At 47.7% G+C, this 142043-nt stretch overlaps 4 protein-coding genes across 11 annotated transcripts; 1 reads left to right on the top strand and 3 right to left on the bottom strand.

Moving 5' to 3' along the window:
* Positions 1 to 21424: 21424 nt before the first annotated feature.
* On the bottom strand, positions 21425 to 30476 carry CLEC3B (C-type lectin domain family 3 member B). The gene is made up of 3 exons (XM_045530891.1): positions 30213 to 30476; positions 26325 to 26423; positions 21425 to 21916 (listed from the first exon to the last, which is right to left on the bottom strand). The coding sequence occupies exons 1-3, from the start codon at positions 30319 to 30321 to the stop codon at positions 21516 to 21518; spliced, it is 609 nt and encodes a 202-aa protein (XP_045386847.1). The 5' UTR covers positions 30322 to 30476; the 3' UTR covers positions 21425 to 21515.
* A 13255-nt stretch (positions 30477 to 43731) lies between these two features.
* On the bottom strand, positions 43732 to 79410 carry EXOSC7 (exosome component 7). The gene is made up of 8 exons (XM_045530890.1): positions 79312 to 79410; positions 66994 to 67095; positions 66596 to 66690; positions 57925 to 58090; positions 52365 to 52435; positions 47093 to 47216; positions 45892 to 46047; positions 43732 to 43980 (listed from the first exon to the last, which is right to left on the bottom strand). The coding sequence occupies exons 1-8, from the start codon at positions 79366 to 79368 to the stop codon at positions 43876 to 43878; spliced, it is 876 nt and encodes a 291-aa protein (XP_045386846.1). The 5' UTR covers positions 79369 to 79410; the 3' UTR covers positions 43732 to 43875.
* Positions 79411 to 79443: 33 nt separating this feature from the next.
* ZDHHC3 (zinc finger DHHC-type palmitoyltransferase 3) lies at positions 79444 to 130215 on the top strand. 8 transcript variants are annotated; one of them, XM_045530882.1, is made up of 10 exons: positions 79473 to 79691; positions 83514 to 83567; positions 94596 to 94925; positions 108332 to 108456; positions 112641 to 112737; positions 113405 to 113486; positions 113602 to 113697; positions 116892 to 117022; positions 127591 to 127833; positions 128652 to 130215. In XM_045530882.1, exons 3-10 carry the CDS (start codon positions 94620 to 94622, stop codon positions 128694 to 128696), a joined length of 1125 nt encoding a protein of 374 aa, XP_045386838.1. In that variant the 5' UTR covers positions 79473 to 79691; positions 83514 to 83567; positions 94596 to 94619; the 3' UTR covers positions 128697 to 130215. The 8 variants fall into 8 exon arrangements, 7 of the variants coding, with proteins under 7 accessions (XP_045386839.1, XP_045386838.1, XP_045386841.1 ...); XM_045530883.1 differs by lacking the exon at positions 83514 to 83567 and having other exon boundaries at positions 79444 to 79691; XR_006729930.1 differs by lacking the exon at positions 83514 to 83567 and having other exon boundaries at positions 127591 to 128507.
* A 3857-nt stretch (positions 130216 to 134072) lies between these two features.
* On the bottom strand, positions 134073 to 137992 carry TMEM42 (transmembrane protein 42). Its single transcript, XM_045529804.1, has 3 exons — positions 137776 to 137992; positions 135410 to 135556; positions 134073 to 134759 (listed from the first exon to the last, which is right to left on the bottom strand). Exons 1-3 carry the CDS (start codon positions 137965 to 137967, stop codon positions 134619 to 134621), a joined length of 480 nt encoding a protein of 159 aa, XP_045385760.1. The 5' UTR covers positions 137968 to 137992; the 3' UTR covers positions 134073 to 134618.
* Between the last annotated feature and the right edge of the window lie 4051 nt (positions 137993 to 142043).

Here is a 142043-nt window from a genome sequence, read left to right as displayed (position 1 = left end):
TTTATCTATCCAATCCCATCATGGCTGGGAACTCAGTTTTAAGGTGTTTCTGGAGTCCCCAGAGGGGTCCACTGAGTTAGCACAGGGCTTAGGATTTTATTTTTAGTTCACAAGAACATATGTTAAGATGACATCTTTTATTTCCATAGGGAACCAAAACACCTCATGACTGTGGCTCCCTTGGAGGGCCATTGTTGTCATCAGGTTGCCCTGATGTTATACAGTGCACAAGGCTAGCTAGGTGCCTGGAACGTCCCCTGAAGAGGCTCGAGGTTTTCCTTTATTCCCATGCTTGGGAGAGCCAGCAAGCCCCTAAGAGGGGTCCCTGCTCTGTCTCAGTACCTGTCCCTTTAGTCTAAGCAGGTTTGGTTATTATTTTGCAGGAGTATGGTCAATGATGTTAAGAAAAATTATCCAAAACTTGAAATTTGGGCAAAATGATGACCAAATGTCCTCTCAGGGTCTCCCCAAATGCTAACAAGTTCATCTAGGGGCCAATTAACGTCCTAGGAAAATAAAACTTTTGGTTGACTTACTGTTGATTGGGACTTACACTCTAAGAGTACAGGTTTCATTTGCATTCAATCAATAAGTTGCTGTGATGGTTAGTTTTATGTGTTAACTTGGCTGGACCATGGAGTGCCCAGATATTTGATTGAACATTATTTCTGGCTGTGTCTGTGAAGGTGTTTCTGGATGAAATTAATATTTGAATCCACAGACTGAGTAAAGCGGACTGCCCTCCCCAGTGTGAGTGGGCTTCATCCAGTTGTTACCAGCAAGTTATTGTCTTCTGTTCTTATGTTTGGAGATAAAGAATTACAACCAAACACCAAAGCAACAGAGCAAAGTGAAAGAAGTTTATTAAGCAAGTATCCCTCCAGACATGGAGCGGGGGGTGTCAAGAAAGATTAGCAAGCGATAGTACACTTGCTAATAGAACGGGGGCAGGGGCAGGCGCAAGTCCCAGCAGACAGTGGCCCTGGGGTCTCTTCAGGTCCCCCTTTTTCCTTCTTCTGACTTGCTCATTCTTGTGTTGCCATCCCCCTTGCCAATGACAATGTTGTCTCCTCCTACCCGTCAGGCTGGAGAGATATCTACTTTATTTTTTCAGACCCGGATGTGTCATGGCTTCCAAAACCCACTGGCAGGGGGGGAGCTGCAATGCTAATCCATGGGAATGATGGTATAATGAAGTCAGAGTCATTTAAAGAAACTCTTGTCCCTGATCTGCACAGGTACCTCCCGCTGGACTTTCCACCAACCAAGGCAAGCAAGGTGTATCTACAATGGGTACAACTGCAACTCAACCACAGCTTTTGTCTTCCTTGATCCATAACCCTAATTTTGTTTCTGTTACCCACCACCTGAGTTCTTTCCGCACCAGCTGTGCTCCCTGTCCTAATCTCCTGCCTCACAATTTGTTGAAGGCCTGAATAGAATAAAAGGCTGAGTAAGAAAAAAATTCTCTCTCTGCTTGTCTTTGAGCTGGGACACTGATCTTCCTCCTTCAGACTCGGACTCAGATTGGAACCTAAACCATCGGCTTTCCTGGGTCGCAACTTCTCAGCCTTCATAATCATGTGAGCCAATCCCTTATAATAAATCTCTCTCTTTCTTTCTGTGTATGTGTGTGTGTGTGTGTATACATGCATACACAATATATATACACACAAATATACACTGTGTATATAATATATTGTGTGTGTGCATATATATACATTCCGTTCTGTTTCTCTGTACAACTCTGACTAATACAATTACAAATGATTTTTGTCAGAGATGCACAAGAATTCTGACCAATAGAAAAAATAACCTCAAAGATTATGGTTTTATTGCCCTGTAGGACATTAACCTACCGGTTTTGTGTGTAACTTTGTAACCAGCTCTATGAATAAATTTCAATAACTCCTGTATGTTTTTTTTATGATCCTCTCCCTTAACTAACTACTCGACCTCTTGAGTTGTTTCCCAGAAATGGTGGATTCTCTGCAAGACAAAGGAGCTGACATTTTGAAGCCCCTGGGCAGACTTCTTGACAAGATTTACCATCCCCCACAACCTGCCCCCTGCATGAACCCCTTCTTAGTTACCCCACGACCTGCCCCAAGGCACGTGGCTCCTCCTCTAAAAGCCCGTGATCTCTGTCAGGCAGACAGACAGATTTGAGGCAGCTTCCCCTGTTCTCCTGACAAGATGTCTGTCATAAATGCTTTCTTCCTTGGCAATTCTCCTTGTCTCAATAATTGGATCTTTGTGTGACAAGCAACTGGGCCTAGACTGAAACCCCCTTGGGGTTTTGACAACAACTTTGCCATCTCATCGTACTATTATTACCATATGGTGCTATATGTACTACATGGTACCATACAGTACTACAGGTACTATATATTTATTATAGCTCTTCAGAAAAATAAGTAAATGATTCTTGTGTGCTGAGTGTTTTTCTAAAGTAAACTGCTATTGTTTGGAGAAGGAGCACAAAAGGCATCTGCAGCACCCAGAAGTTCTGTCTTCACTGTTGCCCACTCAGAGCCCCAGGGCTGCTCCCTACTGTAGCAGAAAAACCAGAACAGGGAAGACTCCACTGACTGTGCAGCTGCCATGAGGCACAGCAGGAACTTCCTCATCCCCATCCCAGTGGGAGAGTGATCTGGTCCAAGGGAAGGATTAGAGACACGGCCTGTGGAGGACTTAAAGAGAACCACGGGAAGGGATGGGAGAATGGGGAAGTCAGAAGTCCCCATGCAGGACACTCTCCAAAGGTCTAAACAGAGTTTTATCTCCTCCTCTGGTGACAGAGCCCCAGTTAGCTGAGCTGGGGCTTGACCTTGCTAAAGAGTTGCTTACATCCCCAGCACGAGCATGGAAGCCTATGACTGCAGGGATTTTGCTTTGTAACCTTAGGAAAGTCAGCAAATGGGATGCTAAAGGAAGATGTATCTACACTGTAGAGCCAGTCTGATGAGGTCTGACTACAAAAGGACATGAGGGAACTTTCTAGGGGGATGGAAATATTCTGTATCATGATGTGAATAAACATTTGTCAAAACTTATCAACTGTACACTTAAAATGGGTACATTTTATTCTATGTAAATTCTAACTCAATAAAATTTCTTTAAGAAGAAAACAAAACTCATCAGGATTCCCTATATTTTTTAGACGGTCTATGACTCACTCTAAGCAATGCCTAGCTTACAGAGGCCTGACTTTATACTCCATTTTCAGAGTTTCCATTTCAAATGCAAAGACTTGCAAATACTTTGAGAGACCCAGTGGAGGCAGAGCTTTTCCTCACATGAGAGACCAGAATGTGCCACCCCTTTGGCATAAGAATTGTTGAGCCAAAGACAATTAAGATGATGATGCAGGAAAGTTCTTTGCCCTCTCTCTGTTTGCCTAAAAGCAGGACATAAATTTACAAAGACAAAAGGGAGCCCATGTCCACCCTCTTCTACTGAGGAGAATAAAGGTTAACCACTGAGGACAACCTTGGGCTGTCATTGACCTGAAGATGGCACCAGAGAAATCTTTATTAACAGGTTTTACTAATTAGTCTTTATCTCCATTTATTTGACTTCCCACAGTTGCCACCCCTCGAGAATTAAAATTCTTTCCTTTGTCTTGTCATTTCTCTAAAAATGTACTGTTCTTTGTTGAAGATGTTACGTAAGCTGGAATTCAATGTAACGTACTCACCTCTTTGAGGACATTCACTCCCTGGGTGTCCCCGGTGTACGTATGAAAGACACATGTTAATAAACTTCTGTTTATTTTTCTCTTGTTTGTCTTTTGTTACAAGGGTCTTTTCCAACTGAGAATTCATGAAGGTTGAGGAAAAAATTATTTTTCCTCTCCAACACTTACATGATTACCTTTAAGAACAAAAAAAAACTAAGACAGATTCATCATTTGATATTAGCCGACCAATTGCTCTTCATGGTAGAAAGTAAAGAACTTCGCAAAATTAGAATTCAAAGGAATGTTAAAGATTATCTAGTGACCAACTCATTCATTTTACAGATGAAGTAACTGAGGCCCAGTTGAAGAAAGAATAATTAGGAAGCATGTTCTTATCCCCCCCAGAATCAGATCTTTCAGAAGTCTTCCTCAATCTCTTAAAAAGACAACCCAGTGACATTTCTGCAAATAATAGAATAATAGTTTGAGAAACACCTGCAACACAGGTACTTCTAATAATGAAGATAAAAATGCCTTATACTTAAAAAAAAAAAAAAAGAGTCTAGTGTCAAATCACTCCAGTATATCCAGGATGAACTTATATTTTCAATTATGTTTTCCTTAAGCAACACGGATAACAAGGTCCTTTTGAGACAATAAAGCCTTTGTCTTTGGTGTTAAGAAAAAAAAAAGTCAATCTAATTTATTTTCTCCAGGCCAGGGACATCAATTTTTATCAATAAGATGAAAATTTACACTTGCTACTGTAGGTACTGGCATAGACTTTGTGCACAAATATACCAAGATGTTTCTGTTTGCCTTCAAATTCCTGCCCAGGGTTGGGCAATAATTGAACATGGCATCACATCTGCTTTGTTCTGCATGAAGAATTTTAGCACTGGTGGCACTAAACTGCACGGCATTTATTCTGCTGGACATTCAATCCAATTCAGTTATTTAAATTCATTCTTAATATCCACTATTTTCAAGACACTATGCCACATGCTAATGGAGAAGAAGTTGCCATGTGAAGTGCTAAGAGTGAGAGTTCAGACACATGGCGGGCAGGGAGGGAAAGGAGATCACAGACTTTGCAAACCTTAGGGGGTAGCGTTCCCTCATTCATCTAATGAGCATGGCACCAAGCCAGGGCTAGATGTCTCCATTCCATTAGATGCTTTCTTGAGCTGTTGACCCCTGTAAACTAGAAGAGGGACGAATGTGAGGCTGTGGCTGGAGGAGTAGTAATAAAATGTGAAAAAGGTCTTTTGCCAATTTTCATTCCGTTTTCCCAGCTCTAAGCTTTTGTCTCTAGCTCTGCTCCCAAGGCAACAGACCATGTTGCAAGTTACTTACATTAGCAAACGAACCACGTAATCTATAAACTAATGAAAACATACTGCAATGCTTTCCCAGTGATATTCTTTAATAACTTTCATTTTGGAGACTGAAAAATAAAGTCATGCGCTCTGTCATGGCCCTCAGGAGTGCTGAAGGCAGACAAAGTTTACAGATTTTGCATCTGAGGGAGACAGGCTCACCTCGACAGTAACCTTGAGCCCAAACCTCTGCATAGAGAGCTACTGTTCCTGTAGGAGCAGCAGCCTAGTATTTCCTCATCTGAAGGGGAGAGAAGAGTTATCATATATTCAGGCCACTGGAAAATGAAGAGGACCAAACAGGCTCAGTCGGGGAGGCTGGCACTCTCGGGCATTCCTGATCCAACTCATCATAGCCCGGGTTTGGCACCTCTGATGTTTTAGTCCCATCTCAACTATTTGAACTGACATTTTCTAGGTCCCCTTTCCCATGTTCTTTGAGGATCCAAAGAGTCAAGAAGAGGGTACTAAAGATGATGGCTGTGCTAGGTATGAGCTTCTGCAGAGCACACACTGTCCCCGGGCTTGACCCACTCTGGACAGTCTCCTGGGGATGCCGAATGATGGGGAAAGGAAAAAGGAATCAGTCAATGGGCTTTGTCCCCTCCGTCAAATTCCTCCAGCAAATTCCCATGAAATGGCTCTTGCCACGAGAGGACCATTAGATAAAGGACTGTTGGCGCTCAGGGGACGTCACTTCCCAGACATCTCCAAGGGCTACCCTAGAAATCCCCATCCTGGTGGCCTCAGCCCGCCGTCTTTCCCAGCCTGGCGTCTTGGTTACACGGTAAAGCTCTCATCTCGGGGCTGTGAGGTTTGGCCCCCAAGGCCAGGCTCACCTGGGCCCTTCCCGCCACCTGCTCTGCTCGGGGAGAATGAGGCACATCTGGAGGCATATTTTTAACCAACTCTGCCTTCTCTCCACCCTGCCTCCCACTTCCAAGCCATGATTTAAAAATTATGTTTAAAACGGACCAGGGAGAGGACAACCGGGGCGAAAGATGCCCGGGCTAGAGCAGTGCAAAGGGTGAGAAAGGCCCCGGAGAAAGAAGGCCCCCCGGAGCTGGAGGCTGGGGGAGGAGGGGCGGTGCAGGGCACGGAAGGTGGGGGGAGGCAGGGCGGCCGTGCAGGGGCGGTTGAGGGGCGGTTGGTCGGGGTGGCGGGGGCCGGGGGTCGCGCGCAGGGCCCTGAGCTGGACCGTGCGCGGCCAGGGGCCCCCCACAAAGTCCAAGGGCGCGGGAGGCGCTCAGCGGGGGGAACTCGGGGCCCTCATCCGGCCCCAAAGCCCATTAAAACCCGGTTCGAGCCCACCGGGCTGTGAGTGAGGACCTGCTAGGACTCCAACCGAGGCCGGAGGGGAGAGGAGAAGGGGCCCCCTTTACCCGCGAGACCGCGCTAGGGGCTCGCCACGTGAGTTTCACCCATGAAGGCAAAACGGCTTTGCTCGGTCACACCCCGCGTCGTGGTTTCCACCTGCTTTTCCTTTGGGCACCTGCGTTTCCCCCCGGGCCCCCGCAGTCCCGCCCGCGGTTGAAGCCGGTTGAAGCGCACAGCTGGGTGTTAGGGCCCGGGCGGCCCTGAAAGGCTGAGCGCTGCCTCACCCCGCAGGGCAGCCCCTCTGCTGCTCGGGCTGGTGTGGCCCAGAAGTATAGAAAACCTTCCAGGCACTTTTCTCTTTTCTCCTCTGAGTTCACAGTGCTTTTAGGTCTAGTCCCTCCTAGGAGCATTAGTTTTCCTAACTGGTACACTCTATTTCCGCCCACTGGTTACAAATTAGGGCGTTCGTTAACTTTGGTCTTTTAAGTCTCTGGAAGGTGACTCGCACTGTTGTTTTTTCCTCCTGAAAGGCCTGTTCATTTGTGATTTGGTGACTGCTCAGAGGACCCAAGGGGGAGTCTTGGGAAGAGCATCCTAAGGGCCACTGGAAGGCTGAGACAGTGGCTGCTACGGAGTCTTCGCCTTGTTAGCTTCTTTCTGATGCACAAAGGAAGGTAAGGGGAACGCTTGTCCGTCTGTGGCTCCCTGTTGAGCCAATGCTCAGAGGTGGACTCTGGAGCCTATCCCCGGAGATAGACATCCCTCCCTGCCCTCCCTCAACACTTGTCTGTCCCATCTCGATGCCCCCTCAGTCCCTGGGGCCTCCCCAAATCTCTGTTCCCTTGGGGAGGTGGTCGTGCCCTTCAAGGGCAGGGAATTCCCAGTTGCGATGAATGTTGTCTTTCCTTTTCTGTCTCCTAGATTCCTATTTCCAGTTTTCTTTCCCTCTGATGCTCTCAGCTCCTCTCTCTCCCTGAAATGACCGGATTTTCACTCCCTCTCAGGTCAGCTCCTCACTTCCCAGAACCTTCCGTCCTTCCTGCAGCTGCTCCCACCCATGCAGCAAGTGTGTTCTGTGCCCCGGCCACTGTAGGTGGCTTGCACTCAGTCTTGATGGGCTCAGAGCTTATTTACAGGTTAAATATATTTCCACTTTAGAAATGAGGAGGAATTTGTATGACTTGTTCGAGGTCACAGAGCAACTAGAGTTGGAGTTGGAACTCTAGTCAGGAGATGCATCCATACCTCAGCTGTGTGTCCTGAAATCTTTTTCCTCCTCCTTGTCTTGTGGTCTTTAATTTATTTCTTTTTCTTTCATAGGGTGAATCCGGCCCTTTGGAGACTGACTCAGGAGCTGAAGTCATAAAACAGGCTAGGACCTGACTACCTGCTGTCCGTGCCCCGTAGCCAAGGATCGCCAGGAACAAAATTGATTTGTTGATTTGTTGCACTGAGGCAAGGAAGGAAGGAGACTGCATGTGACAGGCATCTCAGTAAAAGGTGTTAGGAGGGATTTATAATCGAAACTGGGCTTGTGTTAAGTGATTTGGGAGAAGTCTCAAGGAAGCAGGGGTTTGGTCTGGATTAGATGCTGTCAGGAAGCAGGATCAATACTATAAGAAGGCATCTTATTTTTACATAGAGGGTGGGACGAGTACAGTGGAGCTAACACTGTGATTGGTTCAAGAAACAGCAAGCAGTCACGCATGTTAGCAGGGTTTGGGGTGTTTGGCAATTCCTGTGGTTTGTACAGTGACCTTATTTTTGTCTATACTCAGACATGATTACAGAATGGCCTTCTTTTTTCATCCCCTGTCTGAAGCTGGTGATGCATGAGATTGGTCTGTTCGACAGGAGAATATCGGAGCCCAGCTGTGAGCACCTGGCCAGAGCGCTCAAGACAGAGCGCAAGCCACCTACGGTGGCCGGGGCACAGAACACACTTGCTGCATGGGTGGGAGCAGCTGGCAGGCTGCAGGAAGGACGGAATGTTCTGAGAAGTGAGGAGCTGAACTGAGAGGGACTACTTTTCTCATTCTCACTGCAAAGGCAAAGCCTTGATCCTTAAGTTCCAGCCTGCTGTATATCCCAGTCTCACATCTTCACGTTGCAACAATGATCATCACATTTCAAGAGGAAGAGGAGGAAAGGACAAGAATAAGAAAGGGGTTGGTTTGGGAGTGGGGGGTGAAATAGCATTTTAGCTTAGAAGATTCAATTCTCTGTCACTGAGTGGGTCCAGGGTTCCATTCCTCTATCTAGATAGAATGGGATTCAAAGCTAGGTTAGGAAAAGAAAAAAAAGAAAAGAATTAAGATAAAACATTCTTGTGCCAGTGTCTTCTACATTATTAGAGGATGTTACAGGTAGTGGGGTGGGGAAGGCAATTATGGGGTGGCTGTTCCTTAGGACAGATAATTCTCACTTAGAAATTCAATCTATTCTTAAGAGGACATGTCTAAGGAAAAAGAGGGTAATCGTACATCCTGAGTTTCTGAACATCCTTGACTTTAAGTAATAGAATTATTCAATTACTTTGTTATAGTTTTACTACCGATTGTGTTGTTTTGTATAATTTTGTTTTAGTGCCGGTATTTCATTCCTGTGTGTCCTCTCAGAAGCAGACGACGAAACGGGGCTGGAAGTATAAGAGCTGTTTTGGGCCAAGCATCTGTGCAGGAGCCGGGGTTTGCAGGAGGCAGGGCAAGCCCTCCACAGTATAGGTCCCACACCTGCTAAAGGGGGGGCAAGGAGGACTGGGGAGAAGAACCTCAGACCACAGCACAGTTCTGAGAAAATCTTGATCGGGTCTCTGGGGAGTCCCCAAGCTAGAAGTCCCCTTGAGAAGAACCACCCATGCTGGGCAGGAAGGGGTCGGCAATAACGCCCTTACTGTGCTCAGTCACTGGCCAGGTGCAGCAAGAGAAAGTCTGGTCTAGTGTCCCTAGGGGTGGCAGCCGAGGCTGTCAGTCAACTCTGCTCCTTGCCGCGGGTTCTGTTAAAGCGATCTGAGGGACGCCCTCCGTGGTGGCCATGTATGTTTTTTTTGGTCACCAGTACCACTCACTTTTTTTTAAAGTCATTGAATCAGTTCAAGTCTTCCTAGAAGCAGAGGCCAAGGTGGGATTAGACATACAAGAGATTTATTAAGGGAAATTCCTTAATAAAGGGGTAGAGAATAGGAAAAAACCCTGTACAAATGTGACTTAAACTGTACACTGCTGGTGAATAAATAAATTCATAGAAGAGTTTATTGTTTTGGTTTTTTTTTTTTAAAAAAGTCTTTGTTGTATATCCTGAATTTTGGTTTGGGAAATATGGTTTCCTTATGTCATGTTAAATGACAGAATTGGAATTTGAAGCATCAAGCAAATAAGATCTGCTTCATCTACTAGATTTTGTATGGCAGCTTTTTCTGAGGGGCTTTGAAGTTACTCTTTACCTCAGGGGTTCTCAAACTGGGAGTGATCGTGCCCCCCAGGGGACGTTTGGCCGTACCTGCAGACACTTTGCTATCACAGCTTAAGTGGGATATTGCTGGCATCTAGTGGGTAGAAATCAGGGATGCTGCAAAACATCCTACCATGCACAGGACAGCCCCCACGGCAAAGCGTTATCCTACCCAAATGTCAATAGTGGAGAGGTTTTGCAACTCCGCCTTGCTGATCCTCTCAGTCCTCTTGCAAGGCAGCCAGCAGCATAGGTGATGTAAATGGGCACCGAGGAATGTTCTAGACAGGTTTAGTGGGGAGACCTCTAGGACTGAGAGCTCCCAGATGGGGAGAGTATCATGGCTGAGCCAGCCCCAGAGCAATAGGGTGTCTCCTAATGGTAGACCATTCACAGAAATCAAGCATTCTGCAGAATAACACCCTCTTTCCTATTTAAATGGCAAGTTTTGGTTTAATGACTGTCCCAAATCCCCGATAGATTTCCAAAGATGTAACTAAAACACACATGCATACACAAAATCCATTATATAAGTTACGGAAACTATCATGTCAGAAAGTAAACGATCCCAAGAGATATGCTTTCTATGCAGTAACATCTGGGAGAGGTGTACCCACTGCCTGCCCTGCCATTGTGTCCACTGTATTTGGAACGTAATTTGAAAAGTTCCCAGCCTATCTTGCTTAAAATATTCTGAGTTTGGGGGACTGCTTTTTTTTAAAAAAAAAAAAAAAAAACAAAAACACTGGATGAGGCTGGGGGCGGTGGCACATGCCTGTAATCCTAGCACTTTGGGAGTCCAAGGCAGGAGGATCACTTGAGGCCAGGAGTCCGAGACCAGCCTGAGGAAGAGCGAGACTCCATCTCTACAAAAAATAGAAAAAATTAGCCAGGCATGGTGGCACACCCGTAGTCCCAGCTACTTGGGAAGCTGAGGAGGATGGCTTGGGCCTAGGAGTTTGAGGTTGCAGTGAGCTATGATGACACCACCGCACTCTAGCCAGGGCAACAGAGAGACACTCTGTCTCAAAAAAAAAAAAAGAGAGAGAAAAAAACACTGGATGAAAAACATTGACAGATACATCAGTATAGGTTTCAGTATTAAAAATCCAGAGGCATTCTACATGGATAATGATAATTGGAGACATTTGAAGCATATGCTTTTACCTTAAAACCCTAAAACACTTTTAGGGGAGTGAAAAAATATTTTCTTGGCTTTTTCCCTCCCCCATTGACTGCTAACTCTTTGTATTTTGTGTCTCAGTCAATGTGATGAGCAGCTCCAGGGGAACTCAGGTGCACAGTGGATGTTAGAAGGAGCCCTACAGCAAGAGGATGGAAGCCTAGATTCCATCTCTGTTCACTTTGTCTTGATAAGTGGTAATCAGAGATGCAGACAATTTTGTCCCCAGCTGTAGGACATGGACATAAGCATGACAGTACAATGTTAAGTATACGTAAGCCCCCAACCAGGTTCCACCCACCTCCACCCTGTTCTGTGCCCGGGGACTCTGATCAGACTGCACTGTCTGGACCTACTGCTGTCTAGGTTCCCCCAAGGAGAAGCAACTGCAAGAGTTGGGAGGTGGACAGAAGCAGGTGTTGGGATGTTTCTTCCCAGTCCCCGCTGTGCTAAGGGCCACATTTCCTGTCTGTGGCTGTGTCCCTCCACACAGAGATCTCTCACTGTGTGACCACCCCATGGCTCCAGCAGCACTGTTTGCTCCCATGGCCTTTCTGCTCTATAGGATGCCTCTTGCTGCGGGTGGCTAGCCTCTGAATGCCCCAATATTCCTTGTTGTTTTGCCTAATAGTGCCCATTTTTCTGTAAATACAGAAAATTCTCACTTTGCCCAGTAATGTGGGACTGTAAAATGCCCATGCAAGCTGAAACCATGCAAAACAATAATCCCTGAGGAAAATTATGATTGTTCTATGACCTTTCAAAATGTTTGTTAAAAAACCTTCTTACTGTCAGTAAGAGATAAAGTAGTAAAAATTGACATTAAATACACTAATTTAAAACATTAGAAACATTGAGAATTAAAGTATTTTCTTTGTAAAAATCTTACCAGGAGTTTGGATGATGCTCACTTCCTCCTTCATGTAAAAAGAAAATAAAAATCTCAGGACCACCCCCCTCAACTCCTCATGCAAAAGAGAAGGTAAAGTCCTCAGCACCTGTGAAGAACTGACCCCACAGACCATTCATTAAGGAAATTCCTTGCTGGCCTCCCATAAGCAAGGACGTGCAAATTATAAGGTTAGGTCTGCAGGCTATGTCTAGATCCTCACACGAATATGAATTAGAAGCTTATCTTTACATGTGCAGAGCAGAGACAAGACAGGATCAGGCGTTCTTCCACCTACCCAGGGACATCTGCCTAATTGATGCTTCTTTCATTCCCTGTTTTCTCCTCTAACATTTACCTTCCCTTATGTAGATTTTCCTGCATCTCACAAGGATGTAACTGTTTTGTCTAATTACCCCGACATGCTTTTTTTCTGTATACTTTTAAATGCTGAAACTTCCAAATCCCCGTAGAAAAACAGCCACAAGTTTGTCTCTGATTTGTGTGTTGTTCGTGGGTGCATCCTCAACTTTGACTTAATAACCCCCCATTGATTGAGATTTTTGCCTCAGTTAGTTATTTGGGGGTCAACATTCCCATCATATATAACTTTCAATACAGAGTGAACCTTTTTTCTATGTCTTGGCAAATTGCCATACTCCTTGAGTATGGCTCAGTTTCCACATTTTATCTCTTTTCCTTACAGTGTCACAAAATATCACCAAGAGTTCCTTTAATGTGGTTTTTTTGATGGTGCCATTTCCTCTAGGACATCTTCATCCTTTTCATCACACCACTTTTCTCATTTATTTAGGTAAGCTCACCCTCACTAAGTCCCCCTGGCTGCATATCCAGAGTCCCAAACAGCAGCACCATCCACACCCCCACAGTCGGCTCTTTCTTCTCCAACTCTACTGATATTCCATATGCATCTCACTTCCAGTGTTATCACTTGTCCTTTATTTGCTGCATTTTCATCTTTATTGATCAGTTCCCTCTTTCAATATCCATTTTTGTAAACTGTCACATGGGTTTATCGCTGGGAGACAAGGAGACAACAGAACTACACACTTTGCTGTCTGTGGATAAACTGAATGACAGGTACACAGTGTGGACGCTGACAGTGTGACACCACAGTGTGGCCAGTGACAGACCTTGAAGGAAGTGATGTGATGGGTCACTGATCACGCCACACACCTCTTAGTGATGTGTGGACCAAAGAGGAAGCAGTGAATTATACTTCAGCAATTGCATAAAGGTGTATAACAATGTAACTGAAATTTGAACTACCTTCTTAAAGGACAGGTGTTATTTAATTAAACTGTGATCATTGAAATTTAAGCACATCAAAACTGTATAAAACAGGACTGCCTGTTGCCCATTCATTACAGTCTTTTGAACTGAGTTGGATTCAGTTTTCTGCTGGGACCATGAGTGATAAAGTGTGCAACTAACTCTCCAAGGGAGTGGGAGAAAAAGCTTCACAGAATTCAGTCAAGGTCTGCCGCAGATATGCTCTATGTCTTTTGACTCAGGTCCAGCAATCAGTGGTTCTACCATCCAGGAATAGGCAGGTAGGAAGGCACCTAGGGTGTAGGACCTTATAGGTCCAGGCTTTTCAAGAGAAGGCTGATCCCAAAGCAAAGGCTGAGACAGCCATTCTTAGGAGCTAGGAGTTTGTGGAAAAGAAACTAGAGTTTGACCCAGCTGCACAATTGAAAACAATCTTTCTCTACTGAAAAACTCAGGGCTGCAAGCTTCTGGAGACCAGACAAATGAGTCATCATTCTTTCTTCAAGATCTTTTAATTCTCCTGCCCCCTAGTTTCCAGTTCCCTCCAACATCCAGGCTTTGGGTCTGCAATGGCTCCATGGCACAAACTTCTAGTTGCCTACCATTTGTCCCTTCCTTAACGAAGTTTAATTTTATTTGGGATGTCAATGTACCTACCTAAAATGTTGCACTTCTCAGCCTTCCTTACAGCTAAGCACTAGAAAAGGTTCTGGTGTATGAGATAGATATACAGAAAAGTCTCCTTAAAGGAAGCTGACTGGATATTTTTTGCCCATTCTCCCTTTCCTCTTATTTGATGAATGAAATGTGGATAATAATGGCTGGATCTCCAGCAGTCGTCATGGACCAGGAGGTGACCTCAAAAATGGAAGCCCCACACTAGGATGGTAGAGTGGGAAAACAGAAGGAACTCGATATCCTCCATGACCATGGAGATGCCACACAAGCACTGGACTACCTGCCTCAAGACATCTGTCTTGTTTAAGACCCTGTTATTTTGCATTTTTCATTATATGCAACCAAATCTAATCCTATCTAATAAGCATGCCTACTTCTTACTGAGATTAGAACTGATTACACCAGGTCCTTAAAGCCCAACCTCTACTTCTTTTCAAAATCAGTATAAAGCAATAAGCAATCTGATTGTCACCAAACCTGCTTAGTGTGCCTGGGACCATTTCTGAATGGTTAGAGTTGTAGGAATTTACTGTGGCAGACCATTGGAGGAGATACACAAGGGCTGAGGGGTCTCTTTGAAAATCCTAACCTAGTAGGCAGCTGGCTTCACCTAGGCCAATGGTTCTCAGCCACTTCTCTCCACATCTTGGAATCATCTGGAGTGCTTTAAACACTACCAGCACCTGATTCTACTCCCCAGACATTCCGATTTAATTCGTCTCGAGTGCAGCCTGGGCATTGAGTTTTTTGAAAAGTCCTTCAGGTGATCCTAATATGTGGCCTGGGCTGAGAACCACTGAACTAACTTTCAATGTGGCCTGATCCATATTATTAATAATTCAGAGCCAACCATATTGCCAGACTATCTACCCAAGAGAATTATCTTCCTTGTATAAAAGAAACTAGGTCACGGCTGGGCTCACTGTATGTTTTTTTCCTACCCAAGTAAAGGTCATGGCTTTTTATTATCATTTATGTAGGGTAGTTTTGCTTCCAAAGCTTTGTTCATACAGTAACGTTGCTTTACCATCTTTATAATTGTGTGTCAAGCAGTGAGACAGAGCCTTTACCTAGGTTTAATCCATGACAGCAGAGGAAGAAGGGCAATAAGCACACTGTACACATGGGAAACAGCCTCAGAGACAGTGATTCCAAGCCTGGGTCCCCATGGTTCCCAGTGGTCCCCATGGTCTGTCCCTCACCTCCCAGTGCACATCTCTCATCACCCCCAGGAAGTTGAACTGGCTTGTGGAAGCAGAGTAGATGGTAGCTTAACACGTGTAGATTCCAGGCCCTTCTCCGCTGCCTTTACTGATGGCCTTGGAGAGAATCATTCAGAGACAGTGGTAACCACAGAGAAGCCAGCCATGGCTGGCTTAAGAAGCTAAGAAATTTGTCTTCAGCTTGCATATCTGTGAGCTTGGCTCTGGTGCTCCATTCTCCCATTTCAAATCATGCAGTTGAAGAAACCACAGTTCAGAGATTCTGAGTCCACCAGGGCCAAAGGACTGGCCCTGTGGCGGAGCTGGAATCCAAGTCCAAGGTTTCTTCCTCAGTGTCACTGCCATTAAGTAACTGCAACCTGGTTTAAGGTTTTCTTGGTTAAGAAAACCCTAGAGGGGCCAGGCGCGGTGGCTCACGCCTGTAATCCTAGCCCTCTGGGAGGCCGAGGAGGTGGATCGCTCGAGGTCAGGAGTTCGAGACCAGCCTGAGCAAGAACGAGACCCCATCTCTATTAAAAATAGAAAGAAATTATCTGCCCAACTAAAAATATACATAGAAAAAATTAGCCGGGCATGGTGGCGCATGCCTGTAGTCCCAGCTACTCGGGAGGCTGAGGCAGGAGGATCTCTTAAGCCCAGGAGTTTGAGGTTGCTGGGAGCTAGGCTGACGCCACGGCACTCACTCTAGCCCAGGCAACAAAGTGAGACTCTGTCTCAAAAAAAAAAAAAAAAAAAGAAAACCCTAGAGGTTGGAGGAAACCCTAGTTTCCCAACTTGCCCTTGACCTAGCTATTCATACTTGGCTTGCCTGTCCTTATCCAAAAAACATTTTCCTACCTATTGCCTAATTCTTTTCTCAGCAGTGCAAAACAGGAGAACTATTCTCAGGGGCAAAACCAGCCCCATCCCTTTTTCTCTGAGCCCCTTAAATTGCCAAGTGTCCCACCAGGCAGAGAACAGCTCAGGCAGGCCCCAGGCAGTGTGCTCAGAGCATGGTAGGCACACAATAGGTAACTAGTTGGCTGTTTGGAGAAATGGTTTGCACACAGCTTTCTTTCTACTAAGAAAGTGAAACTCTTGCGCTCACTCTCTAGCAAGCTGTGTGACTTGGCTGGTCACTGAACCTCCCTGTGCCTTAGTTTCTTCATCTGAAGATTGCACTGATCTTTCGTCGGCTGTGTTCTCACCTTGCATGAAATAATAGTGCATTCTAGTGGAGAAAGGGGTTAGTTGTTTTGTAGGTTGTGCTATGATTTTCAGTTTCAAAGATTCATAAACCATGCTTATAAATGAGTCACCCATGAAAAGCAGGTGAGGTAGAACCTAACATTAGGCCTCAGAAATGGAAAATATGGGTAGAAAATGTGTTTTTACAGGATTCCATGACACTAATCACTAATACACACCAATATACATCACTATCAGCTCTTCTTTACAAATCTTTCACAAGCACATCATGAAAATCTGAAAACTTTCTTCAAGATTCTGGAAAGACTTAATGTATATAGCAGATGGTATGTGGGCTTTGGAACACAACAGACCTGCACTGAAACTCCAGTCCCATCACTGAATGTTCTCAAGAAAAGTTATCTTTATACCTCCTTTTCCTCAATTATGAAATAGGTTTAGTAATACCTCCCTCTTGGGTTTATAACTATTAAATGAGATAATTCCTGGGTTCTTTCCCAGCTCATAGTAAGGGGCTTTGGGTCAGCATAAACACTGCTAGTTTTCTTTGTTTTTAATCTCCTCTTTATCTGTACAAAGCCAAACTCAAAGGAAGAATTATTGCATTATTGCCTGGTGGACTAAGGTATCAGGGACACATCAGTGGAGAAATGTTTTCAGATGAAGCAAAGATGTCTTTGTGCGTGTGTGCATGTGTGTGTGTGTGTGTGCACGCGCATGTGAGGGAAGATCACTTTCCATGGGCCCTCTCCAACCAAACCTTGAACCGGCCTTTCTCTGCCATACAACTAGTGGTTATGCAGTAAAGGCTATGGTTTGGGATGGGTGGGAGAGATGCGAGGGAAGTTGTGGAACCAGGAAGAAAGTTATCTGCAATGGTTCAAGCAAGAAACTTGAGCCCAGTAACAATGCAACTAGATAAGAGGAGACAGATCAGAGAGTTCCCATCCGCACTTTTCACCATTATTTTAAGAATCATTTGATGCATCAGCTGGGAATCAACAATGTTCTCTAGACCAATCTATGTGTAGGCCCAGGTAACTGGATATTTCCAAGAAGTATGTGGCAGAACTTTTGAAATAACCACTATGTTGAGAATTATTTGCCATTTTTATGGCACTTTTCCTCATAACTGTGATAAGGTTGGTCTCTGCATCCTTAAGCCTAAGATAGTTTTCTCAGACAAAACTTTGCTGAGTCCCAGCTAACTTGGTATTTCCAATACTTGGTACTAGAGCCTTTGAAGGAAACCATTCTTTTAAGTATTATTCCACCATCATTTCACCATTATTTTAAGAACCAGAGCACTTTTCACCCATTAGTATAAGAATCCCTCGTTGGAGTGGAGATTTTCGTGTGGGGTGGCAGGTGCAGGTCCTCTGTCAGTCCTGTGTTTGATCTGATTATCGCCAGAGATCAGAAGCGCGCATTTGTGTGAGAAGTGAAAAGTGCGGATCCTGTTTCGGTCTTTAGAAGCAGAATCATAGAGTCCTGGTAAATTTTTGAATGTTAAGTGTCTGTCTCAAGTGTCAAGTGTCTCAGGACAGACACTGAGTCACCTTTGATGCTCAACAGGCTTGGAGCTTGGGTGACTGGATAGGTGAGGACCTTCATGGAGGTGCTGAACTCAGGGAGACGAGCAGATGTGAGTGGGAAGACACTGAGTTGGACTGTTGACTTGGGTGCCTACGGACTTCTAGGTGGGGTCCACCAGGAATCTAAATTTGTACACACTTGGGATTCAAGAGAGACACAGCAATGGCCAATAGTCTCTGCAGATAATGAGATGGCCAGTGCAGGGGATGAGCCTTGCATGGACAGAGGGAACAGCCACCAGATAGCTTTCTGATCTGGCGAGGATTCTACAAAAACATTCCCGAGACGGTGGGTAGAATCCTGGATGCAGGAGTCTGAAGGATCATCTCGTCTACACTGCATATTGCAGATGAAGAGACTGGGGGTTGCGTCCCACAGGCCTTCTCCAGGGTCCCACAGCCAGTGCTGCCGGGCAAGCACCAGGTCTCCCAGGCACCCCTTTCTCCACACTGGGGCTCTCCCTCCCCTTGGCTGGGATGCGCCAGGGTGAGGAAGGCTGGAGGAACAACCAAATGGGAAAGGAGAAACCGGAGCAGAGAGGTGGCAGGGCGAGGAGAGGGAGTAAGGCTCACCCAGGCCCATACGCAGGGCTCCTGCACGCTAGTGAGGAGGAAAGCCGACAGAAAGTTCCTTCACGGAAACCGCCACCTCCTGCTCAGCCACCCTCAGAGAAAGGGGTTAGGCCAGTGCTCCTCAAACTCATTTTTCTAGCACTTGCCCAACACAATTACTGTTAGCACAAAATTGATCAAAACACCAAAGTTATATTGCATATTTTTATAAATGCAAGTAAACACAATTCTTTTAATCAGGTGAATGGGTGTTTTAAAAATTGATTCATGTAGCTTAGAATGAAGCAGGATTTGGCATCAATATTATTCCTATTTTTCATTTTTAGAGTTGAAAATCCGGGTGGGGGGAAAGAAAAAAAAATAGAGTTGAAAATGTTGAGAAACCTTTGTTCAGATAAGTAAGTTGGTAAGACAGTAGGGAGTTTTGTTATAGTGATGTCACTTAATACTTGAACTTCTAAGGTACAGGTTAAAAGTGTTTTTATCATTGGAAATTATTTTGTAGGGTCTATTAACTGACCACTTGATCAGGTTCTCCTCCAAGGTTACTGAAGGCAAAGAATTGGAAACCACTAAATTTGCAAAAGGATTTTTTTACCCGGTTTTTTACTTGCTCAATACCTAGATCAGTATTTCGAATAGTCCTTTTGAGTGGCATTCCCAAGGCTTTTCACACACCAGGGCGACACACCATGTGAAGGTCAGGATGGGTGGAAGAGTCGGGCTTCCTTTTGTAAGGAGGGAAAAGGGTGATTGTGAAAAAGGAGACAGGAAAAGAGGCCTCCACCTAGGCCGGCACCCAGGCAGCTCAATTCTAGCAAAGAGTAACACAGAAGTGGAAGATCTAGAAACTGAGTCCCTTAAAGCTATTGTCATTTGGATAACCCCTGGGAACTTCCCCAAAGTTCATACCTCTGAGGCAGGGCAGGGACTCGTGGTAAGTGAGCTACTCACCTGGAGTAAAAATTTATGGAGATGCCAAAAAAATTCAGTAGCAAGATAAATAATATGTGAGTGCACTATTTTTTAAAAATCAAAATGAATGCCCCCAAAATCCATGATGAAAAAAATGTCAAAATTTAAAAAAAGACAAGATTGGAGGACAGGTGTACCCAGTTTGAAGTGCGCAGGTCTCAGGATCCCAAAATGTAAGAGCGTTTGAGACGCTGAAAGATGGGTATCTATTCTCATGCCCATACTGCCACCTACTGCTGGAAGTGGGCAATGCTGGCTGCCCGCCCAAGGGGCGTCACAACGGCTGTCTCTCCACCAGCACCCACGCTCACATGCCGAGGCATGGGTACACTCTTTTGGGCAGCCACCCACTTCAGGAGCTTTGAGACCCCTGGTCACCTGTGTCCTGGTAGAAAGCTAAGGCGTCGGGGGGGCGGGGGGGGCCTGTAAAAAGAGTCCAGGACTCAGTTACAAGACGTAGATCTGAGTCTTAGCTTTGCCTCTCACGATCTGGACCATCCTGAACATATTGCACCGCCCTTCTGAGTCTCAGTTTCTGCACTTACACCAATGGATCGCATCACCTCCTCCCATAATTGCTGAATTTCACCAGATGCTTTCTGTGACAATGATGAACAGACTGCCTGGCACAAAGTGTGTACACAGTTCACTGCAAACTGTCTCCCCCAGCTCACCCCGTCCCCACTGAACAAACCAAAACTGTCATCAATTTATTACTGAAGGCAAGACACACTAAACGACAGCCAGAGAGAAAAGATGCTGCAGACGTCCAGGCGGCGGAGCAATGGCTGTGGCCGATGGCTAAGGAAGACTTCCCCTAGGCTATGTCACTCGAGCTGGGCTTACCATGGTGGGATGGGCCAGGTCATGCCAGGAGCTGGCCAATAGCCTCCAGGGATCACTAGGCCACATCCTGATGTTTTATTTCAGGAAGGTTCCAGTCACATCAAGCAAGCATTGCAGTCATGGTGGAAAGTGTAAGGCCTTTGGAATCAGCCCTGGGTTAAATCCTGGCTCTGCTACTTACTAGCTTCGAGACCAGTGGAAGTCACTGAACTTTCCTGAGCTTTAACTTTCTTTTCTGTAAAATGGTGACGATGGCACATCTTGTCCCGGGTAGATAAGATTAAATAAGACAACGTAAAGTTCCTGCAATGTGGTGGGCTCACTAGTGGCAGCTGTTACTGCTAACACGCAGTCACGTGGACCCCTGCCTAGCTTTCTGTGAAGGGTGGGAAGGAGGGGGACACACTGGCCAGACAGTGTTGGTGACTGTCAGGTCTGGCTCCTGGACCAGCTCCCAGGATGTGTTGAAGCAGGAGGGCAATGCGAATCTCCCCTGGGGGCAGCCTCTGCTCCCCACTCTCTGCCCAGCCCACAGCAGGGCTCGGCATGTCGGTGCACCCAGCAACAACAGGAGGGGTAAGCAGTTGGGGGCACCCTGCTCTGCCCTGGAATTGGGGGTTTGGGGGGACAAGGCTGGATTCCAACAGGTAGAAGTAGATTCTACAAAAAGAAGCCTGGAAATTTGAATAAGGGCTGTAACTCAGATAACAGTATCATATCAATGTTAATTTCCATTCTTTGATAACTCCCCTGTGGCTGTGCTTATGTAAGAAAATATCCTTATTTCCAGGAAACACACACTGAAGAATTTAGGGGTAAAGTGAGATCATGCCTGCAATTTACTGTCAAAACGTAATAGAAGAAAAGGTTAAAGCAAAAATGGGGAAATGTTAATATTTAGGGAACCAGAAATTCTTGCAACTTTTCTGTAAATCTGAAATTAAGTGAAAATAAAATGTTATAAAAAGAAAAAAGGAGGCAGCAAGCGGGGGTTCTCTCGTCTCCCTGATTCGTCCCCTCCTCCCTCTCCGCAGTCGTCTCTCCTTCTCGTCCCCCCCACCCCCCGTGCAGAACCCACGGGCGGCCTGCAGCGCGCCCACCCCTCTCCTTCCCGCCCCGCGGACCCTGCACGGACCCTGCACGGACTGCGGCCCGAAGCTGCACCAACTTTATTTGCAAAAGGCGGCTCCAAGCGCACGCAGGGGCTCGGGACTGCAAGGTCTCCCCGCTCCCACCCCCGCGGGCTACACGATGGCGAACTGGCAGATGTAGGGCAGCTGGTCGCGGCAGCGCTTGTCGAACCACTTGCCGTTGGCCGCGCCGGACAGGACGGCGCAGTTCTCGTTCTTGCCACCGTCGGGCTGCGCGGTGATCTCCGTCTCCCAGTTCTTGTAGGCGATGCGGCCGCCGGTCATGTCCACCCAGGAGCCCTCCGTCGCCATGTCGTTGAGGCCCAGCCAGATCTCGGCCTCGTTGCCCACGCTCTGGCGCAGGTACTCGTACAGGGCGTCGTTCTCCGAGCCCGTCTGCGGGGTGCCCAAGGTGCCCCCGCGCGAGATGCAGTCCTCGCTCGCGTCGTGGAAAGTCTTCGTCTGGGTGAAGGCCAGAAAGCACTTCATGTGCACCTTGGTGCCCTTCAGGCAGACTGGGAGGGGGGAGAAATGGCTGTCACCGAAGGTCCCCAGGTTCCTTAGCCAAAGAGCCAAGTGCCGGGGGCAGGACCACCGTCCTCTATCCCATCCCGTCCATCCCACTGGGCCTGGACAGCCCCTGGACACAGGCAGGAGGGGTCCTGGCCTTGAGCCCCCTCCTCCCCTTTGAGGGCCCTTCGGTGGTGGACGCTGCCATGCAGGCCCAGGTCCCCACTCGAGTAAGGTTGGCCCCCTCTGCTGCAGAGCGCCTAGCCCAAGGTCACAGCCCTTCCCAGGGCACCCACCTTCAGTGCCCGAGGGATGGGGAGTGTAAAGGCCAGGTCGTCTCTGCGCTTTCAGCTTCGGGGCTCCCGTGGGGTCACAGAAGCTGGCCTTGGCCCTACACTCCCGCTCAGCTCTCCCTCTGCCCAGTTCTGCCTCCTTCCCCACCCTGCACAGGTGTGGACCCAAGGGCTCTCCCTGATAAATTAACTCCATCTCAGAGTCAGCTTCCCAGGTGGCCCAGCCACCTGCTCTGGTCCTCCTTTGGCCACACTGCTCCCTAGATCCAGCCAGGGCACTTGCCTACCTAGAGCCTTGACCACACGCCAGGTGCCCAGGACCTGAAATCCCTGCCCAAGAGGCTAAATGCTTCCCGGGCCTGCAAGGGGTCAGCTCTCCGGAGGGCTGGTGGAGTGGGGCTGGGAGGGTGGAGCTGAGCTGCAGGACCCTCAGACAGAAGAGAAGACGGGAGGCTGGGCACAGGCCGTGGACCAGGGCCGGCTTTCAGGCAGAGAGATCTGATGAGTCCACAAATTCTCAGTTTGAACCTGGCCTCCAAGGTGGTAAGGGAGGTACATATTTGGTCAAATTAGGAGTATAGAATGTGTTTTTGTTTAGCAGTTTGTTTGTTTTTTTTTTTACCTTGAATTCTATGGAAACATAAATATCTAGACAGAGGGGGTGTATGCCTCCATTTGTCATCTTGCAGCTGTCAGTGCTGGCTGGGGGTCTGCACTCCACCCCATCCCGTCCACTCATTCACTCACTCACCCACTCACTCGGTTGCTTCCACTCCACTCAGCAAATACTGATGGAGCAACATCTCCATGGCCCGGTGAGCGTCTGAGAACACTCTAAGCGTGGGCCCCGAAGCGTGGCAGAGGTGTCTACCTGCAGGCTCTGTCCCAAGTCAGCTGCCGTAGCTCACACTATCCTGCAGCCTAGACCAGCCGGCCTTCATTGCCTTTCCTTCCTTCAGGGACACTGTGACCCGCTACCTAGACCCTTTGGGGATGAGGAACTTACTACATTGGGGCCTGGGAGTGCTGCAGGAAGACAGCTCTTAGGTTTTGACCTCCTTTGAGGATTGCAGAAGACAGCCACCTTAAGGCTGTGCCACCTCCCCAGAGCAGCCTGCACCCAGTGACTGACCAATGATCCCTTCGTCCTCAACTCAGGACAGTGCTGAAGGGTCATCCCATCACCAGGGCTCCCTCGGCAGTCAGCCGAGTCCTTCATGGAGTCCTTCTCCCTCTGCCCACCCTGCTTCTTTCTGTCCCTTCCCTACCACGGGTGCTGATAGAGCTAAAGGCCCCCTTGGCATTCCTGCCTGGGAACCCTGCCCACAGCGCTCTCTCCAACAGTCAGTCCTCAGTCAGTGTTGCTTCCATGATGCTGTCATCGCTCCTGGCATTTTGCTGCTCTGGCCTCCTGATCCTGCTGACTCATGCGAGCCGCCTCCACCCCTCTGCTCCTGCCCTGCCCTGTGCTTAGAGTCGGTCCTCATCATCTTCTCTAATTCCTGCACGTCCTTTACAGGCTCCAGCGGCTCCATGAATATGTTGAGGCTCCCTGAGAGTGTGGCCCTGGCTGGGTCACCTCTGCCTCTGCCCGGCAGAGATGTGCCAGGTGGGTGTGCTGACTGGGAAAGCAAAGGGTCGCCTCCCCCAACCCTGATTTCCTCAACTCTTTGGTTAGGTCACCAGGGCTCAGGAATGCTTTGGGTGGGTTTGTTGACAAGGTGACTTGTGGGTTGTGGTACTAAAGAGAGGATGATGGGCAGGAAAAGGTCCCCATGGGATGCCAGGAGGCCCTGAGCTTCCTGGGAATCAGCAGACATGGAGGAGGCTGCTTTGGACCTCTGTATGTCCTGAACTTTGTGCAGGCAGGTCCCCACCACTTTACCTCACCTCAGGGGCCAAGTGGCATCTAGGCTGCATTGACTGCACAGCACATAGTTGGGCCATGAGGGCTTACCCTGCAGATATACCCTGTGCCTGCTTTATAGTTGAAGAAACTGAGGCCCAGAGTGGCATTGTGTGCATTCTTAGCATTCCCTGCTTGGCAGACATGTTGCTTCCCAACTCCTGTCTCTCTTGTCTTCCTCCACCAGAGGCTGGAAAAGCCACATTCTTGCATTCTCAGATGCTCTTGAAGCTACAGGTGGCCATTTGATAGAGTTCTGATCAATAAGATGGAAGTGGCAGGCTCCTACTTCCCTGATAAATGGGGCAGATGTGGCTGGACCACCTTTCCTCCCTATTCTTGCTTTGAATATACTCATGATGCCTGGAGTTGGGGCAGCTATTTTGGGACCATGAGGTGAAGCTTCTGAACAAAACTTATAGCTTCCTACTTGTAGACTCACTTTTTGTTTAAGCCACCATTAGGTTTCCTGATACTTGAAGTCAGAAACCTCTCTGGAGATGCTCCCTTTCTAGAGCCCTGTCCCCTCACCTGCCATGTTAGGGAAGCTGTCCAAAGTCATGTGTGGTCCTTCCTTCAACAAAGATGTACTGAGTATTGTTGAAACGCAGCAGGCACTGTGCTGGGGAGGGTGGTGGGACAGATAGGGGCCATCAAAAGCAAACATGGCCCCTGGGCACTTGGGGCTTGCAGTCTGGTGGGGGAGGCAGACTTAAGTCAACACATGAATATACCATTACAAACTGCAATAGGTGTGCTAAAGGAAAGGACATCATTCTGTGAGAGCTTATAACTGAGGAGCCTGATTGAGATGAGGGATTAGAGACTCCTGAGAAGGTAATTCTTCAGGCATTTATTAGGTGGATCTTGGGAGAGCAATTCAGGCTGCCAGAAAAGCATGTGCAAAGGCCCTGTGGTGGAGGAGCAGAGTGTGGCAGTTTAGGACAAACGGATGAGCAGTGTGAATGCTGAAAGAAAGGATCTAGTGGGAGGGAGTGTGTAAAAACTGCCCAGTGAGAAGGATCTTAGAGGCTTCTGAGCAGGCAGGAGGGGAGGAGAGGCCCTTGCAGATGGGTGGGCCTTGGTCAGAGAAGAGACAGGACTCAGGGAGGTTTGTAGATTTGCTAAGGAGGAGTCAGCGTGATTCTCAGCAGATGACGAGAGGCAGCATAGCAGAGCTAAGTGAGGCTCTGCTCCTTCTGGCTGTCGGCAGGGTCCTCAGTGCTCGGGTGGAAAATGGGAGTGAGGATATTGTAACAGCCCACTGCGTAGGTTTGCTGTGAATGAGCTAACTTGCATCCAGCACTTACACAGTGCCAGGCACGTAGTAAGCCCACGTGTGAATGTTAACTACTATTATTGTGAGTCAATATCCTCCGTGGAAGGGAGGGCAAGCTCACGTAGGGGTGAGTCTGGAGTGTGTCGGAAATGGAGACAATATGACAGGAACGTGAGAGAGAGAAGATACGTTGCCAGTCAGGCTGGCCACACAGTGCGGGGACAGTGGCTGTGACCTTACTGTGCACCCAGGCTCCGTGGCTTTGTGATTTCGTGCACTCCCACTCGGCTGGCTGGTGCAGAGCCAGGAAGACGGAAGCCCAGCTCTCCCGACACCTGGCGCAGCTCGAGGCTGCTTCCACTCAAATCCTGCTTGGCTACTAACCAGCCAGGGGAGCGGGTGCAGCGGGCGCGGGACTCTATGCCTCAGCTGCCGCCTCTTTAAGACGGGGATGATAAATCCTGCTCAGCACAGCCGTGATGATTGGGAGAGACGGGGCAGTGAAGCTGCTGACAACAGGTGAAGTTGCTGGGGGCTGCAGAAGCCAGCTGAGTGGAGGACCCCTGGGGGTTTTGTTAAAAGGATGGGCAGCTACCTCTGCCCCACGGAGTACTCCAGGGGTCACGCTTCTGGTGGGTGGTGACAGATTCTTGTTTAGAGCCTTTTGTCCTCTTGGGACATCCCACTTCCACACCACCAGCTGTGGCCAGGTTTGTCGGTGCACACCTGGGTGGGTTTTGCAGACACAGATCAGCGGATCTCTCGAGAGGAAGCAGTTCAGGGGTGCAGCTCCCTGAACCTGGTGCCCTGGACTGCAGGCCTGGCCTACAGAGCCTGGGCTGTGTGCTGGCTGGCGGGACACGTGCGTTGCTGGCTGCTGGCCTCGGCCCTTCTCTCAGGCGTTCCTGCCCAGAGAGGCCGCTACCTGCACTCACCTGTCTGCAGGGCCTGCTGCTCCTTCAGCAGGGCCACCTCCTGGGCCAGGGTGTCCAGCCGGCTCTTGAGCTCCTCAAACATCTTTGGGTTCACAACATCTGGGATGAGGAGGAGGAAATACGTGAGGAAGGCAGTAGAGTAGGGATTGAGGCAAGACAGGGATGGGCAGGGGCCTCTGTCAGCCACAAAGGACAAGGGGAAACGACTCCTGGGTATCTTGGGATACTTTCTCTCTTTCTCTCCCTGCTGGTGGGGGTCCATTTAATCCTCAAGAGTTTCCTTCTGCGGGGGGCAGCCTTCATTTGCTCCTGCTGGAGTGAGACCTGTAGTGCATTTGTTCAGCCTTGTCGCTGGGGAGCTGCTGGGGCTGGGCTTAGCAGGGGCAGAGCCTTCGGTGCCCCCCAACCTCCCAGCCACCCTCTCAGCTCCAGGGAGAACCGCACAGGAAGCAGGAGCCCTCTCGAGCCTCCAGTTCGCTCCCGGGGCTGCAAGAACATGGCACAGACCAGCAGGGCATCATGCCAGCCTGGGGCAAGTGTGTGCCTGGGCCCGGGGTCCCCAGATGTGGGCGGCCTGGGCGAGCTGCTCCATCTCTCTCAATTCAGTTTCCTCCCGTGTGACATGGAGGCTAATAGCCCCAGCTCAGAGGACTCTGGAGAAGACTGAAAGAAATGAAGCATGGGACAGAGTGTGTGCCCATCACAGATGCCAGTAATGCGAGGGCAGAAGGAACCTAGGGTTTTCACTTTTGTGGAGCAGCCACTGCAGGCGGGGCTCTGGGCGTGACCTTCCCATGAGCCACCTCGTGTGACGCTCCTGATGCACCTACGACTCGGGTAACCCCCCGTGACAGCACACAGAGCCAGAGCCAGTTACGCAGGGGCAGGAGGGGAAACGTATTTCCGTGTGTGTGTAAGTCGAGAGCTCTGGGGGTGGACCCCAGGTTTTCTAAAACCCCAGGGCTTCTGGAAAGGCCCCATTCGGCTTGGGCCAGAGGGTGGGGACACACTTCTGTGTCCCCATGCATGAAGAATGAGATCAGAGCCTTTGTCCACCCACAAGATGCCTTTGCAGAGGAATCACAGGCAAGACACATACTTGTATATACAGAAATTAGTGATGTAACTTATCTAACGTGAGGCAAATAACTCCCAGATGAACGAGGCAAGAAAGGGAGGATTTGGGGCTGGCAAAATGGCCTGGGGTTATGTGTGCACAGGGCCTCTCTCTGCCTCAGTCAGTTCACAGCAGCTGCGTATCCAGTCACATGATGCACCAGCAGAGGGCGCCATGTGAGGTTGTGCAAGTTGGGTACTGCACAATTAGCTGAGGGGACAAGCTCCTAAGGTTCAGCTCCTAAGCCTTGCTCTGGCTAGGCTGGGCCAGAACAGAAAAAGAGGTGCCTTTCCAGAATTTGCCAGTTCAGAGAGAGTCCCTTTTGTACTCTGCACCAAGAAGCCTTTACATGCAAAGGGTCCTGCAGGGACTAGCCAAGGAGTAAGAAGCTAACAGCATTATGCTCACCCTAAGCACGGTGTGGGATTAGGGGATGTCTCCACTGCCCTGTACTAGGAGTCAGGAGGCCCTTGTGCTGCCCCTCAGATTCCTGACGTGTGATATTGGGATGGATGCCCTCCAGGCCTCCCCAGGTCCCTGTCCTAAGGGCCCGTGACCCCTATGAGGCCATCCTGCCCTCCTAAGCTCCTGGGCCAGGTGTGGCCAGGTGGGCCCAGGAGCAGATGAGTTCCCAGAAAGTACCGCGGGGTCCCCCCTTCTCACCCCTTTCTGGAGCCAGGATGGGGGCTTAGCACACGCTGTCCTTCCCTCCCTTTGCCGGTCCCACCAATGTGTTCTCTACCTCTTGGCCTGGGCACCAAGTGGCCCTCTCGGGCATGACTGTCCCTCCTCTGGATGCCCCTCATACTTTTGGGCACCAGTCCTATAGCTACACTCTTCCTGGGCTTCTCAAGCCTGGCTGCTCCTAGGGGTCACCGGAGACTTATCCAAAAGGCAGATGCTGGGACATATCCAGGCCCCTAAACTAGCGTTTCCAGGGGCGGGGCCCAGGCACCTGGATTTTAATGTGTTCCCCAGATGATGCCGATGCCTGAGTGAGAGCCACCATGGCTTGCATCTTAAGAGGAGGGACCGTGTTTCTCTGCTGTTGTCCCCCGCATGTATATGGGTCCCTGCATGGAGAAAGGGCTCCACAGCATTTGTCGTGTAGGTGGGTGGAAGGAGGGAACACCAAGCTGAGTCAGAACACTGACGAGCTTTCAGCCAGAGGCAGGGCCGGGCGGCCGTCCCACTGGTGCCCTGTCGCTGTTCTGCAGGCCTCCAGAGCCCCGGGCCCACAGGGGCCTCCATGGAGACCACCTAGGGCCAGGGCCCGAGTGGGACAGCTGGAGAGGCCGGAGCCTCACGAACTGTGAGCCGCTCCTTTCTTACACGCTTGAATACAGGAGTTACATAATTGAATATATAAATACTAAGTCTTTGTTAAACTTGAGAAATTGGAAACTATTTCCCACTTTTGAAAATTCCATTATCTGTCTTTGGAGCTGCACCCTTTACAAAGAATGTCCCTTGGTGGCAATTCTGACTAATGCTCGCAGATGTAACCACGCATGATATTGTCTCCCCATCTTAAATGAGCATTGTTTAGAAGGTAATATATGCATATAACTTTTAAAAATCCAAACTGAGACTGCCCCCAGTCTCCCAGGTTTTCTTCCCAGAGTTAATGACTGTCACTAACTCTTGTGGATCCTTCCAGAAAAATTTTATACATATACAAAGAAATAGGTATTTTTATATAAATCTCCTTTTCAAAGCAAATGTCAGCATAGTACCCCTTCTGTTTTGAACTTTTCTTTGTTCACTTTGTAAACTGAATCTTAGAGATGATCTTCTACCAGCACCCAGATCTGCCCCTCTTTCGTCCCAGCCTATGGGGGCCCCATGGCCCGAATGTACCTCTATGTACTGCACTAGCTCCTGGGGGGGGAGGGCAACTGTCCATTTATGGAAGAGCCCCAGGGAGCGCCTGAGGGCAGCCCCCACACCCCTTTCTTCCCTTTTCTGTGCTCTTGGTCCGGGCCCTTTCTCTGTCTAAATCCCCACCCTTCTCCTATCCCCTTGAACTCTCTCTCTGCTTGTCTCTGATCCCATGGGGGTGACAGCCCGGTTCATTGCCATGGCATTCCACTGCTGTTGTCTCAACACAGCTTGGCATGGCCTCACTACAGGCGGGGCTGCAAGGGCAGGTCTTGCTACAGCCAAGGCAACCCAAGGACACCCCAAACCCCCGAGGCCACAGAGGAGAGCAAAGCTGCTTCTAGCACACTAGTTTGAGGTTGAACATTTTTATTTCCTCGAGGCTGTGATACACTATGCAATTTAGAATTCATTTGTTCCTTCTCCCCCCCTGTACATCAAGAGTATCACTGGCTTTACGTATTTTGTATCACAAAATCTTCAGGACAAGCCTTTGAGCAAATACTACTGTCCCCATTTTACAGTGGAGAAAACTGAGGTTGGGAGATTACAAAGCACAGCCTGTACAGTGTTCCCTGGTGAGATCGAGCATCTCCACACTGCCAAGACAAAGGCTTGCTTTCTTTAAAATATTTGGAAAGGGTGGGGAGGAGAGCAGAGGTCGATTTAGATGATCTAGAAGTTTCTTTCCAACTCTTAGAGTCAGGGATCCTTGCGGTTCTGACAATCAGCCCTGCTATGAAAGAACCCCCAGGTCCCAGAGGGCACTTCACTGAAGTTCCCCGTCTGACTCATCCAGGAGGAAGATGAAGGGAAGGAGCATGAGGACATGTGAAGGAGAGGGGACCTGCTCCCTGGAAGAGGGGGAGGGGCCCTGTCCCCTTCCTTACCTTTCTTGACATTTGCGGCCTTCTTGACCTTGACGGTTGGCGTCTCGGCAGTGACTTGGGCCAGGAGGGAGAAGAGGCACAGAAGCAGGTAGGCCCCCCAAAGCTCCATGCTGCTGCCTGCAGTGGGTCTGGGTCAGAACACAGTGGCAGCCACGGCCCGGGCTGCACGTCTTAAGGCAGCAGCCCCACGGACCTCTGTCCAGGAAACCCTCCCAGACTTCACTGCAGGCTTGCCAAAAATAAAAAACAAACACAAAAGCCTGCCTGCAAAAGGAAGAAGGCCTGGGAGCCACAGAGCCTTGCTGCCCAGGGAACACCCACCCAGCAGCCTGGCTCAGCCTTCTAAAAAAGAGTATTATTTTCTAGGATTCTGAGAAATACGTGGTAGTTGCCATAGCTCACATCTATTGAGCCGTTACCTTGGGCTATTTATTGCCATTAGCTCACAGAGGTCTCACCCCAACAGTATGAGGGAAGTATTATCATTTCCCCACTTTACAGTTGGGGAAACTGAGGCTCAGTGAGGTTAAGGGACTTCCCCAAGCTGCCCAGCCATTACGGGGCAGTGATCCCCCTTTACAGAGTGATCAGGGACTGGCTGCCTAATTGGAACCTGAATCAGGTTCATTATGATTATTTTGTAGTATTGTCTCTATGTATTTGATGCATTTTTTTTGGTTAAAAAATACAAGGGAATCCATTCCTTCTTTGCCTTCCCTTTCTCAGCAGTCCTGTCCTGAAGCCACAAAGTGGGGCAGAACAAAGGTGGTGACGATGGCCGATGGCCGGGGAGGGAGAAGCTATGGTGCCCCAGAGCAGTGTCAGAGAGGGAGTGGGGAGAATGTCCCCTGGAGGGGTGGACTGGTGTGGGGTGTCAGAGCCCAGCAGGCTGGAGGGAGGCATCCCCTGGGAAAGCCGAGGCCCTGCCTGAAGCATCGGAGTCCAAGCAAGGAGAGCAGGGGGTCCGCATGGGAGGGGTGGGTGGCAGAGCTAGGACACTGGTTCCCTACAGGGACACTGATCAAATAAATAAGTCTACTAAAGACAATGGGAGCCAGGTTTCCCATTGTCAGAGAAGAGAGGTCCATATACAGAGAATGAATCCTATGGTGTAGGATTAAAATTAGAGTGATCAGTGTGCCCTTATGGACTTGAGTATATAAAGGTAAATCCGTAAATATAGATGGAAATGTGCGCGGCTAGGCCCCGCTGTCACCTCCAAAGTCTTGAACGAGGCTCCTAGCACCCAAGTCCTGGCTTCTAAATACAACTTTCCACTAAAGGAACCAGAGCACCTTGGAGAAACGGCTGATTCCAGCACTGGGGCAGAGAAAGCAGAAAATGAGCCCAGAACATGTTTTGCCAGAAAACAAGGAAGTCTTCAAGAATGATGGGAACACGTCAGTAGGACACAGAGCCAGCTTGAACAAGATTCCAGTGGCCAAAATCAGAGACAATGTGAGCACCAGAATAGTAATAGCAACAGAATCAAATAGGAAACCACGAGTGCACACAGATACAGGTAAGCAGGGAAATACACTGAAAGTCTTGTGTTCCTCAGTGGGATGTTTACATAGTCTCAAAGTATCCGCCCACGAAATACTCATTCCAAAGAGAAAAAGAGCAAATTCACAGTGGAGAAACCTGGCAGACATCACCTTCAAGTGACCAAGGTAAACACCATCAACAATGGGACAAATTAAAAGCTTGTAGCACCTGAGAGTCTCTGGTGAGAATGCAGCCTGGCCCCGTGAGCTTCCTGCCAGACAGATGTCAGACAATCCCAATGTGAGGGGCATCCTACAAAATTACTGCCAGTAACTTTTGAACTGTGCAGCTCCTGAATTGAAGACACAGAACAACTAAATGCCCCGAGTGATTCTGGACTTGACCCTCCACTCTCAAGGATGCCAGCGGGACAGTGGGAGAAACGTGGTGGGGTCTGAGGAGCACATGGCAGGATGCATGGTCACACGCTGCATCAGGACATTTCGGTCAATGACAGACCAATGTGCCACTGTGGTCCCGTAAGATCATAACAGAGCTGAAAATATCCTATGGCCTAGCTTAGTCACAGCCATGGAAACACAGTAGCAATGCATTGCTCATGAGTTTGCGGTGATGCTGTGTAAACAAACCCTCTGCTATGTTGCCAGTTGTATAAAAGTACGGCAGTATAATTATATTCAGTGTGTAATACTTAATAAAGATCATAAACCACTATGTTACTGGCCTGTGTGTTTACTATATTTTTTATTGTTATTTTAGAGTGTGCTCCTTCTACTTATAATTTAAAAAAAAGTTAACTGTAAAACAGCCTCAGGCGGGTCCTTCAGGAGATGTTCCAGAAAAGGCATTGTTGTCATAGGAGGTGACAGCTCCATGAACGTCATTGGCCCTAAAGACCCAGTGGGACAAGACGTGGAGGTGAAAGTGATATTGGTGACCCTGACCCTGTGTAGGCCTAGGCTATAATGTGTGTGTTTGTGTCTTAGTTTTTAACCAAAAAATCTTAAAAAGTAAAAAAAATAAAAAATAAATTTTAAAAATAGAAAAAAGCTTATAGAATAAGGATATAAAGAAAGAAGACATTTTTGTACAGCTGTACAATGTGTTTGTGTCCTAAGCTAAGTGTTGTTACAAAAGAGTCAAAAAGTTAAGAACTAAAAAGTTTATAAAGTAAGAAAGTTACAGTCAGCTAAGATTATTTATTATTGAAGAAAGGCAATGTTTTCCTTATAAATTCAGTGTAGCCTACAGTAATCCCCTAGGCCTTCACCTTCACTCAGCGCCCGCTCACTGGCTCACCCAGAGCAACTTCCAGTCCTGCAAGCTCCATGTGTGGTAAGTGCCTGTACAGGAGGCCACTTTTTATCTTTTATACCACATTGTTACCATACCTTTTCTATGCTTAGGTATGTTAGGTACAGAAATACTTACCACTGTGTTACAGTTGCCTGCAGTATTCAGGACAGTAACGTGCTGTGCAGGTGTGTAGCCTAGGAGCAACAGGCCACACCACATAGCCTAGGTGTGTAGTAGGCTGTACCACCCAGGTTTGTATAAGTACGCTCTAGAGTGTTCATGCAATGACAAAATCACCTAAAGATGCATTTCTCAGAACATATCCCCCTTGTTAAGTGACACATGAGTGTATCCCTGTTACTCTCCTCATTTGATGGTGTGCTGTGATTAGGTAGCAGAGTGTCTTTGTAGGAAACACACACTGATGTGGCACCAGGTGGACAACTTACTCAAATAGTTCAGGAGGAAAATGGTTTTTGTACTGTGCTTGCAAATTATTGGAGTTTGAGGTTTTGCAAAAATAAAATACAGCACTGTGTAATTCAGGCTTTCCCTGCCTTGCCCCATCTGACTTAGGGAGGGGTGTGCTCTGCAGGAAACTAGCGTGGCTGGCCCAGTGCACTGTGATCGTGCCAAGGGTGGGAGCCCTGGGCAGGGAGCAGAGAGCTTGCCTGGCCCTATAATGACACTGGGCTCCACCTCTCACATTCTTCAGAGTGGGACAGCGTTTTGTATTTGCAGCTGAGCCCTTGGGGAGACAATCTGGGGCCTGACAATTACGCAACCTAACAAGAGGCCTCGCTTCCTGGAACTCTGGGTGGATGGCAGATGGCAAGAGAAAATTAACATTCTTCTTCTTTTTTGTAAACTCCTTTGCTTTCCTGGTTTTCTTACCTTGGCCCAACTTTATTACGGCCATTCAGTGGTAGGGAAATGGTAGTATGCTTACTAAATGCAAGGCAGCCAGAGGCCCCAAGTTTTCCAGGCTAGGCCTGCTGGTTAAGGCCCTCGGGACTGCGGTAGGGTCTCACCGAGCATCCAATGCAGCCGGGGCAGGGTGGAGAAGGCAGCCCCACACTGAGGAAGGGACAGAGAGGGCTTGGCCAGATGAGAGGGCATTAAATGAATGTGGACAGGGCTCCAGGCAGGGAACATACGAGCAAAGGCTTGGAGTAGACGGGAATGGGGCTGGGAAAAACATAACGCTGGAGATGTAGTTCAAGGGGGTTATCGGGCCACATTAAAAGACTTGGCACCCTAGCCTGGAGGCCGTGGGAGGCCAATGGAGAGCCAGGCTGCGGAGGGCTGGATCAGAGCACACGCAGCGAGCACTCTGGCTGTGGAGTGGGGGGTGCACTGGGTGCCCAGGGAGGTGGCAGAGAGCTAGTTAGCACCTGTCCAACGTTAGCCCCCACACAAGGGGGGACCGCACCTTCACTGGGGGGAGTGTGACTCTTTCCTGCTTAACCTGGCAAGTGAACTCTTCACACTTCAGGAAGGAGGGGGTTCCATTAAGCAGAGAGCAATGTCTTTAGTCTTTTCATCTGCAGTTTTCGAGGCGTGTGTGTACGCGTGTACACGGGCACGTGTGCGTGTGAGTGTGTGTAGGGCTCCCCTGCAAACATCTGGCAGTCCACCTGCACTGTCGCGATGACTTACGTAGGATCAGGGCAGGGGGACGTGTCTCTGGCTTGGAGCCTCTTCAGGTTTAGGCTTGGCTTGTCTCCCGGGAAAGGTCTACACAGTGGGGAGAGAGACCACCAGTTCTGAGAGAAGACAAGTTCGTCTCACAGCTTTAAACTTGTCCCCATCAGCAGCAGCTGTAGCACCCTCAGAATGAAGTTTTAAGAATAAGTCCTGTCATGTGAATAATACATTGCCCTGTGTCATATGTGTGCACTAACAGTGCTATTTCACTAAAAGTAAATATTTAAAATGCATCACTATTTTTGTAACCCTGTTTTGGCATTTTGGCACTTTATAATTGCTGTGGTGGGCCTCAAAAATGCAGGTCTCTCGACCTCTAAGTTAAAAAGCAGGGGGGATGAGGGGATGGGTAAATTCATGCCTAATGGGTACAATACACACTATATGGGTGATGGACACACTTACAACTTTGACTCAAACTGCACAAAAACAATTCATGTAACCAAAGCGTTTGTACCCCCATAAAATTCTTTTTTTCTTTTTTTTCATAATATTCTAAAATTAAAAAAGCCCACAAATATACCACACACACCCCAAAAAAGTTAAAAATCAGTTTGGAAGAGGCTCTTGATGTGGGATGCCCCTTTCCATTGACCCTATCATATGTCTCCATATGTTGCTTAAACCCTTCCAGGGACAGGCAGCTCATCACTTGAAAAGCAACCAGTTCTGTTGTTAGATACTTGGCTTGTCATCAAGCACCCCCTGTGGTGGGGCAAGTCAGTCTCTGGGCCATCACCCAGTGGTCGCTGGTGCTAGCCCCTGGAGCAGTCATGTGAGAGGTCTGCAACTGGCCAGCATGTCCCTCGTTGTCCCTTCTCCACGTTCCTTTCTTCTCCTCCCAACTTTCCTCTACAACATGGTTCCCGGATTTTTATAAGCTTCCAGAAAATCACCTTTGGATAGAATTCTGCCTGTTCCTATCTTTACTGTGGTGCAGATCCCAGAACGTGTTCTCAAGAGGCCTGCCCTGTACCTCCTGTGGCCAGACCAGACCCTCTATTCAGAAGGCCACAGGCTCCTGGGCTGTTTGTAGCAGCCATGCCTCCTTTGCTGCCAATGCTGAGCTTATGGCTAAATATCCAGGTCCCCTTGTCCACCCCCAACTCTCCCTGGCCAGGTGTGGACCACCATTATGGCCAACTGCAATGATTCACCAGTAGCCCCTGTGGAGTCCAATTCATCCTTCATATATGGAGAACGACATCAATTCCACCTTCCTTGCAGTAAAGATCTCCTTCTGCCGGTGCTGTCCATGAGACTTCAGCCAGCCCATGGTGCAGCAAGTAGGGCCCCAGCAGGCACTTTGGCCATCACTCTGGGTCACGCAAGTGACACTGGATTAATGCTCTTGAGTGACCCGCCCTCAAGGAAATATCTGTTCATTAACATACCACCCTCCAGGCCCAGTCTTTTCATACCAACTTCTCTATACAAAGAATGGTCTTGATAATGAAACCCAGAGGCAGAAAAATCAGAAGAAGAGAGCTCTAAAGGCACATTTCAGTTTTCAAGCGGTTTCCCCCCCCCCCCCCAAAGCTGCTGGAAGCCTGAGTTATACAAAACAAGCTCTGGCCACTCCACCCACCATCAGCCCAAACAACATGCAAACTTCTGGCCCAACATGAAGCCATCCCCACCCCTACCGTCACCCTCCACAGATGTTTCCTTTTAGCTGCGTTGGCCCCATGTCAACAGAATATGGCCTGGCCCGCGGAGGCAGAGAACTTCCCACTTCCCCTCAAGGGGAAGAGCATCCACGGTGCAAATCTCTAAGAATATTGCAAGGGCAGTCTCAGCCCTCAGTCAAAACCAAAGACAAATGGCCTGTATGTAACCTTGGCCTCAATGACCCCCACTGGGGAGGTCATCTGTTCCTTTCCAACTTTCTTGGCCTTGCACTGTTGTCATTCATTCAGGTGTTGGTTCTGCCCTGCGTACAAGCCCTGTGTTAGGGAGGCCGCGGGGGACAGCAGTGCACCACTCAGCCGGGTCTTGGCTCTCACGGGCTCACATTCCCTGTGTTACGCTTAAAGCTCGGCAGCCTGGCAGTGGAAAGCGAACTGAGGGTCCTTAGTTCCAAACATGTGAGACACCTGGCACTTGTGTCCTTTCAGGCAAGTTATTCAAGACCAAACTCTTCTTCTGTAAAATGGGGTAACACTCTCTACCCTGCCTACACATGGGATTCTTGCAAGGAGCACACTGCGGTGACATGTGGGGACAGCTGGGCAGCCCGCAAAGCTGTGGGGAGGAGGACTGGTCTGAGCAGCCACGTTACCCGTGTCTCAGGGAGCTTGATGGCCTCTTCCCAGCCCTTTGATTCCTTCCGCTGCAGGGGACAGTAAATCACCTAATTTGAGACTTTGGGAAGAATAAGCTGGGCACGAACTCGCCTGACGCCTTTGGCTAAAACGCTCACACAAGAAGAAACAGAAAGCCTGATTAGGCCTCTGGGATGCTACAGGAGATTTCAATCTATCTTAATTGACATTCCCTGGCCTCCCAACTAGCCTTACACTTTGTCAAATGCAAACCCAGCTATGTGTTTGGAATCCTGAATGATCTAAATGATCACACCAGCCCTGCACAGCCTTGCCAGAAGTTCAGCTGGTTTCTTCCCCCGCCCCATAAAGTCCCTCTGTGGTCACCAAGCCTGATCCTTTTCCCAGGTCCACAATCTGCAAATGCCTCCAGGGAAGGAAAATGCTAGAGACAGACTGCTCCCTGCAGAAAGTCTCTCTCTTCTCTGGAATTTTAGACTATCCAATCCTCTTTGCTTCCAGTGCTCTCCAAAATCTTCAAAGACATGATTCTTGAAACGTATCCAGTTTTTTAGTTGTGGCAGCATGAGTGGTGGCCTGCCACGACCTACCCAGAACTGGAAGTCACAAGCTGTTGTCAAGCACCTCCTCTGGAGGATGTTCTGATGGGTGTTACGATTCCCAGTGACCTGCACGCTCTGGGCCCATTCCCACAGGCCCACGTACACCCCTTCTCTCTCATCATCCCCTCCTACTCCTCTCAGGCCTTTGTCCAACTAGCCAGGCAACTCCAAACTACCCAGGAATTCACATGTATCCTTATTCTTTCATGCAAATTGAACAACCAAATGTACTGCTGCTCTCAGTTCTTGCACGGCTGTCCCGGAGGGTAATTTCTGAGTGGGGCTGTAATGTGTCAGCAGTCTCTTTTTGGCTTGCATCAATATGTAAAAATGATTCATCCCCAAACCAGACCTGGGGTTTTCTTCTCCCAGCAGCTGGATGCAGGAATCCCCTCCTCAGTGAGGCCACAGGTGTGGATGAGAGGCATTGGTGAACGGGGGCAGGTGACAGAGGAATCTGGCCTAGCTGTTACGTTCCTTGCTTGCCCACTGAGCTGCTCAGGCCCAATCCTGAATGTTCACTTCCACCGTGCATGGACTGTCACTGCACTCACCCAGCCACGTGACCTGGGAGGTCTGACCAATTCATGACAGGAAGCTCAGGTCACCGGAGGTCCCAGGGTCAGGTATTCAGTCTCCAGCTGGGCCCATGGCAAGCCAGGGACTGCTTTCCAAACTCACTCACATGGAGGTGAACAATTTCCCACCACGTGGCCTCAGCCCAGGGTCCTAGGGTCTGTGCTGCAACTCTCCTATTGGGCTTGGCAGAAACCACACAGCACCCTTGGCCCTCCCTGATAGCCCTAGCTCTGCGGGAATTTCTGGGTCATATGGAGCAAGAGAGATGCTTTGTAATGCAGTTGGATGGGCTCCTATCATGTTCTGGGCTCCCACTCAACAACTGGTAGTTTTGTGAGTTACTCAATAAATAGGGTGAAGCAATATTTTCCAGTGTAGCATTTTTGCCTCCAAAATCCAGAGGCCCAACAAATACCATACGTCTCTCATACTGGGGGAGGGTGGGGGTGGGGATGGATACAAGGTTCAAAATGTTCTCTACCTTAGAGGGGGTATCTCAGAATGTCCCACACCATTAGACACCTAAAAACATTATCAATGTGGTGGTCTCCTGAATCTTCATGGGGTTTATTTCCCACCCCTTGCACACGTTTTCCTAGGACTTCCAACTACTTGCTACTTCCTACATACCAGATCCAATAAACATGATTTTATCAACATAAATAAATCAGTATGATGGCCCTGCAGACTACACTGTGACATAAAGCCAGTGATTCACATAAACCAATGACAGACATTGAACACATTTTGCAGTCCTGCCCACAGAAAAGCAATCTGCTTTTGATCCTTCTACACAGTGCCAGAGGCTGTGTTGATTTGTCCTAGTCAAGATTCTTCATCCAGCACAGCAGCTGAAACTGGGGCTACCTCCTCTATTCATGGTCATCCTCTGTCATCTACCATGATCCGTCTAGCTTTTACAGAGGCCACACAGATAAATTAAATCAATTAAATCACGATGAAGTGGGGACACCACCCTGCATCCTTTAGGTCTTTGATGTTCGTGCTAATCTCTGCAATTTCTCCCAAAACCCAGCATTGCTTCTGATTTACTCTCTTGACAAGGGGAGGCAGTTTCCAACCTTGACCCTTCTTATTGTGGCTCTTATTCCATCCCATTTATGCCACCCCAGTGATATCATATCCACCTCACCTATGCATCTGGGGACAGAGAAACAATCCCAGGACCCACTGAACCCACTGTGAGCCAGATTTGTGTCGCATCTCCATTTATTATCTGGCCTCCACTCCTATCCCTTTCAACTAGAGAAACTTGGTGGCATTTCAGGCCCCCTGATACAGGCATCAAGTCAGAACCTACATCCAACAATCTTTAAATCACCTTTCCCCAGTGCTCAGTTACTCCAGACTGGGGACATATTCATTGTGGATACTTATGGTAGTATCCCAGGATTCTTATTTAAAAGAGACCAACCTCTCTTTAGTCAATACCCTTTGATCTGTGAACTGGCTTATATTTGGAAACTGGGGGAAGGACTGGAATTTCCCATCATGAGGGCTGACATAAGCCTTTTATGCTCCAACTCTTTTTTTAAAAAAAAAAATTCTAAAAGTTGAATAAAGTCCTGATTGGCTATCTGTCTTACCCCTCAGGACACATAATCTATTAGGTGTCGCCTGACTGCCACCCTGGCCTTGCTGCCCACCACGGAAATTACATTCAGCTTGCCTCTGACAGCTAAGTACTCTGCTCGTCTCAAATCCTGCCAACCTAACACTAGAGATCCCACGTCCACGGCAGCATCTCCTGTGGCCAACCCAACTCTACAGATGACAGGCACTACTGACTTTCTCGAGGAGTCCAAGAGCCCCTGCCTAGTGGCCTCTTTGTGCTTTAGTAAAGACTGCCCTCTGAGTCTCCCAAAGGTTACAGTCAAGTGGCAAGTTCTCCAGGCTCACACGATAAATCCATTCTAACACGCACACTTCTGTAAACCCTCCAACCTTTTCCTCAATACTCTGTCCAAGGCAGTTCTGGTTATCTCCTCCTCATTTATTTCTGGTGATTGCCAGGTCCAAACTACAGAGGGGCTATCGCAGGAGTGAGTCAAGAACAACTTCAGGTCTCCTTGCCAGGATATTAAACCCCGTTTCCAGCCACAGCCCCAGTCCAACACCCTTAAGATCCACTCCCACCTCAATTTCCCTGACATATTCCAAGCTGGGTCTTGTAATTATTTTGATGAGTAATTTATTCCTTTCTATAGCAGGAAGAGTATTTCCCAGCTCAGGCTGAGCTGTCATCTGACCCTAGTCAGATGGTCATTGGTCTGGATAACAATGAAGAGAGGGTGGCAGAGATGACCAGCATCATTTTGTGAGGCATCTGCCTCAGGTATGGTCTTTGCATGGTCTCCCGGAAGGGGACGGCTGCTTTCCTTTAGCTAAGGGATGGGGACTTCTGCCTGCCCTAAGGATTCAGGGGAAGGTGGAGGACCAAGATCTTATTTTTTAACCCAGGTCTGAGTCCCTTCCTTTCCTGTTGTAAGCCTTGACTTTTGCAAAGGTAACCTGCTGAGGATGTACTCTGTCTCCTTTGCAATTCTACTACCCTTGCACAAGCAAATCTTGGGCATGAAATTCAGCATTCTACCCTGCAGTTGCAGACCAGTCTCTTTAAACTGTGCCATGAATGCCTGCTGGTTTTATAGCAGGCCACAGTTGATGGCTGATGAGCCTGCCATTTTTTAAAAGGCTGTCCAGGGCAGTTAATAGAAGTCAGCCCGCTCAACAGTTCTCATTACCACCACTGCCGTGTGGTAGAGCTTTCACATAACCCAACACTTCCTCCCCCTGTACCTCATCTCAACCCACCACAGGTAATGACCGTGCTGTAGGAGGTCCTGGGCTATCACCACTCATCCACAGGCCTTTGCTGCCATCTGCCAATGACAGTTCCTAAATCCCACTGGGAGAGTCTGCTTCCTAAGGTGACTACTGGTACCAACGGCTTAGCTGGGATTCTCCCTAAAAGCAGAGCCTGAGACAAGACTCAGGTTATGGTAGCTTATTTGTGAGGTGATCCCACAGGGTGAAAGAGGGTAGGACTGGGAAGAGGAAAATAGGGAAGGAAGAGTTGATCCAGTCATGAGCACCTGGGGCATGATCCCACCAGCACAGTTTGACAAGTGTATCAAATACCTCTCTCAGAACTCTCCACCCACGGGCTGCACATACTCAGATGCTGAGCGGGCTCCTGCCAGTGTTCCATGACACGGTGTCCGAGGTGCCCAGGAAAGCCACGGTCTGTGGCTAGCACTGGGAGCGAGCCTGCTGACACGCAGAGCGGTGAAGCCTGCAGCTGTGCTTGGCCTGTGGTGGGCGGGGCTGAGGGCGGGAAGCAGCCCACCAGAGGCGTCTAATGACACATAGGATATTACTGAACAGTCCCCCCACTGACTGGCGTTTGCCTTGTGGCCATTATTTGGGATGTATAATTAACACTGGGATGAACTTCTCTGTATTTAATGTTTTCTGTCCCTTTGTGTTTTGAATTATTTACTTTGGTTACATACCCAGAAGTGGATTTATTAGGTCAAAGGGCATGAACATTTTTAAGGCTTTTAATACACACAGCTAGACTGTTTCCAAAAAGTCTGGAGTAGCATAGATTTATAATCTACTGGCAGTTTGTATGTGAGACCACTACCTTTATTGAGCAAACGCAAACAACTATTAATATTCTAAATTCATGTTTTGCAGGCTTGAATTTACTTGATTTGGGAGATCAATGAATCACAGAAACAAACCTACTCGAATATCATATAACATTGCATTTCTTACACACCCGGTCTTACTGTGGCCAACTTCAATGTTCTCCTCCCTGATATGTTTATTTAAAGGCCCCTAAAGACAGCTCTGGCTGTGCTGGATGAAACAGGGCTCTCCAGGACAATATTTTTCCAAGTCTTTGCCAGTCTCTGCTGTCAGTTTTCTCTTCTCTATTCTCTCTGAGAGCTGCAATAATGAGGCCTTTCCAATAAATGCCTCTCAGGGAGAGATCTTGCTCATGTGGTATTTTATTTCATTTGTGACCTACACGCCTTATATGTAGGGGCAGGTTTAAGGAGAGGTGGTTAGAGACAGATGCTAACATCTATTTCTCTCCTTATTCTCACTGCAACCCAGCTGGGCAGCTGTTTGTTACACAACTGGCCTGGCAACACCTCATCTGTCTGTCTGAGGGAGACGAAGCTGAGTTTCACATTTACGACAGTACCCATTCTAATTCATGCACCTCCCAAGGATCCCGTGAAGCTGATTGTCAAACTGAAGTCTTCCAGACTTCATGCAAACTCAGCTGCATCTCTGCACCACCACCGCCGCTGTCTCATGTTACGGGCAGTCAGCTGGGTGCAGGGGAGGAGGAATGAAGTTGGTTTCTGCCTTGTCGGGAGCACTGAGTGTCATGGCATCTGTAGGGTCACTGGAAATCACTGGAAAAACATACAGGAAAAGATGAAAACCCAGACTGTGTTCTCAACAGGGCAGCAGCTTCCACATCCAACCCAAATCCAGGCAGTTGCTTCTCTCCACAGGGACGGACCTGGTTGTACTTGGAGGACGTGTTCACACCAGGGCCTCGGGAAGCAGCCCACAGGGCTTCGGCTCGCATTATGCTCTTTCCATTAGGCGATACATTCCTAACGCCTTACCCCATTTGTCTAACTGAAATGCAGAAAGCAAATGCCACGGCTGAAATACTCTCCTCCATGAATCAGCTCCTTCCCCAGGGGGTGTTTTAAGATTGATTTAGGAGTTTTGGTTCCCCTGGAAAATAACAAAGACTGCTCTACCCACTTACCTCTAACACACTCCACTGTGAAGAGCTTATAGGAAGAGCTTTCTGGGCTATGAGGAATGGCCTCTCCTTCTATCCCCGGAGTACGAAGGCACATGAGTAATCAAATGACAACATCTCTAAAGCAGCCTTCTTAATTCTGATAAAACAATGAAATCTTAGGAAACACCAGGGAGTGGTTATAAAACAGTGCAATTTCAAAACAAGAGTGACAAGAAAGGTTGGCTAAGGGCCAAAGTGGCCACTCAGCCCCTGACCATAGGGAGTTGCACCTGGATCTCCTGGAAGGCAGGAAGCCAGAGGTGGGCTTCCTCCGGATTGGGCAGGCTCACTGGCCAGGCAGGCGCGAGGGTCTGCTCTGTAGCTGGGGCAGAGTGCCTCCTCTTTTCTCCTCCACACAAGCACCCAAATACACAAGGCAAATGAACTTTTCTTTGTGATTCCGATTTTGAAAGTTCTACAAGGGGGAAAAAAATTTCCAAAATATTATAAATAAGCATTTCCTTTAAACCATTTCCTGCCAGGTCTTTGTTCCAGTGTGTCTGTTGTTGCTGTGTTGAACACCCGCAGCAGGAGTCTCCCGGGGAAGCCCATGGCCAGAGCCCCGTCCCTAAGCAAGCAGGTCCTGGACTTGGCTGCCGTTCCCTAGGTAAAGGCCAGACTCAGAGGGGTCAATGGATGGCATCTCAGTTTCCAGCTGAAGAACTCTAGACATAACAAACCACACCAGAAAATAGACTTTAATTTTACAGGTATAAATGTTGCCTTAAATTCATTAACAGTTAAGAAAAATATATACAAACTTCAGTTTGAAAGGAAAAGTAAAAAACAAACAATGCACAGTCGAGGGGACGGTGTGCGAATCATCCCAGGAATCCGACTTTCTGTCTCTTGGGCCCCAGGCTTTCTTCCTTGTGGAGAACGCTCTGCAAGGAGGTGTGCAGCACCTTGCCCACTCGCTTGCCGGTCTGCAGAAGGGACGAAAGAGAGCACACACCCACTCGTGAGGCACACACACTCTGACCAGGAAAAGCTTCCCCTCCTGCCAGCTAGCCATGCTGACATTTACACATTCCATCTGCCTTAGAGGACTTTCACTTAATTAAAACAAAAACAAACCACAAACCACAACAACATAATAGTTACATTTTGGAAAAATCTCCATACCAAAAAAATAAATAAATAAAATAAAAGACACCAATTCCCAGGCAGCAAACAAGAAGCAACAAAGCCTGCCTTTGCCATTAACTTATGCTTAGCATTCCTGCTGCCATTACAACAAGCAGCAAAGCTGTCAACCAAATCCGGGCTTGGTTATAGCCAAGCCACACTGTACTGTAGTGAAAAGGCCTAGGGAGACCACGGGGAATCCAGAGTTTGTCTGGAGAAGGAACAGGGTGCTGAGGACATTTTAGCAAGCAGTTTCTTAATTAGCCTCCAAGCAGACCTGCTTAGATGTCACTGTAGTCAATACCTGGATGGGGTCTTTGGTGTTACTGCCATGCAGGGAGATGGTAAAGGCAGGGGAATGTTGGAGTCAAAACACATCAAGAGGTCAGACAGCCCACAGATTTAGTAATCAGCCCCTACATAGCAGACACAAGAGGGCTTCTAAAAAAAATTTTTTTTAAAAACCCAATATACAAAAATCTTTCTTTATGAAACTGTTATTCTCTCTGTATCTGGGCTCACCAATCATTTTAAGAATACAATGAACCAACTACAAGCCTCCACCCCATCAAGTCTTCCATGTTCCCACACAGCACTTTAACTCTGCCACTGGTTCCAACAATGTCAGGGAGAAAGACACGCCTAGATCCCTGCCCCAGTCCTCCCAGTTACAGGTCTGTTCTCCTCGGAGTAATTAAATATGTGCCTTCTCCCCTGGCTCCTAACTACAAGGTAGGATGAGATTCCAAGCATTAGTTAAAACTCTTATACTCTATGAAATGCAAAGTCAGGGTTAAGGTCCAAAATGCCTTTGGAAAGACTTTTATCATAACGTTAGAAAAAGAAAAAATGTCAAAGTCCACCAAATAGCGGCACTGATTGTTCATATAAATGAAGGGGGAGAGAGAGGACAAGAGGAGATGAGATAGACAGGATGCCAGGACTTGTGAGGGCTTTAATGCCTCTGAATCTGGACTTGTAGGAGACAGATAGCAGAGGTTGGGAGCGGCAGCCTGCAGAGCAACCCCGGAGAAGGAAAGTCTGGGAAGACGGAGGTGAGCATGACGTGGTCCCTGCCCTGAGGGGCCTCCAGGCCAGTGATGGAGCTGGACATGTGGAGGAACAGCACAGAGCAGCCACAGACGTCCCCTGACGATGCTGCCAGGGGCTAGGACCCAGAGGGGAGCGGCCCACCCTGCCCCGGAGGTTGGATTGTTGAATTTCCCACCACCCCACTTGTCTCCATTTAAACGCTTCTAGAGCTATAAACAATTGGGAAGATGGCACCCTTCAGCCCCTGGTTCCACCTTTATTCACTCCCTTCAGGGGACAGAAAGCAGTCAGCCAGGAACTCAATTCCCTCATCAAATCACAAAAGCTTACAAGTTTGGAGTTACAAGTGACTCTTTACATTATCAAAGTCCAATACTTTCATTTAGAAATGTAGAAACTTGGGAACAGAGAGAAGGAAGGACTTGCTAAGGAAAAGCAATGGCTACTGGTAGGTTCCTTACCTCCCAGTCCAGAGCCCCCACCCCCAGCCACCTCGGCTAGGTCAGCAGACCCCCAGTCCACACCAGCTGCTCTCCAAGCTCCAGGTCCAGGGTCAAGGGTATAAATGGGAGAATTCCCATGGTGTGACCAATGGGTAGGAAGCAGCAAGCACCCCCAGCCAGGTCTTAGTACCTGCCTTGGAACGAGAGCCTCACCTCCATCATCTCGAAGATGCTTTCTGGGTCCAGGCTGCCCTTCCCCACTTTCCTCATGCATGTCACGACTCCCTTGCTGGTCACCGACACCAGCAAGCTGGCCAAGGAGCAGGCCTCCTCCTGAAGAGTAGCATCCACCACATGCCGATAGCCAATCTGCAAAGTCAGTCAGGGCAGCACAGCACACGTGTGGGTAACGCACTCCCCAAAGCCCCACCCCTGACGGCCTCATGGTAGGAATCACTACACCAGTAAAGAACACGCTTTGCCCATTCCAGACTTGACTTTAGATTCTGCTCATAAGGAAAGCGTTTGAAGGAATGTTCAACAATTCTATGAAAGGCCACTGTGTGAGTGGTGCAATAAAAACATGAAATGGGAAGATGGCACAACAGGGGTTAGAAATGTAATTCCAAGTCAAAGGCCACCAACGGCTTCCCACACAGGGGAACAGGGGAGAAATCCACACGTGAGGCCACGTGGCTACTTCCCTAACGGCAAGTGTGAATCAAGAGGGCCCATGCTAAGGAACACACTCAAGAATAAGTCAAGACCCAACATCCTTCTGTCTGAACATCTCACCACACCTGGTTTGTGAAGTGATTTGAGTAGAATTAAACCTGATCCATTCGGCCTTATTTTTACACAATGAATCCTGTGTGGGATTAGCCATAATCCCTGCCATTACAGGCCTCTCTGCACAGCCTGGGGCAGCACTAGTTACACATCAGCATCAGCCAGATGTTCGGCTCCACGGGCCCTTGTACTATGTGAAAACCACACCTGACATATGAGACACCCAGGACCTGCTCCAACCCCTCACTTCACAGAGGGACAGTTTTGCCACCCTACTGCTACTCAACCACCTTAGATCCGTAGGGGTGAGGGAATTAAAGGAGATATGCACACAGGGTGCTTCAGTGAAGCGCATGGTATATAGGCAGAGCTTTACAAACTCTGGCTACTATTACCATGAACCCACTTGTGCTCCTGGGACTACATCGTATCTTTCAATTAAAAAGAAAAGAAAGAGCTACTCATGGCAGTGGTTTATAATATAATCAAATTATTGGATTTGGGTTAAAGTTACTTCTATATGGTTTGTGATACTATAACTTCTTGATTTATTAAATAACCTCAACAGTTTGGGATTAGAGACCCACATCCACAGGGAAAACAACCTTAAGATACGAACTTATACCTTGCACAGAGTGACAATGCAGGGGACATTCTCCACACTTAGTCGGATGCAGTCATATGGGTCATCAGACAGTTCAATGTCCTTCGACCCCTCTTCATCCTCCAGAACACGAACCCTTGGTATCCTGGAAGCAGAAGCACAATTAAAATCCCCACTTAGGGAGAGGAGGAAAAATAACTTCTTTTTCTTGAGATTGAGAAGAGGAGCTGGAATCTCTGTGTCTCACAAGAGAAAGTTGTACTATACCTGTACTTTATCATCTGCATCCTTGTCAAAAGCACACAGGCAACACGGCAGAACAGTGAGGAAAGGAGATCTTTCAGAAAATGATGCTGGGTCAATCAGATATCCACACGGAAAAATGAATCTCAATCCCCACCTCATACCACACACAAAAATCTATACCAAATAGACTGTAGATACAAAGGTGAAAGATAAAACAATAAAACTTTTAGGTAAAAAACTGAGAACATCTGCATGATCTTGAAGTAGACAAATATTTTTTGAACAGGATACAGAAAGTGTTATAAAGGGAAAAATATATATAGATTCAATTACATTATGAACTTCTTTTTGTCAAAAAAAAATCATTTAAAAACTAAAAATGTAATCCAGACTGGAGAAAATATTTGCAAACATATATCTGATAGATTACATGAAGAATTCCTACCATACACAAGGAAAAGACAGAGAGCCCAACAGAAAAATGGGCAAAAGACATGAGCAGGGACGTCATAGAAAAGGCTATCCAAGTAGCCAATAAACACATGAAAAGGTGCTCAACTTAAATATTCATCAAAAATGTAAATTAAAACTACAATGAGATACTCAGGCACACTCACCAGGATGGCAAATATTAAAAAGATGAAAAAAAAAATCCATGAGTTGGCAAAAATGTAGAGCAACCCAGAAGTCTCATACATTGTTGGTGGGGGTATCAACTGGTAAAAGCACCCTGGACAACTGTTTTGCAGTATCTATTAATACTATAATTAAACACAGCCATACCCCATGACCCAGAACACTCCTCCCCTGCATAAGTGGATAAATATGTGCACCAAAGACAGTACACAAATGTTTGTGTCCAGCCCTATTTGTAATAGCCAAAAACTGGAAACTACCCAGATGTCTATCAACAATAGAATGGATAAACTGTGATTTATGCACACAGTGGAACACCACACCGCAAAATGCAAGCTATGACTACAAGAAATAACACAGATGTCTCAAAACATAATGCTCAGTGAATGAGGTAGACGTGCAAGAGAACATAGTATATAACACCATTTATATCAAGTACAAAACTAATCTATAGCTTTAAGACACTGGTTATCATCAGAGAGGGCTACAGGAGGTGGGGGATGCTTCTGGGGTGTTTGCAACATTATTTCTTGAGCTGGGTGATGGAAAATACATTTAACCCATAAAGCCAAGTCACTGCAGTCTAGGGTAGAGGAGCCAGGAAGGAAGAGGCGGTCCATCCAGCTACTATAATGAAAACAGTGTTGGTGCTTTTCCCAGTTCCTCTAACAAAAGTCCCCTATGATCCAGCCCTGCTGGCCATCCCTACACAATGCAGCATCCAGACTAGGGGAACTTCAGCCACAGAATGTCCATAAGGGTCAAGGAGTCCTGCCACTGTCTACCCTGGTTGGAGCCTCCACGTCAGGGACCCCCAGGTTGTAAGTACTAAGTAATATCCTATTTGAACAAGTCAGGTCACCAGGTTGAACTTTGGTTGGTATGTTAAAAAAATAAGTGTATACACATATACACATATACACACATAACCGTATCTTCTAATTTTCTTTATTTTTATTTTTATTTTTTTTGGGGTTTTTTTGTTTTTTTTTTTTTTGAGACAGAGTCTCGCTCTGTTGCCCGGGCTAGAGTGAGTGCCGTGGCATCAGCCTAGCTCACAGCAACCTCAGACTCCTGGACTTAAGCGATCCTACTGCCTCAGCCTCCCGAGTAGCTGGGACTACAGGCATGAGCCACCATGCCCGGCTAATTTTTTGTATATATATTTTTTAGTTGGCCAGATAATTTCTTTCTATTTTTAGTAGAGACGGGGTCTCACTCTTGCTCAGGCTGGTCTCGAACTCCTGACCTCGAGCAATCCACCCGCCTCGGCCTCCCAGAGCTAGGATTACAGGCGTGAGCCACCGCGCCCGGCCCGTATCTTCTAATTTTCCAACCGTGTGGCCACAACCCTGGGCAGAAGGGTAAAAGAATACGCTCAGACAGCCTCTACCCTTCTAAAGGGCCCTGACTGTGCAGAAGGTCTCTCCACACACCAGGGGCATTCAATGCCTCCGAGCCCTCATTCCTTGCTGCCTGCAGGGCTGTTCTTGGTCTGGGGACGAGATCATGACTGTGCCCATGCCAGGTGTCCTCCCCACCCTGAGCAGCTGGGTTTTAGCACCCTGACATACAGTTTGCCCAACACCTCCCCCACAGCTAACCAGCCTCATCTATTTCCCAATTTCTCTCCTTGCCTGGGTGCCCATGGAAACCAGCTGGCAGATGGGGAGTCATTTCTGAGGCTCAAGATACATCAGATGGCAACTTCCTTTCTTTCTCCAACAGGGCCCAAGCACAAGCTGCTGCTGCTGGGATCTGGCACGCAACCTTGCACAGTGGCCACAGGTGCCAGGGCCACGTCTCAAATCGTCTCAGCAAGGAGCCCAGTGGCACAGTTAGGGGTGGGGGACTCTACAGCTTTCATTCTCAGCAATTATTCCATTCTGTAATGTGTTTGTTTTAAATTACACAGGTAGTCTACATTCACCATAAAAAACTCTAAAATACAGATAAATGCTAAATTGGCCAAAATGTGAACACTGAAAAATAATTACAATGACCATTGTAGGACATAAATATTTCTAGACATATTAAGTATAAGAACTACCAAAAGTAAAATACAATAAAGCAAACAAAGAAACAGGATGAGGAAACTGGATTTAGTAAATGGTTTTCCATATTAACAGGCCTTTAAACATGGTGCTGTGCCCACATCGGACATACTCAGTTTGTTACCAGTTTCTTACCACTAAAAGAACCTGTGATGAACAACCTAGAATAAACATCTTTGCTCACTTATTCAATTATTTCCCTAGGTTATATTCCTAGAAGTTTCTAATGCTCATTTTTTAATACTCTAGGATCCTGTGTTACCTTACCGTAAGCCTTCTCATGGAATGAGCACTCCTACCTACAATTCGGTCATTAAATATGACATGTCCGATTTCAAATCAAACGTTAGTTTATTATATCTCAAACAAGAAGCAGTACAATTTACCAAAGTATGTGCCTAAACTATCGACACAATTTTGTGATCTTAACAGTAGCTTGGGTACTCCAGCAGTGAAGAAGCCTGGAGGGCCAGCGGCGATGAAATCGCAAAAGGCGCTTTCCACAGCTTGTGGAGAATTGAATATTTTTCCTTGCAAGAAGTGGTGCAAAGCCTGGAAGAAGTGGTAGTTGGTGCAAGGTCTGGTGAATATGGTGAAGGACAGAGTTTCCAAGTCCAGCCTCTGTAGTTTGAGCAACATTGTTTGTGTGACATGTGGTTGAGCATTGTCTTGAGAGAGGATTGGCCTGTCTCTATTGACCAATCTGAGCTGCTTAATCACAAGCATCCTCATTATTTCGTCAAATTGGTTGCAGTAGACATCAACTGCAATCGACTGACAAGGTTTCATGAAGCTGTAGTGGATAATACCAGCACTAGCCCACCAGCAGACACCATTAGCTTTATTGATGAATACTTGGTTTTGGACTGTGTTTCGGCACTTCATCTTTATCCAACCATTGTGCCGAACGTACACTTGCAATTGTCAAAAAGAATCCACTTTTCATCACACGTAACAATAAGGTGTAGAAATGGTTCACCTTTATGTCATGACAGCAAAGAAAGGCAAGCTTCCAGAAGAATTCTCTCCTGACATTCGTTTAATTCATGCAGTACCCATCTATCCAGCTTCTTTACCTTGCCAATTTGTTTCAAATGGTTCAATAATGTTGGAATAGTAACATCAAACCTTGCTACTAATTCACATGTAGGTTGAGATGGATTAACTTCCACTATAGCTTTCGGCTCATCATTATCCATCTCGGTCTCAGGTTGCCCATGGCTCATTTTCAAGATTAAACTCACCAGAACGAAACCTTTCAAACCATCAACATACTGTGCATTCATTAGCCACATCCTTCCCAAACACTTTGTTGATATTTCAAGCTGTCTGCACATTGGTTCCACGATGGAACTCATATTTGAAAATAACAACAAATTTTTGACTTATCCATGGTTTCACAAAAATTGCTCTAAAAAAACCTTTGAAAGATAATCACAAGCCAAACCGTACATTTGAAAGAATGAGAATGTACCTTCACAATAAAAATAAAACAAGAACAATAAAAATAAAACAAGAAGTGTCAAAGTGAAATGTCAGAGATATTGAGTGTCAAACTTAGTACTTAAGGAAATCAGGCATTTCATACTAATAACCTAGTATTTACTTATAAATGCTGCAAACTTTCCTCAAAGTACTTGGTGCACAGAAGTTGGAAAGGCTATATAACCAAACAGTCAGAAGAAATGTCAGCACCACAAAAGCTTTAGCACCTTGTCCCTTCTACACAGCCTGTCTGGGAAGCTGAACCACAGTGGCATGATTTCTTGTTTTTAACTTAAACCAAAGAGCAGGCTGCTACCCTGCTGTTAGAACATTCGTGTGTACAGTCAAGGAATATGTGAGCGCCTACTATGTGTCATGCACTGTTCATGGTGCTAGGAATAGAGCAGAATATAAAACAGGCAAAATCCTCATCCCCATGAGTCCCAGGAATAGTATTTAGGTAGTTGACCTGTAGGCGGTGTCTACTTTTTCTTGCTTCTCTGTAGTTTTCTATTATTTTTCTATATGGTATGTTTACTTATGAAAATAACAATACAAAAAATAAATACAGAAACATAAGCATATATTCAGTTTTAAGTTATGAAATCTCTCTTTTCTGGAGGTTAACATTAGATACCACCATTTTCCATCACATGTATCCTATAAAGATATACTACATTATGTACCCATAATAATTCAAAAAAAAAATTGGGCAGAGGGGCAAAAAAAAAAAAAAGATATGACAACTTGCAATGTTAAAACCCCTGGTTATCTTCACCTATAAGCTACAGTAGAAATTTCCTAAGTGTGCCATTACAAGTGTCTGCTCTGGTCCTCTGCAGGCCCACAGAGCTGTTTGCAGGAAGACTCACCTTGTATTGAAGAGAGCAGCTTTTACAGCAATGGAAATGGCATCAAACAAATTTCCACCACATTCCAGCAGCTAAGGGAGACAGGGATTGAGAAGGGAAAAAAAAGCAAGCATTATTTCATACTTTACATATTATCCCAGTTAAGGACACTGATTCCTAAGAAATAGTGACTGAATGTGTGTATAAAATTAAGATAAGAATGCATGGCTGCTCTCCTGGCAAGCCATGTGGTGCCTACAGCTCACTGACATGGTGTGTTCGCCCTAACTGCAAGTGCTGCCTTGTCATGGCTGTGCATACATGGGCCACACGTGCGCGGTCACAGCCGGGTACCAATGGTCAGAGACATTGGCCTGCTATGGAGCTCCTCTCACTGGCACTCCAGCCAGTTGGGCTTGCACTGAAGGAAGGACTGATCACTTTTATTTTGCCCCAAACAGCTCCCAATGGCACCCCAAGAGTTACTCCAATCTTTGCTAACGTATGCCTGGCCTCCAAGCAAGTAGAAATTGGTGGCTACTGATGCTGCAGCTGCTAGCAGGTTCACGTTTACCAGTGGAATTACCTCTTGTATGCCATGATCAATATACAACTGATGCTCAATCATGAAACACTGCTGCATGTTTTACACTAATTATAATAAAAACTAAGGTCTCTCATAAAAGCTCTCACCCATGAACAAAAGTGTTGAGTGCGCTTATGTGTGCTCATCTAGCAGGGAAGGTTAGTGGAAGGTGGCACATCATTCTGCCCTCCTTTTGGAGAAGCCTTGGCCTGAGGTTATGGAATAAAGCCAACTGGGCTGCCCCGGGTAAGAAAGGAGAGAAGTCATATGTAGAAAGAAAAGCCATGTATTTCTGTGTGTTTTTATTTAGAATCTGTCTCCTCTTCACCTGAACTATGAACTACTAAAGGCTGCGACTCTGTGGTTTTGTTCAATCCTTAATCCCAGAGCTCAAAAGAAGCTGCTATGAAGAACAAGTCTGGTGATCATTTGTGAAAGACAGGTAGGCCCTAAGCCTGGCCCTTCCAAACTCAGCTAAGTCAGAGTCAACAATTATACCCGGAACATCTCATCATGTACTCCATTCATGCCCACTGCAAATCTCTAATTCTCACCTTTTAGCTTTCCAAGCAAACCTCAGGTCTAGATACCCTCTTTCCTATATAGCCTTGCATCCTTATTATTAACATATGACCCCCAGCCTATGTTACCACCTGGCTTTGTGACTGCAACTTATTCACCTAGCAACTGGACTAGCTCTTTTCTACTCCGGTGACTATTCGGATATAGACTGCCACACAGCAAAGGGGCTCTGGGCCAGACTCCTGGGTCAGTATGCCTGGATTTGATTCCTGTCTTCTCCAGTTAGCTGCATGACCCTGGGTGGAACTTAACCTCTCTTGACCACCTACGGAGGATAAAAATCACACCTGTCTCACAGAGTTCTTATAAAGCTGGAATGAGTTAATATTGGTAAAGTCCTGAGAAGTCAGAAGAAATGTCAGCACCACAAAAGCTTTAGCACCTTGTCCCTTCTACACAGCCTGTCTGGGAAGCTGAACCACAGTGGCATAATTTCTTGTTTTTAACTTAAACCAAAGAGCAGGCTGCTACCCTGCTGTTAGAACATTCGTGTGTACAGTCAAGGAATATGTGAGCGCCTACTATGTGTCATGCTCTGTTCATGGTGCTAGGAATAGAGCAGAATATAAAACAGGCAAAATAGTTTAGCACATAGTAAGCATTAGCTAAGTGCAATGCTCTTTCCATTGTCCTGTGCTGTGTCTCATTACAGTTGGACACAAACTTTGATTTTCAACATTCTAGCTTATCACCTAGACATGAAATGAAGAGGGCAGAATGCTAAAATAAACCCTGATATCTGCTGAGGGGCCCTGCAGAAGGGCAGGCACCAATCAGCCTGTGTTCCTACACAGGGTGCAAAGGAATGATCCCACCCCCTGGTCTCAGGTCTGCCTGCCCAGACTCTCCACAGTGTACCACACAACGGGGCAACTCGGGGTGCTCTCTGGAGTCAGACAGTGTGGGTCTGACACTCATCCCTGCCACTTTCTGGCTACGTGTCCTCTGAGTTTTGGTTTCCCCATCAGTAAAGCAAAGCCCTGCTTCTTTACAGGGTGGCTGTGAGGATGAAATAAGATCACAACCTTAACATTCCCGGCCCATAACAGGCGTTCACAGATCCTACCTTCCTCTCTCTACTGCCAGGCAGGCCCACCCTAGCAAGAGTCTTTTTGGTAAACATACTAGTGCAGTTAAGCAAGGGGAGACTAAGTGGTATAGGGAGATCCAAAGGTGCCAGACTGGGCCACCTGCATAGACCCAGAACAAGCTAGGAGGAAAATAAGAGGCAAAGGACATCCAGTGTCACAGAGAGGCGCCCCAGGACTGTGGTCCTAGAGCAGGCTGTAGGTGCCCACTCTCTCCAGGGGGAAAAAATCCCTCCTGTGACAGAGGTGGGAAAGGAGCAGAACTGGAAAACGGAAGACACAAACACCTCCCTCTTTCAGATGCATAAATCCTAGAGTGGTTCTTTTAGGAAAACAGCACAACTTATTCTGTAGCACCCTGGGGAGACAGGGTTTCTTTCTTAAGGCAAACTCCCAAAACACGCTGCTAAGAAACGCAGCCTACCAAGTAGCAAATGTATGTCCCACACACAAAACCTGTCCCTCCTGGATTTCCCCTCACTGTTTGCTCAGACACCCAGGCTCAGCACCTCCTGTCACCCACACAGCCAGCTGCTGCGGCAACTCTTCCATTCTCTTTCCTTCCCATGCCCAAGGCCACAGACCACGGGCCACATGCTGGTTCTCATCACCACTCCCAGGGCCCATCGAAAGACCAATCTTGTGGCTAATCTCCCCACCAAAGGTCACCTGCACATTGTGAGTATGACAAAGTCTTAAGAGTTATCCCAGGTGGGGTAAAAACTGATGCCATTAAAAACCTATGAAGAGCAAAGAAAAGTTTCCATGAAGTTAAATTTTTACTCTCATAAAATAACTGAATAGGGAAAAACACAATATCGGAAATAGGTGGATCATCTGACTGCTATAGGTTTTAAGTACATCCGCAATAAAAGTATGAAGACACAGCAGAGTACCCAGCGAATATCTGTCTGAGGATGGAATATCTGCCTGAGGACTACCAAGTTGGTAAAAATAAATCATAGGAGATTCCTTTTTCACAATTCCAGTGACAAGACTAGATTTCCACCACCTTACTTCAAACACAGACTCAATCTATTCAGTATATCTTTGGATTTAAGATAAAAACTTATCCCCCAAACAGAAGTCTATCCCCAGGCATACACGCACAAAGCACATTCCTATCGAGGCTGAAAGCAAACACTTGCTTTCATGCAAGAGGAACCCCTCCACAGATACAAATTATCTGAATGACAAAAACTGATCTACCTCATTCATAATATAATTATTTAAATGCTTTTCTAATTCATTAAAAACTTTTCTGAAGATGACAACATTTCAAAAGCTCATGTCTTCCTCTAAAAGAAGCAAAACTTTTCTAAAAATATTTGAGAAGAAATCCAAATGCCAAGAGTCTTAAAAAGAAAGGTCTACAGATGACAGGGACATAGTGCACAGTATCCCCCCGCTACTCCTGCTCATGGACGAAGGAGGCTGTTTCCGAGCTGAGATAATGTTCCTATGCTCATCAGTTTTGCCAAAGCCTTCACTAACAGAAGAACAGGCTTTTCTGTTGCTTTGGTGTGACTCAATCATAAGTGCATCAGTCCTTATCATGGGCCATTCTCCTACAAAAGCACAAGTGTGCACAAATAGCGAGGAAGAGCAAAGCAGGATTGCCAAAGGACAAATACAGGGTGCCATAGCACTCATGTCTTTAACTTCTTTGGTGGGGGAGGGGAGAGTAGATAATGCTCTTCAGACACAAGATGGAACCTGAGAGTTCATTCACATCAGGGGGCTGCACCTCCCTGGCAACTGTGAAGCCTGTCTTTACAGTCCTTGGTAAGACCGTAGGCTGACGGTTCCCACCTCCTCAAAACCAGGACCTGTGAAATTATCTGCTTGGTAGGCATCACAGCACAAGGTACATCCTACTTATCAGAGATGAGAAAAAGCAAATAGACTTGTAATTTCATTTTTTTCCCCTCAAATCCTGGTGGATTATTTATTTATTTATTTATTTTTATTTCAGCATATTGTTGGGGTGCAAAAGTTTAGGTTAAGTATATTGCCCTTGCCCCCCAACCCAAGTCAGAGCTTCAAGCGTGTCCATCCCCTAGACGGTGCGCATCGCACTCATTATGTATGTATACACCCATCCCCTCCTCCCTCGACATCTGCCGGACACCCAATTAATGTTATTCTTAAATGTGCTCTTAAGTGATGATCAGTGAAACCAATTTGATGGTGAGTACATGTGGTGCTTATTTTTCCATATTAGCATCAGCATTCAGAACACTTCTAACCTGTTAGACAATGGTTACCATTGCTATCTTTTGACTATGTTCCATCCATTATCATATTAATTTAAAAATATCCAGAAAGCCCTACCCTGTTTCATGTAGAGCTGACAACAGCCAGTTGTTTCTCTTCATGAAGTTCACTATCAGTTACAGTACCTCCTTTATCTTCACATTCATTAAAGAATCTGTTTGGTCAATGGCTTAGTCTGTGTCCTCAATTTGAAGTGGAAGATGTAGTCAATAATCTCAAGGTTCATAAAATTTAATGAGGAATAAAACAAACTCAACAAGAGCCTGTACATGAATAAGCCACTGACTGCTACATTATTACACAAAGGCATAATTAATCACAGCTACCCAGAGAAGTTACCATCAAGCACCAAAACCTGGGTAGAGGAGTATTTGGGAGGGAGAGAAGGGCTGGCCTGAAAAGACTCCTAGGGGAGATTTTGTGTAGGAAGAGGCAGGGCCTCTGGGTCCTCACCTGGGACATGAGGGCCTCAGAGCATGCGGGTTCTAGGCTGTTTCAAGGAACAATGGCACAGTGAGGTCAAGAGCAGGTGTCAGCATCACACAGACCTGGCTCTGAGACCCAATAGCGCTGCTCGGAAGCTGAGGCTGTGTTTTAGTTTCCTCACTTATAAGTGGGGAATGTAAGAGTGTCCACTCACAAAAGGTCTGTAAGATTTCAATGAGAGTGCATGTACAGGGCTTACCATCATTCCATACAGACTGTGCCAACCTGTCTAAATTTTGCCCATCAACTTTATCTGGACCATTCAGAGAGCATCTTTTGTTTTGCTTTGCTTTGTTTTCCTTCCTTGACAACCTCTGTGGATAATTTTAGGCGCTACCATGATGTGACCATAATTCTATTATAGAGAGGCATTATACATGTTATTTATATGTATGTTATATCTAATTTAAAAAATTATTCTAGAAGGCCATCTTTTCCCAACTAATCTCACTATATAGGTTGAAAACATCCACCTGAAGAGGGAAAAAGCTTTGGGAGAAAAGTAGGCCAAGTGGTCTCCAACAAAGGTAGAGTATGGCTCATTCATCAACATGATACTCACCAGCACATCCACGTAGAGAACCCAGCAGTGCTCCCGAGGACTAATGCAGAGGGACTTCAGGTCAATGCTGCTCTTATTGTTAAATATGCGGTAGAGCGTGTTAGCGATCTCTGTGCCAAGGTCATCACCTCCTCGACCTTCAAATTCAGGGGTAGCGTTGGCTGAACTATACAGAACAGCAATCAAAAAGCTGGGTGAGTCTTTCCACATGCAAAAAGCAAAGGGGCAAGGCTTTATTCCAGTTTCCCTGTGGAATGTTGGAAGAGCCAGCTGCTGTGAGAAAAGTCACTGAAATGGGGAAAAATGGCATCGGCCACCTTTCCAGCCTCCAGACACATACAGTGAACCAAACCAGTGCTGCACCCTGGATTTGTCAGTGCATATGGTGGGACTTCCCAATGACTTCTAATAGAACCCATCTTTAGCCAAAGAGAAACAAGAGAGTGATGGCATTGTGAACCTCAGCCGGTAATAATTAACTCTCTTATCTTCAGAGTACAATAAATACTCTTCTCTGGCAAGCTGAGGAAGCTGGGAGGCCTAGAGAATCAAACAGCTGGCGTACAGAGGGGTTACATCATATGCATCAGTGGTCCCCAACCTTTTTGTCACCAGGGACCGTTTTCAGGGAAGACAATTTTTCCATGGACTAGGGTGGGAGTGGTGGGGGTGGTGGTGGTGGAATGGTTTGGGGATGATTCAAGTGCATTACATTTATTATGCACTTTATTTCTATTATTACATTGTAATATACAATGAAATAATTATACAACTCATCATAGGTTGGGGACCCTTGATATACACCATCCCTAGTTTCACAGCTTTAGAACGTGCCATCATACTTTCAACACAAAAACCACAATATAAGAACAATAACGTTTCTGGAACGATTTAAAAGACATGTATGACAGTATGTCAGTTATGTCATAAACCTTAGATTATCACTGTGCTGAAAAAAAGGAAAATGAATGAAAGTAAGAGAAAGACTGTTGGCTGATTAAATATTAGCTTACCCCCTTTATCTGATATTTTTCAAGAGAAAAACTTTTTTCCTTTTTGGCTTCTTGATACTATGCCAAATTACCTCAACAAAGAACTAATTGGATTCCACAGGCATGGTGGCTCATGCCTATAATCCCAGCACTTTGGAAGGCCAAGGCAGGAAGATTACTTGAGGCCAGGAGTTCAAGAGACCACCCTGGACAACATATCAAGACCTTGTCTCTAAAAAAAAAAAAAAAAACAGAACAATTATCTGGGTGTGGTGGCATGTGCCTGCAGTCCCAGCTACTCAGGAGCCTGGGGTGGGAGGATCACTAGGAGCCAGGAGTTCAAGGCTGCAGTGAGCTTTGGTCATGCCACTGCATTCTAGCCCTGGGTGACAAAAAACCTGTCTCTAAGAAAAGCCAAAAAACAGAAAACATTTGGCACCCAGAAAACACTACTCAAAAGTGTGTAAAAGGACATTTTTGAGAGTTTTGGCTTAATACAAACAAACCCTTAATATGTGTGTGAGAAAAATAAACATTACAGCAATCATTTTACTATGATAATAAAGGCCCAGAAAGGCAGGAAACCAGCTGTTTCAGCATGGACTCTATAAAATCACGTATGGAAACTTTCTGACCCCTCAGCCACCTGGAAGTTACCCAGCCCCGTGCCAGCCACTGGAGATCTAGCTACGTAGACCCAAAGCCAGCAGTTTCTGCGAAGTAGGGGGAGTTTCGTGATAGGAAGCAAACTGAGGTGGGAGGCAAGGAGGTCAGTCAGCATTCAGGGTTATAGGGGACCTCACACCTGGGATGAGTAGGAGTTGGTCAGGCCACAGAGAGGCAGGGGACTCCAGGTAAAGCAAAACCTATGCCCACCCCATTTGGGTAACCCTAAAACAAATCTCAATAATAGAGGTGTAAGACTGAATCCTAGAACAGACTACTACACTGTTGTATGATAACTTTGTTTCTCTAATCATAGTCTTCCTTTACCACTACCACCAGCAGAACCTCACTTTAAAGTCCCCAGGAGAAACTTCATTACTGTCATAGCAACCTCACTGTTCCCTCACTGCCTCTGCTGGACACAGCCATCGAGCCGTGAAAATCAGCTCATTTATGGTGAAATAATCAAGTCACCAGGGACCAAGCTTTTACTTTGCACAGCCAGCAAAACACAACCGGTTTCTAATTTAAACGCTAAGTAATCAATATTAAGTCCCATGTTTTAAGTGCTTAAAAATACACCTATAGAGATCTCTGTGTAGACAAATCCAGTCAGAGATGTTCATTCTCAAAATGTTTTATCTTTTCCTGAATGTGATGGGCATATCCTCCTGGTGTGAATAATTAATCTGGATTAATGCATTAACTCTTCAACAGCCCTAGGGGATGGTTTACAGAACTTCCAGTGTCCAATTGTCCAGATTAATCTACCTACTAAACCATGCTCCATTGTGGTTTTTTGCTTTTGTTTGTTTTTTTGCCACTGTGTTAATTTAAAGTGGAAATTTAACCCATTTTAAAACAGCTTTTTGGTTTTTTTAAATAAGTCATTCTTTCAACATAGCTAGCAGTCAGGCAGAGGAAGGTCTGGAGACTCGTGAGCCCATGGAATGCTCCTGTGCCTGGATGATGCCCTAGCCGTGGAGAGACTCTGAGGAGGAGGCCTGGGAAACTGAAGGCAGTTGTGGGGTGGGGGATGGGATGCAATGCTTTAAGTAACATAAAAAAGCCAGAGATCCCATATTCTGCTGATGGCAGAAGACAGGGGCCGGAGTAGAGAAATGAGGATTCCACCTCATCACTGGGGCACTCACAGCACATAGATCCTTTCCAACAGAGTTGGACAGAAATGTAGACCTAGAAAGGGCCTGAGAGACCATCTCCAGGGGATAGAAAACCAAATGCTTACAGGGGCTAGCCAGGTAACTACATATATCTGAACAAAGGGCCACATACAGTTAATAGGCAATGACAGATGGTGTGGCAAACTTTCCAGCCCTAACAAAATTTTAATTTACCTTAAAAAACACACCTCTTTAAATGAAACAAAAATCTCACAGGTGGGATTTGACCTGCAGGATGAGAGACCCCATATGGTCTAACTCTCATTTTACAAGGAGGGAAATTTTAACAGCTTTTTTGAATGTTTGTATGAACTAGACACCACTCTTAGGCACTTTAGACATATTAACTCATCTAATTCTCACAGCAACCCTAAGAGATTATTGACCCCATTTTATTTTTTTATTTATTTAAACTGAATCCTGGGAGAGTATTGACCCCATTTTAGATAAGGAAGCTGAGTCACAGAGAGGTTATGTAATCGGGCCAAGGTCACAGGACTAGCGCCTGAGGAGCTGAGACTCTAACCTAGGCAGACAGGCCCTTATGTGCTATGCTTCCTTGTACTCTCCCAGAATCTGTCATTCCACATGCTTGGCTTGTAGTGTAACATCAGTCACATTAGCTTTCCTTGGGCTTATCTTTTGCCTCAAGGTAATGAATGGGTGCTCTGCTCTTGGGACTTACTACTAGACCACAAATGTTGAAGTCAACAAAGAATGCAACCAAGGGCAGGGAACCTTTAATAAAAAGCTTCTCTGTTAGAGAGAGAGAGAGAACAAACACAGGCTGGTAATTCTAGCCTCCTGCTCACATGCATCACAATATATTCTTTCAGTAGGGGAACATGCACTTGGATTTTTTGGGCATAAAACCAAATGTTTTCTGCACTTACAGTTACCAAAACCAATTGAGACCCCTGATAAAGCATGACCCAGGCCCTCTTCCAGGGAAACTGTGGGAAACTGTTTACTAAGCTGGATAAACTAATAAAGATCCTGGGAACACTGCGCTCCCAGCTCTCCACCTCTCCTGACTCGTCACTTCCACCCTGCTCCACCTGCTTGGAACATCTCTGGTTTAACTGGGGTAGACTGAGACCAACGCTATGGCCACCTGGAATGGGACTCTAGACACTAGGCCCATTGTTGCTTCCCTTGCAATCAATTTAGCCTGCAAATCTATGGAGTCTTACAGCAGGTCAGCCCAGGCCCAGAGCAGGAAAAGTGATTTAGTGGGTACCTAGAGCAGAGCTAACTCAAGGTCTTACCCCTCCAGAAGTCATCTGGCCCCGAGGCAAGTCCCGAGGCTGATTCCTCTGTGTGCACATGTGCTCATTTCTCAGCCTGCAGAAGCTTCCCTATAAACGGGTACCAGAAGAGCAGCATATTCTAAGCTTTTTGTCATAAGCTCTCCTTCGAAGTTTCTAGGAGAGTTGTCCCATCAGCACTGGAGACTTTGAGCACAACTAGCCTCAAATGGCTTCTGCAGGTTGCCTCTATGCTTTGTCCCCACCTCCAGCCCTCAGTCAAGAACACTGTCCTCTTTAAGCAGCACTAAGGAGGCAAGGAACACAATGGCTCCATCTAACAACTCAGGGCCCAAAAATTCTGGTTCAATGTTAGTAAAAAATACAAATGATCACATTGAAAAGTAGCTAAGGCCCCAAGGGGAAGTGACAAGTGCTGGAGACACTGAAATGTCTATGAATGAAAAACAATCTCCTAACACACACACCCCCCCTTAAAAACCCAAGCCTCTCTGAGTGGCCATGCCCCCATCCCAAACCCACCAACACAATGGTGGGAAAGCTGAGGAGACACCTGATGGCCCTCCACCTAGTGGTGGTACAGAGTAACATACTATCTTGCTAAAAATCTTTTCCTAAAGTTTCAAAGTTCTCATTTGAAATGACCTATTCTCAGGCTACAACTAGCAAATCAAAGACATGACACAGGAATTAGAAGGTCTGGTTTTGCTCCCAGTTTAGTGAAAGTGCTTCCAGGCATCTCTGGAGCAGGGCGAAGAAGGGTCAGTGCAGCTGGGCACACTTTCCAAGGGCTGTGAGACTATCAAGATTTTTCATCATTTCCAAAAAACAGGGTAAATTATGGGAATGGGAAATAGTGTCTACATCAGCTCTGTGTATTATCATTCCAAGTAGACAAAACTAAAGTGAAACAAGTTAGCAGAAAAGCAATTAGCTTTCTGAGACCACTCTACCACTGGGAATTGAAATGATTAAAACCTGGAAGTTGCTGATAAAAAGTTAAATCAAGCTAGGCTCAGAGCGGTAGGAGAGACCTCTCCTCTGCCCCCCACTCCCATTACTTTCCTCCCATTGGATGGCAACTATGCTTCTGCCAGTGGATAGGCCAGTGTCTTGAGCTCTCCAGCAGAGGCCCCATGCCTGCGCCAGAGTAAGGATGGGGGTGTGACACCCTTACTGCTGGGCACACCCACAGATTCCCAGAAGCCATACCTATTTACTGGATTGAAATAAAAGGCTTTGCTTATTTATGCAATTAAGAGTTGCTCCTTGAAGACTCAAGTGAGGTTCTGATACAGACGGCAGCCATCAGTGCTTGGTAACCTCTCCTATCTCTGCAGGAAAATGGGGTTTTGTGAATCTTTCAGGGTGATTCTACCTGCTGAGCTGATCACACTAGCTGAGCCACTTAAAGAAACTACAGTGTACCACCTAGAGACTATGCATCTTGAGAAACAGATTCAGGAGAACTACCTGGGAGCTCCTGGGCCTGCTGGGGTCCTTTTGAGACTTACAAAGGAAGAAAAGAGACCAGCAAGCAGTTGCCACTCTCAGTAACAAAAGAAAGGCTACTTCTGGGAGCCAGATCTTGGGAAGAGGCAGCTCAAAGGCTTCTCTCATACTGGAGTCACCCTCCCTGTACAGCTGGGACAAGAAAGGGACAAGAGCAGCAGGCTCGCCTGGAGTCATGTTCAGACACAGAACCACAACGAAACGCATCCCCTGTACCAAGCATCTCAGTGTGACACCCTCTCTTTGGTGTGGTTGAGCTGATTGTCTTTGGTCTGCCTAAGATGAATGAGGTAGAAGATAATGAAAAGGAAGAAAAGGAAAGCAAATTACAGTTCCTCGCACACGGTGTCTGCTCCTCAGTGACTATTTACTGCACTGAATTAGGCAGATCGAGGCTAGGAGAGGCATTTTGCTTCCTCCAAGAACAAAGGAAGGGATAAGCTGGGAGTTTGAACAATGTCACCATATCCACAGCAATTTAAAGAATGGGCCAATTCCACTGGGCAGCTCAGACTGGTGAGAGCTGCTGGGTAGAACCAGGAGAAGAGATTGCTTTCAGAGGCCAGCGCAGGAGGCAGGAACGGGCTAGAAGGAAAACTGGCCACAAAAACCAACATGGATACTTCTTGGACCTCCAAGTACAACGCTCCTCTGAAGCTGTCTTCTGTAGGCTGCATGAAGTAGCAAGAAGCCAGGCACGATGACACGTGCCTGGAATCCCAGCTATTCAAGAAGCTGATAGTGGAAGGATCACTGGAGGCCAGAAGTTCCAGACCAGCCCAGACAACATAGTGAAACCCCATTTCACTTTTTAAAATTTTTTAAAAAGGTAGAAAGAGCCAAAACTCAGAGTCAGACTGGCATGAGCTGGCAGTTTTAGCTATGTGACTCTGGGAAAGTCACTTTCCCTCTCTGAGCTCCATTTACTTGTCATCTTTCTCACAGGATTACCGTGAGAAGCATCTTCTGTGTCCGCAAGTGAAGACTGGAAGACTAAGTCATGCTGCAAAAGCAGGTCATCATCTGTGCAGAAACGGGCTGCCCTAGCAGCCTGAAGCTCCTATCTTTAGGAGGCCTGTATGCAAGGTTGGCCCTTGGCTGGTGTCTGGGAACCTGGCTCTCGGAGTGTCCCAGTCAACAGTAAACTGATGGGCGTGGTCCACTGTGCCTAGATTGTGCAAATAATACGGCCTGTGCTGAACACTTGTTTTCCTTCTAGAAGTTTGGAATTTTATTTGTTAAGCAGAAGATACCTACATGACCAGCCTGCAGTAAAAATCTTGGGTCCTAAGTCTATAACGGGCTTTCCTGGAATGAAACATCACAAATAAGTACGGCATTTTCATTGCTGTAATAAACCTTAACCAAAAGTACCACTATATGCTAAGTCCTGCGAGTCCTTCTATCTCCGAATGTGGAAGTGGTCTTGGGGACCCAGATACAAGATCAATATTATACAGCTGCGCTTACCATTAGCCAGTAGAGATCCTTACCCACTTAAAGAAGGCCTGCTGTCACCACCTAGCTTCTAGAAGCAAGGTAACAGAAGATGGTGCCAGGCAGGCCAGCAACCCAATAAAAAGCCCCAACCAACCCCTGGAAAGTAGAGATAACAAGGAGGAGAGAAATATTTATTTATTATTTATTTATTTATTTATTTATCTATCTATCTATCTATCTATCTATCTATCTATCTATCTATCTATCTATCTATCTATCTATCTATCTATCTTTTGAGACAGAGTCTCGCTCCGCTGCCCGGGCTAGAGTGCTGTGGTGTCAGCCTAGCTCACAGCAACCTCAAACTCCTGGGCCATTAAACACCATGCCCGGCTAATTTTTTCTATATATATTTTTAGTTGTCCAGATAATTTCTTTCTATTTTTAGTAGAGATGGGGTCTCGCTCTTGCTCGGGCTGGTCTCGAACTCCTGATCTTGAGCGATCCTCCTGCCTCGGCCTCCCAGAGTGCTAGGATTACAGGTGTTAGCCACTGCGCCCGGCCAAGAGAAATACTTATTGAAAGCCCACAGGATCATTGTGAATCAGAATTCACAACAAAAAAAAAGAAAGAAAGAAAGAGAGAAAGAAAAAAAAGAAAGAAAGTGTTCACTCTATCTTCATGACCACAATCATTTTTTAGATGAAAAAATTTAAGCACAGAGAAACTGGGTAATTAACTAGCCTGAGGTCACAAAGCTGGCCAGAGAAGGAAGTGAGATTCTGGCCCAAGGCTGGATGCAGACACTGCAGGGCCCTCACTCTTCCCAGCATCCATGCTGACTGCTAGCTGCTACTTCCTTAGCCTGTCAGGCTGCTTGGCTGACTCTTGGCCTCATCTACCAAGCAAATCATGAACAGTTTTCTGCAGAGCTAGAGCAGGAAGACAAACAGAGCATTTTAGAACAAATGATCCTTACTATCTGTGTTTGATATTTTTCAAAGCACCATAACACATGTCATTTTATTTGACCCTCAAAACCACTATGTGCTGGGCTGCCTGGCAGAGGTCCTCCTTTTTCAGACAGGGAAAATAAGGCCCAGCAATGGCCAGGTGATTAAGACAAGGGCAGGACTTCAGCCAAGACACCTCCCATTACCTGACACATAGGAGGAAGTCAGTAAATGCCTGCTGAGTGCCTGAATGATTAAATAAATACAAAATAAAAGTGGCTCAACAGGAAACTAGAGGTTCATTTTCTGGATCTTTATCTTTTAAATCATTTTTTTTTTTGAGACAGTTTCACTCTGTTGCCACGGCTGAAGTGCAGTGGTGTCATCATAGCTCACAGCAACCTCAAACTCCTTGGCTCAAGCAATCCTCCTGCCTCAGCCTCCTTAGTAGCTGGACTACAGGTGCATGCCACCACACCCAGCTAATTTTTCTATTTTTAGTAGAGATAGGATCTCACTCTTGCTCAGCCTGGTGTCAAACTCCCAAGTTCAAGCAGTCCTCCCACCTCGGCCTCCCAGAGTGCCAGGATTACAGGCATGAGCCACCACGCCTGGCCTAAATAATTTTTCTTTAAAAACATCTGCATAGTACTGACCAGTCAACAAAGAACTCCAAGTAGCCTTCATTTGGTTTCTCCAGCTTCGGCGTCCCCATTTCTGCTTTCACTCCCACCAAGATGTCTGTATGACCCTGCAGACACACGCAAGAAGGGTTCTCACTCAGAGCAGGCAGCCAGGCACCCCATCAACTCCCTCCTCTTCTGGACATACGCCCCGGGGGACTCTCTTAGGAGCAGTGCTGGCAATTGGAAAGTGGCGTTTGGAGGAGGAGAGGAGTTGTTCGGATCTGGATAGCCCCCTCCCTGAGGTTGGCTTGGGTCTCGGATTTCTCCAGGAGTAATTTGTACTCCAAAAGCCAAGAGGGGTCTGCAGCTGGTTCTCCGGGGCCTACCCATTTCTCCACCAGGGCGTGAACTGTGGCCACTGTACTCACCAGCTTGACCCTCGCAGACCCACTGGTGTTGGACACCACGTCAGTTTCCACTTCCACACATCGGTAGTCCTCACAGCCACGGCCATCCACACGGAGGTCTTCCTAAGTGCAAAAACCACAGCCCTAAGGCTGTCATCCCAAACCAACAGCAGACTCCTAAACTCATTCACTCTTTTTTCCCCCATGGGAAGAAATATGCAGTACAACATCTCCTTTTCTCTTAGTGGATCATCCAAAATTCTGTCCTCATAGCTAACAACAATATTACTATGTTACACATGAGAAAATGGAGACTCAGAGAAGCTGAGACTTGTCCAAGGTCCTACAACTAGTAAGGACAAAACTAGGTTCCCTTGCCAGGTATGTCTGATTGCAGAGTCCATACTATACATCACTATACAGAATATGCAACCAAAATCTGAACAAGAGACAAAATAAACCACCTCTCTCCAAATCTGCAATTCTAAAATTGTACCCAAGTACGTGTTGTCAGAGCTACAGGTTACAACTATCTCTACTGTAGCCCTCCCACCCCTCCCCACAAATTTAACAAGATCTACTGTGTAAACAAAGACACCCAACCTTCTTCTAAAAGCGGCATTCTCTAGAACAGGGTCAACAAACTAAGGCCTACAGGCCACTTGTTTTTATAAATAGTTTTACTGAAGCACAGCCATGCCCATTTGTTTAGGTACTATCTATAACTGCTTTTGCTCTACAAATACAGAGTTGAGTGGTTGGGACAGAGATTGTATGACCTGCAAAGCCCAAAGTCTTCACTGTCTAGCCCTTCAGAGCAAGTCTGCCAACTCTTTCTACAAAAGATGGTTTTCAGAGCGGTCTATGCACTGCCTGTCCTGTCTGCCCATTTACTGATTTCTTCAATTACTTATTTATATCACTACAACTCATAGATACAAACTCTTTTATGCTATGGTTACAATCTAATACTATCATTATTTATTTTGTTGCTCAAAGTGTTCCAGATTTGGCTACTGGGAGCTCCTTTGGGTTAGTTCTTGTGCTTTTTCAACATGCCTCCAACTTTTTCTGAGTACTTCTTTACTTTCTGACAAAACAAGATGTTCCAGCCTCTTGTATTTTCCCTGCCCCAGCCCTGGGAGTCAATTCTTTCATAGTGGAGAATGATACTTAAAAGCCAGGATCTGAGTGCTAAGTTCATAGTTATTGGGGTATCATTGCTTCTAGACTCTCCGAGCAGACAGAGCTAGAAAATGTATGTAAATATACTAACCCACACATATGTACACATCTATATTTAATTCTGTAACTATTCTACATATCTATTAAAAAGCCATGAGTTCACGCTGATAGTTCAGTTCCAATCTAATACCACAGGGTTCATTCTAACCTTCCTCCTTATATTATTAATATTTGTAACTTCTTTCTCAGCCAGGGAGAAGGCTGGCTCTCATTATCTACAATGTATTTACATATTTGTTCAGTCTTAGTACACAGTTTCAGAACTTCTAACCCATATGCTATGAGAAACAAATTTTCTAACACAGTATTCGTATGAAGTTCTTTCTGTCTTTAGCCTTATAATACCCAGTCAAAATATCATTTTCCAGTTACTTAAGTTACTTTTCTTCCCTGTGCCTTTCATTATGGTTATATTATTCAATCCGTAACACAGGTTCATTTGTAACTGTTTGTATTCCATTTTGTCCCCCCACCCCTATCCTGGTTACTTTTAATTACTTATTTGCTTTCTGGGTATGTGTAATGTCACTATGGTTCTAAGAGACAAAGCTCTCGGAAAAGTAAGCTCTGAGAGAACGGTTGCTCTCCCCTTGTCTGTACCATGCTATTGCCATGCCCCCTTCTCACCCCTTTCCCACCCACCCCAGGTAGGTAACCTATCTCTTTACTTGTTCATCTTTCTTATATTTCTTCTGCACAAATGAGCAGATACTGAATATTTTTTATATCCTCTTCTTTCTAATATGTAGAGTGGCATGCTGTGAAACACTTTTACACTTGGCCTTTAAAAAAAAAAACACTTAACAGTGTATGCAGGAAATCAGTCCATATGGGCTCATAGAGATCTTCCTCAATCTTTGTAAATATTTATTGAAAGCAGTTGTTTTCAGAAAAAGTCATTAGCTGCATCAGATTCTCAAAGGAGTTGATGCTCCCCCAAAACATAAATAAACTAACAATCAAAAATCCCCACTGTTCTACAGTATGTGACTGTCAGAAACTTACCTTAAAACTGTCTGGCTAACTGCAGATATGACTAATTTTTTTATTTTGAGAAATTAAATAGAGAAAAGCAAAACTCTACCACATGCTCCCACTACATAGCACTATTACTATCATCTGTCACATTTGCTCCAGCTCTTTCACCCTCTCAACTCCTTTTAAATGAGAGAAAATAAACACAATAAATCAGGTGGAAGTCCCTCTGCAGCCCATTCCCTCCCTGGAAGCAATCCCTATCTCGAGTCTGGAGGCATGTGCTAGAAAAGCAACAGAATTTCAAGTCTGGCAGGGTAAGCCTTGTGGGTACGACTCCAGAAAGTGATCCCTCGTCACTGGAGGATCTCATAACTAAGTAACTGGGTCTCTTCACAATGCCACCCATAGAACCTGAAGGCTTTCTAGGTCAATCTCTGACATCCCACTCCCTCTACCCCAGTTTGCCCCACCTCCTAGGTATGCCTAGCTAGGAAAGTGAAAACCTGGCCCAGAAACTTATTTTATGAGAAATCCTTCATGGGTTGTGGGTATGGTATAAGTGTGAGCAATCACTAGGAGCATTACTCATGGGTTCCAGGCCTGGTCCTGGCATCAACTAGCCACTTGACCTAGGACAAGCCCCTTCCCCGCCTTTGGACTAGTTTCCTCATTTGTAAAAGATGGAGATTAAATTAGATAGTCTCAAAGGTGATTCTCTAATTCTACAGATCTATAAATTTAAATGGCTGCGATTATGTGCAATAATAACAGCTACCATTTACTGTGCATTTACTATATACCAGATAATATATTGGGAACACCACACATTTAATGCATTTAATCCTCACAATAGCCCTTTAAGATAGAATATTTATTCCATTTTACAAATGGGGAAACTGAGGTTGAAAGATGTTAAATGACTGGCCTAAGGTCACACAGCCAGCAAGCACCATTTGAACTTGACACCAGAACCCTTAACCACTGTTCCGCACAGCCTGCTGCATTCTAAAGGGTCTCTTCATTTTACAAAAGGAGTCAGCACAGGCCTCCTTCAAAGGAGGAGCTGGCTGGCTATACTAGGTGGGTCCTGATAATGATGCTGCTGACTCTGAAAGCAGGTAGGTCATAGGGCTTCCAACCACTGCTTTTAAATACCACTCACTCTGGAAAGATTTAGTCACACTTCTTTGTAGTGAAAACCTATTTGTTCTATTACAGGTTGGGGCTGGAAGGGTGTCAGAAAACAGGACCTCATCAAATCTTGCCTTTCCAGCCTTTAATTCACTCTCTGCCTCCTGTGGAAGACTCAGGTGATAAGACAGAAATGAAAAGCTATAAATTTTCCTTTCCAAATTTGCCTAGGGCATGTTCTTTTTTCATTGAAAAAAGTACCTAAAAGAAGAAAAACAAACCCCCAAACCAAACTAACCAGTCCATGAATCACTGCACCCAGGGAAACTTTTTTAAGAAAATCCAGTTCTCCTTATAAAAGGCTTAGGAAATTGCCCAAACCAGCATGGCCTGGTGCCTTACAACAATTTTTATTTATCCGCAGTACTTAGGAGCAAAGGAATGAATCCATGTGTGCACACTTAAACAAGGGTTGCCCTGAAGTGTAAGCTCCATTTAAAAATACTAAGAGATGTCAACAGCTGATGGACAACAGCATGGGGTGGAGCTCTGCCCTTCACAGCAGAGGAGACTGAAGCACCTTTTAGATCAAGGGCTTTGGATGTTGGGATAGCTCTTGGCAACTTTTCATAGTTGTTATCCATGTGACCACAACAACCCTACCAGTTGAGTGTGGTGTGGTAGAAAGAGTCACCTTCCAACTTATATTTAAACTTCTGCTATCAGACGGGCACAGTGGCTCATGCCTGTAATCATAGCACTCTGAGAAGCCAAGGTGGGAGGAATGCTTGAGCTCAGGAGTTTGAGACCAGCCTGAGCAAGAGCGAGACCCTGTCTCTACTTTATAAAAATAGAAAAATAAGCCAGCCATTGTGGTGTGTGCCAGTAGTCCCAGCTACTTCGGAGTATGAGGCAGAAGGATTGCTTGAGCCCAAGAGTTTGAAGCTGCAGTGAGCTATGATAATGCTATTGCACTCTACCCTGGATGACAGAGCAAGACTCTGTCTCACAAACACACACACACACACCTTTTGCTATCACATACTAGCTTTGTGATCTTGAGCAAGTTCCTCAACAGGTCTGAGCCTCCTTCTTTATGTAGGAAGTGGGAATAATTCCAACCTTACAAAGTTATAGGAGGAACCAAATATCACAAATCATTAAAGGGAGCCCCCTGCAGTGTAAGTAACACAGAGGAGTTCCCCCAAAGCAGTTCCATTCCCCTGGTTCTGGGGGGCATGCATTAGCTCACTGAGTTCTCAAAAATACCCTTGAAGAGAGGTTAAAGATGAGGAAACTGAGATGCCAAGTTTCAATCTCCCATTTGTGACAGAGCAGAAAGACATTTAACTCACCCCAGAGCTGCTTTCCCTCACACCCAGCTAGCCCAGTCCTATTAGTTTTTTTTTTTTTTTTTTTTGAGACAGAGTCTCACTCTGTTGCCCAGGATTGAGTGCCGTGGTGTCAGCCTAGCTCACAGCAACCTCAAACTCCTGGGCTCAAGCAATCCTCCTGCCTCAGCCTCCTGAGTAGCTGGGACTACAGGCATGTGCCACCATGCCCGGCTGATTTTTTCTATATATATTTTTAGTTGTCCAGATACTCTCTTTCTATTTTTAGTAGAGACGGGGTCTCGCTCTTGCTCAGGCTGGTCTCGAACTCCTAAGCTCAAACGATCTGCCCACCTCGGCCTCCCAGAGTGCTAGGATTACAGGCGTGAGCCACCGTGCCCGGCCCCTATTAGTCTTTAATAGAAACTGACAAGTTGGCTGTACTAATCTAACACACCTGGGGGATTCCAGACTCAAGGTAGTCCCCCTGAGGTGACGTTAACCCCTCATTACCTTGCTCTGACTTTTCCAATATCTCAGAGCTTCCTAGGGGAGAAATGAGACTAAAATGCTTCCCTTACTAGAAAGCGACCCCCCCACTTAAGAAAGGGACCACATCTGGACCAGCTTTGCAGGCCAAGGCACAAGCAAGACACAGCAGGCAAAACTAGATGTTGATTCTTGTTTCACTGTCCAGGCCTGTTGAGTAGTCCTGCATTTCTTTGAAAGGATGTGGTTCCACAAAGGCTGTACCCCACAGTGCCTGGGCACAGGCTTTCTGTGCCACGGGTCTGTAAACAGAAAGGGCACAGGGCTAAAAATCAAGAGTCCTGGGGACTGGATCCAGTTCTGCCATGGCCAGATTGAACAACTGAATACTGACTGCTCAATCTCAGAGTTAAAAACCGGGCTCAGGCCCTGTTCTCCCTCTCCAGTGCTGTTCTCCTAGGCAATGTTTATGGCAAAAGCTAGGTCCACAGAAAAGAAACAGAAACCATCCGCTGAGCTACAACTCCCTTCAACAGCCAAGAACATACAATAAAATGGCTTTGACAGGAAGGCCAAGAGGAAAGCCTCTTTGGTGGGGTTGATCAACTGCCATGGCCAGGTCTGAACCTATGAGGGCCAGCTTTATGTCCTGTTCACGGCCACAGCACCCAGTAGACTGAATTGGAGAAAGTTTATTGTGCCTACAGCTCTGTAGAGGCCACTTAACAGAGTCACCATCCACCCAACAGCCAGGACCAGGGGTAGGTATACACATAATCCATAGGGTGACCAGCTCTTTTTGGCATGAAATACTAGCAGGCCTAACTGATTCTTTCATTGGAATCTGATCTCTAATCTAGAAAACAGAGAAAAAGGGAGTTAAAGAGGAGCTGAAAGGCCATGTGAGATGAGATGGGGTGGGGCAGAGCTGGAGAGGCCACACAAAAGTAAAGGCAGATTTTACCAAGGCAGGAGGGAAGCTGGACAAGTGGCTACAGACAAGGGATAAACTGGCAGAGAAAAGCAGAAGTGTCACCAGAGACATAAAGACACAGCCACACAGACCATGAGATGATCCATGATGGAGCCCATAAAAGGTGGTGCCCCAGGGCTGGCCGAGGTGGCTCACGCCTTTAATCCTAGCACTCTGGGAGGCCAAGGTGGGAGGATCGCTAGAGGCCAGGAGTTTGAAACCAGCCTGAGCAAAAGCGAGACCCCGTCTCTACTAAAAAATAGAAAAGAATTAGCTGGACAACTAAAAATATATAGAAAAAATTAGCCAGGCATGGTGGCACATGCCTGTAGTCCCAGCTACTCAGGAGGCTGAGGCAGAAGGGTTGCTTGCACCCAGGAGTTTGAGGTTGCTGTGAGCTAGGCTGACGCCACGGCACTCAATCCTGGGCAACAGAGTGAGATTCTATCTCAAAAAAAAAAAAAAAAAAAAAAAGGTGGTACCCCAGAGCTGCCTGGGAACTTTCTAGCTCTTGTCACAAATCCCCCTTTCCTTGAGATAATTTAAGAATCCCTAGCCTGCCAACCAAAAGAGCTTAAATCTCAATAGCCATAGACAAACCCTTAAGGGGGTCACTATGAAGACTGGGGATATAGTGTGGATGGTTTAGGACAAAGCCACACTTCTGATGGAAAAAACAAACTTGAAAGGGAGCCAACATTTTTTCAGGGTTGGCCACATGCCTGGTGTTGGCATCTCTTATCTCATCATTCCTTATAACCTCATTCCGCCCCTGTGTGGATATGTCCTCATTTTACACAGCAAGCTCAGTTATTCACGTAAAATCACTTATTGTAAATGGTGAAACTGGGAGAGGAAGCCTGGGCAGTCTGACTCCACATCCTCATTCAAACAGAGGCAGGAGACCATGTGACCTCAGGCAGGAGGGAGCAGAGATTCCTACATCAGGTTCTAGTCTGGGCCAGGCTAGTGGCTTGCCCACGGGCCAATGTCCAGTGGCTGTGTAAAAATCTCCCAACACTTTATAAAAATGTCCATTCCCAGGCCCAAACCCTGGAGAGTCTGATTCAGAAGGCTGGAGTAAAGCCTGAGAATCTGTTTTTGTGGGTAAGTAAAACACACTTCAAGGCTTCAGAATCCCTGGGCTGAGAAGGAGGTATCAATGTCTTCACATGGATGAAGAAAACACACATCTAGCCAGCTAAGCAAGCCAGAAAAGAAGATAAATCGTAGATTCTAGAAATTCTAAAATCTGCCCCAAGTTCCTGAATTGTATGAACAGAGAAGAAAAATAGCGTGAGATACTAGTAAGACAAAAGCTATACAAAGAAATACAAAATAGGTTCTTAAGAAACTTATAATCAAGATGGGAAAAATATTACCAAAAAAGATAACAATACAACAGCATGTGTCATATACTATTTAAGGTCTAGAAAAACTGGGGAGGGGGTGTCACTCAGAACTTCCCCTCCCCATTCCCGTTTCCCCACAAGCTTTCAGAGGAAAGGAAAGACAGAGAAGCAGAGGAAGCAGGGATTCTCTCCTCCTTTTGCCTCTGGATCCTTATTTAGGGAATGGAAGACAACGACTTTCACTGCAGCGAGAAGGTGGCATGAGAGTTGAGTATGGGCTTTGCAATCAGACAGATCTGGATTTAAATCCCAGCTCCAACTCTCACTTACTGCCACCTTGGACAAGTGACTCAGTACCTCATGTGTAAGTAGAGATAATACCTACCTTCAGAACTGTTATGAAGATTCAATGAGATAAAAATTATGACATAATATGTACCTAACAAGAATGGGACATCTAGATGGGACTTAACAGACACAATCAAATCAAATATAAAATACTGATTTATCAATCTTTCCACCTGCCCTGACCCACCACTGTGGATCCATTCTCTGTCCTTCTCTGCCTTAATCTGTGCACTAGGTTAACCCAAACTGTATCACCTAGATGCTCTTTGCTGGCTTCTGGTTGGGTTTGGCCAATGGAGGATACCAGAAGGAGATCAGAGGGTACTTCCAACCCCCAACTAATCTGGGGCCACATTTCTGACAGTGCCTGTATCTATCTAAGGCTACAACTTCCATTGTGCAGCCCTTCCTCCATGGTTCTAACTATCACTGGCATCTGGTAACACTATTTCCTCCCCTGGCCCCTTTGGCCTAAAGGTGGTAGCTACTCCCTATGGTTGCTTGTCTTTGGGTTTCTTTTTTTTTTTTTTTTTTTGAGACAGAGTCTCACTTTGTTGCCCGGGCTAGAGTGAGTGCCGTGGCATCAGCCTAGCTCACAGCAACCTCAAACTCCTGGGCTTAAGCGATCCCACTGCCTCAGCCTCCCGAGTAGCTGGGACTACAAGCATGCGCCACCATGCCCGGCTAATTTTTTCTATATATATTTTTTTAGTTGGCCAGATAATTTCTTTCTATTTTTAGTAGAGACGAGGTCTCGCTCAGGCTGGTCTCGAACTCCTGACCTCGAGCGATCCACCCGCCTCGGCCTCCCAGAGTGCTAGGATTACAGGCGTGAGCCACCGCGCCCGGCCTGTCTTTGGGTTTCTCAACATCTCTTGTTGGTTCTCTGAAACCTGCCCATACTGCTATATAGAGTCACATCATAAAAGTCTCCTGAACAATCTAAATTGGATTCTGTTCTCTGCCAGGACTTAAAATGATCCACCCTCCTTTCTCCCAAACTGCCCTCTCCCAAGTATGCCGCATCCCCTAGTGGCCATATTCGAGCCTAATTATTCTGTCCAACATTTCTTCCCCACCGAAGCCGAACCAAAGAGTTTCTTTCTCTTGGGAACATGAATTTGGAACTGACCAGAAGGACTAGTCTTTTATACAGAGGAACTGTAACCCCAGGAGCTGGGAGGTAACCACATTTTTTTTACCACTGGCCTGAGAAACAGAAAGCCAATCTGCAGGGAGTTAAGAAAAAGCAAAGGCACAAAAAGCAGTAACCATGAGTATGGGAGAGCCTGAAATCCAAGTGCCCTTGAATTCCTGGAGAAACATTTGCAGTCTTTTAATCCCCCCTTTTTTTTTTTTTTGCTTAAACCAGTTTGTTGATTACCCTTATTAGCGACTAAGACCTCAACAAAACATCATGAGGTCAATTTCAACTGCTCCTAGTTATCACCAAATCAAGATGAAATATTCCCTGAAATAGTAAAGGAATCAAAAGCTGAAGGGAAAGGGACATCAGAAGCTGAAACTAACCATACTGGACCAAAGGTGAAAAGTAAAACACAAAATGACTAGGACTATAGAGGCAAAAACAGGACTCTGGGTAGGCCTTGCTTAAGGTGAACTGCTGGCACTCTACGACCAACTAAACAAAAGCTTAGAAGAATTTAGAAATGAATCAGTGAGATTTCATAATAGGCTCATTCACCTGCATTTTGGCCTTTATTCAGATGGTACAAATTCCATTTTGCTCCTCCATAAATGCAACATATTTATGGCCAATGTTAATAGTCCTTATGAAGAAGTTGATTTGAAGTCAGTTACTCCTCATGGCTCTGTGATATACAGGCTGAACATTTGCCAACAACTGTAGCCAAGTATATCCATCGTACTGGTAAGACGGAGGTTTAATTTAAAAAATGAAAACAGCCAGGCACAATGGCTCACACCTGTAATCCCAGTGACTTAAGAGGCTGAGGTGGGAGGATCACTTGAGGCCAGGAGTTCGAGACCAGCATGGGCAACATAGCAAGGCCCTGTCTCTTTAAGAAACAAGATTAAAATTGGCCAGCCAGGGTGGTGCACTCCTGTAGTCCCAGCTACTCTGAAAGCTAAGGCAGGAGGATCCCTTGAGCCTAGGAGTTAGAGGCTACAGTGGGCTATGATTATACCTCTGCATTCCAGCCTAGATGAAAGAGCAAAACCACATCTCTTAAAAATAAATAAATAAATAAATATAAAAACACTGTCTAACTCATCCTCCCTTTAAAGCCTACCTTACTTATTCAATGTTACTAAGTACTTACCAAGTGCTGGACACTGGGTAGGCCTTAAGGGTCTTCCACAGATAAGTCAACAGACTATTACCTTCCTAGATCCACAATGAGAGAGTGACTGAGCCTCTACGACCCCTAGGATCGGGCCTTTGGCTAACTCTACAAGCTGATCTTCCACCACTGCCCCCAGCCCACCCCTGCGGCTCCACCCTACCTCCACCTGAGGACCTGTGGACTCACCATCCCTTCCTTCTGTAAGGCTCATGCCTACTTAATTCTTAGTCATGCTAAGAGCTGAGCTCAAATGCCATTTCCTTAGGGAAGCTTCCTCTGATGTCCCAGACTAGACTGCACTCCTGTTTTTTCCTTCACAGCACTCAGTACAATTTTATATATAAACACACAAGTAGATCTGTAATTTCTGTACCTGCCTTTTAGCATGTGAGATAAGGGCATGTTCCTTCCCATCCTCTGAGCTTGGCTCAGTTCTGTGCTGAGTGAATACTGAGTCCTGAAGAAACACCCGAGGGACACTTGACAAGGATTTAGGGGAGCAATTCCACTTCCTTAGGGAAGACTTAAGCATTACAAGTCCCTGGTATTCTTTAACTCCTTTGACTCCCACTAACAATACCACTCTCTTGGTATATATCTTATATTCCTTTGTCTTTATTCATCTTTACTCTGTTCTATTTTTCATTTATTTACTTCACAACTATGTTTTAGCATCCCAACTGTTTCCCACGTAATATGCCACGGGCTGGGTATATGATAGTAAATAAAACTAACTTTGCCCAAACTAGATCCTAACCATCTCAAGGGCCAGAACTTAGGCTTACGTTCTTTTCCTCCCCTCAGCACGCAGCAAATAACAGGTGCATCATAAATATTAAGTGGTTTATTGTCATTATAAAGTAATAAAGAAGATGGACTTATGATCATGGTGAGTCTCTCCTGCTGGACAGCTACTGAGTTGCCATGGGAATTAAGGATGTTAGGGAGACATTTCTACCTTGGGAGGTAACAGACAAAGAAGACACATTTGGCTTTCCTATCACCCATCCCTTGGTGCCACTTTCAGAGATGTAATATGAGAGAAAATAGGATACATGACAGAATCAATACTTCCTGGCTATGATAATAAAGAAAGAAAACCAAAGGTTTTTCAACTTAGAGGCAAAAACTCATACTTAATGCCTCCCCAAGAAGCACCCTTTGAGGATAAAAATCACCTAAACAAAGCAGACACAAAAACAAGGCAGGGAAAGACAAATCTAATTGCTTTTGAGCATTTTTATACCCCCTCAAATACAAATAACACACACATGCTTCCCAGTAATACACACATATATCTCACTATTCTTGATCCTGATTTATAACTATGAATCTATGAGTTCTGACTTTATCATGCAGGTTTAATATTCAACCTGTCAGCTAAATATTGGCGTTTCTTCGTCTATAATAGGCAGAGAAGACAAAACCAGGGCATAATTTAAAAATGGGCATGGCCTTAACTCATATTGTGGAGCTTTAATGATAGCTGGCCGCCTTAATCTGATGGCTACATACATCACCTGACCACTGACTTTGCAGTCGTCCTGGCAGAGGAAAGGCACGAAGGAAAGGAGGGGTTGCCCCCAGAACTCTAATAGGAGGACAGCACCGTGGGTTAACAAGTGGAGACAGAGCCAGAGAGGGATACGGAGTAGTTCATTACCAGGTCCAACACTCAACTCTCGTTCTGAAGTGGTCAAAACCAGGGGTTGAAGACTGAGCACAGAAGGCCTTATCTGCCGAGCCGCTTTTCAAATACTCTTTCCCTTTTATTTGTAAGGTGATTTTTATTTTCAAAGCGCGTTCACCTCGGGTGCATTCTCTCTCTGCGCTTCCCAACCACGAGGTGAGGAAAAGCGGGTCAAAAGCCCACCTCCAAACCCGCATTTCCTAGAAAACTAAGGCTCGGCCCTATAAGTGCGCGAAGGCTGAAAGGCCTCAGGGACTGCCCAGCGCCTCCCGCCCGGGTTCGTAATCGTCTAGATCAGGAAAGCTGCAAGCGCGCCAACAGTCCTTTGCCGTTTGGGGACTGCAAAGCGGCCGCAGAACCGTTTAATCACAAGGTAAACCCAGACTCGCGGCCGCTTCCTCCCCGGCGGACCGAGGTTCGGCTGCGACCCTCACGGCCAGTGGAACCCGGCGGCCGCCGCCGCTTCTGCAGCTACCTGGACGCCGTGCACGATGTACACCTTCTCCGCCTCGCTCAGCGACACGGACGCCATGCTGCCGAGCCGCGCCGCGAGCCGCACGTCATCCGCCCGCGTCGCCTCCGCGCCGACCGTGCCTTCCGCGTCCCTGCGTCATCAGCCCGCGCGGCGGCCGCTCCTGCAGCCGCGGCCGCCGCCACTGCCGGGAGCTCCATGGGCTGCTTCTGCGCGCCGCCCGGTGTCTGGCCGAGCCCAGGGAGCCGCGGCGCCTCGTGCCGAGGAGCCATCGCCGCAGCCCGGGGCCGTGTCCCGGGTTGGAGACTGCAGGGGGAGGCGACGGCGGCGGCGGCTGGAGCCCCCCGGGGGCCTGGGACTGGGGAACTGCCTCCGGCTTCACGGTCAGTTGGGAGGGGAAACTGGGGTCGCAGTGGAGAAGCTGGGATGAAGCGAGTGACACGGGCCAGGGGACTCACAGTGGGAGAGGCGCGCGGCGTACTTTGCTCAGAGCTGGAGTTGAAGTAGCAGATCGTGTGTGTGTGTGTGTGTGTGTGTGAGAGAGAGAGAGAGAGAGAGACAGAGACAGAGACAGAGACAGAGAGAATGAGAGAGGCGGAAGTCGTGATTGGCCAGTGACCGCTCTCCCCCCCTCCACTTCTTTGGTCCCTAGGAATATTGAAGAGGCAATGAAGCCCTCTTGATTGTTCTCAGTGGGAAAGGTCCGGGCTGGGAGTGGAGGGCACTGGTCCCGAGGCATCCCCACCCCTCCACCCGGGAATATCTCTTGCTCGCGCTCTCTCTCCTTTACTCTCTCGCTCGCGCTCTCTGCTCCCCTCCGCCCCCCCCCCCATTTTCTTCCTTTCTCTCTCTCTGTCTCTGTCTGGCTGGCTGAACGCTGGCCCCGTACCTTGCAGGGTCCCCTTCCCTCGGGTGCTCGCCAGAGCATTGTCCCAAAGGGAGTAGCGGGGAGGGTCTTGATAACCGGCGCTGGCGAGATGCGCAGTGACCGTGTGTCCCCAGCGCTTCCTAGTGGGAACTGGAAGTCCCAGTTTGATGGGACTGATCGCTGGGAGCTGCGGACAGCTGCCCGAAAAAAGCCAACCCCGTGCGGTGGCCGAGTGGGAGTATGGGCCTTGGATAGCCAGAGAGGATACTTGCAAGGTGAAGCGGGGGTCACAGAAGGAGCCCATTAAGGCGGGGCAGATAGGATAAGGTATAAGTTTTAAAAGAGTTTTGTGGATAAATGGGGGAAAGTTAACCCAAATTGTCTGAAGCAAGGAGGGCATCTGATGACTTTACTGATGTCCCATTTTTGAGTAACCTCTTTGTTCTCAAAAGTGAAAGTAACCCTTGACAGCATGATCATCCAAAACGTAGTTGGTGTTTCTTAGACAATGGCTTCAGATACAGTTTCACAGATAACTAATGGGAGACTACTATGGATGGGCTTTGCACTAGCTTTGGAATGCTAAAACAAGTAAAACACACTTTATACCCAGAGAAGCTCCCTAGGCAGAGGTGAAGGCTCCAGAGCCAACCTAACCACAGAACATGGTGGTTAGAGCTATGATGGTGGTATCAGTGGGCACAGTGGGACTGGGAGCTGGGTCTGAGAAGGACACAGAGGAAGTGCCTGGCCACATTCTTAATCACTAAACTGCTGAGCTCTAAAATAGACGATCACTTCTTCTCAATAGACTGGACATTAGGTGTTTCTCATGTCTCTACATAGTCCTCTACAGGTGCACCTAAAGGAAACACATCTTGCAAGGTTGGACTTTGCCCTTTAGGGAAACCTGGACAGGTGAAGCCAGAAGGGTTTCCTCCCTAACAAAGGCACAGTTGCCCCACCTGTTGTGGCATATAGATGACTTGTGTTTGGTTGGATGGCTGGATTTCATGTAAGGAACTCTGTATGATAAGATAATAGGGGATTGCTGATGTTAGAAATGGGATTTTGTGCTAGAGATTGCTCAGAAAGGAAAGACCTTGGAAGTGGGATTTTAATAGCTAGGATATCTAAGGGAACTGAGGATTTAAAAGGTGGCAGAAGATTGACAGAGAAGACACAGGGAAAAAAAAAGTATGAGTTTGGATACCATGGAGTCATCTTTATATAAAAATCTTTCAGTATGTTTTTTAAAATATGGAACATTTGAACTGTCCCCCTGGCAATTGACAAAAGGTTCCATGCTGGAGAAGGGTCAGCAGTATTTGCTACATAATGTTATGAATGATGTCTGATATATTAGGCTAAGTAGGTATGAGAGGTACAAATAGTAAAATTTTCTACTAATACAATGACACTTTCACTAATCATTGTACTTAAATGCTGCCAGAACATTTTTATCACCTTTGCTGTAATAGTGCATTAGACATCTTTAAAACCCCTAAGTTCAGAGTTCTTATTCAGTTTGTTGAAGCATTTCAAAGAATGTATGATAGCCAGAAAAATCAAGAAGTCAAGGATGGCATATTATTCTGTTAAACCAGCTTGTTTTTCTGTCACTATGTGATTATTTTGGGTGACTACTATTTTGTAGGTCTGTCTATTCTAAAACCTTATACTCTATTATTTTCTTTAACACTTAGTGCTTATTATGTCCCAAGCATTGTTCTAAGCACTTTATAAAGATTGATTGATTCAGTCTTCACAAAAGCCCTGTGAAGCAAGTACTATTATCCCTATTTTACAGATTGGAAAACTAAGACACAGAGCAGTTAAATGCCTTGACTAAGGTTACAGGTCACATAACTATTAATAGTAAGTAGCAGAGCCAGGATTGAGACCAGGCATTCTAGCTCTCGGGCCTGCACTCGTAACCATCACCTTATACAGTCTCCCCCCAGGCTCCATCTCATTCACCAGAATATTTGATAAAGGAGGCACTATAGTCTTAATTCCAAAAGCAAGGAGTCTGTTCAGGCATAAACTCACATCCCTTGAATCCTTTTTCTAGAGGAATATATAATGTGATGCTGATGGGAAGTTCCTGTGCCTGTTTCAGCCCACCCTTTTAGATAAGGAAAAAGGTTATATAGGGGCAGGGTAGAACTTAAGTCCAAGTAGCTAAGGAGAGAGCCTTCAACAGCAGAGAAGGCTGATGGATCTGGTACTAGGGTTGAGTAGGCATGCATGCAGACCAGATTCCAACTGTGTGCCATACTCAGAAAAGACATCTAGAAATTCTTCAGACAATCAGTAAGTGTTTGCATGCCAGCGAGTCTCTAGTGTTCTTTCTCATGGGCCTAAAGAGATAAGAAACCCAAAACACAGCACCTGCCTAAAAGAAGTTTAGGATTTATGATAGCTGAGGAGCCCAAGACCTTGAACTAGTGCATGAACAAGACAATAAAATAAAGTGCTCAATTGAGACATGTGGTAATTAGAAGAGAGACCAGCCTATAATAAGGTGCTAATTCTGGAGGCCAGGCATCAAGTACAAGAGGTGATGAGCTGCTGCTAGCCACTAGCCAGCACAATAATAACATTACAGGTGGAGTAAATCTGTCCCACCTAGCCTTGGTTAATTAAAGCAATAAAAGCCAATTACAGAAGAGCTGTGGGTCAGAGCTGAGTCCTTGGTGCTGAAGTTGCAGAAAGCTCTTAAAAGCCCAGCAGGAAACATTTTATTACCACTCTTAAGCAGACATGGCCAAGTTTTAGGCCTTTTCCTTTGCATTTTCACCGTTAGTCCAGCACCCTGGAAAAACACTATATGAGCTAATATTTCTCCTATAGATCTATTTCCTTTAAACACTTTGCATTTATCTTGCCTGTACTTTGTCTTTAAGAATACTAAAGATAAATAATCTCTCATAGTCTGGCTAGGAGGTCTGTGTCTGACTTCTTATAGACAATAAATTGGGATTACAGTGATAGGAAAATTGATAGTAAAACATGGGTAAAGCTCATTCCCAGTTAGAGGAAGGATCACAGAGTCTTCAGGTGTGTTTCATTTTGAGAGGGTGACATGGTGCTTCTATGGCTCATTAGGGCATGTATGAGAAAAGGGGATCACATATCCTAATTACCAAATATGGAAGTATTTAAACACACACACACACTCTGGTAAGCTGTAGAAAGTAATAGAGTCTGAAGCAGAAATGGAGGGGTGATGTCTCGATATTGACCTGCTGGGGGAAAAATGAGACTAATGCCATGCTGCTTCTAGTTCCTTCCTGTTTTTGCATTTTTAAAAATCATTTGCTTTCCTCTTTAGAAGCGGACTTCCAGAGACAAATGACCAGGTCATTCCTGGCTGTCAACTGTGAAGGTGAGAAGGCTACAGTTGCATGCCCCACCTAATCCAATCATTCATCCCAATATATCTGAAATGCCAGGAAAACTTCATCTTTTCATAGTCTGCTCCAAACCTCATCCTTCCTAGTATGTAGAGACTTAGCAATTGAACCTTTAGATTTCCTTTGCTACTGGAGACATGAATATCTACTGTTTAGGGTCAGTGGAGATGGAATGCCTGTGGGTGATATCGATTTCTTAACCTTAGCAAGGTAAGTTCAGTGGGACAAGTACAGTTCTGGCCACCATCCTATTGCAATAAGTCTTGACTTTGGTAAGTGAAGTGTATGTTTCTAAACCAAGAAATGGTAACAGAGAATCAGGTTGCAGAAAGACAGGTTGGTTAGGAAGATAACAATCTGTGGTGGAAAGATTATGGAGCCTCTAGTTCAAAGATTTCGGCTTTGCCATTATCTTGTTTTTATGTCTTTGAGCAAGTTGATTAACCTCTCTGAGCCTCATTTTTACCCTAAAGTGAATATCTTGTTGAGTTGTAAAACTCAGAATAGATCCTGGATATGCAAACATTTAAACATTGAAAAATGGCCATGTTTAACTTGGAGTTTTTAAGATTTCTGTCATTTACCACTTTGTAATATTTGATGCATTTTGATAGTGCTTTTTCTACATGCCATATTTGACGGAAAAAACTGAACATGCTCAGGAAAGTTGCTAACAGAGACAGTTACTGGTTGCTTTCTTTTTGAATATTAGCAAAGAACAGGGAAAGGAAGTTACGGGAAGCTTCTGGTAGAAATATAAAATCCAATAAATTAACAAAGAAAATGTTGAATTTGTTCCTGAAAACAGGACCCATAGAATCTGAGCCCTGCAAGGTACCTTAGCAATCAGCTTGCTCTTCCTCGTTGTTTTATAGAATGAGGAGACTGAGGCTCAGAAGGATAACTGACTTGCCTGAGGTCATGAGGTTAGTAAGCGGCACAACTGGGAATAGACTCTGGCTTCTTGACTCCAAGCCCAGTCTTCATTCCCTTTAGCCTCTTGTCTATTTCCAAAGCTCTTTAGCAGATGCCAGAGAGCCCCTTGCCTGCTAGGTAGAGGTGTGTTCTTATAGAACACACTATAGCCTTGTTTTCACTGTCCCAGCTTCCTTCCAAGGCTCTGCTCTTGCATGGCCACTAACAGTGCCTGAGATAAATGGTATCAGCAAAGACCCAAAAGCCACATGACTCCCTTCTTGAAGCCCAGTAGAATTACAATAACTGGTTCTCTCTTTCTTTTCCCTTGCTAGTCTTTCAGATTTTTCCAAGCACTTTTGCTTTTAGTCCCTAAAAAAGCCAAGGTCTTGCCTGGGTGATGTCACAGTGGCTGCATACCTGCACATGGCACAATGTGGGGCCAGGTGACATTCTCAACACCCTCACGTGGGAACCTTTGCTGGTTGGTCTCTGCCTAGCATGGGTGGGCTCTCTCCTAGAAAATCAGCATTCTGGTACTTGGCCCCACAGGAAGTGTTTCCCGGCAGAAGCAGATTTTAGAGTCTCAATCCTAGGGTGACTCTTCTGGCTAAGGCTTCACAGCTCTCCTGCCTTCTAAGTTTGGGCAGAATCAGTCTTCTAAATGTTAGCTGGTGTTCAGCCAGGGCCCCTCCTAAGAGTCCAGAATGCTTATGTTCAGGCCTATGGCCTATGAATGCCATTGCATGTAGCCCACCCGATAACACCATCTCTGCATAACCATGAGTGGACAAGATGGCCAAACTGTAAGTAACCCAAGGTCACTGGTGGAAATATCAGTGCCTGTCCCTCTTTTATTTTCTAGTTATTAAACAGAATTTGATTGTTTTAGTAAATAGTTAAAAGCAGGCTCTGGGGTGAGAACACATTTTGGAAGTGTATCCTATCTCCACTGCTTCCTGGAAATAGGAACATAGGCAAATCTCTCCATGCTTCCATTTCCTCACCTCTAAAAGATGGATGGGAAGGTAAGCGTTTATACCTACAAGATAGAGTAGATGTGAGAATCAAATAGGATGAGACGTGTAGTATACATTCCAGTGCCTGGCAGGTAGCAGATGTCCAGTAAGGGCATGGAAAGGATCAGAGTCCCACCCTACGTTCAGCATGCCCCATACTGTGGCAACAGTCGAGCAAAATGTCCATCTCAGAACCTACCCTGACAGAGGCCAGATGGCAATTCAGTGTCAAATGAGATCGTGCACTTGATTACAAAGGGTTTCACAAACTATGAGAGTATCACAGTCATTGACAAGTATTCAGTGGATAGCAGGATCAGTAATTTATTGTTGCTTTTATGGAGATTTTCCTGCTGGCTTTACAGACTTCCTTCAGGGAGAATATAGTGCAGGGAGATGGCAGCATAGCAACTAATTAAACAGATTGTAATAGGTACCATCCATAGACCTACAAAGTAAGTTAGCCACCTTACTAAACATTTTAGGGAAGACCCACTGACTCCTTGAGCTTCATTTCTTTACTCGTTTGTAAAACAGGCTGGACCAGAGTTTGAAAGAGACCTGCTAGATCTCTCAGTCTCTTTCCAAAAGGCTGTATCTTCGAGGGCCCAAGTATGTGAGGTAGCCCAGTAGGTGTCATGCTCCATTCAAGAGACAGGCATTAGAAGGGGCTCATAGTAAGAGGAATGCTCTATGTTTTTTTTTAAAGAATGTATATTATAGGCTTCCAGGAGCTAGAGGAAGGAAAGTCTGTTTGTAGTCTATTTGTTGAGTTTTTTAAAAAGAGTCATGAAGATTAGAGATCCTAGTCTACCCCCCTTACTTTAGAGATAAAGACACTAAGGCCAAGTTGAAGTGACTTCTCAGGTCCCTCAAGTGCATGTGAGGGGTTGGGAAATAGAACTCAGGCTTCCTGCTTGGTCATTCCTCCCATCCCCCCACCTTGGAAAAGAAAAAAAAAGAAGCCATGTGCTGTGCTCCAAAGTATAGTTACAGGCCAGGTGCAATGGTTCATGCCTATAATCCCAGCACTTCGGGAGGCTGAGGCAGGAGGATTGCTTGAGGCCAGGAGTTTGAGAGAAGCCTGGGCAACATAGTCAGACCCTATCTCTATAAAAAACAGAAAAATGAGCCAGATGTGATGGCGCACCCTTGTAGTCCCAGCTACTTGGGAGGCTGAGGGAAGAGGATTGCTTGAGCACAGGAATTTGAGGTTGCTGTGAACTGTGACACCATTGCACTCTAATCTGGGAAACAGAGCAAGCCCTTTTCTCAATTAAAAAGAAAAGTATAAGTGTGACAAGCAGAGCTGGTTTTGAATACTGGCTCCACTACTATCTAGCTCTATGTGACCTTGGAAATATTGAGCCTCACTCTTTCCACCTCTGCATTGGAGAATAATAAAAGCTGCTGTGCTGGGTTGTAAGAATTAAAACAAGCTGCTTTGTGAAGTCCTCAACCATAATAGGCATTCAGTTCATGCGGATGCCCATCTCTATTCCTCTAGGCAATACTGCATGTGTTTTGCCTAAAACATAAGTTTTAGACAAAATGTCAAATGGTCCTCCATTTCCACCTCTGCAAAACAGGAGAATTTGACTAAAATCTGTTATACTAGATGGTCCTTAATATTCTTTCCAGGTCTAAAATTCTTTTCAGATAGTAATTTTTTTTTTTTTTACCACTTATTCTTACATGTGGTCTTGTCTTAAAGTTGTCTGAATCTTTCTCATCATTGCAACATGTAATAAGCCCCACCCATAAAAAGGGAAGATAGAACATGCAACTCAAAGCTGCTACTGATATCCAACATTTGTGACATGTATTATGTCACATTATATGTGGGTGTGTATTTTTTTAATATATCAGTAAAGCCAGGAAGTGGTAACATAGCCAGTTGTAGTAAAATAGTTGTAGTAAGTAGAGGAGCTGTCACTGTCCAAATCCCAAACTTTTTTCAGAAGGAATGATCAATGTTAGGAGTCCGAGTGTGTGCATGAATGAGTTTTATAAGAAGGTGGCTGGTTATGAAGCAAGAAGGAAAATTTAGCTTACTGACTACTTCCTGGTTTCCTCAATGCACTTGAATATGTATGAAGTTTGGTTTGGAGGTACAGTATTTTACTTTTTGTTTTTTCTTTAAGTTTTTTGCTGAAGGTTGGGTATGACCAAAACAAGAGGCAGGCAGAAGGAGACAGACTCTGCTGTGGAGGGAGAAACATTGTAGACTTGTTGGTAAAGATCTTGTTAAACAGGCCGGCTTGTTCTACCTGTCTGCACACTCTCCTTGGCTAGCAGGCATGATGCAGAAGATAAGACACCTGTCCTATGTTAGGCTTTGGACCACACCCTTACCTTTTTGAAAAAGTTTAGTGACTCATTCTATTTCTTTATGAAATATTTCAAACAGTGATTCATGGTTCACTCTTTGTTTTTCTGAGACTCATCTAAAAATGGGCATAAAATTTACAATTCTTTTGGACCCTTACAGAAATTAAATTAAAATAATTATAGCTCAGGTAAATTAATTTTCTACTTGACCAGATTTGTTTCTAAAGCTTCATCTGTGAAGATTTATTTATTCATCTTTGAAGTTGCAGGGTTGGCTTGTGAATACTTTTATATTTTTAAGTCTATCACTCTTAAATGTGAGAAGTCCTAAAGAAGGCACACATCATATTTTTAAGGCTGTATAATTTAAGTCATAGAAGGTTCTCATTATACTCATCAGGATGAATTTCATTTGAGAGTTATGATAGAAACATCAGATGCTACCCTGAAAGATTCAGTGGACATTTTAAGTGATTGTTTAAGGGTAGACTGAATTACTTAACTACGGCAAAAATTAATTTAGGTGGGAATTTATTGTTTGTGGTAAGTTCAGGAGAGCACCAGACCAGCCCCCAATAGCAGTTAAGCATAATACTAGATTTATTAAGATTTTACACATGCACTTGAAATAAATTTTGACTTAAGCCAAAAGCCTCCTATTTTAGAATTTCTACTGCCTTGCAGATGATCATGACATGTGCTAAGGAGTTGATGAAACTGAGTTTCAACTATATGGTTTCTACTTATAGGGACCTAGAAAGTTTAATCCCTCAATTTTTGTTTGGTTTTTTTTTTTTTTTTAAGTATTTGGATGATGCTTATCACTAAGCCAAGGAGAAATAACTTCACCTGATTTTGAGTTTGTTAAACCAGTCTGTGTACAGATATTTCATACAGGCCTTAATGGTTTGGGTTCATTGCCCTTTGTTTAATGCTACTTTGTACAGTCCCAAGATGCTGTTCTTGAATGCATGTACGGATGTGAGAATGTCGAGGTTTTAGAAAAGGAATTCTCACCAAGTACTTTGAGATGCTTCTAAGGATTTGGTTTTAGATCTAGCTGAACTACTCCATGACTTCAGTATAGGATCTTGTCTCAAGAAAGCAGGTAACATAGGACTTATTGGCAATCTGAGAGGATCGGAGTCCTTGGGGACGCCTAGTCCCTTAGGCTCATGGGGCCCCAGATTCCACTTCACTGAATACGTTTGTGTCTGTCTGTGTGGGTTAGTGGAAGGGTACACTTGTGATCAGGTATCATGAAGCACAAATGTTGTACGTATATCTTGAGGCAATTCTCTGGACCAGAAGCAGGTTTTTTAAAGAAAATTAACACTTATGTCAGTCATTTCTTAGTTTGGGCTTCTAGGAAGGAAGACTGGCTGCTTTCCTTAGACTTACCACACACTGCCCCCCACAGAGCTCAGATCATCATTCTGACACCACGTCTTACCAGGATTGCTGGCTCTAGGGAGCTCCAGAACCCCTCTGAGTCTGGAAATCTGTTTCTCCTATGACTTCCTTACCCCTCAGGCTTAGTTCCTTTGCCTTTCTGGGCTTCGGTGCACTTTTATGTCGGGTGGGAAGAAAAAGTATTTTGAACATGTATTACTAACATATAAAGGAGCTCTCTTTTTAGTGCTATAAAACCCTTAGCCAAAAAATACAATGTATATTCCTATAATTAACATTACAAAATGATCATTGTTCTAGGTCTTTCCTTGGAAAACTGTTATCCACTTGGAGGAGCAGAAAACCCAATACCACCAAAATGAGACTCAGTTCTTTAGTGCCTCCCTGAGCTTGTCAGCCTCTGGACTCAGCCCTCTCATCTGCCTTGCCCGTCATACTGCCAGAGTGCCCTTGCTACAGCATGGATATGAGCCCCTCACAACTTTCCTCAGAAACTTCTGTGGCTTACCAGTCCCTCCAGGGTGAAATCCCATCTCATTATGAAATTATTAATAAAAGGCTTTCTAAAGCACAGCCTTCTCCTACCTATAAAGCTTCATTTCCAATCACTCTCTGCCCCTTCTCTGCAAAGCCTATATGTGTGCACAGACATGCACACAGCCCTGGACATCCAGCCCTGCCATCAGCACCACCACTTCCCCTGCCTGGCCTACCCACCCCCTTGCCTTTGTCGAAACAGCACACTGCTGGCTCTGTGCCCTGCTCAGATCCCACCCCTTCAGAAGTCCTTACCATGATAAAGTCTATCTAGCTCGCTTTTGGGTTCTTTGGGTTTTGGATGGGTGGTTGTTTTTTGGTTTTGGGTTTTTTTGTGGGTTGTTTTTTTTTTTTGGTACTATTTGCCCCTTTGTTGTGCAATTCATTAGTCATCTATGTGTTAGCATTATTGTGGGTGTGTCTGTCTGATTTACGTGGCCATTTACCAAGAACTATTGATTTGAGCACATAGTCATACAAGATACCAGGTCACAGAGCTAAACAAAATGGGAGTTGAAAGTTAATAGAAAAAAGCAAATAGGACTGGTCTTACCAGATTGGGAGCCAGGGAAGGGGAATGGCAGGGCGTGAGCAGAGCAGCACACACACATTATTGTCCTCATTATCCCTCCTGTGAGAGCCTCTGCATAGTTCCTTGCATTTAGTGGCTGCTCCGTAAATGTCTTTTTGAATTGAATTAAATGAAGAGAGGCGACCTTAGAGAGCAAACAGGGCAAGGGGGTGAGGGAGCCGAAGAGGGAGGATCTGGAGGAAGCTGGCCCTCAGAGGGCATGCGCTGGCAGCAGGTGGTATGGGGATTTGGGGTTCACCATCCTCCTTGAGGGCCTGCCGCAGAGGCCTGAGCAACCAATTTTGCCCGGCTCCTGGAAGTAAGGACTCACGTGTGGAGGTGGGTCCTTGGCAAAGAGCTGCTGCTCAATTCTCAGGACTGGAGTTTCCTAATTCAAAACAGAAAAGAAAAGGGGATTTATATTTGCCCTTTTTATTGTTTTTGTTAGGGGCAGGGTGAAGGGAACATGTACAATTTGTTTCACAGTGGGTTTTTCCCCATATTTCTCAGATTTTCAGGTGGCTAATTTAAGGAACAAATCCTTATTGGAAAGCTGTTAATACTTCCCTTCCTTTTGAGAGGCCTGGGGGTTAAGTAACCTTTATATAGCAGTATGTCTTGCTTGGCTGCAACTGGGATATTTTGAAACTCTGAAGTGTGGGCTGGAATGTGCCCTTTGTTTTAGCGCTTAGTGTCTGGCTCTGCCAGGTGCGCCTTTGGCTGGGTCCTTTTCCAGATCACAGACTCCCGCTCACCGGTGAGGGTGATGGGAAAACAGAGTTCCTCTGTACACTCTTTGGTTCCACCTTGTTCAAAGATGGAACATTCTGGCTACTTGAGTAAGGGTCAGTCCACCTACTCTGCGGCCCTACTTGGTGCACACCTTCCACCATTCAGAATATGGCTACAGCTCTGAAAGTAAGGAGACAAGGCCTCTAAGAAGTGGGCCTGGGATCACAAAGCTCATGCATCCATTGAATCAGCACATGCTAATGCTAAGGCAGGCTCCCAGCCCTCAAGGCCTGTATGGTGGGGGAGCGTAGCGGGTATTCCCTAAAGGCATAGTACCCAAAATAAGTACCCTTTTAAAAAGACATCTAATAAGATTTAGTTTTATTTGCTTTTCTAGCCTGTAGCCATCAGCAGTAGTAAATAAAGGGTATGTTGGGAGGATTAATGACTGCAGAGACAGAAATGACAGTAGCCAGGGATGGAGGAGGAAGACAAAGAACCATATAGCAGAGATGCCAGAATTATAAGTCTGAACAGACCAGTTGGTATGAGGCCGAGACTGAGTGAATTTCGGTAGCCCCTGAGAACGTCATTACCTAACACACCTCAGTAATTGATGTTCCGGGTAATAACTCTAAATCATTCCAGAAGAAATGGGTGGTTATTGTACTTAAAGCAGAAAAAGTTATAATTCCTTTCCTTTTCCTTTTCCCTCCCTCCCTTCTTTCATTCCTTCCTTCCTTCCTTTAAATTTGATTCTATTTTTGAGATTTCCAGCTAGGCGTGGTAGCTCATGCCTGTAATCCCAGCACTTTGGGAGGCTGAGACTGGAAGATCACTTGAGCCCAGGAGTTCAAGGCTACAGTGGGCTCTGATTATGCCAGTGCATTCCAGCCTGGGTGACAAAGGGAGACCCTGTCTGGAAAAACAAAAAAAGATTTGCATCTTAACCATCCAAATGATTAAAATGTATCTCTTCTTCAAAATAAGTCATAGTTACCTGGGAAGTTTACTTACGTGGAAGGGCTTATTCCTCAGCAAAACCATGCACATAAAACATAACTCTAGTTTAGTCAAGTCATTGCCTACAACTAAAAATGAGCAATTGTCAGTCAACTACTCTGAATATGCTATGAGCATAATTTATCACTGGAAGTATCTAAACAAGACAATTCTAAATTTATTTTCAGTAATCATCTGTTTATGACAACCATGCCATTTATGATAATCAAAGAACAGTTTGATAGAGTACACAGGTCATGGGGAGATGCCTCTCAGGCTGCAGACTGCGGGAGGTTATGCTGCCATGGATGGGGGTGGGGTGGGGTGAGTTGTAACTGACCATCTCATCACACCAGCCTGATCTGCCGGGGAAGCAGGAGTCATGGTGGCTCTGTTCTTTATTTGGTGGGCAACAAGTGCTTAGGACTGGGTATCAGCAGGTCTTTCTGTGAAGGGCCAGAGAGTAAATATTTAGGGCTTATGGGTCACAACTACTCAACTGTTGCCATTATAGTGCGAAAGCCACCAAAGACAATATAAGCATATAATCAAATGGTGTGGTTGTGGTCCAATTAAACCTTATTGGTTTTGAGCTTAAATAGTAATTATGGGAACATAGGGGATACACATACAAATCTGTATGGCGGCAGGAAAAACCAAAAAAGTCCTTGCAACTGGAGATTGTCAAAATGTTGAACTTCAATGAACTCTTGAATCATTGTGGGTTGTCAAGCTTTTTTGTTTGGTTTTGGTTGAACAGAGTTTAGGATTTTAGTATTTCCCGGGCATAGGTTAGGTCCCAGACATCCCTGGTCTGTAATCTTCTACTATCCTTTTGTTTGGTGCTACAGCAGGTGTACCCACATCTTTTAATGTCTTTAGGTTGTCTGGCTGCACTAAATTGCCACTGTCCTCTGGAGAGCACAAGATTGCTTTGTTAGAAAATTCTGGTTGATGGACCATAGGGAACCAAGGCTTTTACTCTGCTTGAGGAGGTAGTTATTCTATATGTGTCATGACTTCTTGTTCCCTGGTACAGTGTGCCCAGCATGTGACAGTCACTGTATTTGTTGAATTGATGTTCCTTTGGATAAGTACATGGTACACATTTGGCTGTCTTTCGGCCATTACTTCTCTGGCACCTTGGGAAGGGTGGCCCTGTCCTCATTCTTCATTATTAGTCTGTGCAACTTGTGACTCTAGAATGTCTGTCATTTTGAGTAGTAGTTACTGCTCTGCCCTCTCAGCTTTGTGGATACGTTCTTACTTTTCATGACTGTACTGTATTCAGTCCAGATGCTCTTTCCTTGTTGCGGGTGAGGACACTGGAGGAAGAAGGAAAATGGGAAAAAAGGATAACTCAACACAACCATTGAAAGCCTGCCCTTACCGTTCAGAGCCACAGTCTTCACACATAGCCACTGTGGCTGTTGAGTGATTTTCTCTGCTGTATAGTTACTTGAAGTCTCAAAAGACTGGGGTATCACTTGCCTGTGTCATAGCCTGTGTTATGGGTGGCTTTTCTGTGGCACCTACATCTGTTGGGAAGCTTGAGCCAAAATCACAGTTTCTAACTGAGAAGCCTGGTTAGTGATGCAGCAGGCCAGAGAGGTTAAGATTAAAAAAAAAAAAAAAAAAGAGGAGGGAAATCTGAGCTCTCTGTGTCTTGTAGCACATGCTATAGACAGATAGACTATAGTCATCGATTCTTAGTTATTTCACTGCTGTCCCCAAAGACTCGAGTTGCAGCTGTTAGGAAGAAAGGGTGCTTTGCTCAGCACTTATTTCCAAAGGAATGATGCCTTTCCTAGAGAGAGTATTTGTGCACAATCTGTGAGGTGTACAATCTATGTCGTTCATCCCAAGCACCTCCAGCCTCACACCAGCAACCCTGGGAGAAAAGTGGCCAGGGCTGCAATGTGGGTGTTTCCACAGGTGAGGAAACAGAGGCCTACAAAGCCCCATAGCCAGGTAGTGGGAAAACATCTTTGAGCTCTCCCTCGTCCTCTCTCCTTCCCTCTCCCTTCCTTTCAAGTCAGAATTTGAATATATCTTTTAAGGCACTTTCTGCCCAGTAGATCCCTAATAGCCAAAGAGACCTGGGTTCCAGTCCTGCCTCCACATTGGCATGCTGTGTTTGCTGCTCCTGCTCTAGCTCACCTTGGGCAGGACATTTACCCTTTGGAGGCTCCCTTTTCATTATCTGTCACGGGAAGGTCTGGAGCACAGTGGTGCTGTTTCACAAAGGCTAAGTTAACTCTCAGGAGTAGGGAAGAGAACTCACATTTTACTATACTTGATCTTAGCCAAGAGGCCAAGAAGCAATGAGAATTCACATTTTAAGTGAACAAGTTTAGGCAGCTTTTCTGCAAGGGGTTTGTTCATAGATATTCATGGCTCACTTTGGAAAGGTGATTTTGTCAAGTCTCCTTGATGACAAGACAACACCAAGTTTCTGGGTTCTTTCCTCTCTCTTTCAGATGCCAGTATGGACAGAATAGCTTATGATGCTTATCCCCACCCACCACTTCCGAGACATTGAGCGGAAACCAGAATACCTCCAGCCGGAGAAGTGTGTCCCACCACCCTACCCTGGTCCCGTGGGAACCATGTGGTTTATCCGTGACGGCTGTGGCATTGCCTGTGCCATTGTCACCTGGTTTCTGGTCCTCTATGCGGAGTTTGTGGTCCTCTTTGTCATGCTGATTCCATCCCGAGACTACGTGTACAGCATCATCAATGGAATTGTGTTCAACCTGCTGGCCTTCTTGGCCCTGGCTTCCCACTGCCGGGCCATGCTGACGGACCCCGTGAGTATGTCTGGGCTTGTTTTGACCAGCCCACACTCTCCTCCTCTGGCCCTGGCATGGCCGCAGCCTGCATGCTCCCCCTGGACCTTGGGACTATGGGAAATAGGACAGCCAGGGGTGGGCGGGGAAGTGGATCCCCTTGTTCAGAGTTCTGTGGAATTCTGATTAGAATTCTGATCTTGGTTGAATATGTACATTGACGTATATACATTAGTTGGGCCTGTTGTGGGAGGGGCTTGGTCTAGGGGAAACCTGGCCTCTGGTTAGCAAAGCACAGATAGCCCTGGAGGCTGGGACAGACAGAGTAGACAGCATGCTGGAGGGTTGGGTCAGGATGGGGCTTCCCAGTGAAGACAGGGCTGGAGCTAGGTGGATTTGAAATTAAAGCCACATCCAATTCCAGGAACCTACATGGAAATGGCCTTCACTTTGCTTGGGGAGGTTCATCTTTTCCTGAAAAGCTGGACAAGCCTGTTTCAGGCCGCAACAAGTGCCTCTTGGCGAATATCTGTGGGTAAAGCAGTGGTGTTCTGCTCGATGACTTAGCTAAATATACCAAGCTGTGCACGTGGCTATTGAGTGTTTGTGCACCCTGGTATTAAACCCTCTGTTCCTGTTCATTCTCTTGTATGGGAAAAACAAGAGAGTACGTTATTTGATAAAGACCTCCTGTGGCTTGTTTCAGTGCGTGGGATGTGTGTGTTTAAATTAAGAAAGGGAGAGCACTGCCACTGGCAGTGACAATGGCCATGCAGATTCATTTCTGTGAGCCCCAGGGAAAGCTCAGTAAAGATGATGGGGTCCTGCGTTAGTTCCTGTCCTCGAAGGGCTCCGTTTCCTGCTGGTTCAGGTGGTGGATTGTTAATCCGTCCCAAGGGAAGGCAGCTTTCCCAACTGAATTACGTGCCAGCGACTGGTCCAGACCAGGCCTTTTCTCACGCATGTGCCTCAGGGAGACCAAACCCAGTGTGAGGCAGGGGCCTGCTGGCGCAGTGTTACCACCCTTCCAGGAGCACTGAACAGCCATCAGCCGAAGGAAGCAGAGTATGCGGGTATAATTGTAAGTGCCCCCAAGCACAGGGGTATAAAAGAGTTTTCCCAGCAGCATCAATGTTGTCATTCTGAAAACAAGGATTTATTTAGAAAGTTTTATGATGCTCTTGCTATTGGGAATACAGAAGTACAAGATATTATTTTGCTCAGTTCATATTTAGTGTCTACTAAGCCCCGGGTACTGTTCTTACCCTCAAGGTGCCCTCTGTTTGGAGAATACAGGTGAGGACGGTCCTGTGTGATGAAGGCTGTGGCAGAAGGAAACATGGATTGCTGGGGGAGAACATTAAACCAATCTAAGTAGGGGTGACGGCTTGGAGGAGGTAATGTCTGAGCCCGTTCTTTTCAGAGCAGTGGACATTGAGGACAAGAAGACAGGCAGAGGGAGCCGCACGCACAAAGACTTAGCAATGCAGGAGTATGGCTCCTCTGGGCAGCCAGGGGTTGTTTGGAATGGTGGGAACTTAGGAGAAAATGGGTTTGGGTTGATGGTGTGGATGGGGTGCCAAAGAGGAGGGAAGATAGGAATCGGATGATGAGAGGCAGTCTGGAGCCCCTGAGGGTTTTAAACAAATTTTAAACAAAATTGTCACTTTACAAGGATCACTCTGGCAGTGGTGAGGAGGAGTGGCACTGGTGAGGGAATAAAATGAGTAGCTGTGTTTACTGAGTGCCTACTCTGTGAGAGATTCCTTTCTGGGCAATGGATATAGCTGTGAGCAAAACAGACAAAAATCCCTGCCCTCTTGAAGCTCACATTCTCATAGTGGGGCCAGGTAGTGAAGACATGATTGAACAAAGTATTTCAGAAACTGATGAGTGCTTTAAAGACAATAAAACAATGTGACCTGGGTGATACGGTAGTGACTTTTCTAGGGTGAAGGGGGACTACTTTCAATCAAGGAGGTCCAAGAAGGCCTCTCTGAGGTGGTACCTTTTGAGCTGATGTGAATGACTTGAAGCTACAATCCAGGCAAATGAAGATCCAAGGGCAGAGGAGAGAGTAGGCACAAAGGCCCAGAGGCAGGAGCGTGCTTGGCACATTCAAGAAACAGGACAAGACCAGGGTGATCAAAACATAGTGGGGGTAAGAGAGGCCAGAAGAGGTGGAAAGGGCCTCAGAGGCTGGATTCTTCAGGGCCTCATAGGCCTCGTGAGAATGTGGGTTTTTATTCTATGTGCAGTAGGAAGCCATCAGAGAGGCAGGATGTGATCTGATTTGCTTTGTGCTTGTAATGGAGGTTCAAGGAGTGACAAGTAGAAGTGAGAGACTAAAGGTATTGCAGGTGTCCAGACAAGACATGGCAATGGCTCGGCCCAAGGTGAGAACAGTGAAGCCAGAGAGAAGCCATTGTTGGATCTGGAGTCTACTTAAGCCACTAGTTCTCAAGCCTGGCTGCACTATAGAATTCCTTGGAGAGCTATTTAAAAGTACTGATGCCTGGTCCCTACCCCTAGAGATTCTACTCTAATTGGCCTGAAGGAAGGGCCCTGGGTATTGGGATGCTTTATAGCTCCCACATTTCTCTCACGTTCAGCCATGTCTGAGAACTGTTGTCAGAAAGCTGATAGAATGAAGAGAGATCACACAGTGTGCCTTCTAGAGACTTGGCTGGAGCAGCCGGGGTATTGTGGGTGCCTTACATTGAATGGGAAAGTCTGGGGAGGAATGGATTTTAGAGGAGAAATCAAGGCTTGTGTTCTGGCCAAACTGCCCCTATATTACGTGTAAGCAGAGATGCTAGGTGGGCAGTAAATAGCCAGTCTGGAGCTGGTGGAGGGTCAGGATCAGAGAGTGGAGTGTAGAGGTTGTTGGTTTATAAAAGGCATGCGAAACCTGGGAACTGGATGTTGGGCGGTGGAAGAGGAGGCTTCCCCCCTGCTATTCCCACCAACCTTACACATGTGTATTCTTTTACACACCACATTGAAGCGTGTAGCCTCTCCATGCACATCTGTGGGCTGGCCCTTGCAGTGGATACAGGAGACCATGGTTCTCACTGTGGTGTATTGCTCCATTTCCAATCCTAAATGGGTGAAAGCCTCAGACTATATCCCAGAAGCAGTTAGCTTCTCATAGGTGTATTTTGCTGGTAGCCTAAAAGGGAACTGAGCCAAAAAATGAAGAATTTGTTAAATATCCACCATTAGTAAGGGGAGCAACTCAAAGCATGTCCTACATCCTACAGTTGTGCCCCTCTCAGGATCTTCATGCCGCCACCTGCTTCTCCGCACCCCTAGCACATGACATCTTATGCAAAACACAGGATGTAAAACAAGAGAAGTAGGGCTGCAGAGGTGGGGCACCCTGGGCTTCCAGGGAGTAGAGCTGGGAGTCCAGACCTCAGATGAAAAGCAGATTAATTAGAGGTTCCTCACTAATACTGCAGGAGGAGTCTGTTTTTAGAAAGGGGTTGCTGCAGGGTTCTCAGGAGTTCCCTAATGGGATTATAATGTTTCCTATCTCAAGAATTCATGTTGCAGGGATTTTTTCAGAACTTACATCCAAAGGTTTTAAACAATGTATGCACTGTGTATCATTTTGATTTGTTAGCATTATCAGTTAAAAACAAAAAAACCAACAACAACAAAACAAACTTCTTATGGTCTCCCCACAGTTACTGTGCCCCTTCCAGCTTTAAAATTCTTAATCTAAATGTAACATCAGAACAGTTGCAACCACCGCAGCCCCTGTAAGTAAATGACTTAGCAGTCATTTACTCCAATGTAGTAGTAGATGGGTCCACATAGAGCTTGAGCAGAAAAGGGAAGAGGGAAACGACTCCCAAACATGTAAGCAGCCACCTTGGAGGTGAGATCGCCATTTGAGAAAGAGGGTGAAAGGGGTAGGCCTGTAAACAGAGGGAAGGGGACAAATGGACAGAGGAGCAGGCAGGCGCCTCACTTGGCTGGTAGGCTGGCCTGGTGGCAGCGTGGGTGGGAGTGCAAGTCATGCTGGTGCTGGATCTCGTGATGCCCTCTCCTTGCCCACTTTGAAGTTGTGTAATGTCATTAAAGGAGCTTTCTGCGTCCCTGAAACACTTCAGACCTTTAGAGGTCTAGAAGGGCTCTGCTTGTCCTGAGGAGGCAGACTCTTGAAGACAACCTGGACTCAGAAACCTGTATCTTGGTGCCCCTATCTCTTTCCCCACCCCCCACCCCCGTCCCCAGTTCTACCACCTTTTTTCTTTTTTGAGACAGAATCTCACTCTGTTGCCCAGGCTAGAGTGCTGTGGCGTCAGCCTAGCTCACAGCAACCTCAAACTCCTGGGCTCAAGGAATCCTCCTGCCTCAGCCTCCCGAGTAGCTGGGACTACAGGCATGCGCCACCATGCCCAGCTAATTTTTTCTATATATATTTTTTAGCTGTCCATATAATTTCCTTCTCTTTTTAGTAAAGATGGGGCCTCACTCTGGCTCAGGCTGGTCTTGAACTCCTGAGCTCAAACAATCCGCCCGCCTCAGCCTCCCAGAGTGCTAGGATTACAGGCATGAGCCACCGCGCCTGGCCATCTACCACCTTTTATTTTCCATGTACAAACACATTTAATTCTCATCCTTTGAATTCCCTCAGGAATCCTGAGGCAATTCCCTTTAAAATACAGGTCTGGGACAATGCCTGTCTCCCAGAAGATGCTTAAAGCTGACAGACATTGTTTCTTTTTGTCCTGGCTTCCAGGAAGCCCAAAACCAAGAGTTACACAATCACAGCAGTTGTATAAACCCTTATGGTCAGCATATTTTTAGCCTTCCTTTCTTTGGATCTTATCATTTATTAACTTCATAAATTATCTCAGATCTGAAATTTGGAAAAAGGGTGTGTTGCTTAATGACAGGGATACATTCTGAGCAACGCATTGTTAGGTGATTTCATCACTGTGCAGCATCATAGAGTGCATTTACACACCCCTAGATGGTATAGCCTACTACACACCTAGGCTATATGGTACAGCCTGTTGCTCTTAGGCTACGAACCTAGCTGTGTAACATGTTACTGTACTGAATACTGCAGACGATTAGGACACAATGGTAAGTGTCTGTGTATCTAAACATATCTAATCATAGAAAAGATACAGTAAAAATACAGTGTAATCTTACATGTGGTCCATCTTTAACCCAAATATCATTATGTGGCACATGACTGTAAATCTATTCAGTTTAACCACATTGTTAAGGAAAAGAAAACTGCATCTGTCTGCCTGCCACTGCCCCCTCCCTTGGAATCCCACCCTGTGAACACCTCACTATAAACAGACTTCCGTGACAATCTCAGACCGCTACAGGCCACTGATTTTAGTTTCAGCTGCCAAAAATCGTCAGTGGAAATGTTGGGGCTCACTTCAAACGTGCAGTTGGTATTCCCTTCTGGAGTCTCTTTTGGCAGCCTTATTGAGCACGTGCTGTATACAGAACCAGTTGGCATGTATTTTCTTGGCAGGGCAGTGCAGCAGCATGATGTCAGGCCTGTGGGGGCACAAAGGAGTAGCACATGCGTCCTCCCACAGCAGGCTGGGTGCAGGATGCAGCCAGAGAAAGGCTTTGCCCATCTTGCCCAAAGTTATTGGCATATTCCCTGGGTCAGGTCAGGGGACTGGCCTCAGGGTCTATTTGAGTAGCTTGCTGCATCCTCCTTCATGCCAGGCAGCTTCTTAACTGAGCAACTTACAAACACCAGTGGGAAGATCTTTCTGGCTCTAGAGGGAGAAAGTGACCCATATGTGGACCACCTACCTCCTACTTTTCTGTGGAGGGCACAGGTGGCCCTGTGATGCAGGCTTGGGGCTGGTCACCATGCTCCTGGGAGAGTTTCTGCCTAGACCAACAGGTGTGCACAGGCCTTAATCCCATGGTCCTAAAGCAATTTTCATTCTTGTTGCTTGAAATGGATGGGAATGTTGAGTCCTCAACATCATTGGCATTTTTCTAGAACCTGTCTTCAACGCTTTCTACCATGTCCTTTTACATTGTCATGTTGTCCTAGAGCAGGTACTTATTGGAACAGGCCTTATTATCCTAGGACTGTTTCAGTCTTAATATTAATGTGCTGATATAATTGTTGGCAGTAGAATGATACTGTGGCATCAAGGCACTAAAAAAAAAAGTATTTTCCAAGTCACTTAATAGAAATACCTGATAAATATATGTTCATCTTCTGATAGTGGCATAGTTTCCAGATTTGGATTGCCTGGGTCCGAATCTTAGTTCTGCCACTTATTAACCATGTTATCTTGGGAAGTTACTTGACTTCCCTGCTTTTGTTATCTTATCTAAAAAATGAGGAATATCATAGTCTCTGCCTCATAGGTTTATTGTCCAAATTAACTCACAGAATACAGTTTTGTCACAAAGCCTTTGGAACTGTGCCTGGCATATAAGCGCTCAATAAATGTTGTATCATTGTTATTCATTGTGGGTTTATTGAATACATTCTTCATGCCAGGCCCAGGGCAATTTGCTGGGCTACTGACAGACGTTGTCCTCCAGGAATTTACAGTCATATACGAGAGATGGTTTGTAATTAAATGATGTGTTCTAATACACATACAAGCTGTGTGAGCACAAAGGCCAAATGATGGGTTCTGCCATGGGTGTGGTCTGGGCCCATTAAGAAGAAGGCAGAGGAGGTGATCCCTAGGTTGGTTCTGATTTGGGTGCTAGAGGCAAGGAGGTGCCTGGCAGGCTGGAGGCGAGGGGCAGTTGGAGTGATGCTAAAATGGGGCTCCTGAGAGCAGAAAGGAAAACTTGGAGAGCATGGCACCTTTGGGAAACTCCAGGTCAACCACAGGCGGGAACTGGGTAGGGATTGGTGGTCCAGGGCTGGGTTGTGGTGGCCTTGTGAGCCCTGCCCAGGGGCTCAAACTCTGGTCCATGGCCCCGAGGGATCCAGTGAAAGCTTTTAGGCCAGGGGAATAATGTGATCAGATTCACATTTTGGAAGGTTTACTCTGGAAATTAGTGGGGAGAAAGAATAGAGGTGGGGCTGCAGGATGCGAGGGAGAGACTAGAGGCAGGAAAACCTTGGAGATTCTCCAGTAGTCTGGGACAGGTCTTGATGGGGCTGAACTAAGGCATGACAGTGGCTGGCAGGGAGAGCTACACACAGAATTCAAGGCACAGTTTTGGGCAAAATTAACCTGGTAGAGTGGGAAGGGTATGGGGCAGAAGTTTAGAAGAATTGGGGATGACTACTGTATTTCTACTCCAATGACAGGATAGATGGATGGGCCATGGGCCAGGAAAGGGAGAATTGGGATAACAGTTCAGGGAGAAAGCAGTGGTGGGTTCAGTTCTAGCTGTGTATGATGCCTCTGGGACAGCCAGGTAGACATACCTGAAGATCCAGAAGAGGTCCAAGTGGGATCTAGGAATTTGAACATCATCACTGAGTGATGATAGAGGAAGTACAGATTGTAGGAAAGATTGTCCAGGAGAGAGTGCAGCATGAGCAGGGAATAAGGCTGCAGGTGGATACCTGGGGAACAACAGTGACCAGGATTGGTGGGGTCACAAGCAGAGAGGTGAGGCACAGCCCCCCCAGACAGGAAGGAGGGAGTGGTCAGTGAGGAAACTCCAAGGAAGATGAGGGCTAAGAGTTGGATTTGGCCACAGGGAGTTGCTCAATGGCCTGTCAAGAACAGTTTCCTGGTGTGGAGGGGACAGGTGCCAGAAAGCAGTGGACTAAAGGGCAAGTGAGAGGTGAGCAAGGACATTAAGCACACAGTGCTTCAAGAAGCTTAGCTGCTAAGGGGAGGGGAGGATGTGGAGTTGGCTAAGAACACAGGGCTAAGCTCAGAGGTAATAGTAAGGGGTCCCTGAGAGCCAGGGTCAGCTGGGAGCCTCATCCTCCAAGACAGTGGGGACTGGTGGATTCAGGGAGGTAGGAAATGTGCAAGGCGTTTAGCTCCAACATCCTCAATGTTCTCTGAAATAGGAAAGGGAGTGGGCACGGGATGAGGAAGGTACTAGAAGTTTGGGCTAGCCACTAAGGGGAATGGTTGATGAAGGCACATCATACCCTACCCCTACCACCCAAATGCACGCACACGCACACGTACACATTACATTCTTTCCCCCCAGGAACGCAGAGCTCTGTGCAGAGAGGCTGGAAAGAGAAAGAGTTCTGCCATGACCAGAGCAGAAAAACTTTAACAGCTTCTACACACTTCTTTTAAACTAGATTTAAACTGATTCCACTATGGGACCAAATATATATTTTGGTAGCTATATGATCCATCTTTATGGATCAATAGATTTTTGAAAGTGTTTGTAGCTTACTGTGTACAAAGAGAAAAGACTGAAAGAATGTCCTTCAAAATGTTAGTAGTACTCCTCTTGGGTGATCAAAAAGTGAGTTTTCCCTTTTTCATTTTTTCATCTATGTTTTCTTTCTTAAAAAATCATGACCAAGTATTACTTCAGTGCATTTGGATCTGCCAGGCTGCAGTAATGTGAATCTTTAAGACATCCCTGTGAAGTGTGTAAGAATGGGAGGACTCGGTGTGTCTCAGTAGTGCAAGTGGGACATCAGTGGCAAGACTGTCTCAGCAGGCCTTCCAGCCCGCCATCTGTCCAGGATCGTGCAGAACAGAGTTCTTTACCATGAACTAATAACAAGGAGTTCTTAGTTCATCTGTGGAGATGAGCCCAGAAGAGCATAATATCCTTAAAAAAAAAAAGGAAGGAAGGAAAGGGAAGGGAAGGGGAGGAAAGAGAGAGAGAGGGAAGGGAAGGAAGGAAAGGAAAGAAAAAAAAAGAAAGTCGGTGTGAGGCAGAGACTAGAAAGCTCACGTGTCACAGACTCCTCGGTCTCCAGGCTGGCCCAGCTGCTCTCTGGCTCTGAGCGATGGGCGCAGGTGGCTGGGCAGTGGGGCCTGTCCTGAATGGGGATGAGCCTTCCAGGAGATTTATGCAAATGGAGGGACATACTTTTCCAAAGGCTGAGCTGCTAAAGGATGTCTCTAATCATGGTCTGGAATAACAGGCAACCATGAGAATACCACGTGAGAGCTCTGATTGCCTTTTACGGTTTAGGGGTTTCCTTTTATAGCCTTTTACATAGGGTCTTTTGGGGTTTACAGCAAATTCTAGTGGCTGGGACCATCTTAAAAACTGAGCCTGAACAAAAAACCACCTGGGCTTTCATTTAGGAAAACTCAGCCCCATGGCTTCATGTCCTGGGGGGACATGATGTCCCTTTGCACTTTTTCTCTTGTACATGTGACGATAGTGTCTTCCAGTTGCAGTGTTGTGGTTTCAGGATCACAAAAGGTCACACAATTGCCCAAACTCAATTACTTTTGAGTTAAAGAGAATGAAAAATAAGGCCCTCTGGGCTTTTGTGAGACCCCTTCCTCCATCTGGGCCCTTCCCAGGCCCCCTTGGAGATCCACTTGTGCTGTGTGATCCGGGCTCCGCCTTGCCTTCCTGAACACTTGCAGCCCCAGGCCCTTCACCAGTGCCTCACGGGGGGCCCTTGGATGTCTCCAGATGAGACAGTAATAGCACTTTGGTTACACACTTCAGGAAAGGTGCTCATATTCCTTCTTTAGATGGCTCCTTCTTGAGATTTTTTTTTTTTTTTTTTTTGGCTCGTTTTTAATGTGTTGTTTCCTTATTGCAAAAGCTGTATGCTCGTAATAGAACATTTAAGAAATATAGTCAAGAAAATAAAAAGTACCTGTGATCCTACTACATGAGATAACAACTAAGACTTTTGCATGTCTCTTTGTTTTGTTTTAAGAGGTGAAGTCTCACTGTTTCCCAGGCTGGCTCACTGCAGCCTTGGAATTCCTAGGCTCAAGCAATCCTCCCACCTCAGCCTTCTGAGTAGCTGGGATTGCAGACGTGTGTCAGTCACCATGCCTGGCTTTTTTTTTTTTTTTAAGAGGGTGTATCTTTGTCTTTTTTCCTGTTCATATATGTGTGTGTGTATATATAACCTACCAGAGATGTTTCCCATGTCAGTAGTTATATATTTTTATAGCATATTTAATATCCAAAACTACATTTTAAATGGCATTGTACATACCATGTGGTACTTGTCTACCAGTTTGTTTGCTTTTAAAATTTTTCATAGGCTTTCCTGACATCTGATTGCATTTTGCAGGCCAGATTTTGTTTCTACATCTTTTTTGAACTTTAACAAAATATTTTGGCCAGGCATGGTGGCTCATGCCTGTAACCAACACTTTCGGAGGCTGAAACAGGAGAATCACTTGAGCCCAGGAGTTTGAGACCAGCCTGGGCAACATAACAAGATGCCATTTTTTTAACAAAATTTAAGGAAACACTTCAGAGAGTTGAAAGGGTATAATAGACCTCATCTCCACCTCACTGTCAGTCCTGAGCCTCCACCAATGAGATCAGTGTGTGTGTGGACAATTGCTCCTCTGGATTTTCTCATTGCCTCCTTGTCTCCTGCTACTCATGAGCCCTCAGTTCCTCATCCTCAGGACATATCAGTGGGGAAGCACGTCATTGCTCTGAATGACAAGGCAGCCATGTGCTGCCCATCTCAGGAGCGAATAGGTCCTCCTGGAGGCAGAAGAAGGGGAGGCTCACCAGGGGAGAGGCTGGGGCCCAGCAAAGCCACATGAGGAAGAGGCCAAGAGGTCTGAAGGCCCATCTCTGGGCCCGTGCTGGAAGTCTTTCTACTCCCAGGCACCCCTCTTCTGCGTAGCATTCCCCAGGATCTTCCTGGCCTTCCCGGGATCCCCACCCTCAGTCCTCCTGCCTCCCCTTCGCTCCCGATGCACTGGTGGCCATGCCTTTCACCAGGTGCTTGGCCTCGGCCACCTCGCTGCATCTGTGTGTCTGCACCCGCTGCTGGAGGCCCGGGCTCCCATCGCTGCTTCATACTTCCCACATGCTTGGCACGGTGTATACTTTCAGGAGACAGTTGTTGGTTGATTTGTCTCTGCAGTTTCCTTAGTTGGAAGCTTTATCCACTATGAGTCATTTTCTTATCAAAAGACAAAACCACAGCTCCCTTGCATTCTCCGCAATTAAAGATTTTTCTGTTTCTTCAGTGGTTCTTCCTCTCCCAGAATTCTTTTTGCAGGAAAGGTTCTGACACCCAGTCCTCATCCCTTCTGCTCTGGGAACCCCTCACGTGGCCTGTTATAGCCCGTCAGCCCTACTCTGGGGCGACCAGCTCTGCCTGAAACCCCCACCTGTCCACCCTAATAAACCACACTCTCATGGGCCCATTCAAGACCTGGGGGCAGTTTCAGGCTCTGTTGTTCTGATGCTGCACTAACTTCCCTGATGGTGCTGTCTCGTGGATGCCCACTGAGGAGTGGAGCCTGGTGTCATGCAGACCTGATGCGGGAGCCGTGGGGTGGGAGGGCGAGGGCCCCAGTCTTATCCCATAGATGTCACTTGACCTGGTGTTAGACATGGTTCTTGTTTGAGCTGGGCCAAGCAGGTGAAGTTCCCCACTTGCTTCTTCTGTGCTCTCAATGGCTTAAGGGTGCCACCATTTACCAGCTGTTAAAAATGGAAACCTTACTGGGGCTTATGTCCTCCCTCTCGTCACCCCCTCCACCACCACAATATTAAGTTGGTTCCCCACACATTTTGTAGATTCAGATCTCTGAATTTTCTCCCCACTTCTCTTCTGACCTTATAGTTCAGTCCTTCCTTACTAGACCATCAACAGTAACCGCCTAAGTAGTGTCTGGCGTTTTACTCTCTCCTTCTTATCTGATCCATACAGCACAAGCAACTAAGTTTTCTTCCTGAAGTACCAGTGTTACATAATGGCTCTGGGCTGCCTGTAAAGAAAAATCTGATGCCAGCCTTTGGGCCTGGCATTCAGTGCTCTACACGGCTGGCCCCTGCCCATCAGTCCAGCCTCCCACTGATACTGCATACCCTAGGCTCAGCACCCCAGTCTTCTCATTGTCTCCCAGATGTACCATGCTCACCCTCACCTCTTTACCTTTACCCACGCCCCTCCTTTGCTGGAATCCCTTTTTTCTCACAGGCCTACCTAGCAAGGCTCTGCACATTCTGATTCCTCTGGTTAATTTGCTGCTGCATCCTCTGTGCTCCCTGAACACAAATGTCTTCTGCAGCATGTAACCCCTTTTACTAGAATTGCTTGTTAGCCTGCAAAAGACTACAAGCCTCCTGGAAGCAGAGACCTTTGATTCCTGAGTCCACAGCAATTAGGTAGGAGCACAGGGCTCAGCACCAAGTAGGTGCTTAGGGAAGGTTGGTTGTCGAGACCCTGCTTAGACTGTGCACCGCCTGTTTTCCTTCTGTTTGGATGAGTGCACAGCAAGAGCAGATTCTTATGGCATTTTGGTTCTGCTGTTGGCTCCAAAGAACACAAAGTATTCACAAGCATACTAACAGGATTGGAGAGCAAATCAAAGAGCACTTCTGGCCAGCAAGTCAAGTATTAATACCTGAGGGCAATGGCTCCCAGTTGCTTATGGATTCACTAAGAACTAAATATAGATTACCAATCCTTCATAACAACAGTACTGGTAAACAAATAAAATAAAATAAGACTTGATCCCAATAAACACAACCCATTAAAATGTGGAGCTGCAAATTTTGATCTGGGAAAACTGGACTGTTAGATATGTGCTCACCAATGAAAACTCAGAAAGGGAGAAACTGTTACCAGGAAATTTAATGTAGACCAAAAAGTAGTCAGTCAAATCCTCATTGTAAAATTTATATAGGAAAGAATGGATTCAATGAAGATAATATGCAAAATGAAAATAGAAAATAATCAAGAACAATGTAACTGTTCAGTGTAGAAAATTAATCAAGGGATTAATGTGGCCTAAATGGCATTTCCTCAAGAAAATTGTTTTTGTTTTTTTTTTTTGTTTTTTTTTTTAGAGACAGAGTCTCGCTCTTTTGCCCTGGCTAGAGTGCCTTGGCGTCAGCCTAGCTCACAGCAACCTCAAACTCCTGGGCTCAAGCAATCCTGCCTCAGCCTCCTGAGTAGCTGGGACTATAGGCATGCACCACCATGCCCAGCTAATTTTTTCTATATATATTTTTAGTTGTCCAGATAATTTCTTTCTATTTTTTTAGTAGAGACGAGGTCTCGCTCTTGCTCAGGCTGGTCTTGAACTCCTGAACTTGAGCGATCCTCCCGCCTCAGCCTCCCAGAGTGTTAGGATTACAGGTGTGAGCCACTGCGCCTGGCCATCAGGAAAATTCTTAATAAATATTCCTTGATGTTGGCATAATTCAGAACACAGAGTCCACATGTTGGTACCAAAACGTCCTGTCCATGTGTGTGTGTGGTTGCTGCTTTTCTCCACTGTAGAACGTTAGAACCGATTGAACCCTCGGCCCAACCCTGATGCCTTTCATCTTTCCTACAGGGGGCAGTGCCCAAAGGAAATGCCACTAAAGAATTCATCGAGAGTTTACAGTTGAAGCCTGGGCAGGTGGTGTACAAGTGTCCCAAATGCTGCAGCATCAAGCCCGACCGAGCCCACCATTGCAGGTACACTTGCTGGGGCTCGCCTCCTCTCTCCTCCCACCACCCGCCTCCCTCACCCCCACGCCCCCTGCACACACACACTTCCCCCGCTAGCTGGGAAAGGGCATTTGGTGTGGGCTCAGGATATCTGTTCCAGGACTTGGCTCTGCCACACCTGATGTAGAACTTGGGCAGGCCCTTGACTGTCCCCTCCTTTGTTTTGACATATGTGAAATTGAGGGGATTCCCACTTTTTCTACCTTACAGCTTTATCACAAGGGTACCGTAGACAAAACCTTAAAAATCATTCTGTGACTATCTAGTACTTAAAAAGAAGGGGTTGCCCTTGAATGCAGGCTTTCTTTTTAAACAAAACTTCTAGAAATTGTAGAAATCAACTAAAAAATCATTTCCCCATCTTAGCTATGGTGAGTTTTCCCTTTTTGTTTTCAGTTTCTTTGTTAAGTCTTTCTGATAAGAAAACATCTAGCTAAAAATTGCATTTTATCATTATAAGGGAATATTAAATGCTAAATTACAGAAATACAAAAACATCACTTGGTCTCCTTTTCAGACTGTGGTATGTGTTTGTGGGGGGAGGGGTTGTGGAGGAAAGAACTTGCTCCTGGTGTTAGAGGTCATCCTCCTCGGGCCATGGCTGTGGAGACATTTGGGTGTGAGAGATCTGAGCAGCTAAAAATCGGCCCCCCTCTTGGAGGGGAGTCCTCAGTCTGCAGCATTCAGATGCCATTGTCAGCTCCTCAGTACCTGCTGTGTCCCAGGCCCCTCAGCCTGCCCTGCCTCATCCTCAGTCATCTTATTTTCATCTTCCTGGTCACCCCTGGGATAGATATGGCTACAGGGACAACCTCCCTAGATGAGGAAATTAAGGCTCAAAGGGTTAAGTGACTTCTCCGAGGTCCCACAGCCAGTAACTACTAGAGACAGGATTGGGTCGCAGTGGTTCTGGCTTTAAGTTCAGATAGGGCTCTGTCCACTAGAACTCTAGTTTGGGGGTGACTCAAACAACTTTATGTAATTGTGTTTATGTTGTGCTGTCTCTCTGAAAGAGATGTACAGACCTCCCCAGCAGGTTGCTGCCTGCTTGAGGCTGAGTGCTGAGGAGCTTGGGCAGGGCTGGTGGTGATCGCTGTCTCCTGGGGGGTTCTATCTCTGGGTCAGCTTGCTTCTTGTGCCTGAGATAGGGGTGTCAGTCTAGCCTTTTCCTGCCACCCTAGGGCTCAGGAGCCCCTGTTTTCTAAGTAAGCATCACCTGGATAAAAGGCCCAGCTTGCTCATGCTTGTGCGGTGCCTCAGCATAGGCCAGTGTGGTGGGGCACTCTCCTTGAAGTTGCAGAGGTCAGGGTTGGAAGTCCAGTGCTGTCCCTTGCCACACTGTGGGACCTCAGGCCAGGTGCTGCCTCTCTCTGAACCTCAGCTTTCTCCTCTGTAAAAAGAGCTTCACAATAAGCTTTCTCAGCTTATTGTGAATGTTAAATATGAGTAACTGTGTGAGTCACCTAGCTCAACAAGTGGAAGCTACTCATTAGTAGAAGCATGTGTAAGGAGTTAGGGGTGTTTTGGGTTTATAAAGGCTGGACCAGAAGCAGGGAGGTGTTAACTGTGTAGAAAAGAACTTTTGGGTGATCACAGTGGTTCTTTTCTCTTCCCTCCATGAGCCCTCGGCTGCCTCCACTGCTTGGCATTTTCCTCACCACCTCCTCCTCTCCTCTCTCCCTAGGATGATCCAAGGGAGGTATTCTTGTGTGCTAGTAAACAAATCAGCTTGAGCAAAACAAGATGTGCTGAGTCAGATGAACTCAAGTGAGGATGCCTGTGAGTTGCCTGTCCCTGCCTCAGAATGGATGCTGACAACTGCTCCTTTGTGATGGCACATGGTGGCCCGGGCCATCTGGGGACCCACGGTTTTGGATAAGCAGAATCCCCAGCAAACTAGACAGACTGGGTTTATTCATGATTGGTTGAGCCCAGAGGTTGATGTCAGTCTTGCCCACTTGGGCAGAGGTGCACATGTGCACCCATGTGTTTGTGCCCAGCTATTTGGGTCCTCTCTGCCCAACAGGGTCCATAGAGTTTGAGACAGCTTCTGTTCCCTAGTCTATGGTGGGTACCACAGGCACACCCAGACCTTGGACCTGTAGGTGTCCCTCTGGCCCTGTGGTACATGGGTGGGTCTTTCCCTCCCAGGAGAGACACTCTGAAACCCAGGGCTGTTGTCATCCTGATGTCGATTCTCCTGTTCATAAGGACCATGGAAGCATGTGGAAATCCTGTGGGAGGAGCCATTCACACAAATGCGATGCCAAGGCAGGGCTTTAGGTTCTTCTTGCGTGAGCGGGTGGTGACCTCTGACTTTAGCAAGGCCCACAGCCCGGCCCCCCATGCCCAGACATGCACACTGAGGCTGAGACAGTTATGGGCTGCTTGGCGCCCCTGCTGGATTCTTGTTTGGTCTTTCTCGTGGTTATGATTACTTATAAAATTTATATAATACGGGTATTGTTTCTTAAGCAGTTTACATACATTATTTGGTGCTCTCAACAACCCTGAGAGATCAGGGTACTTCTGAGGCTGCTTTGGAGAACCTAAGTTTCTTTGCCCAGAGCCCCAAGTGAGGATCTGCCCTCAGATCCCCCATTGTCTCCACTGCACCGTGTTTCCCAAAACCGTTTCTGAGCTGGAGCCAGAATGTGGTGTAGATGTCTTCTTTGCTGATAATTGTAGTCTTAGCCTGTGAGGTGTAAAATGAAAACTTATACGTGCAGTACCTTCTTGCTGTTTTCTTTTTATTTTCTCTGCTGGAGCATCCCAGTCTGACGTGATTGAGCTCATTTCCCAGGCTCGCTCTTTCCCTGTCTGCAGTGTGGGAGCCTTCATGCAGCTGCCCCTGGCTAAGGAGGGCCCTGGGTTTGGCTCCAGCCTTATAGAGGTAGATGAGACATGACCCTGACCGCAGGAGCCTCCCACCCAGGCAGGGCAGGCACACTCCTCCACCACGTATAGTTTGGTAAGTGCTGCTGTAGGAAGAGACACAGAGTCCCCATGGGACGTGGCTGTTTCTGTGCCGAGCCATCACCCAGGAAGGGCAGGAGAGCCTCAGCCAGCTCCCTGGGGGCTGACTCCCAAATAAGGGCCCTCATACCTCCCTGGAGAGCACACAGAAGCCCCAGAGAAACAAAGCATGTGAGCCCCTGAAAAAGGGTAGGGAACCTAGAGGAAGAGGGAAAGAGAAACACCTGCTACCTTATAAAACAATGATTTAGAAACAAAGAAGGGGCCTGGGAAACTTGGAAGGCCAGGACACACACAAAAAAAACACCTCCATTTAGGGCATTTGGTCTTTTGAGTGACTATTATTGCACACTCAGTCCCTGTGCCCCAGGAGCTCACCAGCTCACAGCGTCTCATCCATGAGACCCTGGAATTAGTCCTCGAAAGGAATGCCAGGAGATGGCCATGGACAAGAGCAAGGAAAGCCAAGCAAGGAAGGAGGCTCAGAGAACAGGGTGGATTTTGCCAAGTGGAAAGGTTGGAGAAAGGGCCCTCAGGCATGGGGCCACCCACAGCCAAGGCAGGGAGGGTGACTGCGGGTATGTGTGGAGGCCTGCCAGAGCACTGGGATTACAGGCATGAGCCACCACACCTGGCCCTTCCTGCTATCCTTGACCTTGCTCTGAAATAGCCCTCTCTTCTTTCGTTTGTCGCTCTAGGGTGGAGGTGCCATGCCCTCCCTGGTAGCACATAGTCGTGCATCTGGAACAACCCCTCCCTTGGTTGTTTGGTCTTTAGGGAAAATAAGCAGCTGTTTTCTGTATCTTAGCCCACTAGGTCAAGTTTTCCAAAATATTTTTTCATTCTTTTCTTCAGTAAACCGAATTCTAAGCTCTACATTACCTCTGGAGAGCAGCCTCTGTCTCAGCCATATCCGTTCCATCCTACTTACATGTTAAACAAGATAAGGGGCCTTGAAGGGGAATGACTGCGTCCCCCTGTTTGGAACGACTGCGGCCCTAGGGCTCCTGACCCTGCGTTCCAGGCCCCTTGCAACACACACCCAGGAAACCCCCTGGAGTGCCCAAGGCAGCCATTTCAGAGGAGTGGAGCCGGAGCTGTGCGTCCTGTGTTCCCTGGGGGCCCTCCCGACACCGTAGGGACACCCTAAAGGTCTGACTTGTGGGCTGTTTCAGTGTTTGTAAGCGGTGCATTCGCAAGATGGACCACCACTGTCCCTGGGTCAATAACTGTGTCGGCGAGAACAACCAGAAGTACTTCGTCCTGTTTACAGTAAGTCAGCTTCCGAATTCTGCCTTGCCCTTCGTGAAGCAATGGAGCACCTTGTTCCTTTGAAAATTCTCAGCATTGATGTTCTTTGCTGCTATTCAGAATTCTGCTTAGCCCCGTAGATCTCTACCTTCCTGCCAAAGATCGCCCTGGCTCAACAAAGTGCCTGTTCCTAAGCCCTTCACTTGAGCGTGTAGAAAATTGATTCAAGTTGATTAGCTATGAGCAAAGGCTGTGTTCTGGGTTCCTATCCCAAGTGTTGGACCTAAGTGGCTCAAGAAGGTAGTTTTAGTGATGACCTCAAATCCTGCATTGCCAATAGGTGGAGTCTATTTAGCACGAAGACTGGAGGGGCCGTTGGCAGTCAGCACCCTGACTTTTCAAGAAGCAGCATGTCTGGAGCCCCCCAGGCAGCCCAGACTGCCTAGTGACTGGGCTTTGTTTCTGGTCTGGTTCCACACCCTCCAGGGCTGGCTGCTCACCTCAGACCCAGGGCTGAGGGGCAGGGACCCTGGGGAGAATCACCAGGTGCTGCTGTGGCCCCCTCCTGGTCAGGCCTCAGCCTAATTCAGTATTCCTGAGTGGGAGGTTCTAAGAGCCCCTGTCCCAGGAGCTTGTGAGGTCAGAGGGTTCTCACAACAATGGTGTCTGCACTGCTTTGCTGTTTCAGATGTACATAGCTCTCATTTCCTTGCACGCCCTCATCATGGTGGGATTCCACTTCCTGCATTGCTTTGAAGAAGATTGGACAAGTGAGTATGTGCCAGGGCTTCCCTCCCTGCTCCAGGGTGGGTGTGTGGCCCAAGTGGGGGGTAGGGAGGCTCTTGGCTTCCTTCATGGTGCCAGGGGCCAACCTCATTTTGTTAGATCTCCTGCAAGCCTATGGACTGAACAGGAAAGGACCGGCAGAGGCCCGAATCTCTCTTCGTGAAAAATTGCAGTCCCTTAAAGTCAGTTCGACAGGTAAAGTAGTCAGTCCGGACCGAGTGTGCCCAGGGAGAGAGCAAGCCCACGCAGGCACAGAGGCGAGTTCGGCTGAGGGGAGCTGTGCTGGCAGAGACCTTTCGCTTCTGTGTCTTTAAGCTGGACACTTTAATCAAAGGTCATTATTTTCCCCGATCTTGCAGAGATCTATTTTTAACTTTCTGGCTAGAACATGGAGTTTTTTTGTTAATTTGGTTTTTGTGGTGGTGGTTTTTTAACCCTTGCTCATAGATTGTATTGATATTAATTTACATTAAGATTGTAGACAAATTCATTCTCTTTAGAAGTATCTTATTTAAATGTGCAAGTGCTGTGGAAGGAACTCCAACCAGAAGATGACACAAATCCTGAAGGAAAAAAAATAGATGCTGGAGGAAAAGAAATGAGGCCAGACCTTCCATACTCACAATCTGTGAGACAAACATCGAGCAAGGACCATCGCATTTCCTCTGTTTTTCCCTCAGCGGGTCCCCTTTCTCATGTCACCATCTTTAGGACTGATGCTCTTCCTGTACACACTGACTTCAGCATTTTCTTGCCACGGTTCCGGTGTAGGCCAGAGTGAGGGGAGTCAAGCGAGTGGACGGTGGGGAGAGGAGAGGAGGGTGGGGCAAGTGGGTATCTGCAGAACTTACCACTCTGCGTGGCTGGGTGAGCCACCAGCAAGTCCCTGGTGGCTTGTGAACACCCTGAAAGTGCATTCGGGCCCTGGGGAGCCAGATCAACTCCGTGTGTGGCCTTGGCCACTTGACGGGGGAGTCCAACAAGCACATTCCACCATCCCGAACACCTCCCACCTGTCATTAGGTTAACAGACTTGGCCAGTGATGGGAGTAACACAGACTGTCAATGAGGCACAATGTCCCTGTCTTTGGAATGGTGCCAGCAGGGACCATTTTATTAACACCTACCAGGAGGCAGGCATGGCACAAAGGGCTTTTTGAGCACTGCTTTGTTTTGCCCTTATTACAAGCCTGCAGAGTAGGAAAGCGCTCCCCACTTTGCATTTGACAAAAGCTGGGCTCACAGAGGTTGAGCAAGTTCCCAAGATCACTCAGCTAAGAAGAGGGCTGCAATTCAAGCCTGGGTATGGAGCAAGGTTTCCAGCCCTGTCTGGCTGACACCAATGGCCAGGGTCCTCCCAGCCACACTCTTGGTTGTCTTCGGTCAAGATTCCTCATGGAATTGGTTTCAGGCACCCAGCTCCTATGGCAGTTAGGCTGGGAAGGCACAGGATGGTCCCCAAAGTGGAGGCCTGAGAGTTAACTGTATGTGACAGTTACTGCCATCACTGCTGGCCTGGTGGAGCTGTCAGGCCACAGGAGCTTGTGTGAGAGGGGCCAGGCAGCTGCCCCCCAGGATGAGGGCACGTTGAGTTGATGTTTGAAGAAGGGTAGGGGGTGGTTCCACATTCCCTAGATCTGGTTCCTGCCTCCCCAAACTCCATTTGTAATTCCTGGGGCCCAGCCCAGGAGGGGAAGGATGCTTACAGCTTTGCCAGGAGGGAGAACAGGCCATGGCCTTGGGCTCTGCCTCTGGCTCTAGGGCAGCCGAGGGAGGTGAGGAGGGGGCAAGTGCCCCCATCCAGCAAGCACCCCAGTGTGCTCATGCTGGGCAGAGGCCGAGCTGTGCAGATGTTCACTCGTGAATTCTTAATCATTCCCTGGTACAGAAGAGAAAAAGAAATCTCAAAAAGCCCAAACTGCTTGCCCAGATTCTTTTGTTGTCAGGCATTGTTCCAAGGCTGGTTGTACAGCCCTGAGCAAAACGAAGTCCCTATCCTCCCAGAGTCTGAAGTGTAGTGGGAGAGGCAGATGTCAAACAAGTACATAAGGAAACGGGTGATTCCACAATGGAAAGGCTGGGAAAGACAGGCAGGAACAGACTATTCGTGGGGCCATCATTGTTACAGCTCATGATCAGGAGTTGATGCCAGGATTCATGCCCTGCCCTGTCTGCCAGACTTAGTTCTTCCCAGCACTGTGCCCAGCCTGTGGCCAGGCAGCAGCTGCCATACTTGCGGCCACCCAGGACCCGCCCATGAGGCCTGTGGGCCACCCTGACTAAGCCCTGCCCAGCAGGGAACCAGGTTCCCAGGGAAACCCGAGGAGACAAAAGCATTTGAGATTAGATGCTTCTCACCCTACCACCCATATGGTGCTCACATTTGACCTCCCGTGCCCTTCCTGCCACTGCTGTGAGGGAGCCAGCAGGGCAGCTCAGAGGGGACACTTACTCCCCGAATTCCCGAAGCCAGAAGCCCGACTGTGCCCTCCAGGATCTGACCTCCCCAGCCAGGGATACTGGCCTGAGCACTGAAGCAAGAGAAACAGACACAACCCCGGCTTGCCCAGCCCGGCAGCTGCCCTCAAGGGCAAGAGTCCTTGGGTAAATAGTGCCGCCCAAGGGGCCTAGCCTCTGCCGCCCCGCCACCAGCTGAGTCCACATCCTCCAGGGCTCCCGTCCCTGCTCACCCCTACCATCTCCACGGCACCTCTGCTTTCTGCTTCCATGGGCCGGGTTTCCGATGTAGACTTTGTTAGACAAAGGATTCTACTGCTTCAAATCAAATCACACCCTAGTCAAAACTCACTGCTTTACAGTGGAGGAGGTGAGGCCTGGAGAGGCTGGGGACTTGCCTCAGGTCACACGCCAGATTAGGGTGGGCTCTTGGGAAGGAGCAGGACAGTGAAAGCGCCTACTCTGCGCGGTGTCTCTTCAGTTGACGCCGCAGCCTTCAGGGCTAAGGGGCCTCAGTGATGCCCGAAGAAGGCATCACTCACACTGTGTTCAGGGCCAAACACCAGCAGTGGGACTGCCCTCCGCCAAGCTTCAAATCCCACAGCCACCAATGATCCTCCACACCTGCCCTTCCCTCTGGCCTGTGAGCAGACGGGGGCGCGGGGAGGGCAGCGCGTCAATAGGAACGCCCAGGCCTCGCCGCCTGCGTGCCGCCTCGCACCCTCCGAGGAGAGGAGGGTCCCTGTGGTGTCGTCAGGCCTCAGGAAAGAGTCCTTCCTAAGTCCTTCCATGTGCCGGGCACTGTGCTTGGCACCAGGGGCGGTGAGCAAGGAATGCTTTGTGTTAGGGGCGGGGAAGCGCGGCTGGGCCTGGGGGCAGAGTGGGAGCCCAGGTGGGGCAGCCCCGAGCCCCGCGTGTTCCTTCTCTTTCAGAGTGCAGCTCCTTCTCGCCACCCACCACGGTGATCCTCCTCATCCTGCTGTGCTTTGAGGGGCTGCTCTTCCTCATCTTCACATCGGTGATGTTTGGGACCCAGGTGCACTCCATCTGCACGGATGAGACGGTAAGCGGGCGGCCCTGCCCACCTCCTCTGCACCCAGGGCCGGGAAGCCAGGGACGGTGTTGCTGAGAGGGCTGCTTGGACCCCCCAGGTGCAGGGCACAGTTCCTCCCTTTGCAGTGACACTTGGGTCTCCTTCATGCTCACACGAGTCCTCCCTCCAGTCCTGGGGCGGCCACAGCAGTTCATGGCAGGAATGGGGCCCAGCAGCCTTGACTGAAAGGCTGCCTTTGTCGCGATTCCTTCCATCCCCTATCATGGCCCCTCCTTACACACTGCTCTGTGTTGGGCACTCCGCTAGGCACTGGGGACACCCTTCCCATCTGGGGGCCACAGGCTTGGTGATGTGGTGGTCAAAAGGGCGCCCTAACCCAGCTGGACCAGACAGGGTCAGCTTTTCATAGGTGGTGATGCCGTGACAGCGTCCTGAGGCCGAGTGAGGAGACAGGTCTGCCTTCCGCCCCAGGGCAGCAGGCTCCTGCCTGGCCCCTGGGTCCTCTCTGCCTGGGTCGGCCCTGGCTCTCGTCTGCCTTCTTCCCACCCCCTCTACCACCTCACAGCCCGCCCACCAGCTCTCTGGGAGCTTTGAAGCTGCCGGCTTGGCTAGACTGAAGCCACTCGCCGGGTTCCCCTGCGGCCGCCTCCTGGCCTTCTTAAGGAGTCTGGAAGCCTCAAGGTGGTCAATCCAAGGTCCCAATGTGGGCGTTTCTTCCTTTCTTGGCTTTGGGGTCCAGATAAGGGGCTCTGGGAAGAGGCGGCACTTAGCTCCAGGTGTGAGGAGAAGAGTCATGAGGTTGTGGGTCCATTCTCATACCACTCCTGGTGTCCTGAAGTCCCCTCAGTGGCAGCCCTCAGCAGGGGTCTAGGGGCTCTGGCGGGGCCTTTGTCAGCGCTAGATGGAGGCTTGCAGGAAGACAGTCCTTACCGCTGTGCTGAGCTCCCCTCCCCTGTGGGTGCAGCGAGGCGGTGTGCAGAGAAGAGAAGGGACAGGGCTGCTGACTGCCAGAGTGCCATTTGGATCTGTGGGGATTCCCGATGGTTTAGAAGGTTAGGGGGCTTTCAGCAACTTTATCTCTTTTATAAGAAATATCGTCACAAAAGAATTCTTGTAAAAATTATAGGCAGTGGTGTAGATCCAGCCGTGTATTCAAGCAGCAAATGTGACCAGCTTCCCTGCATAAGACTTGCAAGGGACCCAGAGGTGACTGTCAGGCCCCACTTGCTGCTGGGATGCTACCGGGCCACACAGGCCTTGGTCTGGGGGAGCCAGAGGGCAAACTTTCATGGCACAGGGCCTAGTTTTCTTCCCTGTCAAGGCCATTCCTACAGGGGTTATGTTTCCTGGAAAGGAAAGGAGAAAGGAACAATGGCCCTGCAGCCCGTGGGACAGGGTGTCTTCCCCTTGCCCTGTGTCCTTCCCAGCTGCCTGGGCTGTGCCCCCAGGCCCCGCCTCACCAGGGACCACAGCAGACACACGCCCGGCCCCGCTCCTGCCAGGCTGCTGCTCTCCTGTCCCTCTGCCCAGGGGCCGCATCTCAGCTGCTGCCCTTTGGTCGGCTGCTCTGGCAGCTGACCAGCCCATCTGAAGAAGGAAGAAGGGAGCAGCTTCTCCCCAGCCCCATTCTGCCTGTGAGACTGAGCAGGGGGCTGCACAGCCGCAGCGCTGGTCTCCGCCTCGCGGCTCCCCAGAGGAGCACCCGGAGACCATGACTGAGGCTCCCTGGCCTGGCCGTGCCGCCCTCTAACCTCTACTAATCCCTTTCCTTCCTCTCTGTGGTGACTTCTCCCCTCACCCGTGGTCTCTCCCTCCCGCTCGACCTCCTCAGTTTGTGTCTCGCCAGCCCCACTAAGCCAGGTGCTTCCTGAACCCCCAGGCTGGCGGGACTCACAGCGCCAGAGCATTTGATTTGTTACTTTTTTTTTGTCTGCAAATTGGTCATGGTAGCTTCAGACTTCCTAGGAACCTATCCCAAAATATCGGCTGTCGTTGGTTGTCACGATCGTGAGCTCCCACCAGCTCTGCGGCTTCTCATGCGAAGCCTTGGCGGCACGCCCATGCACAGCCCGGCTCGGGGGTTCTTAAAAGCCCCTCTGCAGAGCCCAGTGAGGACCCAGACCTGGATAAGACGTGCTCCTTGACTCAAACACACCGGATCGGCATAATCAGGAACAATGGCTTAAGCACCTGCTAATTTTGTTCATTTTCCCCTCCTTTCTTGGAGGTAAATGGGTAAATGTGTGCCCACCAAAAAAAAGTATATTTTTTTTTAGTAATACTTTTTATGAGGAAAAGAGGAGAAAGATGCATTCTGTAGCTAGCTTTACTGCTTTACAAAGGAAGCATGTGCTCCGTTCACCTCAAGCTATGGCCGTCCCTCCCCAGAAACCAGAGCAATGAAGTGCTTGACTGAAAGTATGATTGTTCTTGTTTTCAGGGCATAGAACAATTGAAAAAGGAAGAGAGAAGATGGGCTAAAAAAACAAAATGGATGAACATGAAAGCCGTTTTTGGCCACCCCTTCTCTCTAGGCTGGGCCAGCCCCTTTGCCACGCCAGACCAAGGGAAGGCAGACCCGTACCAGTATGTGGTCTGAAGGACCCTGACCAGCATTGCCACTCAGACACAAACCACATCACAGCACTACCGTCCGGTCCGTTCACATGAATGTTTAAACCGAAAAAGCAAAACAACTACTCTTAGAACCTTTTTTTATGTCTCAAGTAAAATGGCTGAGCATTGCAGAGAAAAAAAAAAGTCCCCATGTTTTATTTTTTCAAAATCATCCTTTCGATTTTTTTGGTGATTGAAGCTGCTCTCTTTTTTTTTTTTTTTAACCCCTCTTTTAAAATCACTTCTCTGGCCTCTGGTTTCCTCTCTGCTGTCTGTCTGGCATGACTAATGTGGAGGGTGCTGTCTCCCGGCTGTGCCCACTTCTACTAACTGAGACGTGACGCTGTGCGTGGATGGACCAGTCGGACGCCTGGTGGGGGATGCGTAGGAAAGCCAGGAGGGGCCTGACCTCCCGCTGCCCAGGAGGCAGTGGCAGGCCCCCCGAAGGGACTTAAAACCTCACCGAAGACGGATGCTTACCCCTTGAGGCCCGAGAGGGGCAGGATCAGGGCAGGAGCCTTCAGAAGGGCACTTGGCACAGTGGCCTCAGCCCCCAAGCGGACACAGTTTGCCTCCTAATTCACAAAATTGGTTGCCTGCCTTGTACTTCGTGGGCTTGAAGTGTGGAAAATGATTTTTGGGGTATTGAGAGAGAGCCGAAAGGGGTCTTATTTGTATTCGAAATCAGCAATTCCATCTGATTATTTGGAAACGTGTGAAGGAAAGAAGTTTTCCAGTTCAAAATGCCTTATACAATCAAAGGAGGAAAAAAAAATTATGCAATTTCAGGCAAGCTCCATTTTCCTTTGTTACATCTACTTCCTCTTACCACCCACCTCCCTTGCCCAGCAAGATGTCAATTAAGCAGTGTTAATTCTGAGGGCCACAGGCACCTGTGCCCAACACACGGCCCTGCCGTCTACCCATTCTCCTCGGTTTGTAACCCTCTAAAGTGGAGTCACTGTCTGATATTTAAGACCATAGGTGTCCACGTACCCATGTCTTAATCTATGTTTTAACCTGGGAGGCTGGAGTCCTGGCACGGGGCTGACGGTGATGCTGGGCCATTACAGCCCCGCGCATTCGCTGGAACTGGCAGGCACACCTGAGCCTGCGGCGCTGAGCTGGGGTGGGCTTTCCACCTGGGGGCACGGCCCGCGCCGGTCTTTGAAGGAGGTGGTGGAGACACTGGGGAGAGGTGGGAAGCGGGGAGCCCCTCCAAACGCAAAGATAGCAAAGCCCAATACTGACCATCTGTGAATTCTCACACATTGATTGTCTTCTGAACGATTGCCATAAACCCCCTTTTTTAGCTTTTGCTTGGGGTGGGAGTGGGGGATAAGGTTTATTCAATCCAGTCCTGGGTAGGAAGAAAGTTAACCTAGCCATGTGATTTTTCAGAAAAGTAAGTGGAACATGCTGCCTCTTTTCAATTCTGTCAGTGCTTCCACATGGAAAGAAAATGCAATAAAATTTTTCCAAAACCTCTTCTGATTTAGCTCTTGTCTCTTGCGACGTTACCCTTAGGGGAGCGCAGGCTGTCCACAGTCTACTTGAGTTTTCTCTGGGTGAGGGTTTCATTGCTCCCTCTCTTGAATGAAGCTTTTATATCTCGTTTTTAAAGGATGTCTATGGTGTCTCTCTTGGACAAACTTGCCCCGCCAGACCTCTCTCCTTTTGCTTTCTGCAACCTGAATGGATTCCTTGGTGGTGTTGAGCTTCAGTTGCTGCAGGAAAAATCAAGTCTGCGGAGTTTGCTCCTGGGATGGGAGGTAGGAGGAGACCCATTTTCCTCTGCCCACCCAGCAGGAAGCAAAGTCCACCACAGGAAATGACTGAAAACCTCCACACACCATTCTGGTCCATTCCTTTGTGGCGCTCCCCTCTCTGGTGTTAAGTGATGAAAGCTGAGAAAGCTCATCCCCCAGACATTTAACCAGAACTCTGCAACCTTTCCAAATGAACTTTGACTTGCCTCTGCTGCGCTAATCGTGCTATAGAGTCAAGGCTGAGATCCTACATCTTTTTAAAAAATGCAGTTTTAGATCTAGTTTATAGTGTCTGTTCTCCACATGCCTTTTTTAAAATTTGCAGTTCACTTGGGAGTGAGCATGCAAGAAGCATGGCTTGTTCAGTGACTCTGGGGCAGTTTAGCAGGATCAGGCCCTCAGGACAGAGCCCGGGGAGGCAGTGCTGCAGCTGCGGCCCTCCCTCATCGCTGAGAGCACACTGGCCGAGGACTGTGGCTGTCATTTGCAACAGGGATCGGTTCCCAGCCTGTCCACACAGGAAGAAAAGGCACCCCTGAGCTCTCGTCAGTATTTCTAGATGTGATGAAAAAGGACATCTCTTGACACAAAGGCCGCCCCGGCTTTCTGCTCGGGCACAGGAGTTCTGATGGCACTGAACGGTGCACTCATGGGAAAATGAACCAGTAGTGGCCAGTCTTTCAGAATGTGGGCTCTGGGGAGTGGATATGAAAAATACAGATGTGGCGTGTTGGATTAGGGGATCCCCAAGTTTCTTTTTGGCTGTCAATTTCAGACTTGTATCATAGCAACCAGACTGAACATGCAAAAGGCTTAGGTCCAAACAAATCGATGCAGATTTGCATGGGCTTGGTGACATCCTGTACACAAAGTGCATTTGGGTAGAAATGCACATGCCAAGTCTCCTTTTGGTCATACCATTTTGTTTTTGTACTACCATACTTCCTTCTTAGAAGAGCCCAAAGTATTACCAGCTTTTGTTCATCTGGCTAGGCTGCTAGTTAAAATCCACCATCCCGACACAGAAGCCTTTCCGATGAGGTAAATTAGCAAACATTAAACACCTACGTGAGGTTGGCATCACACAGAGACTCATCTCTGGGAGGCTGGGCCGGGCTCTCCCAGCCAGGCTAATGGGTTTTAACTTTCTCTTCTTTCAAAACTTGCAGTGCATCAGCTTAAAGGGTGAGCCAGTCAGTAGAGGACAGGGGTCCCACCCTAGAAGGGGCCCTTAAATATCAAAGAAACGTGAAGAAAGAAAGATCTTGCTAGAATCTCTCCCAAGGGTATTGTGGTTCCCAGACCAGCAGCAGCACCTGGAAACTTGTTAGAGATGCACGTTCTCGGGCCTGCTGAACCAGACACTGAGAGTCGGGCTCAGTAGTCCGGGGTTTAACAGCCTTCCAGGTGATTCTGCTGCACACTCGTCTGAGAATCCCCCTTCAGATGACCCCTGACGCCTGCTGAAGGTGTGCGTCCTGTGTGCTGCTGGACTTGGTGCGGGACAGGGTCCAGTGTGCCGACTGTGTGACGGGCAGCTGCTCCCACCGCTGAGAAGCCACTGAGCCCTTCTTCCCTCATGACCGGTGGCCTCCTCACCAAATGAATGCCAAGCAAACACTGAAGCTCTGTTTGAAGCGGAGCCAAATGATTAGCCTGCCCAGCACTCCTTGTGAGTCTCATCAGTCAAACCTACCTCTGGACCACAGGCCCCTTTGGATAAAGAGCCAGAATGGGGAGAGAAAGTAGCACCAGGAGACCACCAGATGGAAGTGGTGGCCGGGGAAAGCAATCTACAGCCAGCAGCGTTATATGAGCCCAGGCATGTGCGTGTGTCCTGGCCTTTGCTTTCCGTCTGGGCCTCAACACCCACATGGCTGCCTCTTTAAATACATCCCTGACCTGAGAATCACCTCCCAGAAGATAAAGAATTATTAGCGAAACAGAAACAAGCCACTGACCAATCTACTCTCAGATTGAAGCCTTCTGTTCCCACTTTCTCCCTCAAGAAAAAAATCCTCGCTGACTTGAGCAGCATGCTCGCCGTGGCAAAGCAGAGAGTGGCCCCTGGGAGCCGGCGCCAGCCTCACGCACGTGCACACTGGCGGGGCTGCTGAAGCTGGCCCTGGGAATCATGGCGAGCACTGCCGAGGGAGCACTGGGGGAAGGCACGTGCTCTAGCATGGACCTAAAGGACGCCCTGAATTTCTGCACATGAGGTGATAATAGTCTTTGGTTCAAATCCCTGCTTGGGTACTTATCACCACACCTGCTACCAAGGTATGACTTTGGGCAGTAACTTCCTTAAGCCTCAGTTGTCTTATCTGTAAAATGGGGATGATAATCCAAATCACAAGGTTGATGTGAGGATTAAATGACGGCAATGAATATAATGTATAGTGTCTGCCATGGTATGGCTTTAGTTGTGTTAGAGCTGTGCTTTTCAAACCATGGGCCACAGCTGTTAATGGTTTGCAACCAACACTTTTTAAAAGAAATTTTTCACCTGCATTACACATTGTAGGATAAGTATTATTTCATGAAACTTTGGGGGCATGTGTGTATGCATATGTTCTGGATTGCAACAGAAAAATATTTCCTGTTGTGGGTTAACAATGTAAAAGTGTGAAACCACTGAAGAAGGAAGACTGTTATCTGGCCAGCTACGAAGAGGCACATTTGTGTGGGCTCTGACTATGTCTGAGGACGTAGGGAGCAGGGAGGCAGCCTCCTCTTGCTCTGGGGGTCCCAGCTGCCTCTGTGCAGAGCACATGCCCAGGTATCTGCCTCCCTCAGGAGCCCTAGTCCTCATACATTCATCCTGGGGTGTTGGTGGCTTTGTTCACAGATCACAGTTCATGTGTTACCCACACAGATTTGGGCCAGAAGGCCCAGGTCACACACACCCTGCAAGAGGTGCTGGCGTAAACCATTGCCCGCTTACCAGAAATCAACCACTTTCATTCTCGTGAGCCTAAAGTGGGTATTACTGCTCCTCTGCAAACCTCAAGTTTAAAAACTGTGCTTTCAAGACACTTTTAAATCCACATAGAACTCAAAATTCAGTTCTGCCAGGAAAAAGCAGCCCTCGGGCCCTTTTTATACATCAGATTCATTTGGAGGCCGGTCTCAATGGCTCACACCTGTAATCCTAGCACTCCGGGAGGCCGAGGCAGGTGGATTGTTTGAGCTCAGGAGTTCCAGCCCAGCCTGAGGAAGAGCAAGACCCTGTCTCTAGTAAAAAAAAATAGAAAGAAATTAGCTGGACAACTAAAAATATATAGAAAAAATTAGCCGGGCATGGTGGCACATACCTGTAGTCCCATCTACTCGGGAGGCTGAGGCAGGAGGATCGCTTGAGCCCAGGAGTTTGAGGTTGCTGTGAGCTAGGCTGATGCCATGGCACTCTAGCCCGGGCAACACAGTGAGACTCTGTCTCAAAAAAAATAAATAAATAAAATAAAAAAAGATTCATTTGGAATATTCTCTCCTTTCGAAACTCAAAGTCGACACTCCTTGAATGTTTATCCACTTAACTACTGAGAAAATTTGGTAGGCAGGCCATGTTCTGTCTGGAATACTTATGACCTTGTTGAAGAGCTCAACATATTGTAGAAGTACTGTGTATACTTGCTACCTTTGAGTATAATCCAAGCGTGCTCATCTGGGAGCATGCCACATGAATGGAAAATAGTAATCCGGTGGGCTCTTGCTTTCACTCCCCTCTACAGCTTTTCTCTGACCTTGAGCTCAGCACAGGCAGAGTGGGGGTTTGCAGCAGAATTGGAAACACATTGGGCAGAGAGAAGACGCTAGTTCTAGTCCCGGTTCTGGTGCATAACCAGCCAGATGAGCTTTGGCCACTGTCATGGCCTCTTGGAACCTCATTTCCCCATCTGCCAAGTGTCAGGACTAATGTCCTCCTCCTCACAAGGAGCCCTCAAGACTGTGAATAAGTCCAAGTCAGCGTGGATACAGCCAATCATTTCTGGGTGTCTCCCTGTAGCCTGGTGTGCCACGTGGTGTCCCAGCTCTCATGCCATCAAGTTAAAGGATACTTCTTGACAGATGATCACCCAGGAAGGGAACACAGGCTCCCCAAAGCAAGTTAGCTCCGTTGGTCGTTGCTGCTTCTGCTGGGGAGGGAGGCCTGGCGAGGGGCAGTCAGGGGCAGTCGTGACCCACAGGAGGGTCCCTCAAGACTGTGTCAACAAGGCCCATTTTCTGAAACAGCTTTTTTTGATCTAATCATAAATGTAACACCTGCTCATTGGTGAAAACTTGGACCGTGTAAGAAGTTTACAGAAAGAAACAAATTATCTAAAATTCCATCCCCAAAGGTAACCACACAGACAGGTGTTCCAGTGTCATGTAAACTGTGCTAACGCCGTTTTTTATAGCTGCATAGCGTTCTGCTTTGTTGAATTATTTACTTAGCCATCGTTATTGGACATTTCGGTTGTTTCCAACTTTTCATTATTATAATTCAAGTGATCGAGTTTGTACTGTGTAAATCTTTGTGTCTCAGATGATTTTTTATTTTTTAACTTTCTACTGTGAAATAATTTCAGACTTACAAAAAAGTGGCAAAAACAGTACAAAGAGTTCCCCTGTGCCCCTCAATCCGTCTCACCAAAGGTAAACATTTTATACAACCATAGTGCAAATATAAAAAAAACCTGGAAATTTACTGACACAACATTACTAACTAATCTGTAGGCCTTATTAAAATTTCTCCAGTTGTCCCACAAATATACTTTTCTGTCCCAGGATCCCACGTTGCATCATTGTGTGTGTCTCCTTAGTGTCTTCGGGTTTGTGACAGTTCCTCAGTCTTCCTCTGTCTTTCATGACCCTGACCTTCCTTTTAAATTGCGGTGAAATCATATAACATAAAATGAACCACTTTAAAGCTTACGTTTAGTACATTCACAATGTCGCGCAACCAACGTGTCCATCTGGTTCCAAAACATTTTCATCGGACTTTGACGCTTTAAGGTTACAGGCCGGTACTCTCTCCTTCAGTTCGTGTTTGTCAGATGTTTTCTCGTGACGGGGCTGAGGCTGTGTGTCTGGGGCAGGAGCACCACTGCAGTGATGCGCGTCCTCGGTGGGCCGCGTCGGGAGGCAAGTGACGTTGATGTGTGTCGTATTCATGATGCTAACTTTGATCACTGGGTGAAGGTGATAGCTGCTGTAAATGTACTGTCGTTCCCTTTGTAATTAGTAGGTATCACATGAGGAGATACTTTGAGATCAGATTCTTTAATTTAGAGTTTTTTCAAAAGTCAAGAAACTTACATCGCTGAGATGGTGTGGGAAGAAAGAGTGCTGGAGAAGAATTGGCCTAGGGTATGGTCAGATCTCAGATTGTGTATGTGCCTCAGTTTCTCTTTTTGCATGACAAAGGATTATCCCAGTTACGTAGGATCTTGTGTGGAAAAGAAAACCTAGAACTAGGTACGCAGAGATCCTTCTGAGGTGCCACTGAGTGATGTGAAAGAGCAGTGCCATGTCCAGCAAACCCACAGCAGATTGCCCTGGCTTCCAGCAGAGACGGAGAAAGCAGCGGCCCCGCTGGGGTCGAAGCCTCTGAGGAGGGCGTTGTGGGCCTGGAGAGGTGGCCGGGCTCTGTCTTTAGCCCCTTTGGGCTTCTCCCCCACTCCAGCACCCTCTGTCTGAGTCACGGCCGACACCCAGAGGCAGGTGAGTGGGCAGCTTGGGAGAGGCCAGGGCGTGTCCGCATGAGCAGCCTGAGCCCAGCCCTCACGTCCCCACAGCGACCCCGTGCATGTTGGCACTGGCTGTACCTGCGTCTGCTGCGTCACCTCGCATGTTGTTTGTGTCCCCCGCTCTCCCCTTAACCCCTTCCTCCTTCTTCATGCTAAGTGTGCGGCTCCTGCCCTGGGGGGAGCGGCCCAGAAGACTTGAGGAGGGGTCACCGCTTTCAGTGGTCTCAGCGGATGGGCGCCCGGCTCGTGCCCGCAGAGGCCTCGCGCCTGTGGCAGGAAGGGGAGGGCGGGTGGGGGGAGGCGGGCCCTGCTTGCTGCGCCCCTCCCCGCCGCCCCTGCCCACACTGGCGGCCCTCGGGGGGCCCCTGGGCCACAGCGGGCTGTGCTCTCTCGGGGCTGGGCGTGGGCAGGGGGTGCAGGGCCCCCCCATGCTGACATCTCGATCCCGTTCTCCCCGCAGGGCATCGAGCGCCTCAAACGAAAGAATCAGCCCAGGCAGCGCGCGGGCAGCTGGCAGTCGGTGAAAGAGACCTTTGGTGGGGACTTCTCCCTGAACTGGTTCAACCCCTTCTCCAGACCGTGTCAGCCAGAGATCCCCAGTGACAAGGACTTGGTGCGGCAGGTGGCATCGCTGTCGGACACCGACTACGCTGAGACGACGGAGGAGCAGTCAGAGGAGACGAGGGACGAGGACTCTGTGGAGGTGACAGATGAATAGATGCTGCTGTGGGGAGAGAGCCGAACAGGAAAACATGCCTACCGACCTCCCTACGGGGGTTTTGGCTACAGGGGCTCGTGGGGGTGACGCTCCCAGCGCCCCAATGCCTCCCTCAGGCCCTCCGCCGCCTCGCCACCCCTTGGAGCCCCTCCTCCTCCCTCTGTCCACGTGGGGCCACATCTGGGGTGGGGGTGGCCTGGGGACAGCAGAGGAGGATGGGGGACTTTCTCTGAGTTCACTAAGAAGAGTCTGTCCCGAGAAGGATTGCCAGGAGCCATTCTCCAAGGCAGGGCGGCTTGCACAGCTCTGCCCAGTAAAGGAAGCCTGACCAGGGTGGCCCAGGGTGAAAAAGGGCTTTTCTCGGGCTTTCCTTGAGACTCCTGTCTTCTCTTGAGAAGACTGGGGCCCTGGGCAGGGCTTCCCCCACTGCCTACTGAAATTAGGAGGGAGATGTGGCTGCCACAGCTACCTCCGAGGGGCCAGGCGAGGTCTGAGAGGAGGCTGTACACACACAGGTGGGACACGCCCAGCGTGGACACGAGCCTGAGTTAGGATGGTAGCACCAAACATGAGCTCCTCTTCCAAAGACACTGGAATCTTCACTGAGTCAGACAGCTTGGAGCTGTCCCACCTGCGGCCGCGGACCTCCCCATGCACAGGTGTGGGTAGGAGAAGGACCTAGTTAGAGCTACTGGAGACTTGCTAACCTCCCCCATGAGAACTTAATTTAACTTTCCCTGTCGGAGGGAATCGGATAGCACACGTGGGTAGAACTGACCCGAAATCCTGCCTGTGTGTTTTAGGCCAGTTTTCTCAAGACGATGCCCGTCTTGTCTCTGAAAGGATGAGTGTGGCCCGGGCCTGCAGAGCGATGAACCGGGAAGACAGACAGAGGCAGACAGACACGCACTCTGCCAGGATAACCTGGACCCTAGTCACCCCTCTTGAGGCTGGGGAGTCTGTGACCATCACCACAGGTCTGAACAGGGGTCCTGGTGCTCCTGAACCCCATTCCGGTGGTTGGTTCTGCACAAAGTCCAGCAGAGGCGTTCACATCCCAATTTGGTATAAGAAATGGATTCCCTACCCCCCTCCCCGGCGTAGGCCTCTGTTCTTCTCTTTGGGCCGTTCCCGTGTCGCCCGGCGTCGGCAGAAGGCAGGGCGCTCAGCAGAGCCTGCCCACGCCAGTCGCTGTGTGGGGCCCCTCTTCCAGCTCCAGGCGAAACGGCGTGAGTCTTGGCCCAGAGGGGCCGTGGCCCCAATTCAGCGGGGCAGAAGGTCAGTGTTTGGCCTTAGGACACTGAGAAGGGAGGAGGGCCAGGCACTGGCGCAGTCCTGGGGAGCATCCTAGGCCGTGCCGTGAGGGCGATGGTTCTGGCAGAGCGACCCTCTGTCCGGGAGCGCTGCTCAGAGGGGCCAGTGCTCACACAGCCTCCCCTGTCCTGCCCTTGCTCAGAGCTCTCCAGTTGTGTCCCACGAGAAGGGTGACGGCAGGACTCCAGCGTCAACAGAGCAACCAGAAAGGCCGGGGCCTCCACTCCCACCTGCAGGCCCCGTTTCCTGGTCCACATCAGCGTTAATATTCAGTAATGACCGTGGAAGGAGCCGAGTCAGCTCTAGAGGCAGTTAACTCACTCTAGGGGGGAGCCGTCCTCTGACTGCGCAGACCCCTATTTGTTTTCCTGACCCGGAGGCAGCCCTGGGCTGCCAGCGTGGTGGATTGTGTACCAAAGAGACGGCAAGGAGGCCAGCAGGGCCAGCTCCCGGAGTCCCCTAGGAGGCAGCAGTTAGAATAAGGGGAGAGGGTTTGCCAGTCACTGTTTGCTGACATCAACCTCTGTGCTGGGTTCAGGCCCGAGGTCAGAGGTGTCTGCAAATCCGTATGACCCCTGAGAAACGTCCTCGCACGTCGGGGTTAAAACTGCCCTTCCTAGGGGCCAGCTTGGCCGGAAAGCAGAGGTACTCACCAGCCCCAGACCCAATTCTGTTTTCAGGTTGGTTGCTCTGGAAAGGAAGGTTGGCGTGGGGAGGCATTTTGCGTGCACACAGGCAGACCCTGCCCCACTGCCCCCCGACCCCACCTCCATGCTAGACCTCAGCCACATCCGTCCGCCCTGTTCCGGGAGGTGCTGAACTGGGCCACAGCCAGGGTCAAGTGGGCGACAACTTGTCCAGTATCCCGAGCCCTGTGCCCCCACACCAATGACACAGTGGCCTTCTCTCTGTGGTAGCTGTTGACAGCATAACATTCTGCTTAGCCTTAAACTGAAAGCATCGCAGCTGATGTCAAAACAAGATGAGGACTGATAGGGAGGGAGGCTGGGTGCAAACCTTTGCCTCTGTTTGAATAAAAAGCTCTTTGCTCAACCTCAGTGGCTAGAGTCTCCTGTTGTCAGCTGATCCCAGTCCAGAGCCTTGGGCAGTGTCCTTCCTCCTGAGGCACCTGGAGGGCCCCTCTAGGAGAGCCCCTGTCCTCCCTCCCTGGTGTGGGAGACAAGTGAGTGTCGTGCGGCCTGACCGCCTCTCGGGACTGGCACAGCGCCGCAGGTGACTGACCAAACCCTTCCCTGTGCGTCACCACCCTCGTGGTATTTCCAGCAGAGGGAAATTGAATCACCTTTCATTCAATAAGCATTTATTGGACACCTACTGCATGCCAGGGAGGTGGGCATTTGGGGCAAGGGTGACTAGGATTGAGGTTTTTGGACTTGGAGGGCCTGAGACGGGGAGGATGACAGGTGTTCTGCCTCTAAATGTCTTGTGAGTCGCACACAGAATGACCCTCATTCGGGCTACACACACCTCTGCTGGGGTGTGTCCGGCTGAGGTTACAGCCTTTGAGAGGGGCTGACGTCCTGAACAGGCAGAACAAAGATGCCCACCCCTCAGAGAGACCCCCTTGACCTGTGAAGGTCAAGGATGTGACGGCTCCCTGTGACGGCTCCCTGTGACCACATCCCCCCAGCCCCCCCCAGCACAGGATACTTTAAGAACCTTTTGGCATAAAGAAAAAAGGACTCGGGGACCACATAGTCATTTTGAAGTGGTCAGAGTTTAATTAAAAGCATGTTGATCATGTGAGCAAGTCTCTGTAGGGCAGAACAAGGAGGAATGGGCTTCAGTTAGCAGAGAAGGGCACAAGGAAGCGGCTCTTCCCCAGGGTGACACGGCCCTGGCACAGACCCCTACTCAAGGGAAGAGCAGGCAGACAGCGGGGCCTGTGCGGAGAAGCAGGAGGGCCTCCCCTGCCCGGGCCTGCCTGCTGCTCCTGAGGCTGCTGAGAAAGGACACCTGCCCCAGCTGAGAAACCAGACCTCAGGAGAGGGGGAGCCTGTCACCTGGCCTGGTGGCTTCCCGTGGGGCCTGCCAGCTCTGTCTCCAGGCTCCCCCTGGGCCTCACAGGGTCACCAGCACTAGTGAGATGAGGCAGTAGCCAAGGCCAGGGGCTTACCGCAAAGTGCCCTTGGGGTTCTGTTCTGTACCCCAAAGGTCAGGAAGGGGGACCTTTGTTTAAATCCTTCTCCTCAACTGGCCAATCCTCTCTGGCTGACCTGGCCGCCCCCCACACCCTGCGGTGAGGCCCACGGGGCCAAAGACAGCTTCATTCCAAGGTGATGGGCTGGGGGCAGGGGTGCTGGGGTAGATTTTACTCCTTGGCTTGAGCAGGCTGAAATCGAGGAGAGGGAAGAATTGAAACAACAGGCTCAGCAAATTCACTAACTGGCCCAAGAGCCATAGCCCAGAGGGTTCTCAAGCGGAGCCCCTCCTGCAAAGGGAAGGGCACGGCTGGTGGAGACTGGGGAGGGCACGTTCCAAATGCTGCTTGGAGGAGGCGAGATGTTTCCAGTGTTGGAATGTGACAGTGCAATGTCTGCTGGGACCAAAGTGGAGAAAGTTCAAGCGCAGTATGGAGGGGGCGAGCCCGGGGCAGGGTACCTGCTCAGCATCCCACTGCCCAGGAGGGCTGTGGCCACTCCTCGTCTCTCCCTCCTTCCCTCCCTGCATTGGTCTCCTTGAAGGATCATGATCTTTACCCATCAACACCATGGCTCGGCTCAGAGGGGCCGCTGGGTCACCCACCACCAGAGAAGGTCTAGGGACCTCAAACCTGGGAGACCAAATTCCTCGCGAACTGAAGGTGCCTCGAAGGCTCACCTAGACCCACGGAAGCACAGGGGCCGTGGAGTGGGCTTCAGGTGCCACAGTTTCAAGCTACATGAAGTTGTAGGAGGCGGAAGACAACCCAGCGTCAGTTCGAAGGAGCCCAATGACGTGGCCACCATCTGGGCACTTGTACTCACAGGTGACAGCATTCTGGTCCCCGTGGAACACCGCCTGGGTGCTGATGTCTTTCCCGATGCTCACAGTCTCCACTGGGACGAGGCGTGACTCCTCTCGCCCCTCCACCAACTCCACCCGCCAGGTGAGCGTGTGGCCGTCACCTCTGAGAAGAGGAGCTTGGTGTGGCAAGGCCCACAGCAGGAGGGACCCGAGGGGAAGCGGGACAATGGCTCTCAGGGGGGTTCCCTGGCCCACGCTGCCGAGACCAAGTGGCGGCAACAAACCCCAACCCGAGCAGGACTGGCCAGCACGCTGTGCTCAACAGGCACCTGGTGCTCCTCTGCTAGGCCACCCTCAACCGTTCTGAAAAGAGGGCCACCACTCAGCTGTGACTTGGAGAGTGCAGGGAAGCCTCTGTCCAGTAACGGGAGGTCACGCTGCCTCTTAAACTCCTCCCAGCACACCGTTCCCAGGGGAGCAGTCACACAATCTGGGTCTGGCTCCTGGCATCAAATCGTGAAGGCATGTGACCTCGAGCATGTCACTTTAGCTCTCTGTGCCTCCATTTCCTAGAAAACCGGGGAGGAAAACAGCACTCACCTCACACGGCTGTCGTGAGGCTCCCATGACCTGACACGGGCAGAGCGCTCAGCATGGCGCCCGGAACGTGTGCAGGCTGTTGCCGCGGGCCTGGCCCGGTGGAAACACGCCCGTCCTGAGCGCGCTCTTAAATCCCTGGCGCGTGGAGAGCGAGGTCCCTTTATCAGTCCTTCACAGCTTAGTGAGAAGTGGGCAGCCAATCCTCAGTATGGGCTCGGTTTTTCCGGGCATCAGGCTTTTAGCTTCCATTACCTTATTGAATCCTCAACACACGGGCTCAGCTCCCTCCTTTTCAAGCAGCCAAACCTGTGACTCCAGTACAGTGGAGGCTCGGGGCCCAGGAGAACTCGACTCCCAACCTAAGGCTGGCTCTGCCCCCAGCTCGCGGACTGGCCACGGCAGCCCCACTCTCCCCCTCTGGCCTTGTCTGTAGGGTGAGTGGGTTAGGTGGGCTTCCAAGGACCCTTTCTGGCCAAGGAACAGGGTTTCCTCTGTGTCTCAGGCAGATGGTGGCACAGGCTGCTCACTGCCTGGTTGCCATGGCTACTGTCCCCACCTCAGCAGATGCTACTGGAACTCCCTGGATAGAAAGAGCCCTGACGCAGAAAAGAGCTGATCTAGGCCGGGTGCGGTAGCTCACGCCTGTAATCCTAGCACTCTGCGAGGCCGAGGCGGGAGGATTGCTCGAGGTCAGGAGTTCGAGACCAGCCTGAGCAAGAGCGAGACCCCATCTCTACTAAAAAAAGTAGAAAGAAATGATTTGGACAGCTAAAAAATATATATAGAAAAAATTAGCTGGGCATGGTGGCGTATGCCTGTAGTCCCAGCTACTCAGGAGGCTGAGGCAGGAGGATCGCTTGAGCCCGGAAGTTTGAGGTTGCTGTGAGCTGGGCTCACACCATGGCACTCTAGCCCAGGCAACAGAGCAAGACTCTGTCTCAAAAAAAAAAAAAGACCCAAGGGGATCTGGGAAAGAAAAGCAAAGGACAGAAAGACCCAAAGGTAAAGCAGGGGGAGGGGAGGAGCCCTGGGCCAGTTTTCTTTCCTAATAAGTAAAATAAAGCAAGGTCTCCAAAGTGAGGTCAAACTTTTCTCCTCGAGAATACCAAGGGAATGGACAGACCCTTCTCAATTTGAAGAGTCCTAGCCTGTATGACGTCAGGAAGGACACATGAAATTGGAGTCCAGCAGGGAGCAGAGCAGCTGAGAACCACACTGTGGGCAGAGCTGGCGGGCAGAGCCTCCGCGCCTGCCTCCTCCACTCCAGGGACTTCAGCTCACCCCAGCTGCTCCCTCTTAATCAAAAATGGAGGAAAGAATTAAGATTTTTCCATACTTGGTCATTTTAACTTATGAAACAGTATTTATTAACTCAGTTTTCCTTCTCTTGCCATAATACATAAGCGTGACACAGATGGCCTGGTACATTAGCATGGAGTTGTCAGAAAACCCCACCAGTCACTGGTCTACAGTTAAGTGACTGGCCTCTGTCAGGCAATAGGACTATAATTACAGTGTGGTTTCAAGTTCCATGCTCAAAGCAGACCAAGCCCAGGATCTCCAGCATCTGCCAAACTCACTGGGGCAGGCCTGGGAGCAAAAGAATCAAAAACACTGTACAGATTATGAGGAATGCTTCAGGCAGAACACTGCTGTGGTTGTACTCCCCTTACAGAAACCAGAGCTGTCCACCCTCAAAGCTGCTCCGTCAGAGGCCTGCCTCCCTTGGGAGCAGGGCTGGCCCAAAGGCCTGGCCGGTCTAGCATCTCCTCTTGGCTGGTGGTCAGAAGGCTGCACACCTGGGTCCCCCTGGGAAGCAGTCCCACACGCCAACCCAAGGCTGGGCCACCATCGTTATCTTTCCAGCTGGTCTGTCCAGCCAATTGGCGCTACTGCTGCTTGTGTGGAAGGGTCTTCCAGGTGGGCGGGAGCTTCCTGTGGATCAGGGTGAGTCCGCAGAGGATGAGGAACACTCCTCCCCACCACAGCACCTCCTGGCACTCTCCGTACAGCACATAGCCCAGGAAGGCCTGCGGGTCAGAGACAGCGGTGAGGGACCCGACTTCAGTGGCTGGGCACAACCTCACTGCCCTGGGGCTGACCTCCTTCCTAAGGAGCCCAGAAGGATAGGTCTGGCGCCAGAAGCCTTGGGCTTAAAACTCAGCTGTCACCTTTATCAAGTCGCTCCATTCACTTCTGTCTCACCTGTACCTCCTGCATAGCACTGGATCCCAGCAAAGCACATGAGAAAGGCCCAGCTGGTACCTGGTGTTCACTGACCCATGCTGGGCCACCAAGTCCTTCTTCCCTCAACTCAAGACTCACTGGCTCAGCTCCACCATGTTAACTTCCCATTACAGAGGGAAGAAAGGTCTCCAGGAACCTCGACCCTCCACATCTCATGCCTGAGGGCACAGAACCCTAGGACATAGCCAGGCTGCACAGAGACTTCCAAAGGAGGACTCCATGCCGGAGGGACATCAAGCAGATAGGCTTTTTACACTCAGGTTTCATTCTTATCTAACTAGAGAATTCCTCCATGATTAGAGGAGCAGCCATCTAGGAGTCAAGCCACTGTCAAATCTGTTTCAGTTCCAGTCCTTTTTCCTGTCTGGGATAGCAGGGGTTCCCCAGGGACAACTCACCCAGAACCCAGGTTTAGGATCCTCTGGCTACTCACCGAGCTGAGGATGTTTGAAAAAGTCACTGTGACAGATGCAATGGCTGAAGACATGGAGAAACTGAGGCCCCGGCTAAAGAAGGTCCACATCAGGGAATTGGTGCTTGCCATCACTATGATGCCTAAGACGCACAAGCCTACGTTCACCTGCAGGAGAAAGTGTCACTGCAGCCACATCTGCCCTGGGCAGCGACCTGCAGCTCCCCCCTCACAGCACACCCAGGACTGCGGGCAGCCAGGCCCCTACTAAGGTCGCCACAAGCCATCTTACAGGTGAAACAAACTCAGAGAAGACACTTACTTGGCCACCTTGCTGGCCATGTGACCTTGGGCAAAAGCAAAATGCTAATCCCCGAAACAGTATTTTCTACTGAATAGTCCCTTATTGGTCCCACAGCGACCAATGCTTGAAGATCAGTTCCAGAGGGACAACTAGCTATTATTTGATTGGTAGTACCAGTAAGTCAGGGGTAGAGACCTTACTTCTCTGGATCAGGTAAAACAGGTAAAATTAGCCATATCTGTCCCCCATCTGCATCCCCTAATCCTGAGCAGGTCACAGCCCATTCCGGACAACCCCCCCCACCACCACCACCTCAGGCATTCTTGAGCTTTACTCTGTGCGAGGCCTTGTGCTAACTGGGTTTTGTGTGTGTGTGTGTGTGTGCTTTTTGTTTAGTTTAGGGGTTATTGTTTTTTAGGCAGGGTCTTGCTCTGTCACCCAGGCTACAGTGCAGTGGCAAGATCATAGCTCACTGTAGCCTCGAACTCCTGGGCTCAAGTGATCCTCCTGTCTCAGCCTCCCAAGTAGCTGGGACCACAGGCATGTGCTGCCACACCCAGCAACCGCCACACCCAGCAAATTTTTCTTTTATATATATATATATATATATATATATATATATATATATATATACACACACACACATTTTTTTTTTTGTAGAGACAGGGTTTCATTATGTCGCCAGGCTGGCCTTGAACACCTGGCCTCACACAATCCTCCCACCTGGGCCTCCCAAAGTGCTGGGATTACAGGCGTGAGCCATGATGCCTGGCTCCTGTGCTAAGAGTTTTAAGTGCATTCCCATTTATTCCTTAACTTCATTTCACAGATAAAGAACCAACGGCATTAAGTATAACAATCTTCCTAAAGTGCCACAGTGGTGAGAACCACTAGGATTCAAACCCAGGCAGTGTGGCTCCATGCTCTTAACCAGGACACAGCCCTACCCAGGGAAAACACCACCTGAAACTGTTTGACTGGTGATCCCAGGCATCACTTTGAGAGGAAGTTCTGAGAAAAGTGAGGATCTTTAGAAGGCTCCTACACAAAGGATATGCAGATTCCTCTGCCTGGCTTCAAGTTAGAAACCTGCCTGCAGACAGGGCTGCTAACTCGGGATGCTGGACTCATCTAAACATCATACTTATTTCTTGTAACAGTTTCCCAGCAGCTTACTATCTAGTGTCTTCAGGAAGGGTGCTTTCTTATAATTTACACAAGGGCATCATATGGGCCAGGAGCAGCCTGCTTACATAAAGAATTATAACCACCTGGTTCACAACTGAAAAGACTAAAAAGCTTCAGAGCCCACAGAGTCACTCATTTTACCTTAGACCACTTACCCCAAGAATTACACCCAGCAGGATCCTAACCTCAAGCATGGCAGCTCCCACCGGAATAGCCCTAAATAGTCTGAACACTGTCTAGGTCAGGGCCCGGGCCCAGGCTGGAGATGCAAGGAAACTCCTTTAGCAAGCAGGGGCTGCTCTATGACTCAGAACAGGAAAGGCAAAGAGGTACACCTTAGCAGACGTGGGAAGGCAGTTTTGAAGTTTTCAGCGTCCGGGAAATGTCCAGAATGTTTCTCCTAGTATTCCTTTATACGTAGGGTAACCCAAACTCCCAATTTCCCTGGCAGTAGGGCAGACTGGTCAAAACACCCGTTAATTACGGAGTAAAGAGATGGGCAACAGGTTTCTCACCTTAAGAGTCACGTGGAGAGAAATGCTCAGGCACAAGGGGCTTAAAATGAGAGGTAGAGGGTGGATGTAGGAGGTGTAGACTTCCCCGAGAGCGAACTAGCCCAATCGGAGGAAAGATTTTAGGTGCCTGGTAAGGGAGGAGGCCTCAGTCCCCGACGTCTCTTACCGCCTACACTGGACGAGGGTTTGGTGCGACTGGAGTAGAAGGATGCTCTCCCCCCAGCTGACCGCAGCGCCGGGACCGCAGGGCAGACCCGCGGGGTGAGGCAGCGCCCTGCGCCCGCAACCCCGCCCCTGCCCGGGGGCCCGCAGCGCCCCTGCCCCGCCCGTTCCCGCCCGCCCGCCCGCAGCAGCAGCGGCGGCGGCGCCCCGGGCTCGACCTCGCTGCCGAAGGCCAGCTTGGCGGAGGCGGCGGCCAGGGCCCCGAACGCGCCGGCGCACAGACAGTTGAACACGCCCCAGAAGCGGCGCCGCATCGCGCCCGCCTGGAGGTGCGGGGGAAAGTCGACGGGGCTGTCAGGGTAGGCGGTGGCTGCCACGGCGCCGCCCGAGGGCTGCGGCTTCCCCGCCATGATGCCGGCCGCCGCCGCTCCGCGCGCCCGCCGCGCCCGCCACCCACAGGGCCGAGCGGACGCGTGATTGGACGGCGGCCTCACGTGACGCGCCGTCCACGTGACGCGGGGCCCACGGAGGCCCGCTGGGCCCGCTCCCGGCCTCGGAGGTGCCGGTGCGTGGCGGCGAGGGTCGAGCCCCGCGCGTCCCTCTGGCCAGGCGGTGGTTTGTGCGCGTGGGAAGACGCCGGGGCCGGATCCCGAGGCCGAGACTGACACCGCGGTTGCTGTGGAAGAACGTAAACTACCGGCAGCCTAGCAGTTGCAGTCCTGGCCGCGCGGTGTGATCCGGCATCAGCGTCCCCTGGGAACTCGTTAAAGATGCCGAACCCCCCGACCCTACGTCAAACCCATTGAGTCAATCTACTTTTTTTTTTTTTATTAAAAAAATTTTTTTTAAGAGACCGGGGGTGGGGAGGGCGGTGTCTCGCTATGTTCCTCAGGCTAGCCTCGAACTCCTGGCCTCTCGAGTCGCTGTCCACTGCCCCCAGCTTCAATCTACATTTTAACAAGACCTCTAACAGATTGATTCACCTGCTCCTTCCAGTTTGAGAAGCACAGAATGGAGAGATGCTTCGGCAGAGGGCGCTGGAGGGCTCCAGACTAAGACTGAGGCCGGCGCTCCTGACAAATGAAAAGCCCCAGATGGGCACACAATTATAGAAAATATGGATAAGCAGGGAGAAGAAAATAACTCCTCCATAGTCACTCCACTCAGGATTAACGTTGCTTCTAATCTCCTATGCACTTATATATGCTTAAAGTGTTTTCATTTAAAAATTCTATTTCCTTGAAAATAAAAGTGTTTTTGAAGTGTATAAAGTACTACCTCCACTCTCCAGGAAAATCAGCTAATAGAGTACTTTTTATGACGCATGTTTAGTTATGTAGAGTACAAATATTTAAGAATTTTTACATGGTATAGGCCCGGCATGGTGGCTTAGGCCTGTAATCAGCACTTTGGGAGGTGGAGGTGGGAGGATCACCTGACCTTGAGGCTAGGAGTTTGAAACCAGCCTGGGTAACATAGCAAGACCCCGTCTCTACAAAAAATAATAATAATTAGCTGGGCATGGTGGTGCATGCCTGTAGTCCCAGTTACTCAGGAGGCTGAGGTGGAAGGATCCCTTGAGCCCAGGAGTTCAAGGCTGCAGTGAGCTGTGATCCCACCGCACTCCAGCCTGGGCAACAGAGGGAGACCTTGTCTCTGAATAAATAAATAAATAAATAATAAATAAATAAATAATTTACATAATATGAGACATTTTTAAAAACGAACGATTTCACAGTGAACATACTGTTCGGCAGCATTTTCTTTTAATCTCTCATTCAAGAAGTTTTCATGGAAGTCCTTTCACACTACCCTGCTTCTCTCACAGGGTGGTTTTGTGGCTCAAATAAAAGCGTGGATAACTCCAATATGGTACAAATTCCCACTTTGCACATCAAGAATTGAGGCTCAGAGAAGCTCACTGCACCATACCACTGAGCAAAGGGCTGTGTGAACCTCAGCTCAAAGATGATCCCCTCTGAAAGCTCTTATCTTACTTTGAACCTCCAGAAAATCAAGTGGTGTTGCATTGATCAACTCTCTGCATGCTTTGAAGAATGTAAAATGAGTTTCTTAGAACAAATCTCTACCTGCACTAGAGAGTGAGCATCTCAGAGCCACCTCCTCTGTAAAGCAGTCTCTGCTACTCTCCTATTTTCACACCAGTCCTGTGGTTGTTCCTCTGGTTGTCTGTCTCTCTGCTAGCCTGCGAGCTCCTCGAGGACAGGAACTACATTTTCTTTCATCTCCAGGTCCCCAGTGCCTAACAGAGGGCCTTGATTTCTGGTGATAATGGTTGAATAGACACCATCCTCAGACACCATCCTTCCCACTGCTGGGAAGTGATTTCTGCCTCTTAGACAGAAGCTCTCCTGCATACAGATCACCCAGGGATCTTGTTAAAATGATTCTGATTAGGTCTGGAGCTAGATTAACATTCTGTGTTTCTTATTAGGCTCCCAGATGGTGCCAATGCTGCTGGTCAACGGACTGCACCAAGTAGCAAGGCTCTAAATAACTGTTGCCCTCAGTGCACTTAAGTACCTTGCAACATACTTGCCTCGCTAACAAGGCTCTGTTGGGGAGAAGCCATACACATCTTTGTTCCTGCCACAGTGCCCAATACTGTAACCCACTCATGTCCTTACTATAGATGTCTGATTGAATAAACCATGGTTTAATTAAAAAAAACAAACTTCAAACTTACTAACAGCAATGTAAGCTAGCTGCCTGAAGTGGGTCAGTGTGTTGGGGGGGAAGGAGTATGTCACCCACATTTATTTAAAAAATCAATTGAAACAAACCTCAAAAATGGCTTACGAGCAAAAGATGACTCCTTGGTTCTGGGAGAGTTTTCAAATGTCTCATCACCTTTAAGGGCCAGAAGTCACAACTTAAGAGCCTTTAGGAGCATGGGAGGGAATTTAAAAGTATGAAGCCCGTGCTGTGAGACCATAGGAATGGGTGGGGTCTGTGGTGACCTAGGGAGTGAATGCCTTCAATTGCCTTCTCTCTATAGCCTTCCCTCAGTCTCCCCGCTCCCTCCTCTTTTTACTGTGTCCATTTCTCTGCCCCTCCTTTGTTCTGCTCAGTTAAATGAGCACATGCTCTGAGCCAGGCCCAGATCTAGGCAGCAGTCACCTGGATGCCTAAGATAAGATCCCTGCACACCTTGGGTTCTGGCTTTTTGCAAAAATCTCAGTTCTAACTCTGTCCTGAGCTGGCCCGCAGCCCTGTTTTCTTTCCTTGCTATGAGTGATGTTATGGGTTGAATTGTGTTGCCTAAAAAGATAATGTTCAAGTCTTAACCCCTGGAACCTGTGAATGTGCTCTTATTTGGCAATAGGGTCATTGCAGATGTAATCAAATTAAGATGAGGTCATCAGTGTGGGTCCTAATCCACTATGACTGGTGTCCTTATAAGAAGAGAAAGAGACACAGGGGAGAACACCACGTGACACTGGAGGCAGAAACTGGAGTGATACACCTACAGGCCAGGAACACCAAGGGTTGCCGGCAACACCAGAAGCTAAGAGAAAGGCACGGAACAGATTCTCTCCTAGAGCTCTCAGAGAAAGTGTAGCCCTGTGGACACTTGATTTTGGACTTCTGGCTTCCAGAACTGGGAGAGAATAAATTTTTGTTGTTTTAAGCCACCCAGTTTACAATCATTTTTTATGGCAGTCCTAGGCTGATATAGGCGGTAAGACCTAAGCTGCTTTATCACCAGCTTCAATATTCTACCTTCTACCTCCAAGGCAAGATGCAGTGTCTGCTCCATCCCTTTTACTAAATTTAAGTTCCTTTTTCATTTCTGGCCCTTAGGGATTTACTATTATTCCTTGAGAGTTCAACTATGCATTAATTTAAAAACTTTTCTTCTATAGCTGTATTAAAAGAGGCCTAATTTACAAGCCATAAAATTCACCCATTTTGAATGTACAGTTCAATTTTTAGTAAATCTGTAGAGTTGTACAGTCATTACCACAAAGCAGTTTTAAAACATTTCTGCCACCTCAAAAAGTTCCCTCGTGCCTATACAGTCATTGCCACTCCCATGCCCAGCTCCAGTCAACTAATGATTTACTTTCTATCACTATAATTTTGCCTTTTCTGGGCATTTCATATAACTGAAAGCATATAATATGTGGTTTTTGGGTCTGGCTTCATTCACTTAGCATATTTTTTGAGATTTAGCCATGTTGTAGCATATATCAATTTTTCCCTTTTTTATTGCTAAGTAGTATTTCATAATATGGAAAAATGTTCAATAGCGTTAGTCATTAGGAAAATGCAAGTGACATAATATTATGCACCCACTAGGAGTGTATAGGATGGCTGTAGTAAAAAATCTAACAATAGCAAGTGCTGATGGGAATGTAAAATGGCACAGCTAAATGGTACATGTGGAAAACAGTTAGTCAATGTCTTCAAATGTCAACACACGCTTCCCAGATGACCCAGCAATTCTACTCCTAGGTATCTA

This window comes from Lemur catta, chromosome 18 (genome assembly GCF_020740605.2).
Source record: "Lemur catta isolate mLemCat1 chromosome 18, mLemCat1.pri, whole genome shotgun sequence".
NCBI lineage: Eukaryota > Metazoa > Chordata > Mammalia > Primates > Lemuridae > Lemur > Lemur catta.
This window is presented reverse-complemented; position numbering and strand designations above follow the sequence as displayed.

Bases quoted from the DNA above. Each gene is read 5' to 3' on its own strand.
- EXOSC7 (XM_045530890.1), bottom strand. From the start codon at position 79,368: ATGGCGTCCGTGTCGCTGAGCGAGGCGGAGAAGGTGTACATCGTGCAC. The intron at 52,436-57,924 runs GTGAGTATCATG...TGTCTCCCTTAG, and splicing joins TTCTCTACGTGGATGTGCTG to CTGCTGGAATGTGGTGGAAA. The intron at 46,048-47,092 runs GTATAAGTTCGT...CTGACTTTGCAG, and splicing joins GCATTGTCACTCTGTGCAAG to ATTGGCTATCGGCATGTGGT.
- TMEM42 (XM_045529804.1), bottom strand. From the start codon at position 137,967: ATGGCGGGGAAGCCGCAGCCCTCGGGCGGCGCCGTGGCAGCCACCGCC. The intron at 135,557-137,775 runs GTCGAGCCCGGG...TTTCTCCTGCAG, and splicing joins AGCTGGCCTTCGGCAGCGAG to GTGAACGTAGGCTTGTGCGT. The intron at 134,760-135,409 runs GTGAGTAGCCAG...TCTGACCCGCAG, and splicing joins TTTCAAACATCCTCAGCTCG to GCCTTCCTGGGCTATGTGCT.
- CLEC3B (XM_045530891.1), bottom strand. From the start codon at position 30,321: ATGGAGCTTTGGGGGGCCTACCTGCTTCTGTGCCTCTTCTCCCTCCTG. The intron at 26,424-30,212 runs GTAAGGAAGGGG...TCCTCATCCCAG, and splicing joins GGCCGCAAATGTCAAGAAAG to ATGTTGTGAACCCAAAGATG. The intron at 21,917-26,324 runs GTGAGTGCAGGT...CCCCCCTCCCAG, and splicing joins GCAGCAGGCCCTGCAGACAG to TCTGCCTGAAGGGCACCAAG.
- ZDHHC3 (XM_045530883.1), top strand. From the start codon at position 94,620: ATGATGCTTATCCCCACCCACCACTTCCGAGACATTGAGCGGAAACCA. The intron at 113,487-113,601 runs GTGAGTATGTGC...TCATTTTGTTAG, and splicing joins CTTTGAAGAAGATTGGACAA to ATCTCCTGCAAGCCTATGGA. The intron at 127,834-128,651 runs GTGACAGATGAA...TGTGTGTTTTAG, and splicing joins GGGACGAGGACTCTGTGGAG to GCCAGTTTTCTCAAGACGAT.